This window comes from Akebia trifoliata, chromosome 3, assembly GCF_017979445.1.
Source record: "Akebia trifoliata isolate Shusen 1 chromosome 3, ASM1797944v1, whole genome shotgun sequence".
NCBI classification, from domain to species: Eukaryota; Viridiplantae; Streptophyta; class Magnoliopsida; order Ranunculales; family Lardizabalaceae; genus Akebia; species Akebia trifoliata.
In genome coordinates, this window is record NC_141377.1 from 53,544,513 (window position 1) to 53,657,463 (window position 112,951).

Sequence of the window (112,951 nt, forward strand, 5' to 3'; positions counted from 1 at the left end):
AAAAAAACCGATTAAAAAACTCAACAAAATCCTAAATCACATATACCCTCCACAAAAATTGGTATATCTTCTTTAGTTTTTTAAGAAATTGATCCGTCCTCCTCCATGGCCCATCCCGCTTCAAAATTTCGAAGGAATCCTCTCATTCGAATTACACGTGATATTTCTTGGAGGTATTCTAATATTGACAAAAATGTAAGGGTGTAAAATAAATATAAAATGCCACGCGTCTTATAACTAGGAGGGTTTGTTCAAAGAGTGCGCCACGTGTGTAATCTGAGAAACATACACGCGTCAGGTATTTTTATTTTATTTTATGAACAACAGCCCAGGTCTTCTGAAAAGTGAATCGTCGTAGAAACCGAACGTGATGAAATGTTTGTTTGTTAAATTGAAGCTGTGTGAACTCTAAAGAGACTCGATCGATGATTTCTAATTTAGAGAATCACAGCTTGTGAGCACTACTACTTCATACATTTATTTATTTTTTTGAGTGTTTATTTTGGCTGTTTTTATCATATTTGAAGCCCTGCGATTCTAGGGTTTGTTTTACAGCCGATTTGAGTTCATTTTTTGAAGAAAATGAATGTAATTACAGTTCCCATTCACTTTGATTTTCTTCATTCTACTTGAAACATTTTTTCTTTCTTTCTTCTTTTTTTAATATATATATTTTTTTTCTATCTTTTAATGCATAGTTGAGGCCTGCAATTCTAGGGTTCATTTTTCTGGTCGGTTTGAGCACATTTTTGAAGAAAATGGATGTAACTAGGGATATATTCACTTTGATTTTTGTCGTTTTACTTGAATATATATATTTGGTTTTTTTTTTAGCATAGTTGAAGCCTGCAATAAGGGTTTATTTTCCAGTCAATTTGTGCCCATTCTTGAAGAAAATGGATGTAACTAGGGTTTTGATTCACTTTGATTTTCGTTGTTTGACTTGCATCTTTGCCCCCCTTTTCTGCTTGAATTTATGAGGTGTTTTTGATCAATCGGATACATTAGGGTTTCTGAAGCGGAGAAGATTGATGAGAATTATGGAGTTTCGGAGCTAATTTCTTCATTGAAAGAGTCTTTCCAGCTTAGCGATTTCAAGAGGGTTGAGAAAATTCTGAGATTGAGAGAAGAAAAGACGAGACTTGAGAAGGAAGCTTTGGAGGTTAAGGAGAAGAAAAACGTGGAGGAATTGAGTTCGAACACGAAACACGTAATTGAATTGGAGAAAGAGTTGGAACTTTATCGAACAAAGTGTAGCGAGCTACTGATTGAGCTTGAGAAGAAGGATGAATGTGTTGCTTTCAATGAGGGTAAGCTCAGAGAGTTGGAATTCAGAAAGATTACTCTTGAAGATATGCTCAAGGAGTACAAAAGAACATGTGAGGGACTCCGAGAGCGGATCACTCATCTAGAAGAAGATCAAGAAATTGTTGGGGAAAGAGAGAAGATGGCACAAGAAAGAATAACTATTTTGTTAGAGGAGCTTAAGAAAATGGAGAGGGAAGAAAGAACAAAATATGTTGAGCTCAAGTCGGAGAATAGTGATTTAGAATGTGCGAAAAGAAGAGCCGAGAATGAGATTGAAGTTTGGAAGAAGAAGTGTAGGGCGTTGGAGAACCGAGTCATGGAGTTGGAAGTAGAAACTTCCATATTAATAGGTATAGAATCACAATTGTCGGGAAAAATTAAAGTGGAAGAAGGAGGCCTCCCGAATCGAGTTGTTTGTGAAGAGGAAGGCAAAATCCAAAACCAAACCAATGGTGCCTGTTCGTCCCATTTACAAATCAAAGAGAAGATGTTGAATTATAGTGGAAGGATTAATATTTCTGCTGATGTAGGTTCTACTTGCCATTCCCCAGTTAAAGGAAATGGAGGTCCACAGATCGCAGGTATTACTCAACAAACTTCACTTCCTATTAAAATTTGTGTTATACCCTTTATAGAAAAGTGATTTCGTGCTCTGCTGGTGTTAGATTTAACCTTAATTTATTTAGTGATGTAAATGATGGGGTGTAGTATTGTAGATATAAATTTATAATATTGTCTGATCAATGCTTTATTGCGCTTGCTGATCATGGATTCTGGACCCCATCATATTGATTGACGTCACCTCGGATGTCTCTAGCTTGTTAACCGGATTAGGTTATCTAACCATCCAATATTTGTGGTAACAAAAGAAAAGAAGATTACAATGGAGACTTCCTGAATCTAAACCAATCCTTAAAAAGGATGTCATGTAATGTATTAGATGGTTATAGTCACTCAGTTGGGTTGAATTTTGAACTAGAACATCTTCTAGATGGACCTCATCGATTGATTTGTAGGATTGCTTTTCGGGATAGGTTGTCTTGTATCTGGGTTTCATTCATCCAATTTTCTGGCACCTGGAAAGTGTGCTGTGTATGGTAGAGAATCTAGTATTACAAAGATAATACTATTGCTTTAACCCATAATTCCTCTTAAAACAGAATATCCTTGTCTTTTTTAGTCGAAAACAACTTGCATTACCAGATTGCATCTGTATGCCGTTGCCCAATTTAGTGAAAACATTAGTGCCATGTTGCAACTTTTCCTAATTTTTTGTTCATCTATTAGGCCCACCATCTACTGACATGCCATTTAAGACTCTGGTAAATGTTTTGGAAGATAAAAACATCTCCTCTCTAGAATCTGAGATGGAATATGGAAGCAGAGTTAGAAAGAAACTAGTATTTGAAGGAGAAGGGAGCTCGGACAAACAGGTAGCTTCACCCAAGATGAGTATTGAAAGACCGTTACCTGAAGGTATCATTGAAATAAGTGACAGTGAGGAAGAGAATGGAATGGAAACCATGCCAAACCATACTTCAAACATAGGGGGCAACAAAATGGTTCATGTTTCAGTTGACCATGCTATGGGAGGGACTTTGGATGATGAAAAGGAAACTTTCCGGAGGTGTTTAAAGAGGCAACATTCAGATCAGAATGGTGAAGGAAATGGGAACAGCTGCGAGAATTTCCCATCAACTTCTACACCCAAAAGAAGAAGGGCTCCAAAAATAGTTACCAGTGATAGCGAGAGTGAGGATGGTGACAAGATTCCAATTGGAAAACTTAAGATGAAGAAGCTTCAAGATCTATCTGAAGGAGTTCACAAACCCTTAGATTCTCCCGTGAACAAGTGTTCTATGGTTCCTACTATATCTTCTGGAGGTAAAAATGGTGAAGAATCCATAACCCCTTCAAGGCGACGTTTGATTCCACTGAGACAGCTTGAAGAAAAAAGAAGTGAAGCTGAAAGGACCTCTGCAAATCATTTGGAGATGAGTGGTAATTCACATGAGAAATTTGGAAACCCAAGTGCTGAAGAGAATGAGGTTGAAGAGGTTGGATCTGATACCGAGGGTGAAAGTTTGGGTGGATTTATTGTGAATGGGTCTGATGGTTCGAATAGTGGAGATAGTTCTACTGATTCAGAAGATGCAGACAACAGTGATTTCAGTCAGATTTTATCTATGATTCGAAGGAGAAGAGAGAATAAATTGGAATGGCGCTATGAGGCAGACATGCTTTCTTCATTTGAAGCAGACCCCAAACTCTGTATGAAGGCTGTTTGTGCTCTTTATAGGCAACAAACATCCGAGGAGAAATCAATGAAGGGTTCATTACATTCTAACAAGCGAGGATTTAACAAATTTGATGCTTTGAGGTATGGGTTAGGAATGCTTTTTTATATTCTTTCATGTATTTGTATTGACCAATATTGTTTGCATTGACTGCATTGTGAAGTGTTTTAAGTCTTATGTGACAAGTGTTCTTGTGCCAGTTCGCTCATGAAAGAAGGCTGTCACTGTTATACTCATTTTCATTTATGTGGATAACTTATTAGGACAAATTTTTATCCTCGCGCTTTCATTTCTCTTTACTCTTCAGGAAAGACATCAATGCACTAAAAACCATTTTTACGCTTTGGTGTTTTGATGCCGTGCTCTTCTGTTTGAAATATGATGCAGAACAAAAACCTTTTTTCCATTGCAATTTAGTGATTTTTCCCATTTTGCATGGCTTGTTTATTTATGTTTATTCTTCAAATCGCTTGCTATTGTGTTGGATTGACTTTTTGGTGGATTGCACTTTGGCTTAGGGGGAGGGGATGATGTGGTGCTTGTTGTGCTTAAGGTCCAACTTGACTACCCGATCTTCCTTATTTGGCTCCTTTCAATATTCCAAGACGTGAACATTTCATAGTGTGAAGGGTGAAATTTCTTGGAACTTTGGTTTTGGGATAAACTTCAATGATTGTAAGGTTGACTCTTTGATAGGTCTCGTGAGTTTTATATCTGAAATTCCAATCGATCCAATGGTTGAGACGTTAGGGTGTGGCCATAGAGTCGTAACATATGTTTTTTCAGTTAAATTGTTTTATCAATCCCTGACTTCTTCATGCAGTCAACCATTCCCTGCCTCCGAAATTTGGGGGTCCAAAGCCCCTTTAAAGGAGACTATTTTTTTTGGACCTCCTATTGATTTCCTCATTTCTCATTGTACTTTCATTGTTAATTATTGCTCCCTTTGTAAGGCTATTGGTGACTCAATAGATCACATTCTCACCCATTGCAGTTTTGCAAGAGCCATTTGGTCCAATTTTACTTGTCTAATGCGCATGGGTTAAGTCTTCCTTAACTTTGTTAATCTTCTATTCCAAAGTTGTTGTTCTCTTGCCTTTGCACAAGGAAGTTTAGTGGATAATTTACTGGGGTATTTGAAAGGAGATGAACAAGTGGGTTTTTGAAGGAGAGGAGTTTGTCGTTAATGAAGTCATTTTTAGTATTATGGGATTTATATAGTTTGTGTGCAAGTTGTGTTAGAAGTTTTGGGGCTTATTCTTTGATGACATTGTTCAAATGGGATTCTATGATTAGTAAGGAGGCTTGGTTATCTGGTTTCCTTTTGTTTTTGTTGGTTGCTTGTAATTCTCCCCCCCCCCCCCCCCACCCACACCCACCCACCCTCGCTCCTCCTCTTCCCTTTTTGGCTTGTTGGATGGTCTTCTCAATCTCCTGCCTTGTATCTTTCTTCTTCTCTTTATGTAGTATCTTTAGCCATTAAAAAAATGAAAAGACATAGAATGATGAAAAGAAAATAAGTAAATGTCAATATTTGTCAACTACGTATCATAGGAATTTTTTAACAATATTTTCTGGCTTATACACCACTAAGTGCTTTCATTAGTTATTACCAATTTGAAAAGATAAATGTCAATTTTCTTATCGAAATAAGTATTGTGATAACTAATATCTAGAACATGAAAAATGTTATTATTTTTTAAGACCGTGGAGGGTACACGTTATTCATGTGATGTATGGGTGAACTTAAAATAATGGAGAATTTATTGCGACAATAATGGAGAACTTAAATGATAAAATAATAGAGAATTTATCTTTCTTCTCTTTAGGAAATATCTTTACCCGTTAAAAAAGAAAAGAAATTCACATAGAAGGATGAAAATTAAATAAGTAAATCTCAATCTTTCTTTTCTTTATGAAATATCTTTATCCGTTAAAAAAGAAAAGAAATTCACATAGAAGGATGAAAATTAAATAAGTAAATATCAATATTTGTCAACTAAGGCTCATAGGGAAAAAAATTTAAACAATATTTTCTGGCTTATAAGCCAATAAGTGCTCTCATTAGTGCTACCTTAGGGACTAGTCCCATCCCAGAAGGGATGTGGGATGCCTTACATTATCCAAAAAAAGAAAGAGAGGATAGGTATGTCAATTTTTCCAGAGAAATAAGTATTATAAAAACTAATATTTAGAAGATGAAACCGTGGAATTTAGAATAAGTATTGTGAACAGTAATAATGCTATTATTATTTAAAACCGTGGAGGGTACACATGACTAATGTGATGCACAGGTGAACTTAAAATAATGGTGAATTTATTGCAACAATAAATTATCCCAAAGGTTTGTGTTTGGTTAAACAAATCATGTTCCTCCATCCACCCTGTCTAGAGCCACATCTTCTTTTATCGAAGGTATGTTCATATTTGCTTTCACCATCTACATCCAACTTCTTTTCGCTCTTTGGAAATCTTCAACGTGAATATTTCCTGTAATCGACCTTCATTGAACATGCCGTAGACCATCTCAGTCGATATTCTCTTAGTTTATGGCCTATTGGAGCTACTCTTACATTTCCTCGAGTCATCTTCACTGTCAAAGCCTTCTCAAAGATTTGGGTTGACTAAATGAATTTTTTACCTCCTTCCCAAAACATTTTCTTGAATGCAATTATTATTTAGGTGGTCGTTTGCAACAATACATGACCTCCTAAAATAATTATTATCCTTTTGTATCTCATTATTTAGCTTTTTACCAAATAGTTCCATTTAGAGTTATTTTAAGCTTTTTAGTCTTTTTCTAGTTTGAACAATGTCCAAAACATCTTGTTTGTTTGAGTAATTAAATATTTTGGACAAAAATTTACACACTATAAAAGCCTCACCTAATTTTGCTTTCTTTCTTCTTCCCCCATTCTTCCTGCTATTCATTGAGAGAGGAAACCCTCACCACTCACCAGACCCCTTTGTCTCACTCTTCACTGTAAAATCCAACTGTAAGTGTAATTCACTATTGTTGAGGCTTCATCGTAGTTGATGGAAGTGCCAGGAAGCGGCTTTATGTTTGGAGCGGAAGCATCATAAAAAACTATAAATTGAACTATTTTATAACAAATCAAATTGCGGAGCGAGAGTGGCATGTTGGGTCGGAGATTCCTGCTACTAGGGTTTTCACTAGCAAAGAATGTCAAAAATGCACCCTTCACCCTTATTTCTAGGGTTTGTTGTGTCTGCACATTTCCTCCTTTTCTAATTAAGAGTTCCATGGAGTATATGTCTCTTTGATGCCATGACTGGTGAGTAACTTCGAAATTCATCTCCTTTTGTTGATTTTGGATGTCTAACCATCTGTGTTTTTATAGAGATTCTTGCTACTGGTTTATTGGTTCCATAATTGTGTTTTTTTTGTTGTTGATGATTTTGAATATTTGATCCATCGGGAATCTATCCTTTGAATCCATAAATATTTATAATGTAATCCTTTCATGTTTGACAAAACGGATACATCTACAGAATTTGAAACCATCTGATATTGCATTTTCAAAATAATTTTTGGATTCTATGAAAGAAGCTTATCATCTCTTGAAATTATAAAAATATGTAGACCATAATTTAACTACATCATATTATAAAAATAAAAATAATCACATCAATCACACTCATGACTCAACTAGCATGAAATCTGATAAGAGGCTCAAGAATACATTGCATAACTGATTCCACATTTATCTGTATTAGAAAACTCAATTCGGGTTCCCAATTTGCATATCTTGCTATAGAAAATATAATTTACTTGGCAATCTAAATAAATTATAACCACAGAATTCCTTGTAAAAACCCACAAGTAATAATGCAAGAAGAACACTAACCCTAAAAACTATGGATTTTTGGAGTCCCAGTTATGTGTTTAAATCTTCAAATCCACGAAAACTGCATATTTCACTTATAATAATAAATAAATAAAAACATATTTCAAGTTCAGGCTTTGGCAACAGTACTCTCTGTTCTAGAGAGAACTTCAAACGAAAGTGAAGTTCATAAGTTTCTTATGGATTCCTAAGTTCCTATAAATCTGATGACATTTACCTAGGAATGTATATTGGGTCGATGCATTGATTTCAGATCACCCTCAGTTTTTGGACCAGTTTTTCTTCTAAAGTCTGAAGAGCTCTGTTGACCTTTGTTTAACTTAGTAACAGAAAGCTTCCTTTGGTTACTGGAATTCTGATTCTTTGGCAACAATCGATCAGGCCTTGTGCCCCCTTTAATAGGTTTTCCCATTCCTGCCTCTTCGTCCTCATCACGGAAGAGTCATCATTTAGTAATCGACCCAATATACCTATAAATCTGATGACATTTACTTAGGAATGTATATTGGGTCGATGCATTGATTTCAGATCACCCTCAGTTTTTGGACCGGTTTTTCTTCTAAAGTCTGTAGAGCTCTGTTGACCTTTGTTTAACTTAGTAACAGAAAGCTTCCTTTGGTTACTGGAATTCTGATTCTTTGGCAACAATCGATCAGGCCTTGTGCCCCCTTTAATAAGTTTTCCCATTCCTGCCTCTTCGTCCTCATCACGGAAGAGTCATCATTTAGTAATCGAGCCAGAATGTGTTTATATTGGCTGTGCTGATGCATCCAGTTGTCACCTATTTGATTTGAATTACTATAGATATTGCAATAGAGTACCCATATGCTTCAACTCTTTACAATGGCTCACCATATAACCAAGATGTAGATAATAAAACTAGTATGTTGGAATTTCGGTTGAAGTTTAATCTGTCAAATCAGTGGAATCTGTGTCTGATGATTTCATTCCTGAAAACCAGGAATACAGTAGAGAGAGTTTTAACGAGGTCCATCAATGAGAAAAACTAGGGTCTGTATGATTGTCCATGGAAAATGGGTGGGAAAATAACTGCCCGTGGAAAATACAATTTTCAGGTGTATGATTGCGCATTTCCCTAGAATCCACTTTCCTGTCGAAACTGATAATACACCCTGTGCAGGAAAATGTTTTTCCTCCACTCACGAGGAAAATTATTTTCCCACCTCAACATATTATTCTCACAGTACCCCAAACACTAAAATCCAACTCACTTTTTGACATTTTACTATGTGTAAACAAATGCAAAATTCATTTTCCCAAAAGAAATTCATATACCCTTGAAAATGAATTCCCTGCAATTGTACAGACCCTCAGTTTCGGTTGAAACTGACTGTACTAGTGATCCAATTCCTTGATAAGCCAAGGATGCCATTCTTCTCTACATGTCAACTTGTGTTGTAGATTTGTTGCACATGCAGTTCATTGAGTCTGTTGTATTATGTTGAACAGTTGGAAAGTGATATGGTTGTAGTATACAGTCTCTAGATATAATAGCTTCTAGTCACCTTACTTTTTATTGGGTCAACTTTGAGTTCTCTTTTTCTGTCATGTGAAGGTGCGAACCTGGTAAGTTTGTGAAGTCTGCTGAGTGGTAATACTATAGACCTGATATCAAAATCGCGCCTTCACCGCTTGCCTATTAAAAAGGAATTTTTTTTTTTGCGTCTGTTACACATATTAAACTTGTTTTCCTTTTCTTTTCTCCCTTCAGGGGCACTACATTAGCTGAGTTTCTGATGGATGGGGAGCAGGAAGGCGATCTAAAGAAGTCTGTCCAGGAATTGGAGATGTATGATCACAAGGGGCTTGAAGAATGCAAGAGACTTGCTAGAAACTATTCCAAGCAACTATTCAATATCTACCAGAACAAAGAGGACCCGTTCTTCTCCCCTACCCAGTAGAATCTGCCGGAAATATCAATTGAAGAGGCCTGAAGTCAGACTTTATTCCAGAAGAAAGCTTTTAGAGTTTTTTACTTTTTCAGACTTAATGCCAGAGGAAAGCTTTGGGAGGACCGTATTCTGTCAAGGTATCAAAGTCTTTCCATTTTTTTTTACTGAATGTACATTTGTAAATATATGCATAGCATGTTTGAGTTTTATATTCTCCAGTTTAAATGATTGTACAGTTTTTGTGTTTCTCCTTACGGGTTGCTGGAGATCAGCAATTCTTGTTTTGCTAATGCAACCGTTGATGTGATTGGTAGAATTTTGTGTTGTCTGTGCATCATGCTTTAGTACAAGGATTATCCAGGTGCTTATATATATATATATACATAGGATCGGGTTCCGTATACCCCTATTACGACTCACATTGCGACACACCGTTTTGTCTTATATGAGCAAAAATGTTTGGAATGGGCTGATTTTTTGTGAGGATGATCTCTATGGTGAGGAGATCATCCTTGCCAAAAATCAGCTCATTATGAAACTTCTAGCCCCATGTTTACAAGTTGAAAAATTTTAGACCGTCCAATTTTTGTAAATCAATTTTGATGGGGTTAGAAGTTTTGGAATGGGATGATTTTTTGCCAGGATGATCCCCTCATCACAGAGATCATCCTCACAAAAAATCAGCCCATTCCTAACATTTTTGCCCATATAAGACAAACGGTGTGTCGCAATGTGAGTCGTAATAGGGGTCGTAATAATGCCATCCATATATATATATATATATATATATATATCTCGAGTGTTCTAAACATTTTTGGTTCTGTTTCTTTTGATATATTTTACCATTATAATGAGAGGAAAGACCAAAATCACCGGGGCTAAAAGTAACGAATAAAGCTCTCCTAGGCAAGTGGCTTTGGAGATTTGGAGAAGAAAGGGACAACTTGTGGAGGAGAGTGGTTAGATTCAAAGTTAGGTCAGGGGACAAGGTTAGATTCTGGGAGGACTGGTGGTGCGGAACTTCATCTCTGTCTACTCAATTTCCATCCTTGTACGCTTGCTTTTTGAAAAAAAATAACTCTGTGAGGCAGTGTCTGATTCGGGACGGAAACACTGATTCTTGGGACTTGGGTTTTTTGAGAAAGTTCAATGATTGGGAATTGACGGAGGTTACATCTCTTCTAGATCTCCTTAATTTGATTCGATTCAGTGAGAATGAGCAGGACATGAGAGAATGGTTCAAGGCTAAGGATAAGAAGTTTTCTGTCAAGACTTTCTGTAACTGTTTGCTTCCGTCATGTGAAGTTTCTTTTTCTCCATCAATAATTTGGTCCGCTCCTATTCCTTCTAAGGTGTCTTTCTTTGTTTGAGTTGCCTCTCTGGGTAGAATCCTCACATTAGATAATTTGATCAAACAGGGGTGGGTCATTCCAAATTTTTGTTTTCTTTGTTCGAGGGATGGGGAGTCGGTTAATCATATTCTTATACATTGTTCTTTCACCCGTGCTATTTGGATATTCTTTTTATCCCGATTCCAGATGGATTGGGTTCTCCCTTTGTCTTTCTTTGATCTTTTAGAGGGGTGGAGCTTCAACATTTTCTCTTCTAAAAAGAGGCATCTTTGGGCTATCCTTCCGTCGGCCATTGCTTGGGGTCTTTGGAGAGAGCGCAACAACAGGGTATTCCATAGCAAGGAGAGCTCGTCCCACACAGTGATTTTAGAGATTATTGGGCTTTTGTTCCTGTGGGCCAAGATGAACAAAGCCTTTGAGGAAGTGTGCTTCCAAGATTTCTTATTTAATTGGGAAGCCATTTGTGATTAGTTTTTGGCCGTGTAGTTTTATTTTCTTTATCTGGTTCGCTTGTAGTGTTGTTCGGGGGCTATCTCAGCCTCCCTGTTATCTCTTCTTCATCTATAAAATTTTATACTTATAAAAAAAAAAAAAATCACCCGGACCTTTACATTTAACTTTATTTTTATCAGGGTTAATTTTGTCAAAAAAAAAAATAAAAAATACTATTTTTTCTCTCTCTTAACTTTTGAAAAATCTCAATTAGCGATCAGAAAACGAAGATTGCTGGCAATTTCTCTCTCCCATGTTCACCATTATTGGTGGTAGGTTCACAAAGATATCAAACTTGCAAAGAAAGAAATGAATTTGGGGTTTCTGATTTCGCCCAAGGATTCTCCACTATTTCAATCCTTGGTTTAAAGGCTTATTTTTGTTCTCGTTTACTGGCATGAAATGAATTTTTTCTCCATTTCCATTTTTTATGCGACACAGTGTCCCCACCCCCCTGGAAGTGAGACTAATCTCTGCGGATACACTCTGTCATCACAAACAGGTGTAATTGAGTAAAGTCGTAGGTGGGGGAGATACTCAATCTCACGACCTTGGGGACCACTCACCAAAAAATATACAATTGTGTATCACGAGAAAATAAATCTATTGTTCTATGCACAGCCACGTGGGGAGTGTATGGGGAGTATACCACGTGCGGGAGTCAGAAATCACAAATCTTAACATTATTACACCACTCCCATGATCTTGAACCATTGCTCCACCATTGGGATGGCTTTTTCTGTAGATACATAACACATCCTCTCGATTCATGTTTATTCCATTAAAACAGTTGGGTTCCGTGGGATGTGTTGCATCCACATGAACCCTATTGGGGTGGTAGTACAAATGGGTGTAATTTAGAAAAATAATATACATACATTTTTAAATATTTTAATAAATGTAAATTGGTCCAATCATGGGATCCCATCTAAAACGTTGATTTATACACTTCAGTTGAGATGCATATGTTTTGGTCATCGAAAAGTGGTCTAAAGGAGATGGTGTAAAATTGCATTGGCTGCGACATTGCTCCTTCTATATTGGTTGCACTCCATACCATTACTGTAACACTAAGAGAAGGTGTCTGTGACGCTGCTTGGCAACAGTGCCACGGAATAGTAGAAAAGGATGAAGTTGATTGTAAAGACTCCCCTCATGAAGTGCAACTAGTCAGGTTAAGATAGAAATTTATTTTATTCTACAAAGATGATTATTGTTGTCCATTCACCACAAGATCAGACTTAACTACCTTGTGGAGAAGACATATTTGCTTTACGACAACACCTTGAACACATGCAGATCTTCTAACCAATAAGTTCAATGTTCTCTATTTTATTTCTCAGATTATGCTGCTTCTTAATTTGTATTAGTTTGTCTAAGATGACCTTCAATGTACAAAGCAAGTCTCTCCCTCTTAAATTTTACTTCATTTAATTATCTGATATTTAATTACCATTATTGTAACACTACACGTCGATGGAAACAACACTCATAGTGCAGTTAAGGATTTCTTCAATGAACTCTAGATCAACAAAATACATATGGCTACTAACTTGCATTGATCATTTTTTTCGTTCGCCACAATTTCTCTAGAGCTATTTGTTCTCATATCATTGTTCCATTTTTGTCGACCATCCCCAAAGTTCATTATGGCAATGTTTCATCGTGCTTTGGGGGATTAAAGCGAATGCTATGGGTCATAACACATTGCGGTTTGCTGATGTTTATGGAAGGAAATAAACGAACGTGTTTAGGAAGAATTTCTCTTTTGAGGACTTCTGGTTTTGATGAGGCTAGGGATCTTTATAGTGGTGAGGTCTTCATTCTTGGGTTTGTGCTTCTTTTAATTTTGCTCTTGACCGACCACCTTTGTTGTTGTTGGTTTTTTTTTGTTTAAAAAAAAAAAACTATTTTAGCCTCAATAAATTTACTTACCTATTAATGAATTAAAGAACATGAGTATGGAATCTTTTGGCGTAATGGGTAGGATGATATAGTATCACAGATGGATCAATATCAAGTTTCATCATCACTAGACTTTGATTGAGTCCCAAAGTACTTGAAACAAGTTGCTTGAAGGACACTTGTTTTGGTCAGCTCAATTATTTAGGGACAATGACGCCAAATGCCTGTTTTTTTTGTATTAGTTTTTATTTGAAAAAGCCACAACTAACCTTGAGAGGTAATCCCTTGACCATAGTTTTCTCTTTTAAATTAATGAAAAATCATTTAAACGAGGATAGTCTTTTTCTCTTTTATATTTCTAAGATTAAAAAGGATTTACAATTTAAAAAAAAAAAATTATTTTATCATAATCGATAGTTGAGTTTAAGCAACGACTTGGTAATGGATTGGTGATGAGGAGGAAGTCCTTCTCAAGGTGAACACATCATGTTTTTCATAATAAATATGCTAGGAGGTCTAGTTGCCTTCGACTTCATTAATATTTTTAGATAACAACGACGAGTTTATTTGCAATTGATTGCAGTAAACCACCAAGTTTGTGATAGTTCAATGCTAACTGCTAATGAGGACATCTGTTCTGAAGATGTCGTAATCATCATTTTCGTGATAAATATGGTGTAATGTGCAGTTGGCTTCAGCTGCAAATGTGAGGTCTCCGTCTCTGTGTATGATTGATTGTACATTTCTTAGATAATTTTGCAGTACCCGATGAGATCATTTGGAAAAAAAAAGTCAATCTAATTTAATGAGCTCTTAACCATTAATAATAATATAATGTGATTAAGATATTAAAAGTAGGAGAGAAAAAGGCAATTGTAGACACTCTAATTTGAATGGGTCTAATTCGAAAAAGGGCTAAAAAAATATATATTTTTATCAAAAAATCGTCTACAAATTTAATATTCTAAATATCCAAAATTCAATGTTTTATTCAAAATAAAGACCTTAAGATTTCAAAATAGTCATATAGACTCATTATAAGGTTTACATAAATTTTAAAACCCACCTTCCACCATAAACTTAAATCGCATCACCTCAATTTTAAACCCAATCCAACCCTTAAGTTCATTGGACCTAAACCAATCATAAATCCAACCCAACTAACCTATTACTCAATACTCCATAAAATTTAAATTCAAAACCATTCTCCCAAGACACTTATTCCACCACATTCTGCACTCATTTTCTAATCATTAAAAAATTCAAGTACTCTTTAACACACCACCTCATGTTCCTCATCTACCTACATTCTCAAGAAAAAATTCAAATATTCTATACCCCATAATATTATGTTTCCCATGCGCTCAACTTTCAATAAAATATTTTAAACCCCATATACATTCAACCTTATCCTTTCACATGTCATTCTAACAACCAACTTGCCAAAATCCTAAGGTAAATTCAATTCTTGCTCTCATGTAATGAAAATTTTAAAAAATAAATAATAATAAGAATAAAATAAATAAAAGGTCATTTTCATTTGTTTTTAGGGTTAGATCATTTTATCCCTAAAAATCATCCTTCAATTCTATATAAACCCCATCTTCTTACAAATCCAAACACACTCTCAATCTCATGAAAAATCTCACATACTCTCAAGTCATCTCTTTCAAACTCTCATCTAAAATCTCACACACTCTCCCCCTCCTCTCAAGTCATCTTTCTCATACTCTCAACCTCCGTAAAAACACACTCTCAACCTCATCTAACCACCCTCCTCCCCCCCTCTCAAAATAAAAAAAAGCTCTCAAATCCAACAAAACACATAGTCTCAACTTTCTTAAAAAATCCAAAAACTCTCTCAACTCTCTCTATCTTTTTTTTTCTCTAAAAGTATAACAAAATACATCATCAAGAACAATTCCACCAAAGATTCAAGGAGAAGAACAAGAAGGAAGAATACAAGTTTCCAGGTAAAGTGTAGTAGAAAATAATTCCTCTCTTGCTCATATCTAGCTCATTTTCATAACTTCCTTCTTTTACTTATTCATTTTTTATTTTTTGGAGTTTTATCTCCATAAAAATGTAAATGTTTGTGGTCTAGTCACCATGGGGTCCCCCTCATAAAGAGGACTCCTATGATTTAGACCTGAAATAAAATCCTTTAAAATTTAAAGGTTCAAAGTTGTATTTTCAATAATTTTCTCTTAAATTTTTTAAAAATGAAAAATGATTATGCCATAGGTTACCACCTAACGTGGAGGAATAGGGTGTCTAACACCGTCCCTATTTCCTAAATAGACCTTCTTATCTAGATAGGTGGACTAGTTCCTTATCCATACGAGAGTCACTACAAAAATAATTTTTTGAAACTATTTTTTAAATGTCCATTCACACCATTTTTCTAAAAAAAAATAGTGACGACTCCAAATCCAAGTAGTAGAGATCTTCAAAAATGAAAAATACATGTCTACAACAATAAGTTTATATATATATAACACAATGACGAGTCCCACACTCTCTGTCTCAAATTTAAACCCATAAACATTATAACTCAATGATAGGTTTTACCTTTTTATATTTTCTCTTATTCCTTTTTTTCAAAATTATCTCCAACTTTATTTTTTTTTATTCATCTCCACTTTCCCAATGTTACCTCTCCAAGTTTATTATTTTTTCTCTTTTTACTCCTTAGTGTCGATTATTTTTTTTAATAATATATTTTTAATTTTATTATTTTTCCTCTTTACCCCTCTTAACCCTAAAGAGGATGTTTGTGTCTACGACACAGAAAAATCTTTAATTACTAGAAAATGGTAGTAGAGAAAATACAATAAAGTTAGATTTTGAAAAAATATTATAAGAGAAAAGACAATAAAGTTGGGAAGATACTCTTACAAGAAGGAAGACAATAAAGTCAAAATATCCTTGAGATTCACAAAGAAATTAAATCCCAACATCACTTTATAAGGTTATAGGAGAGGGGTATCCACAAAGTTGTGTTTTATTACTTATATTTATACTAGAGTTTCCTCATGCCTATGACAGTTTCCTCATGCCTATGACATATGCACTCGTTTTAGAGTTAAGTGGGTAAAAAAGTTGAAGGGGGTGAACAGGAAATAAATAAAGTGAGATAGTGTGGATCTCACTTCCTTGTAGTTGGGGGTGGGGGTGGGGGGTGGGGACATTTATCCTCCACAAAATTATAGTAAAGTGGGATCCACAATTGTGTTTTATTATATAGATATATTAGAATTTGTCCGTGCCTCATCCTCTTTATGGTTAAAGAGGCAAAATGAAAAAGTTATTAAAATTAGAGGGATATGATTGAAAAATGAGATAAAAGAGGAAATATAATAAAATTTGAAGATATCATTAAAAGTAGGAGGGGGAGAGGTGAAATATAATAAAATTGAAGGGAAGGAAGATGAAAGATAATAAAATTGAAGTGGTGTAGTGTGGACCGGACTCCCACTCTATTGTAGTTTGACGGATGTTTGTCCCGAGCAAAGTTGTATTTGTAGTGGGACTTACAATTGTATTTTATTATATAAATAATATTGATATGGAAGCAAATTGAAAGGAAAGGTGGCACCTCACATTGAATTGAAAGAAAGAACAAAAATTTGTGCAATGATCAGTAAGTTATTGAGATAAGGCTTTTGATTAAGATAACTATACTTTTATTATATAGCCAACCATCAAGAAAGATTACACTAAGGGTAGGTTTGATTGATTGAAAATTTAATGTTTTATATGTCGTTTGTCAATAAATTGATTTGTAAGAAAAAATGCAAGTTACTTGTAGGAGCAGAAAAACATTTTTTCTCACGCCCTTTGGGGGGAAAAAATGATTTTCTCAGAGTGAGAAAATTTGAGGCTGACCCTTTCAATGGTGATTTTTAGATCACTCATTCATACACTAATCTCGATGATTAGAATCATTTTTTTATAGTTTCATCTATCAAAAAAATTATATCTTCCAAGCTGTGATACCGATGTGATGTTGGCCAAACGATCTTTGAATATCAAGACAACTACAAAATAGTTGTAGAGCATATTTAACATTGAATTTTAGAGAGTCCAAAAGCATTTGATGAGCTTCCTCCCCCTCTTTTGTGTATTTTCTCTATTTTTTTTAGTAGAGAAGTGGGCAGCAGGCAATTCTATAATTAAACAAGTGGGTTAAAAGTTTCGGAATTGGCTGATTTTTTGTGAGAATGATCTCTATGGTGAGGGGATCATCCTCACAAAAAATCACCCCATTATAAAATTGATAGTCCCATTTTACAAATTGAAGAATCATGGATTGTTCATTTTTACTATTAATTTGTAATCACTTTTCATAGGGATAGAAATTTTAGAATCGGCTCATTTTTTTGTGAGGATGATCTCCTCATCATAGATATCATTCTCACAAAAAACCAGCCTATTCCAAAATTTATTTGTCATATAGGACAAAACGTTGTATATATATATATATATATATATATAAAGGTAAATCTGATTTTTCACAAGGATCAGATTTTCCATGCACAATCAAACAGGGACTGTGTTGATATATAGCATACGGTGGCACTTTGTCGTATTGTCCACAAGCATATAAGCTTAACTCTTAACATAAAACTTGGTCCACATAAAATATTTGCTCTGTCCATACATTATAAGAGTGAAGTCACTTTCTGATCTTTATGTAGAAGTAGTTCCACTCTCCACGCCAAACCAAAAATTTGGACCCGCATATTTATATTTAGGAAATGTTGAAATGACACAAACGGAGACACAAGGGTGATACAAATGATGTGGCCGCGTGCACATAATCATAGATGCTTTTAAATTTAATATAATTAGTCATTAAAAAAAAATAGCAAATCACGCAACCTTATAACATTGTATATCCTAGAGTGAAAAATCTACGATTTTTGCACATACCACATCAATGAGTTTTTAAGTTATTTTATCAGGTTAAATTACAAAATCAGCACTCAGAGAAAAAAAGAGTCGTTCATTGTATTTCAAATTAAGTTGCTGAGAAGATGTGTAAAGAGATGAAGAATGAGAGAAAATATGACATACTATTTCATTATAGAGAATCAGATTTGTACAATTTTCAATAAAAGAGATCAAGAAACTAAATCTAAAAAATAAAAGAAAAATACAATAATAGAAAATTTACAAAAGTCAAAGAAATCACAATCACAAATTATAATACATCATTGAATATTAATAATTTCCTTTATTAATGTGCATGTAATCATAGATTTTTTTCACTCGAATCTCAATATAACATGTATATGGCCACGGCAACAATGCAATGTGAAAAACAAAATTCCTCCAGGTTTTTTGGGGAAAAAAAAAATCTGTGGTTCTCTGCACACCGCCACGTCAACTTACATTTGAGGACTTTCTAGTTCCCACCGTTGAGGTTCTTCCTTTTACAAACGGTTAAGATAAGAGGAAAAATATAGATTTTCTAGAGATCTGAAAAAAAATCTGTGGTTCTCTACACACTGCCACGTCAACTTACATTTAAGGACTTTCTAGTTCCCACGGTTGAGGTTCTCCCTTGTACAAACGGTTAAGATAAGAGGAAAAATATAGATTCTCTACAGATCTATGGATGAAATTAGATAAAATTTTCTAGGGATACACAATTCTTGGGAATCCCAATCAGAAGCAACCCAAGTCTCTACCGTTCCTTATATTTAATGTCATCTTCCATGTTATCTCTGATATCTATAAAAGGACACCTTGGTATGAATGTAGTGTCACAGAAAGAAAGAAAGAAAGAAAGAAAGAAAGAGAGAGAGAGAAAGATGAATGGAAGCAGTTGCCCAAATGGTGTGTACACAGTACTGTCCGACTTAAGAGGAACAGAACACCACGGTAATAGTGGTAGTAGGGAGAACAAGTGTGGAGGGTACTTTCAGATGCCACTACACTATCCAAGGTACACAAAATCAGACTACGAGACCATGCCAGAGTGGAGGCTCAACTGCCTTCTTTCCCAATATGGCCTTCCCCTCACAGGAGACCTTTCTCATAAAAGAAACTTCGCCATGGGAGCTTTCCTTTGGCCTACTTCAAACAAAACATCTAAACTAAACTAAACTAAACCAGCCAATATTATATCTATTATGTATTATGTAGTACAAGTTTGTTTATAATTAATCCTCTTCTCTTGCTTTGTGGAGCTTCTGAGTATTTGAGATGAAACTTTGATGTATTATATTATCTTCCCTTTCTTTGTATAATAATAAAAAATAAGATATGATTAAGTTTGTTGGGTTTTATAATATTTTGTCGGAATTACCAGTTCAGATGCAATTTTAAATATTTTTATCAAGATGGATATATACCCCTTTTGGCATTTGTTTATTTTTATCAAAATGGTTATGGTTATTTTTGTGACTTTACTTTTATATATTTCTTGCGAAACTCAAATAAAAGATTATTTACAAAGATCAAAATAAAAGAAGAATAATTATACAGGTAAATTGATCATATAATGGATATTTGCTTTGGTAAAAATACATAAATATAGTTCTTGAGTTCTAGCTCTCTCGTTCGCCACGTACAGGGATTTATCCTAACTTACTTGATATTTGTGATTTGTGGGATATTGCATATATCCGAGGGATTTTAGCAAGATAGCACAAAAAAAAAAAAAAAAGAGGCCAGTTGCTTCGCCCCTCACTACACGAAAAAAGAGATAAATTCAACGTCAAGGTCTGTCAAATTTGACTAAATCCAAGCAAATTCGATGGTTTAGCAAAATTCGACATACCCTGATGTCAAATTTAACCCTTTTTCACATAATGCTTGCTAGTTGGGCCTACAGGTCTATATCCCCCTTCACAAAAAAATGAAAAAAAGTATTGTCCAATAAACAATTTAGAAACAGTTTCACTCAAACTTTGGTAGAGATGATAGGAAGATAGATAGGTTTTTTTTGTATCCAAAACAAGTTTCCTTGGGATCAATACAATTATTTTAGGTATTGATTTTTTCGAAGAATCCCTAAAAGTATCCTTCCCATCTCAACCATTTATTGGATTAAAACTATCCTATACATATAATAAAACACAACGGTTGTCTCCCTAATATTTATCCCTCCGCCCCTACAGACCCCCTCCCCATAAAGAAAGTTTCGGATTCAATCTCACACGTATTTCAATAAAAAATTTCAATTTTATTATCTTTTCTCATTTACTCTTTTATATTACCTTTCCTCATCTAACCCTTAACCCTAACAAGGATGTCCATGCCAATACGCACGGCCAAACTCTAGCTGAGTAATAAGAAGGAAAATCATAGCCTCAAACAAGTAAGTTGTTATTAAAACTGATCCTTACAAACCTGTATTTTGTTTTTTCTCCTTTCTTGTCTTCATGTATTGTCTTTTTCTGCATCTATATGTGGATTGACTGGCCCCATCAATTAAAGTTGTGCATTGTGTGACAAAAGATAATTGATAAAGGCCACTATATGATTCTATAATTTTATGAAGAACCGCAACTATGCAAATTAAGGTGTATAGTGTATGGTCGTAATTATCAGTCAGCCATTAAGTATTTGGTTGAACAAATATAGTTCTTTGATCTATTAAATTCTGGGCTGTCAATGGTTTGGATCCGATCCAAAAATCTGATCCATTTGGATCTTGATTGGATATTTGGGTTCTGATTAAAAATACTATTGGAATGGTTTTAGATCCGTCTTGTCCCAATCTGAAAGAGCCTGATCTAATAACTTATGAGAAATTATATAATTATATTATATATTTTGTTTAAATAAATGAAGTTGGTTTATTTATATTTTGCTTATCAAAATGGATTTGATCTGTGATCTAGACCCGATCAAATTTTTATCAAATTGGATTTGGATCCTAATACTGACATCTGACAAAACCATGGTTTCAAATCTCAATTTGACGTCTCGTCTTATCCATGAGTCAACTTGTTTCAGATGAGATAAATCATTTAACTCAGTTTATTATTTATTTATATGAAAATAATTATAATTTTTTTAAAATGAGATAGATTAGAAGATGTTTATTATAAAATCACATTTTATTTAGATAATACATGTTCAAATTCTAATAATAAATAAATTATTTTTATTAAAATATACAAAATCCCAATTGACTCGGACGAGTTTTACTGGCTTGTCCAAGAATTTCAAAATATTATTCTAGTCAACTTGTTTATCTCGTGAGATTTTGCTGATGTGAAACATCATGTCTATCCGTGATTCGTCTCGTTCAAGATGACTCGGGCGAGTCACCACTCTACCCCTGGTACCACAAAAATCCTATCCAATTTTATTATCAACTCAGTTATATGGGTCCGATCCAATTCTTTCTAAATTAATCTCAAATCGAACCCCGGTGCAATCCTGACTCTGACAACTCTACTGTCTAAAGTGGTGACTTCTACCTTATTCTAGACCCGGCCCAGCCCAGTCTGGAATCATAGTTATGAACTCGCGCAGGCCTAGGCTTGAGTTTTCGAAGCCCAGCTCAATCGGAAGCTCGCTATCCTTTAGGACCTTTTTTGGTAAGCTTGGGCTTTAGGATTTTAAATAGGCCCAGTCTAATACTATTTGAGCCCGACTAAGCTGGCTCAGCCCAATTTACGCCAATAGTCATAACTGGTATGATCATCAGATTCAATAATCATTTGGGTCCCATCTTGTGACATGTATTTTAACCTACCTATAATTCGGGCTGCAACTTTGGTGTGTTAACCCCAACTCAACCTGATTGATGGCGAGCTTGGGTTGGGTTATATGAAAAATGAGTTGAGCCTGAGCTAGGAAATCTCAACCCAAATCGAATTCAGGTTGAGGCTCCAAACCCAATTCAACTTGAGCCCAATGCTATTTTTTTACATATAAATATATATTAAAAAAAATATTAATTATTTCTTCCTAAATATATTTGTAAAATTAAGAAGAAAAAAAAATTATAATATAAAAATTAATGGATTTGAAGGTTGTGTGAGAATTTATTTACAAGTGATTTTGTTTTATTTATATTTTATTTTTAAGATATAAAATAAAATTTATTTGTTGATCAAAATGAAATTAGACTTGCTCAGTGAGCCCAATCCATCCAAAATTACCTAACTTAAACTTACCCAAGCTCAATCTTAAGTTAATGAACTCTTGCCCGATGGCCCGATTGAGTTGAGCTCAGGTTGAGGGTTCTACAACTTAGGTTGAGCCTGGATTGACCCTCCAACTAGTCCTGATAGCCCTACTTATAATTGTTAAATAAATAAGTTGACACGTATGTCATTTGATGTCCCACTCTTAAAATAAAAAAATGAATACAAAGTTAAATATTATATTTACACGTGCAAAGCCAAAATTATCTTTATAATTAATTTAATATACTATTATAATAAGATAATTTTAAGGATATTTTAATAATTTAGAAATTTGGTAACATAGATTGACGTCAAGTACAGTAATATTTTCTCATAAAAAATTCATAATAGAAAGACCTCCAGAGATTAAACTTAGAATTCCTCAAAGTAGATATATTATAAATTTGGTTATACTTCGCGATAAGATAAAGTTAGGTGTCCCGTTCGAATAGGAACAGTGTCTACGTGGCAGCCATAACAGCTTAAACCCAACTTGGGCCCGTATGGGGAAAGGAAGGACGAAAGGCTTGGCCAAATCAGGCTTGTTAGGTTTAGAGTTGGACCGACTCATAATCAGTCTACCTCTTTATATGTGGCCTTGGGTTAGGCAAGTCTGCCATTGAAAACTCTTTATATGTTCCATATGTCTTGTAGGGACTACAAACCAACCCACTTGTTTAAACATAAATCAAAAGCAACTTTATTATGTTTTTGAATAAAAGAACCAAAGCAACTTATGTCAATGCACATGGTGCATGTTTCCAAGATTTGTCACGCACCATTAGCTTGTCCCCACCTCCATGTTTTATACCAACTATTTGGTGGGGTCAACAACATAAATATTATTCAAATGTTTTTCAAATCTCTATTTTCTCTCTTGATTTGCATTTTTTGATCATTTCTAAGTGCCTCAATTTGTTTCTCAACTTCCAGATTCATGCTTAGGGTGTGTTTGATTGTTAGTAAAATCAAATCCCTAGAAAATGAGTTTTTTTTTTTTTTTTTTTAAATTACTCACTCCTCAGGGGAAAAAGATTTTCTCACTAAGCAAAAAAAAAAAAAAAAAAAAATTGAGGCCAACTTTTTTGATGTTGTTCGTCGTTGAATTCAGATCAATTAGGTGCTAGGATCTAATTTTTCATTATGTAATAAAAAATGGAAAATTGATTTTGCTGAAAATGTCACCAAAACAATTTTCTAATATATGTTCCCAACTTCCTACCTATGTTATCAAGTTTATTGGTTCACTCAGATCAAAATCAAGTTTGCGGTTCACCATTCAAAATCAACTTCTTATTTTAAGAGTGAAAGAATGGTATCAATATGTTGTGTTAAATTTGCAAATTGGGCCGTTTAAAGCCCAATCTGGTCCAACCCATGAGTCTTGATTCATGACACCCTAATCCCAATTCTAAGATAATTGGGCTGGATTCGATTTGGTCGGGTATCCATTACCCATTACAACTCATCCATTTCTAGGGTTGTCAAAGGATTGAATACTCACAAAGTTTGGATTCTGCAAGGCTTCAATTAATTAATTGGGATAAGTTTGGCTAAGTTTTGTAAATCTTTTTTTTTTTTTATCCTTTTTTTTTGGAGAATATACAAATTATTTTTTTGGTCTCTATCCAAAACACATATTCAATGATTAATCCATAAATCGTCATTTTACCTATTTAGATCCTTAATTGGAGAATTTGAAAAATTCCTGAAAGTTTGTGACTATGTTAGGTAGGGTCGATCTGGGACCCATTCATACAATAATTGGGTTGAACTTGACTTATGACAATTGAATCGAATCTCAAGCATATCAAAACCTATTTCATATAAGTAAATAAATAAATAAATTGAGAGCTGCTATTGACACCCCAACTTGTATTTATTACATCCCAATTAAAAATAAAGAAATAAGTGAATGGTCGAGGATAAGTAAAAGTTGGGGTGCCAATAGAAGATCTTTGTTTATTTGTGTTTTTTTTTTTTTTTTAGGATTTTATACGAGCCTAATCATAGTTGTAAACAGATATTGAAAATTGTTAGAACTAGTGCCATAATGTTGAGATTATAATTTTAGCCAAACCTTGGTAATGTTTGAAAAGGGAATAATGATTTTGAAAGTCTTCACTCAGTCAATGCATGGCTGAAGTGGCATGGATAAAGAATCATAGATTTTTTCTCGGGATACACACTTACATAATGTATATCTCGAGGAAATGTGTATTTTAATCTTTAAGTGAGGTGTGATAAATAATTTAAGAATTAGAGTGTAATAAGTAAAAGTTGGGGGTGCCAATAGCAGCTCTAAAAAAAATGCTGATATATGCGTTAAATATCTTCCACAGAGAATTTATAATTTAGGTTTTACATGATGGGAAATGTTCAGCACCTTAAGTTTTACCACACACTTTAACAAATGTTTTTAGTCCTACATGGGTTAGAAGTTTTGGAATGAGCTCATTTTTGGTGAGGATGATCTCTACGATTAGAAGATCATCCTCCCCAAAAATCAGCCCATTCCGAAATGTTTAGCCCCATGTTTACACGTTGAAAAATCGTGGACCGTCCATTTTTTGTAAATCAATTTTGATGGGGTTAGAAGTTTTGGAATGGGCTGATTTTTGGTGAGGATGATCTCTACACCATAGAGATCATCCTCACCAAAAATCAGCCCATTCCGAAACTTCTAACCCATGTAAGACAAAACGCGTTTGTTAAAGTGTGTGGTAAAACTTAGGGTGCCGAACGGGACCCTTACATGATTGATCTAAAATTTATCTGAGTTATTGGATTAGAACCGATAGATTTCGGGTCTGTTTGGATCCATGAACAGCCCTATCCATTGGCCATGCTCAACCATCAATTACGGTCATGTAAAGACAATTCGGAGTCATCTTTTCTTAGAATAGGAAAACCAATAAGATAATGCCACATGGAAGAACATGAGCCGTAGTGCTATCTGTAGATAGCAGAGCTGACAGTCTGGCTGACGTAGCGGTCACATGGGGAAGTGGAGCCGAGACATGTGGTGGACCCCACGTTGAAACGTAACGGTTTTTTTAGTGGGCCCGATTTATCTCTGTTTCCTTATAAGATAAATTCAGGTCCTAAATCTTGAAACCGAATAGAAAAAAATAAAAAAAAATCGGGGCGTTCGTTAGTAAATCGGTCTTTGAGATCTCTCTCTGCGGCTCTCGTCGGGAGCATTTGCAGAGATTTCGATTACAAATTAAATCGTAATCGCGGAGAGAGATCGAGAGATTTGATTAATTAGTTAATTTTTTTGGGGTTTCGAATACGAACGAGAGAGAATCTGTGAGAAATGGCTGTTTCTAGGGTTCCATTTGGAGTAATGGTGATGGTAGCTCTGATCTTCAGCATTGTCTTGCCTGCTGTTAAGGCTCAGACTATGGCTCCTGCTCCTGCGCCCACTAGCGATGGTTGATTCTCTATTTATCTCTTTGATTTGATAATCTGCTTTGTTTTCTTCTGATTTGAAGTTGTAATTTGGATTCTGTAGTGTTTTAGGTTGTTTTCGGTTATTTTCTTACTTTTTTGAGTGTTTCATCGCTTTTTTATAGGTTATATTGGTTTTATTCTGTAGATCTGCTTTCGCTGCTTTTTTTTTCTTCTTAAAATCGGTTAGATTTTGATTTTTAAGCATCTGTGTCTTTTGTGGTTGTTCTGTTGTTGAAGATTTCTTAGTATGGATATGGTTTCTTTGAGTTGGATTGTTAAAGTCTAGTGGAAGCATATTCATCCATAAATGCCACAATGTTTTTTGTGTTTTTGCTGCAAATGATTGTGTTCTTGAAGATTCGCTCTGATTTCTTGGTATTTTTCCAAAGATACAATCAAATCATTTCCTTTCCTTGGAGGTCTGTTTGAAATTTGAATGTTTTGAAATCTCCGATTTTAAGTGTTCTTATTTTGAACTCCAATCTCTGTAGTATTCTTCTGAGTATATTTTGTTTATTGTTCTGTTTTGTTCAATAGAATGGATCTTCAGTGTGTTTGGATCATGGTTTTAAAACTCGGTTTCCCCTCTCATATTGACCATGCCAGATACCGAGTCGTCTTGGACGACATCTTGTTCAAAAATTTGAAAAATCAACGTGGGGTTCTAAATCTCTTCCAAAAAATTGACTTGTGATGCCGACCTCGGACAATACGTCTTGGTCTTGGTCTTGGTCGAGTTTTTAAAGCATGTTTTTAAATCACAACTAAGATGACTCGTCCGAGTTGTCTCCTGGTGGACATCCACCAATGACTCGACTTGACAAGTCGTCTCAAAGACATGGTTCGTTTTAATTCCAAGGCTTTTAAAAAAAAAAAAAAAATCTTGTCCGAAGAGATTGCCTGAGATGACTCAGTCTCGCTCAAGGACGTCAAGACAAGTTTTAAAACCATGGTTTGGGTTGAGAGAAAAGAAAATTAAAGAACGTATGTTTCTCTCCACTTCTCTTGTTTGGATTGTTAAATGGGGAGAGAAAAGTCGGCCAATTTTTTTCTTTTTTTTTTCCTCTCCAAATCAGAGTGAAAGGAAAAGTTCACGAATAATAATATAACATTTAAAATTACAACTCTACCCTTTTTTTCTCTCTAAGCTTATGTTTTTCTACTATTAAACCAAATGGAGAGAGAGATGATTTCTTCTCTCTTATTTTATTTTCTTTTAAGATGAATTTCTTTTCTCTTCATTTCTCTTGATCCAAACACATTGGAGTTTAAAAACCATTATATTTGCCTTTAGAACTTTCCACTCATCCATCTCAAAATCCATATCTCCACAATGCTCAATCTATTAAATTTGATTCTTATGTTTTGAATTGTAAATTACCATCTCATTTATCTGATCATTTTGTTTAATTTTTCTTCGATCCATTTCTTTTTTATGTGCTCATTGAAAGTTCCTTGCTTTAAATTCTGAATCCATGTTCCCTCACTTGTCCAACGGAAGATTGTTCTCTACTTGTCGGCTTTCTATGAGATTGCATTTTAGTTACAGTTTTGTTGATGTATTTTTTATGAGATGAATAATAACAAAGCTACTACACTGAGTTGACACAACACATTCATTTTGTTGATGTATGTTGCAGGGACTTCAATTGACCAAGGAATTGCATATGTGCTGATGCTGGTGGCACTAGTGCTTACGTATGTCATCCACCCTATGGACGCCTCGTCCTCCTACAACTTCTTCTGATTTGACTAACATGAGAGAGTGTGGGGCAGAGAAAGGAATTGCTTTATGGGGGTGGGTGGGTAAATGTGATGGTGTTTTGTACATGATGTGCTTTGTTAGGGTGTGTGGGGTTTTATTCCTTTTTCTTCTTTTTATCTGGAATTCACTTTGGAGTTGCATTCTCTATGGCAGTTTGATATATTTAATTTGGTTCTTTGATATTTACTCTGGTATGATAGTACTTGAATTATGAGAGCCATCCAATGGTTATTGAGAGAGCAATTTTACAAGGTTCATTCGGTTTGAATTTGAGCTTGTGGGTCGATATTTGTGCCAGTTTAGAACGAACCCAATCCAAAGAGGTCTAAGTTAATTTGTTTTTTGGTTTTCTCAAGTTTATTAGTTTGGTGCACAAGCAAGCAAGAAGGCCTTAAGTACAACCACATAACATAAAAATTAGATTACGAGCTGTTAAGCATTAAGCATTAACCATTTTTAAAGTATGTTTTGGATTTTAGTTGAAAAAGTAATGGATATTTTGGCTCAAATTTATTAGTTTATACAAGCAAGTAAGAATGTTTTTAAGTAGCATCCTTGGAACCATTCCTAGTTAGTCTTACATCTTCAATTGTCGTGTTAACAGAAATAATCTAAATAAAATTGGCTTTTTAGATCCTACCAATTCTAGTTCCCATTCGTGATATTTACGCTTGTCAAAATAAAATAAAATCCATCAGATTATCAACGATGGAGTCCAACAAATTGTGGGATCTCCGGTCCATTACATATTCAACCCTTCCTCTTTGTAAACATTTTTCAATAAGTAGTTCATATTTCCAAAAAGGAAAAGTAAAAGAATGACGGGATGCAATCACCCAACAAGATTATTTAAACATCTAAAAGAAACAAATTCCATGTAAACAAAAACGCCATACTTCACCTGACAAAATTGGATTCTAACTGAAGGTAACAGGAAAAAAAAAATGAATCTCTCGAATTTGCACTTCTTGAACCCCACCAACATTTTATCCAAAACCCAACATTTTGGGAAAGGCTTTTATGATGACAATGAACCAAAAAATGTATTTTGTTGTTTAGAAATTGTGCCAACTGGCACAAAGAACTTGAAAGAATGTCATGTCTTCAAGAGTATTGAGTTTTGCTTCTAAACTTTACTATCGGTGTAAAGAGCTTGTAAGAATGCCTTTATGTGTGTATGAGTTCCTTCTGTACTGGTTGCTGCCTCATGCCAAAGCAATGTGTGTGAAGACGAAAAAAAAAGTTGGACAACCCAATCTCCCATCACAAGGTTGAATGTCTTTGATGTAAAATGTATTTCACAACTTCATAAAAAGAAACAACAATCCCGACTGATGGTCCAGCACGGGCAACACGAGGACCAACACCTGTGAAGAGACCTTTCATCCGCCCGTCCCTGTGAAAATGAAGATTTTAAAGTTGTAAACATTTGGATTAGGCTGGTTCCTGGGCTAGATGACTGGACAGTTTGATTGAGCACGATGGTGGTGTACTATTATATATAAGGGAGATCAGAAAGCTCGAGTTTGAAAATGAGAGTTGATATACTGAGAAAATACATATAGGAAAGAAGTAACACACCTCCAAACCTCCATTAATGTTAGCTTCGTGGTCATTCCCAATGCCCTGACTGGATCTTTCTGAAAAACAACATCAATTTCAATAGTCAGTAAATATAGTTAATCCAATGCGAGGATCATCCGACATCTTTATCAATATTATAAAACATGGTTCATTTTTTTCCCCTTTCCCAAATTTTCATCATTAAAAATGACCAAGGATTGGTTTCTAAGGAAGTAAAATATGGGCACTATAACACCATTATTAATCTATGCTCTAAGAGGAAATCTGATATACCCATAAAGCAGACTGTCTAAGTGGTCATGCAACTTCCCTCAGTTTGCATCCTCCAAACACTGTGTTAACAGAACTTCAATTGGGAATTCTTTAGATCAGTGCTAAGAGCCATGTAACCATAAAATATGGTGGTTTGCAGATTATCGAATCAAGGAAATATGGTGAGGAACAGTGGTTTTAAAGACATGTGAGGCATACTCTAGGTCAAGGTTTATTACAAAACACTGACATACAAGGAAGCAAGGGAAGAAACATAAAAAAACAGTGAAGGCATATGCCTGAGACGACAATATATGTGCCTTAGTGTGAAGCATGACCAAGACGTACGCATTTTGACCGAATTGAACACTAACTTCTTCTACTTTCCAAAATTACAATCTAAAATAGTAATTTTGCAAAGAAAGTGGTTGAATTGATTTGATTCATAAATAAATTTTATTAGTATTGAGTATTATGCTTGGAAAGTGACTGAAAATAGTATTTAGTTATATTCTTGTAATAACGATAAAATAGTTACTTACTACATGAACTTTCAATTATTGTAATATAAAATATTTCTTTATAGCTCAAATATAAAATAGTATTATTCTATATTACTATTAATGTAGGGGATTGAACTTGGAAATCAATGATGCAGATTTGAAACTTGAAAATAAATGCTGACTACCCGAATTTTTCTACTTTTTGATACTAATTGTTTTGTATGCCATATTATTAATTTGAAAATTTCATGCATGCGAGACTTATGCTTTGAGGCGGTAGCTAGCCTCATGCTTCAATATCTGAGAAAATTGGAGTGGACAACACAACGTGATCTCCATCAGGTGCCCACCACCAATGTAATTTTAGACTTCAATAGATATTCTTACATGGTTTTTGTGACAAGATTTTAAGTCTTGATGACCCATATCAATATGATTTAAGGCCTTATTTGTTGGTACGGATGGTCACCAAAACTATCAGCAATTTTGAAACTAGAACCCAATTAAAAAATGGCCAGAGATACCTTGACACATAACACAGGTGCTAAGTATCAAGATCTCCAAATGAGTCTAGCATGGTCACCTCTGAAATTTCCAATTTGCAGTGCCAGTACAAATTTTCACTTGTGTTACAACAGATCATCTAGGTAGTAATCTAGTAATCTGTGGCACATGAAAGAAACTGGGTTGGATAGCCACCCTAGTTACTAAGTACATAGCCCACACTCTTAATAATATTCATTTTAGGAAAAACCAGTCTACCAAATTTATGGAAAGTGCCTAGAAGGGTCGTGTCATGGCATGAAGTGTCGGCACGGAAAAAACATAAAACTTGAAATCTGGAAGTATTGAGGCAACAATAAAAATGGTCCCAAAAGTCGTTGGTGAGATGAATAACCCATGGTTAAAATTTTCAGAATTGAATTAGAGATCATCCAAACCAAATAGACAGAATCTGTTTTTAAGAACCAACCTCTATTTGCCTCCGGGTTTTAGCAACATCGAGAGGACATGTAGCAGCAGCAGCAAGGCTTCCCGCAACAAAACCGGCAGAGAAATTTGCCCCAAGGACACTTAATGCATTGGCATCCTCGCCCACCAGACCAAGTATCCTTCTCCTCATCTGTATAAATAGAAAAAAGATGAGTTTCCATCATCAAATTGAACGTGCATATAAGCAAAAGTTACTAGACACCACAAATCAATCCATGAAACTTCTTTAGAGAATGAAGTGTTACCGGCTCAAGGGTTGACCAGCAAATTGCAGAGAATGGAACATCACGAGCAAGTTGTGCCCCAACACCCGTCCACAAGATACGGTAGCTTTGCCCTGCTTAAACAGGAGGTCGATTAAAACACATTAGCTAAACAAAAAAAAATTTACAAACAAAGATTGAAAGAAGACAAACTTATAAATGTATAACGATCATAGGAATCTAAATCATTGACTTTTTTATGAACATTGGCCATTTTCTTAAGCATCCAAAAGAATGATAGGTTTAACCATGGAATTGGAAATGGATTCATTCTTAAGAAACTTCCTCAAAGATTGCTCACAATTTCTTGGGTATATGTGCTAAAGCATTCTCCACAGTACCAACACAGGGGTTTTTGCACTTGTTATGTGCTACTTTACATCCAATAAATATGATGTGGAGATGCTTGGTGAGGCACTTCAATGGCCAGTGTGAGGCATAGATGCAGAGGACATCTAAGTGTGTTGCTACAAACTGCCACCACAAGGTCAAAAAGGTTTAGAAGATGTGAGGCACTTGCTATTTCCCAATCTTCAATGGATGATGTACGCATCACAAGCTTTTTCATGCTTTTACACAAAGGTGTATCGTGTTTTGAGGAAGCCACGCCCGCGAGGAGAACCCTCAGGTATAATCCTCTTAACGCCTTTTACATCGAGCTAACAAAGATGAAGTTTCTGAGGTGGATGGTGGAAAGCTTACGAAAGATAAAATTATTCATGAAAATATAGTAGCCCCAATAAATTGATAAATTGAGGGAAGTAAATTGAGATGGTTTGATCATGTGCAATAAAGACTGATAGTAGCCCCAACTAGAAACAAGCGAGAAGGAAAAAAAGGAATGTGGATTGAGATAGTGAGAAAGGATACAAAAACACTTGAATAAACATGCAAACTTATCTTTTGCATGGTACAAGAATAAGCAACACAAAGCAAGGAGAAAGAAGCAGAAAGAAACATAAGGACAACTACCATACTACGAGTACAAGTGTTGGATGCAAATGATAATTATGTCCAATGTAGCTTGGCACTTCCAATTTCCAAGTTCTTGTTTCTTGCACAAAACAACACGAGCCTGGGCACATGAATGGTCACAACTCCCAAAAAGCAGCGTTCTTTTTTATTTAGGAAAAAATCACGTTTAAAAAGGTGCTTTATTCAACTAGTGAATAAAACGCGAGTAAAAAAAACATTTTTTACATTTTAAACTGTTTTTGTTTTTTTTTTGTTATTTAGCTTTTAATAGTTGAGTTCTAGCCAGTGATTTTGATATTTTTTGGTACTCAATTCTAAGTCTAACTACTATACATCACTAATCAGATTATTTTTTTATTAGTCTAACAATATAAGGTATGATGTCTTGGGTCAGTGGGCCCAATTGAGTGTGCCATATGACATTTACAAGGGGAAGACATCAACCTTTATGCTAAATGAAAACAATGAATTTGCCTCTAATGTTTCAGACCTTTATTAAATTTTCTAAGTGAGGAGCTTGTAACATCTACTCGATTGCCCTTGATATTGAGGTTGTTAATATTTTCAATAGTGTGTTACCTTGCTCTAAAGATATGTTGATAGTTAGACTTCCTTTTAGCATCATAGCATGTATAATACATGTTCTCATCTCTAGTATACCATTTCCTAAAGTTGCAACGAGAATTTCCACAACATTATATCATTTCTTAGAAAATAGTATTAAATTCCAAACTTGTCAAAATATTTAAAAGAAATATGTCCATTTCCAGGCTTAGCAAAATAGGCACCAAAACCAAAAATTAATACATTGAATAGTGTAAGACTTAACTGTTCTATAATCTATATCATTCTATTGTACACCAACTAATCATTTAATATCGGCAGAAATTTGAATCCTAAGTCAAGCATAACATAAATATTAATTCAAGGGAGACGAGGGGGAGCTTACAATTTTGAATATTATTTTTGCTCCTAACAGGAGATAGGACTCCAAGTAGAGTTTTCAAAACTCCATGAGGCTTCACACCAGTTTGAATCTCTTTAAAAGCCTATTGAAAAGAACAAGTAGTAAAATTAGAGAACTACCACTAAAATTTGATTTGACAGCCAAATAGGGTAAAAAAAAATTGACACTAAAAATCCTTTTTTCACATTGAAAGGCTTAAAAGAACTTTCAGCATGGGAAAAGAATCAAAATAAACAAAGTTTTCAAGGAGAGGTATCAGCTTGTTTCTAAAAGGAAGTAATAAATCCAAGAGATAAAAGCATTGCAATAAGACAATCCCTCACAACACTTATGTTTCCAAATTCTAATCTCTCTCTATCATGGTAAAATTGTAGAAAGTGTTGGAAAATGACATTTCTAGCTTCCACATATTGCATTAGTTCAGCCAACCAAGAATCTTTAAGAACCATAATTATCATAGGCATTCAAAACTCTTTCTTCACTTGAACTTCAAGTGCACATTATTCATCAAAAATAAAAAGTTAAATAAAGTGTACATCTTTTGAGATGAATTGGACCAAAGGTCAACCTGACTAGATGATCCTAACCATCTAGTCTACTACATTACCTTGGGTGGTAAGAGCAATATGGTGATGGTCCACAAAATAAAAACTACTCCAATGCTTACACAATTGCACATAACATCTCCCTATTAAAATGTATATTGTTACATGTTCGAAAGGAAAGGGATTCAACCCATGGCTCAGTTGGTCAACAAATGACAATGCAACTTTGAAGCCGTGGATTCAAGTTCAAGAACAACTTATCCCAAAGATTTGGGGTCGGCTATTCAAGACCAACTTACCTATCATCATATACATTTACGTTTGAATTGGTGAAGAATCAGTTGTAAACAAAATATCATCCTATAAAGTTCAATACCTGCATGCGGGTTCTTGCAAGTTCAATAGGATAGCAGGAAATGCAAGCTAATGAGCGTGCCACTGAGCCTGCAACTAAGGGGACATATGGTGTCAAGTAAGGCGCATTCCGGGTGGTGAGTTCCTCGATCCGATTGCGGAAAATGTCATAGCAAGGTAAATATATTCCCACCTGGTTCATAATTTTAATAATCAATTCAATTACATAATTGATTCGTTAAAAAATTGCATGATTGATCATCCGGAAAGCTTCAACAAAAATACAATAATATCCAATCCCTCTTTCTAGAGTAACAAACCGTTAGAGATGCATTGATACAATGATTCAAAGTTTCGTTTTAAAGGAATGTTTCTTAATTGAAAGAACAAAAAAAAAAAAAATTCTACAAGACATTCTGAAACATTGCAAAACATTCATCAGAACCAGTATTTTAGTAATAAATATTGTTAAGAAAAACATATTTTAGTTTATAAAATAGAGTTAACAAGAATTTACATTAAAAATCACACTTTTCATGTTGATAGGCACCGGTAAATATTGATATGCTGATAATAAATAAAGTTAGATTGCATTAAAATATGTGTAATGTTTCAATAAGCTATCAAATACCCATAAGCATAAAACATACACAAATTAGAAAAAAAATATCTTAAAGTCATTATATGAACCAAGATTCAAATTTTTGTTTCAAATTAATGTTTGGCAAGCCTACGCATGGTCTTGGTTAGACTGGGCCTGTCTCTAATTGGTTTAATAGGTCTTTCACAAAGTCCATGATGAAAAACACTTATATCCAATGCAATGTTGTCAAATGCAGTCGCATATTCGCTTATGCGATCACATATGCTATTTTCACAATGGAAATCGCATATGCTGTAATCGCATACAGCCAAAATATGTCATTGGACAATATGCGATGGCATACTGTTCAAGGGTCAGAAATATGCCTGTTGGATGCAGATTTTCTTTTCTTTTCTTAGCTTAAAATCACTTTTCTCTTATAAATATCCCACTTCTACCCCCCGATACAACTTTTACAACAACTCTTCTACCTTCCAATCTCTTTTTTACTCTCACAAAGCCTCCAACTCTTAAATCTCATTACATTTGCTACTACATTCTCACATAATTACAAATATTCTCTAATCTCTACTCTAAACTATTACTCTCAAAGTTCAAGTCTCAACTCAAGTCACTCTCAACTCACAAGACTTAAAAGACATGTGCTGGTCGCATATGCTATTAAACAACATTGATCCGATGATTAGAAATTACATAAAAATAATAATTTTGATATCCTCAAGATGGTCCAAATATTCATTGGTTGATGAGCCTATTAATCAATCATGTATGTGCAAAATAAACCTAAAGTTGTTTAGAATCACAAATCAGAACAATTTTGATTTCCATGGGGTGGTCCAAATATTTAATGGTCGATAAGCCTGTTAAGCGATATGAGAATAAAGTAAACCTAAAGCTGTTTAGCTACCCAACTCCATGAAGAATAGAATCAAATATTTTTCTTATATATAAGGACCAAAGATGGAGACGTACATTTCTCTCTTAGCTTGATTGGTGTAGAGTAGCATGAATGGAATTGCCACAGCATTTCTCAAGCATCTCTCTCTATCTTTCTCTTTCTTTGTTTTCGATGTGAAAAAGCTTGATACATGGAGGTTTCAATTGAAAAATTGGTGATTTGAAGCACAACATTTGATGCATTATTATCCTTCAAATATTTGTTATTTGCAGAGATTCAAATCTTCTTCTTCATTTTTGGCTTTTCAATGTATTTTAGCACATTGGATTTTTTTTTTTTTAATCTTTGAGTGTCATTTTTTTCAGCTCAAGAATCTTGGCAAAAATTATAGAAAATTAGATTTCTCTAGTTTCATCTCAGTTTGTCTAGAAATGTATCCGAAAGATTCCCAAAGGAACTGAGACATTCCGAGATGGACCAAAACATTCTTCCGATTCATTCTCATTTCAGAATGTTCAAATTATGAAATGACTTGGATGAAACATCCCGCAATTAAATGAAAATTTGAACTATGGATTTAGGTATAAACTCAAAAAGGAAACATAAAATAAAAAATGAAATAACCAGGAAAATTAAATGAAGAAACTTACAGTTGGTATGGCCAGGGCTAAGGCTGCATTTGTGCCTCTCCAAAGCCTTGCAAATCCTTCCTGCACAAACTCTCTAGTTAAATATCTAAGACATTGATAAATGCTTCCTAATTATGAAGATGAGAAATTGAATATAAAGAATATTACTTTAGAGGATAAATTTCATTTATAGATGAGTAGTATAATTGTAATGTACCGTTTTTTTTTTTTTTAATCTATATTTTCTACAATATGTGTTTATGAACAGAGTTTAAGTACCAACTTTCTTTCAACAAAGTCATTCAGCTACAAAGAAAGCACAACCCTCTAGTAATGACTAGAGGGCATCCTAAGAAGAATATTATACATCGGGGACTAATTAAAATTTGTGTAATTTTCTCCTTAAGTCAAGTTAGTTTAGTTTTATTTTATTTTATATTTTGATAGACAAGTTTTTATTTTTTGATAGACAAGTTTTGTTTTATTTATGGTTAGAAGTGACTGAGTAAATGGCCTACCTGTCGAATGATTTTGTAGAAGACATCCAAAGTTCCTTTGTACTGAAAACAATCAGGAGGACAAACTGATTCAGTACCAAGAATTGCACCACGTGTGCATGATGGAGAACATCTCAGATCTGAAAATATCTGAACCAAAATATCCCAAGGGACAAAATTAATCACAGAGAAAATAACATCTTTAGGTTCCAAAAATAATGAGCTATCCACGCATAAGAAAAGGGAAAAGTACTGAATACAGAAGCATGTTTTAAAAAGAAGTAAGACAGTCCAAATAAATAACCTACATCACAGAAAAAATGGGCAACATCACTTTATTTTAGAAGTTCGAGATAATTTCTATCCGAGTTGTGTTTAGAAAAGGAGGGGTCAACAATGACTCCAATAATAGTGTAATATTGTCCCATTTTTAGTCTCTTCAATACTCACTGGCTCCTTCCCCAAAATATTCTTTCTCTTTTCCAAAATTGGTTTCACATGGCTTATAATTTGAGGAGGATTTTATGAGGGTGCTTCCTTTGGCAATATGTTGGGGCATTTGGATCAAGATGAACATAAAAAATCTTCGGTGGAAAGAAAGCCTTATTCCAGGGGTTATCCTGAAACTATTATCTTTGTTTGGTCTAAACTGTATTCATAGGGATGGAAAAACTGTTGTGTATATGAACACCCCTGTGAAGCTTGTAATTTGGTCAAACACCTATTGGGAACTTAACCAAAGACCTTATATGTTAAACCTTCCAAGACCTTGTTTGATAATAACAACGAAGGGTAACCCAACTAATAGTAGCAAATGTAAAGAAAAACAACCACACAAAGAAAAGAGTAAGAACACAATACCCACAACACAAGATTTTACGTGGTTCGCCCAAATGCTACGTCCATGGAGGTATGAGCATTGGAGCTCAATTTCACTATGAAGAAAAAGGAGCAAATCGATACAAGGACTCATTTTATCACTTAGATTCACCTTCTTCTAGATCTCAATCTTCCCAAACCTCTCCTCTCTTGAGTTTCTTTCTTTCTCTACTCTCTTTTCTATAAAAGACTTAAGACTTGAAGTTAAACTTCTAACAACAAAAGAACAAAACCCTTTTTAGAAGTACCACATAAGTGGGCCACTTACATAAATTACAAGCCCAACCCAAATTACCTTAGACCAACCTAACAATACACACACTTGGACCGGGCCTAATTGGTTTTTAAGCCATACTTCAACAAGAACTACACATAGGAACTTGGGACCATTGCTTGCGTATGAGAGATGATTAATATGTGCAAATTCGAGTGATCAATACTAAGGATGTCAATGGGCCAATTCACCATTAAATTTTCTCAATTCCGTTTTTTACCTGTACATGTTCGAATTCTCAAATTGATGGAACCAGAACCCTTAAAAAAAAAATTTAATGGTTCCAGTTCTAGATTCCTATCGGTTTGTTGTTCTCAATCAGTTTGATTCCAAGAGATTACACTCTAAATTGGGTCCAATAAAAAGGAATCCAGAACCAGCCTATCAGTTTTGGTTAAATGGGTACCCATTGACACCCCTTTCAATACAGACAATACTATGTTAAATTCATTCTTCCGGATACTAAAGCAAAAGTTGAACTAGTTTAAGAGTGCGTAAGGTAAGATTACTTACATACGTTGAGATCCACTTATGCAGCGATGAGATTTCAACAATAGGGGAGGAACTTATAAATTAACCTCCCAGCCCAAATAAGCATAATAGATAAATATAGAAATGGTGTGGTCTTATAGGTGCAAATATTTAATTAAGAATATGAAAAATTGCAAAAAAAAATAAGGTGTAGGTCCAGTAGACCTATCACACAGATACCAAAATACAAATTACCCCGCCCCCCTCCAACCCAAGAAACTTCCCTATTAGTCTCCCTCTAACAATGATTTCCGTTTGAACACAAACTCCTTGAAGAAATACCCTTTAAACCCCTAACGGTACTTAGACGAATGATACATGCATCCTTAAACAACCAGATCAAAGGATCTTTAGGTCCTCTCTTTGAAAATGCTCTAGCAACTGCAAATGGCAACAAGCTTCATCAAATCCACCTCTTAGCGTTAAAAACTTGATTGAACAAAATGCCAGATAGATCAGTAAGGGAAAAAGGAAGGATCCAATGAAAGCTAACCATGACTTTCCTCTGACCAATTAATTTACCGATACTAAGAATTTGTTGAAAGGAATTGACCAAGCAAAGAAGACTTTAAATGGAATTTCAAACCCTTTATGGAACCTAGGAGTAGCATCCTCTCTAAAGACACTAGCATAGCATATTGAGTTTTTCTGAAAATAATACATCTTGGACACTTCTCTCCACTCTTTTGTCCTTATTCTTAAGGGATAAGAAAATGTTTCTAAGGAGAACAAGCAAACTTGCAACAGCCTCAGTTTCTCAGTCGTTAAGCCTTTTTCTAAGACCAAGGTCCCAATATGCATCATCACCTCGCCAAGTGGAAAAATGTGATCCCATAATATTTTACAAATCTTCATCGAATGTACTTATGTGCAAATATATGTACATGGAAGTAGAATTCACAATCTAATCCTAAACCTAAATAACCGATGGATAGATTTCTGATAATTCTTGTATCTGATATTAAACCATCCAACTATCTCTTAATCATTGTCTTCTTAATAGAAATCTAGCCCATAATAATTAACAAAAATTGAATCGTTAGTTAATTTTACAGCATAGTCATAAAGCTACTCCCTGGAGAGGAGAGATATAAAAAAGGTGCAAACATACCGTATTTGGACCAAGAGATGCCATACGGCCAGTAACATGATGGGGTGAATGCGAATAAGGAACTCCAGCTGCTTGTGCTTGCAACCTTGTCTGTAGAGTAGAAGGGAAAAGAGAAACAAAAAATTAACAAAACCCATTAGAGTCCACTAGAGGTCATCAAAGGGCGATAGCAATAACATCCTGACAGAATCACAAATTTTCCGATTATGAGTACTACTTATGAACACCACGAGCCTAAAAAACACACTTAAACCAATACTAAAAAAACCAAGAACCATATAAACATCAAAATGGTGTTTATGTAAAATTCAACAACATTAAAAACCCATAATTACAATAAAAAATTTACAAACTGAAAGAAGGGGTACATGTGAAACTCCATCATGGCATCTAATGAGTATTGAATGTGTTATATAATTTAAACCAAAACAGAGAAGGAAAGGGGAAAGCAATATCGAAAATCAACAACCCATATTAGATAACAAATGATCTCAAGAAAGAACTAAAAAAAGAAAAAAAAATTGAATTTCTATCAATTAAAATGGGGGAAAAAAAAACCCACGTTGGACTATCAAAAACCTATATTATATAACAACAATGGCAAAAAAAATTGATGAAAACTAACAAATGGGTATTATCTATAATAACATAAAATCAAATAAAAAAAAGAGGGAAACTAAAATAAAATGAGAAAATATACCTTGGCGACATCGAGAGGGTTAACGAGGATTGCAGAAAGAACGGCTGCACCAGCAGCAGACAAGGCCCGTTCTCCAAAACCCAATTCGAAATCAGAGAGAGTGTTGGAATGGTGTTGGTGTTGAGGAGAAGAAGGAAAAAGCGAAGCTTTTCTTTCCTCTGCAACCATGGCTTCAGATGCAGATGAAAAGTTTCGGTCTAAGTCTGCTCTTGATGCGGCAGCAGTCACCCATGAAGGAAGGTTTTGCCTTGGACCAACCATCCTTTGATTCTCTCTCTCTCTCCACACTTTTTACACTATAAACACCCCAAACGATGGGAACCGAACATCGGACAGCTTGAAAAATGAATCGAATATAAATAAAAATGGAAAAAAGTCAAAAATATATTCCCGAATTCTTACATCCTCGTTTAAAATCTAGGTTTAACGCCCCGTTCGTTCATGGACTAGACTGAGTTGACGAGTCATCTCGTCTCATAGATATGCTATTTAAATCTGTTTATAAATATTTATTAATATATATTTTATGTTTATATATAATAACTTAATATAATTATAATTTTTTTATAAGAGCTTTTTCTTACTAATTTAGTAAAGAAAATCTCCTGACCGCGTCAATATTTGGTATCCAAAAACATGATCTACCACCACAAGGTCGTAGATGATAATACTCTACTATCAAAAAATAAAAAATAATAATAATAATAATAAAATATTTTAATTTTAATTTTAAATATGGGAGTTCCATAGTCGTCCATTTTTAACACCTTGGATCACGTTTAAATTTTTATTTTATTTTTTAATTTTTTAACTATTTTGTATCTATGTTTTACTATAAAATTAAAGTCTGGCTAGCCTTACTATCATAATGAGGAAAAAAGACTTACTAAGATCGCTTTCCACGCTATGTTAGTTTGGGAAGTGTTAATCAAATTTAAAACACTGTGGTGTTGGATTGTCAATGTGATAATTCATGTGTGTCTAATAACTCTCTGTAAAATTTGAAATTTTACTAAGTCTATCCTGGTTCTAAGTTTTTGTATAAAATAAGTTAACTAAACTATGCTTAATCATGTTTTCATTTAGATAATAAATATTTTAATTATACAAAAAAAATGTTTCATAATTAATAAACACCATATCCAGTTGATTCAATCAAGTTTTACCTACAAAATTTGTGAAAAATAAATAAATTATTGAGTCATTTTGTTTGTCAAACGAGATTTTAAGTATGCTTTTAAAACTTTGGGAATTTGTATTGTTAATGAACCATATTGAGACGAAAAGAGCAAAATTTGAAATGGTGAAAATAATAACAAAGATATTCAGTTTGGGCACGTATTGGATTGGATTGGATTTTTATCTGACATTGGGATCCAATCAAAATCTGATAAATTTGAGTATCCAACTCAAAATCAATTGGCAATGAGTTGAGAGGCTTGAGGACTTATAATGAGAGAGACAAGGCAATGAGTGTCCGATGTGGGGCTAAACTCAATGCACCCCTACATGTGTGCTAGACTAAACCAAAGCAAGTGGAGATATGAACTGAGTGACATAGAGGAGAGAAAGGCATGTCCTAATACCAATATTTTACAAAATCTAAATAATCTTCATACATTAAATCAAAATGCATAATATAATTTATATACTTTTACTATTATCTGATCGCCCCTATCAAATTGGAAATTAGGTCTAGTTCTTTCCAAACAAAGCAGCAAATGAAATGGGTGTCCTTGATTTCAAGACATTATTTCAAAGGTCATCGAGTTGACTCAACTTATTTGATTTTTTGAGTTGACTCAATATCGTCCTCGTTTGAGTAAGCATACCAAGTCAACTGGAGAATTTACCGAAATGGAAAAACTCAGATTTTTTTAGTAGAAAACGAATGCAATTAAAATTTTAATATTAATAAATTATTATTTGCCTTACCTGAGATAGCTCAATTGTTGAGTTGACTCAACTTGGTAAACATAAGTCCTCATGTTTTCAATGTTTAAACTAGGTTGATTTACCAAAACTTGTGAAATTTTCATCCAGCCCACCATTCACTTTAATTTCAAAAATGATAAATATACCATTTTTGACAGGAAAAATGCTGAAGTAACATTGAAATTGACATCCTTTAAGAAATTGCTGAAGTGGATGTGTCTATAAAATACTTTTCATCGAGATACGAGTGGAAAGCATTTATGGTATTGTGCACACCAATGTCCCAAAAGTTGTCAATTTGAATGTTGTTCCAGCGCAACTCTTTTTGGAATTCAAATATTTGACTTAAGTGGGAAAAAAAAAATACATTTTATAAGATGGAATTTGTTTTAACCATCTACAAAAACCGTAAGGGGAACAATATCTGTTATTTTAAACAATAGTAAAAGAGTTTCCATTTAAGTAAAATGTTTTAATTCAGAAAATTTTATCATTTTTGGAATTAAATTGTTTTGTGCGCTGAAATGAAAATTTCAGTCTTTTTTAATAGATTCACCGGGCAGACCCATCTTTTGCATTTTGTATTTACAAAAGAGTGTTAATTTTGTCCTGATGGGGTAACTCAAAAAACTCATTGACGTGGCAGGTGACGGCCTTCTAAAATTTATAGAAATAAATTAAGATTCAAAAAGAAAAAAAAAACTTTTTTTAACTTGATCCATAATTTTGAAATGATATGGATCCCACTCTTAAGACCTATTGAGTGACAGACTTGGTAAAATGCAGTGGAGCTTTTGTAATAAAAATACAACAGAAATGTCCATTTGTGAGCGGAGTTGGGTTACTTCTTAAGACATTTCAAGTTTTGTGTACAGCTCATAATTCCTCACAATAAAAAATAAAAATAAAAAATAAATTTGTTTAAAATTTTCTACATGTTATTTTGTCGACTAATGATAATCTGACTCAAGAATTTTCACTCAGTCTATACTCTATCGATGTGGCCAGTGCACAAAATCATAGATCTTTTTCCTTGTATATCCTGAAGAAAAAGATCTATGGTTTTGTGCACTTGCCACATCGACTGAGTATAAACCGAGTGAAAATTTTCGAGCCTGAATATCATGACTATTTTGTTTGCTTGATATAATCTAAAAGTCATAAGCTACTCCAGTACAAAAAAACATCTAATTTAGATGGCCTTGATTTTTTTTACTCTACTTCAGTGTATATTACCCATAACCTTATGATTAGTTGTGCTTCTTATTTATACCTGCTAGAGTGTTGTGGTAGGCCAAAAGAACAATAGATTAAGGGGTACCGATTCAAAAACCAATAAAGTATACTCAAGGAAGTTTCGGTTGAAGTATGAGAACCCAAATCCTTAGTCTATTATTAACGAGACCAAACCCAAATCCTGGTCTCGATATTTCATTTTGTTTTTCAGTTATAATGTTGCTTATTCCCACCAAAGATTTAAAAAAATGTCGTAATTGTTATTGTGTCATCTTAGTTATTCATTATTTGCTTTAGGGGTTAGGGGTCGAGAGTGTTCAGAGTAGTGAATTAGTTGTTCATTTATTTTGCATTTTGGGGCCATGTGAGGTAAGGGCACAACTGACATCTAAAAACCAAGGTGTTTGAAAATTGAAGAGCATGACAGTATGCTCAAAAACATGAATGAAGGGGAAGCTCTTTGTGACAACACTGAAGTCTTAGGGCCAAATGAAAAACTCTTTGCGATTTCCAAATTTTGATTTAGTAATTTAAACTTTTAAATAACATTTTGAAAAATAAAATTTTTACGGTCAAATCATCAATAAAAAGCTATGTTGACTTATGGTCAAGGAGAGTGAACCTAATCTTGCATTTTGTCAGGGTAAACTTAATATCTTCTAAAATACCCTAGAAATTTTTTTCTTTGTGGGCCTATTTTTGCATATAGTTGTGAAGGCCATCGTGAAAATGCCACATGGCCACTCCATGGACCTAGATACACCAAAATTCAACCCCTATATTGATGATTTCTAGCCTATGCATGTTTTTCTTATCCTGCACAAATCAAGAGGCTGGAAATGATCAGTAAATAAAAATAAGAACCAAATGGATTGAATTTACCAATCATTTTGATTGTTTGTGTTCTAGGTTTACAAATTGGTGGGTCAAACATTATAGGTCAGTGGTACAAAAAATGTAACCACGTGGCAGTTCTTTGTCAAATCCACAGCTTCACAGAAAGATTTGTCCACATCAAAACTTGGCTCGTATAGAGCACAATAGCTCATCACATGTATTTAACTATGTAGTCCCCAATTGTAATTGGTCTTTGACCATTTCAAATCTCATAAACTATTTTATACAACATATCTTTTTTAGTTATACAACCATTACCATGATGTTGGTCATGAGTCATGACATAATATGTATGTATGTATGTATGTATGTATGTATGTATGGAAGCACTATATATTTGAAGAAAACTACATTCATTCTCTTCTGGTTTGTGTCGAAGGAAACCCATTACTCATATCCTTCCTTCGACACAAATTAACGCTCGTAAAGCTGAGAAAATAAAATTAAAAAGAAAAACATCTTAGATATATTTGAATTAAGAAAAGAAGAATAAAAAGAAAAAGAAAATGGAAAAAATACTTGTGTGTTTTGGTGATATGGGCAGCTTTGGGTTGTGTTATGATGGGACCAGTGGACGCCATGATTCACATTGTTGGAGGAAGCTTTGGGTGGAGCGTCCCCAATAACAGCTCCTACTACCAAGACTGGGCCAAACCTAGAACCTTTGGTGTCGGTGACAAATTGGGTAAGTTCATGGGGTTTTGTTTTAAATTACATTTTTTGTTTTTTTCATAAAATACAATAAATTTAAATAAATATTTGTAAATTAAAACCCTTACATTTAAAAAAAAAAAACAAAAAAAACAATAATGATGATGAATCATCATTCAAGCTTATCTGAAGATTTAGAGGACCAATTAAACATCCCACTCTCCATTTAATTCTATCATGAATCATGTCTCTCTCTCTCTCTCTCTCTCTCTCTCTCTCTCTCTCCTCTCTCTCTCTATATATATATATATATCATTTTCTTCTTAAATGTATTTATTTCTAATTTATCCATCCTAATATTTTATGTCAATCATTCTAAGATCCTATTCTAAAATACATATATATTTATACACCACAACCTCTAGATTCCATGGAAAAACTCAAATCTAAGAAAAAAAAAATTAATAATAATATTTTTTTAGGCTTGATTCAAGATTTTCATGGAACTCCCAAATTTGAAATTAAAATTCAACGGTGAAAAATAACATTTTCTATTTTTAAAGTTCATAAAAATGTATCCTTTACAATCCTGTGCGATCGGATCATGTTTTTGGAGGCCACAAGGTGAGTTCAACGGCCCTTAGTAAGAGTTGAACTCTTACTAGGTTGGTAAGGCTAATCGAACTCTAAATAATTTAATATATATTTTAGGGATTGACTAGTTGCACATCACCTAGTACCAGTTGCACCTTATCATTATCATTGCATGTCAAAAATAAAGTATTGTCACGCCTTTCTTCTTCTTCTTGAAAATTAGAAAGGGACCACAGCGCCATAAGCCTCATAAATTCTAGATTCAGTTTTCAAAGCTACATAATCTAAAAATAAAGTACAAATCTGCAAGAACCACTGATATATATATATAATATATATATATATATAATATATATATATATATATATATATATATATATTTTATCATATAATGAAAATTGAAAATTAAAAATAAAAAAATTCAATTAAAAAAAAATTAGAGTTGAATTAGTACTTAAGTGATGTGCAACTAGTCAGACCCATATTTATTGACTGACATTAATTATAAGTCATCAAGTTGACTTGACTAAATGAACGTCAGAGTGCAACCATTAAGATTTTGGAATCCATGGACTCATGAAAAGAGACTCATACAGCTGAAACATGCAATCTCAATCATTAAACACATGTAATCCAAAGATATATCACGATAATTCATTGAAATTACAAAAGAATCCTTTGAATCTTCAATGTTATAATGAGAGATAAAGATCGGACGCAAAATTAATTTGTTAAAATACCCCTTTAATCTTATTTTGCAGCAAATTCAAAATATCTTAATTTAATATTTTAAATTATAAAAATTGGTAATATATTAAATTATAAATTATGATATAAAATTAAATTATTTATTAATTTTTTTAAAAAGAACTAGAAAAATAAGTTAATCACAATTGCTTTACACCTGCCACCCAGTAGTTTCATGCGTTAGCAAATCTTCACTTACTCCACTTATAAAGTTGTTGAGATGCTATGGTCCCCACTACTACTACTGTGGAGTTGGAACCCATTGCGAGGCCGGTCAAAAGCTTAGCATCAACGTCACCAACGAACCAGGTTCCGCCGGTAATCCGGTCACATTTGACGTTGTGGCGGCACCTAGTCCAGCTAATGACACCGGACCTAAGTCCTCGGCCCATTTGATTCGCAATTTTGGTGCGGCCGTTGGTGTGTTATCTTTGTTGGTCTCACTGTTTATCTAGTGTAATTGGAGTCATGTTGGAGTGACCTCAAGATTGTACCTCATGTCTTACATCTTAATGTGAATGTGGATAGAAACCATAGATGTTTTTTTTTACTCGTAGATAAAAAAAACATCTATAATTCCCATACAATTTCATGTCAAGATGTGGGATTTGAGGTACAATCTTAAGGTCATTTCAGCATTATCATATAATATATGGTGCTTTTATGGATTCTGGTCAAGTATCATTGACTTCGACCAGATAATGAGAGTGTGATGATACATTTAAGTTGTTAACATTAGAATTCATTTATGACAAAGGCACACACATTAGTTTTAGGTGATTATACCATATGCTGGCTTCGATTTATTAATCAATTAAAAAAGGAAAGTTCTAGAAAATAAGTATGGACCTATGGAAATTTCATGTTTTTCCTCTCATCTAATTGTCTACTTGGTGGATAATGTTTGAGGTTAGAAAAATTTAAGAGTCGTGATTTTGTAAGTTAAAAAGACGTACTCCGTCTATACGTTGCTGACGTGGTGAGAGCACGTAACTGTCGATCTTTTTTCCTTCTATATCCCGAAGAAAAAGGTCTACAATTTTGTGCCATTGCCACGTTAGCCGCATACAGATCGAGTGAGTCTTTTTGAGTTAGAAAATCATTAGTCAAATTTTAATTGAAAAACACATGCCTCGAACAAATGATTAAGTTGAGAGATTACTCGAGGGTTTCCTATGGAAAAAAGATTGTTTCTCTAGAAAATATTTACTGGGCACTAAGACTTTTTACCGATTTCTAGAAAATTTGTATTTTTATATGATAGAGAGTCTCAAGCAACATTTGAGATTTAGAAAAGTCCAATGAATTAAGGCTTTTTTCATTTTTTGAGAAATTATGGTGTCAATGAATGGTACAAGGTGGAAGCGATTTTTTTAGGGGAATTAATTCCTAGTAAACTATGAATCTCTTAGAATTTCTTCCCATCTCAAACGTTGAATAGGTGGGAAAGTCTTTATTTTCTTGTGGAGGAAGGGAAGGAGTGGGCATGGGGAAGAGACCCCTATAAATGTTTACTTTGTACAAAGTTACCTCTATTTTATCACTTTTGTGTGTGTGTATGTGTGCGTGTGTGTGTGGAGTGCCTTCCATTCCTTGTGTGTGTGTGTGAAGTGCCTTCCATTCCTCTTGTGCCTTGCTTGGTATGTCTACAAACTATCATAATTTGTATGCAATTTTTGTGGGAACTTCACAATGATTAACAATGTTTTTTTGCTCAAAAAGTTTGCATGAGTTCCTAAGAAAAAACATGGATGAACACAAAATATTACAACGATATACAATCAATGGAGGGCAAGTAAGCATGTTAAGAAATTTATTGAGATTTTTGGAGGGGAAACCAAGGACTAGCTACACCTGTAAAATTTTGTTTCATGGCGATTTATTATTGTACAAATCGTGGCCATACTTTCTATCTTGCCACTTTTTTCTATGGGATGCCTTGTTTGGTAAGGCTACAAAGAATCATAATTTGTATGAAATTTTTGGTGCGGAACATAAGTTTTGCAGTTTTTTTCCCTTTCTTTTAGAAAGTAATGCATGACTTCTCGAGGAAAAAAATTGATGAATGAATACGAAAAAACATATCGATCTGCAATGGATGGTGGGCAAGTAAGTATCTGAGTAAATTTACTAATATTTTGGAGGGAAAAGCAAGTACCAAACGCTTGTAAAGTTTTGTTTTATGGTGATAATTGTTATTCCAGCCATGACAATAGTTTTCGAATATATAAAGAGCTAAAAAACCGTTTTGCATTTTAATTATTTACTTTTTCATAACTACCTTTGCAACAACCATACTATTAATCAATTACCTCAGTAATTATTTGCAATTTTAGTTGGTAAAAGAGTGATATATATATATATCACTAAAACCTTTGCTTTAGATTTAAAGATCTAAACATTTTCTTAGTGGCCTTAAAAATGCCATGATTTACTACGTCTCACATATATAATAGTTTTTTTTTTTTTTGTTTTTTTTGTTTTTTTGATGTTTTATAGAATTATATTCCAATTACATATTTTTGAAAAGAGTCATGCTGGGGTGACACAAAGGGGAACACAATGACGTGGTGGTTCACACATAACCGTAAATGCTTTTCCACAAAATACCAGTAAAAACTTCTATGTTATGTGTGCGCCATCACGTCTGTCACCCATGTCCCTGTTAGTGTCACTCCAACATTAGTGTTTTGAAGATTTAAAGATTCTTCTTTAAATAGCATTTTTACACATAAGGATCTATCTTATACATATAAAATTATCTTTTTACCCTTTTCGAACAAGTAAAATAGGAAACTCTGGGGAGTTAGGCTGAAAAATGCATTGAGTCAAGATAGAAACTCCAATATATTTGTGACATTTTTGGGTAATGGGAGTATTGACGATGACTCATGATTTTTTTTTACTCTTTTGTCATACATTCTTTGTACTCTCCTTGACCTGGCAGTTAAAACCATAAATATTTTTCTTGAGTATCCCAAAGTAAAGGATCTACGATTTTATGATGGGAGCGTACAAAGAGCGTATGAAAAAAGAGAATCGGATTATCATAACTCATTGACAAGAAATTAGTCAATATATATAGGTGGAAGTATATGGTTCCATAAAGTAAGACGGTCAACCTCATATAGAGCTCTTGGAATTCTATCCTTTCCTCCCCCTCCCCCCCAATTTTATCTATCAACTTTGAGCAAGATTTTTGTGTGATTCTTCCTGTGCAGAGAGGAATACCTAGGTGATTCGTGGAAGTTTGTCATAAGAAAACCCAAGTAACTCTATAACCAATTGAACCAACACCAAAAAACTAGGAGAGAACAAGCATCCATTTATCATCTAAACCTGTTATTCAGAAAATCCTAGACCACCTATTGTGAAATTATACCATAAATGATGTTATTTATTTAAATGTTATATAACCACATCATTTATCCAAGGATGGTTATTTTTGAACAACTACTTAAGGTTTTGGAGAAAATTAGAGATACACCCTATGTCTTCAAACCAATGGTATTGTAGAAGAGCATGGGCCTAAGTCATCCTCACAAAACATGCTTATAAGGTGAGGATTGCCCCAAGTTTTGTTTATAGCCCAAGGTCTTGATACCTAGGCGATATGGGAAGAACGTTCACATTGAGTTAGGCCCATGGGTTTTATATGATATCAAAGTGGGTAATCACGGGGATGTAGGAGACACGTTACACGTGAGGGGGAGTGTGAGCAATAGTCCCACGTTGCCTGGGTATCAAGACCTCTTCACCGAAACTTGGAGGAATACCTTTAAATTACCTTGGTCAAGGGTTCTTGTTCTTATTCTAGTAATGTAATCTAAGGTTTCAATGGGTACCCATTGAGCTAGAACAAAATCATAATCAAAATCGAAAAATCCTAGTTTTGGATCCCTTTCTTTTGTATCCAATTAGAGTTGGGTCTAAAAGGAACCAAACTGATAGAAATTGGAATTGCCTTGATTCTATCCAATGGATTTCTCTATGTACTTGAACCCAATTTATTTTTATATTGTAGATGGATGAAGATTTGTGTACCTTTGAAAGTTAAAATATTTACATAGAATTCTTTGAGTTTCATATAAACTATATATTCGAGCTTAAAATTGGTCATCTCTCTTAGAAATTTGTTACTGACAAAGAATATGAATTTTAGTTTTTGAAAAAATATTAACTAATATATCTATCTGTAGACACCTCATTTTTGCACTCGCCTGATTAATCAACTCGTCAACCCGATCGCAATGATTCCCAATGATGGATGTATATTCCATTGCTTTATTTTGTTACCAGATATGTTTCAGAAATCCGGATGAGGTATCTCGAATTGATAAAATCTTAGAAACCACGCTACACTAGGAAAATACGACCTCAGAAAATAGAAATCATCATCTTGCAGACCAAAAAGAAGTTTCATGATAAAAATCACTAAAAATTGACCAAATTACCAAAATACCCCTAACCTCAAAACAACCCTAGAGTCTACGTTACGCTTAGGAAAACTCTCTCGAACACATAAAATAACAAATCGGAGCCAAATAAATCATTTCACCAATTTTAACAGAATTTGACAAAATTACGAAAATGCCCCTCATAAAGTTCATGATCATTTCACACAAAAAATTTCATAATATGACACAAACTAATATTTCCATTGAATTCCTTACGGAAAATCGATTCTAAAACATCCTAGAACATTAAAAACCGACTTAAAACGTGAAAAGTTCTCTCTGGGGGCAAAACGATAATTTCATAATTTTCATAATTAAAATTTTTGAAATTAATAAATGAAACATTAAATAATTAAAGTGAAACATTAATGAAATTAATTTAAAAATTTGAACCGAAGAAATCGATCAATCGAATTTTCAAGTAAAATTGTTGAGGGTTCGTGAGATATTTCTTTAAGGACCCCTCCATTTGGGGGTTCAAATAATTAAAGATATTTTAGAGGGGGGTTCTCCAAAAATTAAAAGTAAATCAAGTGAGACTGAAGTCAAGGTATTAAAGTCAATCAAGTGAAACTGAAGTCAAAATTAAAGTTAATTAAGCAAGACTGAAGTCAAGATATTAAAAGTCAATCAATTAAGATTAAAGTCAAAACATTAAAAGTCAATCAAATAAGACCAAAAGTCATAATAGAGTTCTAATTAAATAATAACTCAATCTAATAGAATTCTAACTTAAAAACAATTCTACCTAAAACAATTCTAATTAAAACACAATTCTACCTAAAACAAATCTAACTAAAACACAACTCCAATTAAATACTAACTCTATCCAAATCAACCCCTAAAAACATCTATAAATAGAGGTGCTCACACCCTATTTTCGTATCAAATCATAAACCCTAAAAGAAGAAGTTCTAAAAGTCCCCCTAGCCTCTCATAAACCCTAGTTTTGGAGTCCCATAAACCCTAGTTTTTGAGTCCCAACTCCTTACCTAACATCCCTTCTTCGATTTTAGCCTAAAAAACACCTATAAGCCCTTCAAAAACACCCCAAAACCCATAAAAAATCCAAAGAATTCAGATCTAAGAAAGAAATACTTCAACTTGGAGATCAGAAATCAAATCCGGTGACAGAACGAAACGAAGAATACTGTACAAGAAGTTGTTCTATCAGATCTGAGGGAAAAAAAATCATTGCGTTCGGAAAAGGTAAGTATTTTTATTTTTTTATTGATTAGGTCTTTTTAGCAATGTAATTTATTTGAAAAATTAGTAGAGACTGGCTTTAACCGGGCGGGGTTGGTGCCTAACACCTTCCAACCCCGTAATGTGATCCCCGGATTCAGTTTTTTCTCTGTTCTAGATTAGTTTTTTATCCGTTTAGAGTCAGTATTCGATTCCTAGACCGTAATAACTAGGTGGCGACTCCCAAACCTCAAGGGTCAAAAGCGGATCCGCGCACCTCGCGGATCGAGGGCGCTTTCACTATCATAAAAAATTATAATTGTATTATTGATGTTTTGTAGATAGTGTATTGTAGTATTGAAATAAAATTTTTATACAATGATCCATAAAAAAATATTTTCTCATATTTTGTGATAGAAAAAAAAAAAGATTTATACTTAAAGATTTTCTCCAATTTTATTATCTTTTCTCCTCTCTTGTCAGTCAAAAACATGATTTAATGCTACAGGGTCGTGAAGGACAACATTCTATGAATTTTGAATTTTTTTTTTAAAGGTTATTTTTCACAATTGAATTATATTTTTTAGTTTGGGAGTTATGTGAAAATTCAGTAGTGGTCCATTTTCAAAAATTTGGATCTAATTCTAAGATAATTGGTTTTTGAATATATATGTATTTTATTATTATTAATTTTTATTTTGAATATGAATTTTTTTTTATGAAATTAAGAGGGCTGGTGTTGGACAGAGGTTTCACCTCAATAATACCCCCCTCCAACTTTATTACCTTTTAAGATGTGATAAACAGTATAACAATCCTTTCTATATGGGCTGAAAACAAGGGTATTTTGGTCATTTTCTATCGGCTAAAGACCGAGTTCAAGGTTAATCAGTTTGAAAACCCCACAATTTGCTAGGTTGCAGCATTTCCCCCGATTTTACCTCCAATTGATTGAAACGACAAACCCAGCGGGAGAAAGAAAAGTTCTTATCTTGCGCTCTAGGGCTGGAATCATTTGAGCTCCAAATCTGATCACAACCCCCAGAAACTCTCTCTCAATCTCTCGTATTCGGAACCCTAACTTTGTTCTGTATTTTGCGCTCTTGATCATGAAATGGGAAATGGAGATCGAAGAAATCGAAGCAGCTTTGGAGAAAATTTGGGATCTGCACGACAAGCTCAGCGACGCCATTCACTCTGTATCGAGATCTCATTTCCTCAATTCTATTAAAACCCTAAAGAAATCTGAAGATCTTTACTTCTGTCGCAACAACAACAACGACAAGAAGAAGCCACGCAATGAAGGCGAAGACGATCGAAGCGGCTTTGTATTCGTGAAAGATTTTCGAGTCAATGATGACGCAGCGATTGCAGAAGCCAAGAGTCTTAACGCTATTAGAACTGCTCTTGAGAACCTTGAAGACCAGCTCGAGTTCTTCCATGTAAGTTTCTACTGTTTCTCTTCACCTTTTGTTATTATTTATTTTTGCTTATTAGTTTGTATCTTCCTAGGGATTTCTGACTTCTCAATTTTATTTTATTTATTTTTTATGTGAAACAAGTTCCTATAATTTGCTTAAATTTCTCAAACCAATATTTAGTTGGCTCAGAAGAAGATCTTGTCAGCCCCACATTGGGATGGATCCTAATGTGATGGAATCTGTTGGGAATCTTACATTTCCTTCTAATCTGTTTTAGCTTATTCATGTCAAAAAGAACAAATAAGGGGAAGGAAATGGTACTTGTTGTTTTAGAGGAAATTGGAAATCTCGATGAAGAACGATCGGGGGAAAATCAGAGACTATGGAGGTTTAAAGAGAAGTTCTATATTGAGGGGACCTCTATTTATAGGAACAACTAATTGGTGGGAATCAACAAAATGATTATGCATGGAATAAATTGTCCATAATAAAATCAAAAGGAAAGACTCATAATGACAATGATCTAAGAGGCTCATCGTTATGATGCTTGGAAGGAGAATGCTTCAAAAAATGCATTGAAAGCTGTCAACTTGAAATAGTTGCAAATGAACTCTGAAGTGATACATGCTTATATGAATCTCGAGGCAATGAAATAACTCTTCGTTATTTTGAAAGGGGGTGGTTGCATGGGAAAAACTTTGCAATTAATCTTTTACTGACACCTACTACCTCAAGATTAGGCTAGGATGATCCCACACAAGGAAGCTTGGTGTGAGTAAGGAATACTGGTACCTTAGGATAGAATATGATCCCACATAGGTAAATATCCCAACCCACCCATGGGGATGGTCTGCCCCCTCAAATGGGATATGAAACCCATCGGCATACTTCATTTTTGTAGACGAGATAACGGTCCAAGAGTGTAATTGATGGTGAAAATCCAAAAAATGGATAATATTGGATCCCTAAGATCCTGAGTGAAATTATGGGAATATGTTAATGGGAGGAATCTACCTAGTTAGGGTTTGAGATAGAGAACCCTACAAGTTGGAGGATTTTGACAAATAAAAGATTTGTGATCATTCTTTGAACTAGAGCAATAGACTAACATAAGTATCAAAGAATCTTTGGCCAGGTCCCACCTTGGTTCCCAATGAAGCTGAAAATAGTTAGCAATAACAAGAGTTGGACATGTTTGATAGGTGATCTTGAGGTGTATGTGACGAATAAAAATTCACTCAACAATATAAAAACAAGTAATACTACCCAATTTTATTCACCTTGGCTAAATATAATAAATTAAGGTATGTATTCTTCTTTATTGATCAATGTTAGTTAACTTAAGTTCATGCACCATATACATAAATCAAATTATTATCATATATATTATATTCTTGGATTATTCCTTGCCTTGGCACCAAATAGTTGAAGAAGTTTATATAATTTGCAAAACACTATGCCATCTTATGATACTTCCTTGTGAAAATCACAAAGAGTATCAAAACTATCATCAAATTTCAATCATAACCATAAAGTATAGGAACTTCTTTTGAAAGATTTCTCAAAAGAAAATATTTGTTTTATCTAATTTTGTCTTATTACAAACATTTGCTTACTTTCATCACTTGCAAATATCATGTGCCATAATATTTAAAAGTTTGACAATTCTTCTTTTTTTCCCACTCGTAACCATAAAGTATAGAAACTTCTTTTGAAAGATTTCTCAAAAGAAAATATTTGTTTTATCTAATTTTGCCTTATTACAAACATTTGCTTACTTTCATCACATGCAAACATCATGTGCCATAATATTTAAAAGTTTGACAATTCATCTTTTCTTCCCAACAAAAGTAAAGGGAAATATCGGGAAAAAGGATTTGATTCATTTATGACTCTCATGCTCTTATATATGAAAATTATTATGCTCTGTAACTATTAATTCGCTGACTTGACCATCAAAGTCTACTTGGCATGTAACGCATTGGTGTCAAGCCTTGGAGGTTGATTAGAGAAGTACACAAGATAATATTTAATTTGCACACCGATCTCGAGGAGTGTGATTTGAATATCATCACATTTTTTTGGCATTGCCCTTTGGATACAACGACACTATATTGTTTTTGTCTAAATATTATTAACTCCCGTAATCTGTCTTCTTTTGCATGGCACATGACCTAGTTGAATGGCTTTTTAATCTGCATGGGCAAATACAAAGAATGTAAGAACAACTGCTTAGTCAGTAGAATGATTATCTTTCTCAAAGGTTTGTCCTCAAACCGCAAGTTTTAGCTTCAATTGGAAGGGATTGCGATAGATAATTCTTTAAGAAAATTCAGACGTGCAAGTCCTGCTAATGCTTTAGAAAGTTTACTATGACTTATTGATGAAAAGCTGCCTCAAAATAATATCTGAGGAGATAAAACATCTTTAGAGGTTGGATCTCAAACTAGAAGGGTGGAAAGTCCCAAATAGCTAGTTGAAATCAAAACACAAATTTACTCGGATGCATAAGTCGAGATAAATTTGACTTATTGCTAATGAAGCAATCGAAGGAATTCAATGCTTTATCATCCTCTAGAAAAGGCATGTTTGGTGAATTCTTGGCCTTACTTGCTTTGTGTGATTTTAAAAGCTTTCCATCTACAAATGCCATCGTGTTTGAGGTCATACCATTTGTACAATGGAACCACGGATCCAATGGACCACGTATACCATTTAAGGTATGTGATGACTCATGACTCTCGAAGAAGGAAACTATGCTTTGTTATGCATAGCTTTTCTTGCTATTTTACATGGAGCAACTCTTACATGGTTCCGTCACATCCTTTGAGCTCAGTTAACTCTTTTTCATCTCTTTGTTGCATATTTACATGCAGCAATTATTTCCATTTATAGAAAAGCGACGTAGTCCCTTAGTTGGATTTGGTGGCAAACAACAAGGTTCATGGTTGCGGATGTTCCCTACCTATACAATGTAATTTTGGGATGGTCAGGGATCCAGGCAATGAAAGTCTTACTATCCTTTATTATCAACTACTTAGATTTTCCACCTTGAAAGGTATTTGGGAAATTCAAGGTAATCAAGTGGTAGTTCAATGTTGCTATCACATTGCGAGAAAAGAATGTGGTGATATTCAAATCACATGCCCTCAAGATTTGCACAATTCGCATATTGAATCTTTTTCGATACACTTTCCCAATAAACCTCTAAGGCATAACACTAAGTGTGGTGCCTGCCAAGTAGATTCCAACTATTAAGTCAGTGAGATTGATAGTTGTAGAGCATAATAATTGTTATATTTGAAAGAGTATGTTAGTAATAAAGCCAATATCTTTTATAATATTTTTCCATTGTTTTTATAGGAAGGAATAAGACACTTATCAAGCTCTTAAATGTGTTGCATGTGAACAAATACTTGTGATAAGACTAATTGGATAAAATAAATCTCAACATTTAAGAAATAAATTTATTATAACAAACTTCTTATAAATCATTGAAAGTATTAGTTGCTCTTGTCTGGGATGAAATTAAAAAGAGCACTTGTATTATATATACCCTAAAAAATTACATTCTTTGCTTGGATTAGCACACTAACAAAAAAAATAAAAAATCAATTGTTTACAATCTAATCAAGTGCTAGTGAATTATAATCTACTTATATTTTATGCATAATCGAGTAGGGAAATGATGGATCGTATTTTGCTTCATTTTAATATCACATATCTCTTGAGGTACTTCTTTTATACATTTTGATTTAGTTGGATTCTACCTAAACATGAGGTGTAGTTTTTTCTTAGTAATCATCGGGTTTCCTGTTTCTTCCCTATCCGTTGATCTTTCTCAAAGAATTCTTGTTTTTGCTATGCTTAAGAGATTTGGAATGAAAGAAATCATAGGTTATTCGATGATAATGAGGAGGAGGTGGGTGTGTGTATGCTTAACATTTAGTTTTTGACGTTGAAGTGCTGTAATATTTTTTGAGAATATATGTACTTGTTTGAAGGTTTTGTATTTAGATGAGATTTGTTGATAAATTGGGGGTTAGTGGTTTTTCATTTTTGTCTTTGTGATTTGCTTGAGGTACTGGACGGTCATCTTGGCCTCTTAGATGAATGCTTGTTTGTATAGTCTGTGTTCCTCTTAATATATGAATAAATCCTCACTCATCAAAAAAGGAATTATTGTTGAAGAGATATTACAACCAATACTACCTAGACACATGGCACTATTACCAAGTCTCTAGGTATCAATTTGTATTTGGTACGCCAACTTCTGAAAATTAGAATACGGCGACATGACCATACAAAAAGTAAAAGATACATAAAATAATAACAATCAGATGGATACAATCCAAAAATTATTTTAGAGGTCATACTTGCATGAGCACCCATTACTTTCTTACAATGGAGATATCATAATGGAAAAAGAAAAAAGAATACGTAGAATGACTCTAAAGGACTCTTTATTGAGAATATGTACCGAATGCCCCCTAGTAAAGAATATGGACTATTTAAGTCCCATTAATAAAATATTAATCTATTAAGGATCTTTTGAAGATTTTTTATAGGAAAATACTTGAAATACCCTTTTAACAACTTTATGAAGTGTTTGATCTAAAAATATAGGGAGTCAAATAAAAAACCTGACCAATTTATTTAGTTATTAATATTTCTAGAAAAACTTAAAAAAATATATTTTATTTGACTCATTTGTGTTGACTTGCTAATTTTTGAGTTGAATCAATTCGATGAACGTACAAGTCGAGTTTTAATTATTTATATATTTTAATAAACCTAATATACATAGACCAAATCAGTTTGATGATGATCATACTCATCTCCATCATTACCATTGTTGTAGTCATCATCATCATCTACATGATTTAAAGATTACTGGTTTTGGGAAGAGAAACAAGGTTTTTTTTTTTTTCTTCATTTAGATATCTTTTTCCTTGATCTATAAGAGAAGACCATAGTTAAGGGGCATGTCATTAATTATAAAACATGGGAGAAGCTCAAACATTCTCAAATAAACATGTCTCTTTAAACTTCAAAAATCATTGAAAGGGTCATTATGATATTTTCGCTTCAAAAATCCTTTTTAGACTAAAATTTTATATATTGGGTACTAAAGAGTCCATACTTTTTTAGAAGGGACTATTTGATACATATTTTGAAAAAATAGGTCTTTGCAGTCATTGTCCCAAAAGAATAACATATGCAAATTGTTTTGATTTAAAAGATATAAAACAAAACTACAAGATACTTAAAGAGCTGATTGGAAAACTACTTGAAGAAAAGATAAAAAAAATTAACTATGCATGTCAGTGCCAAACATAAATTATTTGATATCATAAAAAGAACTTGGACGATCCAAGCATTTGTATTTATATGTAATGATATTTTACTTGGTTTTACACAGTTTTTCCTAAAGGAAACTTTATTTTACCGTGTTGAAATAGAAGAGTTGTAAAAGAGTAATTGTCAAGTCTCTTTTTGATAGCTTTACAGGAATTTATATTAATAAAAGAGTTAAAAGACAAAAATGCCCTTTACATATAATATAAAAATAAAAACCATTAAAAACAACTAGGTAGGACTAAAATAACTAGATTATTTCCAATACTCCTCCTCAAGTTGGAGTAAATATATCAACTAAACCCAGTTTGACAATGTGCGAATTAGTAATAAAAGGTCCAACAGACTTTGTAAGCATATCGGCAAGCTGATCTGAAGAAAGTACGAAGACACTATTTGAAGATAACCAGATCAAACTTTCTCATTGAGAAAGTGAACATCAACCTCAATATGTTTAGTTTTTTTTTGTGAAAAACTGAGTCAGAAGTAAGCATGATAGCAGACTTGTTGTCAAAAAACAAAGTAGAAGAATGAGAAATATGAAATCCCAACTCTGTCAGCAAAGACTGAATAGAAGAACGAGAAACCACATTCTGTTTTTTTACTTTTCCACGAGATAAGGTTATTATCATAAAAAATACAGAAATCAGAGGTAGATTTTCTATCTATAAAAGAACCAACATAATCAACATTGGTAAAACAAGACAAATGCGACTGAGCAATGAAATAGTAGAAAAACCCAAGACCAGATGCTACTTCAAGTAGCGAAGAATACGATAAACAACATCAAGATGAGAAGTACACGGAGTATGCATAAACTGACTGACCACACTAATCGCAAAGGACAAATCCGGTCTAGTGCTAGTCACATATAAATCAAACGACCTATAAGTCTCTGATAAGAAAAATGATTTGATAAAAGATCACTAGAGTTAGCATGAAGACGATGATTCTGATTCATATGGAAGGAAGCAAGACGACAACCAAGCATCCCAGTGTCCTGAAGATTTAATGTGTATTTACGCTGAGATAGCGAAATACCACGGCGAGAGCGGGCCACTTCTATCTCCAAGAAGTACTTGAGTGGATCCAAGTCCTTAACTTCAAAAATAAAATCCAATTACATCTTAACTTTGTTAATCCACTGTGCATCATCACAAGTCACAATAATATCATCCACATAAATCAAGATAATGGTACAACGATCATCCACTCCTCGACAAACAAAGTAGTTATGATCTGAATGGCATCTAGAAAACTCCATAGATAAAATAATCTCAGAAAAACGTTAAAATCAGGCTCGCGGGGAATTTTTCAAGTCATACAGAGATTTAAGAAGGTGGCATATCTTCTTAAAATATTTTCCCTGAAGACGAAATCTAGGAGGGGGGTCAATATAAATAATCTCAGTCAAATTACCATTTAGAAAGGCATTCTTCACATCGAGTTGGTGAAGTGGTCATGAATGACATGCATCTAAAGAGATAAGAAGTCGAACAATGGAAAGTTTGGCAACCAGAGTAAATGTGACATTAAAATCTTTTTCAGGAGTCTGTGAAAAAACCCTTAGTAATGAGACGTGCCTTATACCGATCAACGGTCCCATTGACGACATATTTCACAATGAAGACTCATTTACAATCAACGGTCCGCTCCCCAGATGGAAGGGTAACAAGCTCCCAGGTATTATTTTTTTACAAAAAATCCATCTCAACAGTCATAGTTCTAGTCCATTGAGTGTCTTGCAAAGCCTTTAATACAGACTGAGGAACGTGAATAAAATTAGTGGTTGTAAGCTAGGCTTGATAAGATGTAGAAAGACATTGATAGGAAACAAATTGGGCAATAGGATGATTAGTCACACACACCTGCTTATCTTTGCGAATGGCAATAGGCAAGTGAGAGCCAAAAATAGAAGGGATAAGGACAAATATATGTGTAGAAGTAGGAGAGGATATACCTGAATCCAAGGAGGAGGTTGGCAAAGGTGGATGAGGGTGAGGGCAACGAGTATTAGACCTTAAGTGTCGGCGAAAATGGAGAGAAAATTGGAGAAACCAACACTATAGAAGATGGGTCCTACAAAGTAGAAGAGTCCTGCAAATAGATGTGACACTAAATTAGGGAACATTTTCAAAAAAAGTAACATCAAGAGAGTGTATGACACAGTAAGAAACTGGATCATTACACCAATACCCTTTTGACATAGATGAGTAACCCAAGAAAATACATCGAATAATTGTCATCCAATTTGGTGCAATTAAGAGTTCTGTCCTGAACAAAACACGTGTACCCAAAGACTCGAGATTGAAAGACATGAAAAGGTACTTGTCCCTCTAAGGTGTAAGTCGGGATGTGGTTAATAAGAAAAGCCGTAATGAGGATTGCCATATTCCAATATGCCTTACGAACATGCATTCCTTGGAAAAGACATCGAACAATGTTCATGAGGTGGCGATTCTTATGTTTTGCCACCCCGTTATGCTTAGGAGTCTAAGGACAAGTCAACTGGTGTAGCATACCATGCTCATGAAGATGGGAACAAATCCCATTAGATATATATTTCTCCCCGTTATCAGACCTAACAGATTTAATAGTGATATTGTACTGAGTTTGAATTATTTTAAGAATTATTTTATTATTATTATCAATATTTTAAGAAAATTAACAAACATAGAAAACACCTCAGAACGAGAACGCATAAGATAAACCCAAGTACAACGAGAATAGTCATCAATAAATGTAACATAATATCTATGACCATTAAAAGCAGTAACAGGGGAAGGCCAAATATTGCATTAAATCGATGAATACGATGAATATAAGAAGTGCATGTGTTTAGAAAGTTCACACACAGAGCACTAAAATTTATGTCCACTACAAGCAGTTTTTATAATAGGAAATAAAAAACATAAGTACTGAAAATTGACATGTCTTAAGCAAGCATGCCATAAATCTGGAGTCTGAGACGAAAACATGCGACTCCTAGAGGAAGGAAGTATAGAAGCCAGAACAATAGTAGGTTGGGATCCAAACAAGTACGACCCATCCCTCTCATATTCCTTGCCAAAAATCCTCTTCGAAGTCAGGTCCTGAAAAATACAGTGAATAAGAAAAAAGGTGATTGAACAATTTAGAGATTTAGTAATACTACTCATTGACAAAAGATTAAGAGATAGGTGAGAGACATGAATTATAAGGGCCTTTTTGTAATTTAAAATATTAATTAAGGAGATTTTGAAAATAACATAATTAAAAGACATTTGTGTAATTTTAGAAATCTAATGTTATCCTAGGAATTATGGAATTGTAATTTTCTTGATTTTGAGAAAATAGACTCTAATAGTTAGATAATTGTATTATGGGATCATTTAAGAAAATCAAATTTTGGCCTTCTATCCCACTTGTTGGTTGAGTTGTGGATTTGCAATTTTATTGGTTTTGACAAAACATATCTTAATAATTAATAAGATTAAATATATTTCGTGGGTATTTTTGGAAAATCAAATTTTGGTGTTAAATCACTTTACTCCGTTTTCTCTCTGTATAATAGTAAAGATAAAGAGAGAAGGCTAAATACGATTGATTTGACTCCAACATGTGATTTTCTTAAAATATCTTCTTAAACAAATTTATCTTATTAATTTTTAAGGTCTGTTTTATCAAAATCAATAAAATTGCAAATTCATGATTCCTACAATCATGTGGGAGAGAAGTCTTAGAATTTGATTTTCCCATAATGTTCCCATAATACAATTAATATTAGTAACTGTTAGGTTCTCTTTTGTCAAAACCAATAAAATTGCAAATCCACTATTCCTAGAATCACATTAGTTGTTTTTTAAAATTACACAAATATCCATAAAAGATATTTTCAAAATCTCCTTAAATAATATTTTAAATTACATAAAAGACTTTTTTATGTTATATGTGCGTTTGCACATGCCATCTACTAGTTGAAGATAACTTACGATGTTTTTGTAATTTTGATAACTAATGTGGTTATAGGATTGTAGGGTATAATTTTATTCATTTTGATCAATCTGACCTTCATAATAATAAGGATAAAACAAATATGGTGGCATTTTTGTTCAACCAAGTTTTGGTGTCAAACCACTTAACTCCTCACATTATAATACTAAAGATCAACCAACAATAATAATGCAATTTGTATCAAAATGAGAATATCCGTGTCACTCGCAACAACACTAAGTTGACACAGAGATCTGAACATCTTAGAAATTGATTCATTTTTGCAAAATAACCTAGACTGTTTGTATACGTGAACCAATGGTGCTGATGTAAACATCTAAAAAATCATTGTTTTATGTATGTTTGGCCCCTACTCTGGTGGACTTGTGCAACACAAATTAGATTGATTGTGATTTCTTGATGTTGGATTCGAGACCCAAATAATTTTTTTAAATCCAATGGCTAAAAATTTCACTGTGAACATTACTTGAATGAATCTGATCGCTAAAAGTGCATGCAAAACAATTGAAGTTAGATGTTCACCCACAAAATCTAACTCAACCCACTTTTTTGTGCCCACTGACTTGAATGTTTGGGCCAGCCTTTAGAGGACCTACACAACAGAATATTAGCATGCTTGGTGATTTATGGCCTGGGTTCAATTATTTTGCATTGGTTGGTTTTTATCCATTTGATTCAAATATATTTTTTGATAGTAAGATTCAATGGTTGGTAATTACCAATCAGGCTTGTTTTTTGTTGTTGTGGTTCTTCACGGGGTGCACCAAACATTACATTGGTAATTGGATCAAAAGAGCTTTTGCCACATGGCTCTTTTGGGTTGTGGACATCAAACTTTGCATTCCGGACATGATAATAAAGTTTTTCTCCTTTCTTAATTGTTCTCAAATGGGGATGGTTTTGATGTCCTGCCATGATAGAAAGAGTTTGAAGCCAGTGAAATGGCATGTTCGCACTGTGGTTTCGGCCCATTAACTGCATGAATGTTTGTCCCATCTCTTGGTCGATCTACACACCAAAGAGAAGTTTATTGATGATTTCTAGCTCTAATGGACATTGTAGTTTTGTTTGTGTTCATATAAGCGTGGGAAATTCGTACACTTTCATGCAGTCTATATAATAGGTTTGGGACAAAATGGTGGTTCCTTTCTACGTATTTTCTTGACTTTGTGGAGAATATCCTGTGCCATGTTGACGTTCTACTGTTATGCAGACTATACAGTCACAGCAACGGGCTGAAAGAGATGCTGCTATTGCACGGTTAGAGCAAAGCCGCATTGTTCTTGCGCTGAGATTGGCTGATCACCATGTTAAGAAGTACAAAGTCGTTGAAGAAGCTCTGGCATTTGTGGGTGATGTACAGGATCCGGGTCGCTTTGTTGCACCAGAAAATCTGTTTGAATCACCAAGAAGCCAATTTGGTGATAACTTGGAGAGTCATGAGGGGAAGGGGACCAACATTGTGGTGCAAGTTCTAGTAACAAGTTTTACCTTTGCCAAGAAATGTTTTAAATTGGATCAATTGGGCGGTGTATTGGGAAACACTGCCATGTTTGCTGTTAGCATGCTTGCTTTGCTGCATCTACATCAAGTCGCCTTTAAGAACAATTTTGTTGTAGAAGTACCACAAATGCATGAGGATTTGTCTCATGGCAAGAGGAATGGTAAGAATACCTCTTGGGGGGAGGGATCTACCTCAAGTGGTCGTGTGAGACATTTGGACGTGTTGGCGGCAAGGGGCTAAGGTGGAAATCCTTTTTTTTTCTTTGACGATTATGCATGTTTCTTTTTTTTTTTTTTAACCTTGTTAACTGATGGGCATACTGTTGTATTGCATGCAAATAGAGCTTCCTCTTGTAATTGTTCCACCACATCATCTCAAATGTGCAAGCGCAGAATCATCATGATTCCGAATCTTTTTTTTTTCATTTCTAAATTGATTGTGTTCCCATTTTTTCAAATTTGAGTTTGGTGACATTAGACCGAGTCAATTGGATGGATCATGACTAGAAACAATGCTCTCTAGTCTGTTTATAAATCATTTGTGTTTCAATGCTTACTTCTTATCATTGAAGAGAAAAGGGCCTTGGCCAACAGTCGTCTGTATTTATTTTAGATGCTAGAAAAGGCTTTTTATAGACTGGTTATCTGTATCCATCTAAGTTGCCAAGAAGTGCTGGAACTTGGAATGATACAGAGGAAGACTTGGAGACATGCTGAAAGGGGAGAGTATTTAAGATGCGAGATGTGATTTGTAATAATGTAAGCTTACCTGCTCTAATTCTAACCTTTCCTATGCATATACATGTTCCTGTTTATGCACGCACAGAAGCACCCATGACCCACCTACACGTGCACACACATACATGTTGCCCACCCACACATGCACCCACTCGGGCACGTTAATTGTTAGTGCTCTTTATGTTAATCTTATGGAAAGAAAGCTTTCAGTAGGTTAAAATCAACTTGATTAGATGGCTGGACGACATTCTGATGGATGCCATGCAGCTTCTTTCTTTTAGTCTACAATTTACAAAATCTTTCCTCAAAGTCAGTTCGAGGAAGGATTCACTGAACTCCATTTAAATGTCATCCGATAAAAGCCTTTTGAGATTTCTTGCATTATTTCCTGCATAGGAGGAATTGTTGCACTTTGGAGAACACAGTAACTCTCATACATTAGCTTCTGTACTTCTCTTACAATGATGGGTTTTGATAAGTAGCTGGAAACTTGGTAAGTTCATGGTATTGATCTCCAGTTTCGTTGTTCTTTTATTTTTATTTCCCCACAAATTCATGTATGGTTACTATAAGGAAAACAGTCCCAAGGGCTTTGGGAGATACCAGATGAACAAAAACTTAAAAAATCAACAATAAGGCCGACATGGCCGATCCATTTTGTCTATCTAATAGATGATCACCTCTTTCAATTACCTTATCATGCAATGCAGCTTTACCCTATGTAACCTTTTAATATATATTTTTTTAAAAGATTTTCTGCTACTTGGAATTCCCATTGAAGGTATCGTTAATGTGAATGGTTTCTTGTCACCTGTTTCATGTGTAATACTCTATTTTCTTTCAAATGTGCAGGCAGTAACATGCGAACCCATCTGCTGGAGTGACAACAATCTCTGCACATGGCAAGCGATATTTGTTATGGTCGTGAAACAATGTAAGTTCATGCCCATTGTACATCCTTAACTAAAAATTCTGATGCATCATGCAAGTTGAGCGATTATGTTTTAATGAACTCTAGAAAAACATGGGGGCTTTTTGATTGAATCCTAGGATTTGTTTCGTTTGAATTATAAAAGAAATTTCCCCATAATTAGAAACAAAATCAGGTAAAATTTGAAAGTACCTAGGACGTGTTCCTTGCAATTCTAGAAATTTGCTTCCTAAAGTGATGTCTTGTTCTTGGGTATTTAATAATTTTATATTACGAACAAGATCAGTGACAAATTCTATATAGGAAAGCTGAAAACAATTAGAAGTGAGAAATAGCATTTGTGGGAATTTGACAAAATACGTAAAGTTATGTGATTTCTGGATATATTGATGCTATTGAGTTAATGATCAAAAAACTTATAATAATAATTACCAATATGTCCAAAGAATCTGTTACCAAATGATAAATTTTCAACAGGGCTTCCGCTGTTAATTCCCAATGCTTTTATTTCCAAAACTTGGAAGTATTATAAGCCCACAACAAACCCTTACACTGTAATCTATCCAGATTTTGGAGTTCGGTTTTCATAATCTACTCTGTTAGTTAAAATTTGAATTTTGGAATCAGAGCCAAACAACCCATTTCATCTTGGGATAGATATAACTTCTGAACCTGAGGAAACATTTTGTTACTAAATATGATCCTTGGTCTATTTTTTCTCATTTGTATGCATCACACAACAAGTGATATATGATTCTGGTTTCACAGGATTACAAAACGGAAAATGCCGAGGTAACATTAAAATTGATATTGATTCTCACATTACTGATGTGGATGTATGTACGAAATCATAGATACTTTTCATCGAGATTAAAGTGAAAAGCATCTATGGTTCTGTGTGCACCTCCACATCCACAATGTGAGAATCGATGTCAATTTCAATGTTACTCCAGCATGGCTCATGCAAAACTAATCCTAAGCTTTTAAAACAATTGTCGCTCTTTTTGTTTTTTTTATTCCCTACTCCAATGGGTTCCACACAGATTTAAATGGATTTCCTTCAAAATAAAGTAGGGTAGGAGTTTGGTTTGGTTCCGGTGCCAAAGCCTCTTATATTTGAAGTTTTAAAGGAATGTTGGAGATGCTCTAAGGGAATTTGTACAAATCATCTTTTGTTCCTTATCATATCTTCTCTTTAAGTGGGTCTAAGACTTTAGTTGCTCATGTCCCACTGTCCTTCCCTCTTTAAGAGCTTAGCTGTTCACCTCTCTCTCATTCTAGAAAGGGTTTGATTTACCAAGTCAATTCCTCGAAACTGACTAATTTCTTTATTTATATTTAAATGTCTTTGTTTTTTTTTTTTTTTATTATTGAAAATAGAAAATAAATATAATTTTTAAAATATACAAAAAATTTATATCTTAATAATTCTAATATATATTTTATAACTCACCCAAGTCAACTCTTGAGCCATCGAGTTTTAGAACATCAGGTTGAAGAATGTGGGAAAAAATGTTGGTCTTTTTTGTGTTGATTTTTGACTTTTGACTTAGTTTCAATTCAATATTGGTAGGTTGATTACTTGGCTCATCTATCTTTGAAATATAAACAATAAGATCTCTCAAAGGTTTTTATTAGATCTATTCGTATAGATCGGATTTATTGAGAATGATTCTAACATTTCCTATCATAATAAAGCAACTTTTTTATTTTACCTTTGCTTTAGAGCTTTTTCATGTCCTATAAGTCGAGTCAACTCGATAATTTATGAGTCGAATTGGACAAATTACTCAGGAATACGCTGACAATTTGACACAGCTTAGAATGTTCACTGAGTCGAGTCAAATTGAAAACTCGACAGTCAACTTGCAAAGTCATAATGTAATAAATTTATGAATAACTATAACTCATTTGAGTTTTCAAATTCTATTCATGCATTCTGAGTCGACTCGACCCGTTTTAAAAGGTATAAATAAATAAATAAATATATATATAATGGGCCATGCAAGAAGATATTTACTCATCATCACCAAATCACTTTTGTCGCCGCTTTGGCAATAACTGAGTGCGCGTGTATCGTCGTCGGATTCATCATGCCACGTGGAACCCTCACACCACGTGATTGGTGGGGGATTTGGTTTCTTTTTTCTACCTTGCACAATAAAGCAAACACATCCTCGTACCTACTACTTGATGGGATATGGGCATGGTTTGATATCTGGGGTTCGACGTTTTGTCTTGTTTAACGGAGGAGATCGAGTTATGTCCGAGAGTCATCTTGTTTTAGATTAGATAAACCATTTAACTCCATATTGTAAATTATTTACTAAAATATATATATATATATATATATATATATATAAATAATTTAAAAAATTTATTTATGAAATAATGTAGATTATTAGATCATTTTTTTTTTATTTAAATAAGAAATACTTAAATCATATAAAATATTATTTTAATAAAAAATACGAAAGTCCTATTGACTTGATCGAATTTTATTTAATTGTGCCAAACATTTTTTTAATGTATGGGTTAAAAATTTCAGAATGATCTGAAATCAGTTCATTCTGAAACTTTTATACCTTTATTTTAAAAAATGTTTGACTCTCTTTAGGGTCTCCGAACATTTTCCTATATATATAGACTTTTTGTCATTTCTGAAAATAGAAAATAGAAAAATATAACTGTAAAGCATTTTAACAAAAGAAGAAAAATAAAAAGATGCTTTTGTAAAGGAAAGTAATAATAATAAATAATTTATATATACAAATGTGTATTTTGTTTTTATAAGGAACTTTATATTGTTTTGTCGGTCTTGTTCCAGTTTCTTTCTTTGTCTTTAATAATTCTCTTTTTGATGAAGAATCTCTATGTAGGAAACCTGATTTTATTCTGTTTCATCTTTTTTATCCTTTTATCATGTGGAAAGTTATAGCTAGAGAATTTTTCTTAAGAAAAAATTATTCTTGAAGAGAATATTTTCTACTTTATTTATATCATCAAATCCTTATGAGTTGGACAATATGGTAAATTCCCCATCCATGACCTTGTTATGTGTTTATATTGGAGAAAATATGAAAGCAGACTATTATTATTATTATTATTTTTCTTTTTTCAAAATACACCCCAAATGGTAAGATGTTGACTAAATAAAATGAAACCCACTTGACAACTTGTTACTGATTGGGTTAGAAGGATATTACCAATGGGCCGGGATTCGGCTTGGCCTCATTTGGAATTTGGCCCATAATGGATTGGGTTTGGGTATTGTTAATAGGCCATTTTTGCAAATGATATTTAAGAATTTGTAATACTCGCAAAGATGTCATGTAACAATGACAATTAACACTATGCTATTTTACTAAAAAGATAAAATATAAATATTTTTTTGAAAAACATTTACAAAAGAAATATGATTGTGAAGGATACTCGCATTTGCATAAATACTTGGGTGTCACCAATTGTTACTTTTTGAATATATAAACACATTCTCTTCAATTTTATTATTTTTCCTCTCATCTCCTCCTTTTTCAATCATGATTTCAAAACTTGTCTAAGACCAAGATATATCGTCCAAGTTATCTCGATATCAGGTATGAACGAGATAGATGCATAAGTCAAATTTTAAAATGAGATTTAATAACTCACATTCATTTTTGAAAATTTTGGACAAGATATCTCAAACGTATCGGAAAACTCGTCTTAGACGACTCAGTATCAGGCATGGATGGATGAGATGAGAAGCGAAAGAGAGTTTTAAAATCATGTTTCCAATAAAACCCCTCTAACTTTACTATTTTTCCTCATTTGCCCCTTTATACCATAAAAGGGATAATGGGTTTGTTGTCAGAATGAGGAATGACTGATCCAAAACCGAAATCAATATTGGTCTGGGTTTTTGGGATTTGCATGGATCTAAAATTCGATCCAAAGTTTTAAACCATAATTTCAAAATCTGATCTGATCCGATACGATCTGAGTGAGACAAATAGTTCATTTTCTAGCACATACGTCCAAGAGTGCTTAGTTGGCACAACTAACAAAATTAAATGACGAAGAAAAACAATAAATGACGACAAATTTAAAACGTGCGCACTAGGCACGTGGCAGATTCAGACCTATCCATAACGATAGGTACCAATACCTACAAGTTAGGGGTGGGTCGCACTCACACTGCTTACACTGCAAAGGGGTGCGCATTACACCATACTCCTTTCGTTAAAGTTAATAAAGATGGTGTCGTAGCTTACACAAGGGCACAGTGTTTCCCGTGCGCAAGTTAGTGATTATCGGTTAAAAGCAGCTCAGTAGGTGCAGAGAGCCTATGCTACTTGTCGTGGGAGGGATCAAATTCTACTTTCCTCCTGTGCCGTCGAAGTACCGTTTAGTCTACTACGGACTGACGTGTAAGACAATGATTGGCTGGAAATATGAGCTGTCTCACAAACCAACAATTCTTGACTTTTGTCGATTTCTTTGAAAGTTTTCCATGTGGAAATTTTTTTGCCATTTATGCGCTTTATTTAGAAAAAAATTATTGGCTCACCACAAATGTCCAAAGGGTCTCAAAAGTTAAAAATAAAATTTTAGAAATAATTTTTTAAGGGCACCACCTCAATTCTTCTTCCACCCATCCTTCTTCTCCGGACCATATGTAAGAAACTTGAATCCCATCGAAAAAATCAATCGACATAAATCTATTGTCAAAATTTTGAAATTCATTGGAAAAATAATTTTAAAAAAAATCAATCAACTATAACTCCTCCCTTTCGCTCTATTTTTCAAATGGAATCATTGAAATCGTAGAAGGATGATGAGGGTGCAGATCTCTCTTTTTCTTCTTTGAATGGAATCATTGAAAAGATAATGAGAGCTTAAGAGTTAATAGATTTTTTCTTTGACATGAAGTGCTTAAAAAGAATTATTCAATTTTAAAGGTGCCCTTCAACATATGAGGACAATTAGAGTTTCTTAACTTGTCAATAAAATTTATTGTTAATTTATTCAACTAATAAATTTTAAAAGGGGTATGCCATTGGTGTCTTTGATTGGAGAGAAATTTTTTTCTCAAGAAAAAAATAAATTTTTTAATAAAATCTTTTTGAATAATTAAATTTCTCAAAAAATATTTATTTGCGCTTGTTTATAATTTGAGTCGTGTTGGGGTGACACAAACGGAGATACAAGGTGACAAAATGATGTAATGTTGTGCACATTACCGAATATGCTTTTTTGTGAGATACGAGTAAAAAACATCTACGGTTATTTGCGCGCTACAACATTATTTTTGTCACTCTTATGTCTCCATTTGTGTCATTTCAGCATTTTCCTTATAGTTTTGGAATAGAGTGTCATGGTGAGGGAATACCCAATACCATTAAGGTTTGAGAGATGCTATTGGCATTTATTACACTCTAATTTCTTAAAATAAAATTTATCACACCTCAATTAAAAATTAAAAATTAAAACACACCATTCAAACATTGAAAAAGTTTGATTCAAGTTATTATTTCAACATGACAAAACGTTATAATACATTGAAACAACTTCAAACAGTTGTTGACAATTAGGATTAGACCCATATAAAATCCTAAATCTAACAATAAGAAAAATAGAGAGAGAGAGAGAGAGTTTTTATTGGTACCCAAACTTTTACTTACTCTCAACCATTAACTTATTATTTTTTAAAAGTTAAGAGGGCCAATTGCAGCTCTTTAGATTTTCTACAAAATCATTTTTGTATGGGTTTGGTGAGAGAATAATTTTCTATTAAGGAAAATATAGTTGTGAAGAAACACTATTTTGCCTTGAAAATGTGCAATCATATACTTTCGACAACATTTTCCCTTTCACATGCAATCGTACATATCCTTAGCTTTTACATAAATAAATAAAAAGAAAAAAGCTTCTACCAAAGCACTAAATTCTAGTCTAGTCTTAGTGTTGTCGATATTATCCTTGGCTTTGATTTCTTTTTGGTTGGTCTGTGGGTATCTTGTAGGGGCCATGTTTTGGGTCTCCAAAAATGATATTCACCCATTAACATTAACATGAGAATGCAATCTATTTCTAAAGATATAATGTGATGAATTATATTCTAGGGATAAGGATCCTTGGATCTAGTGGGGGAGCGGATCCTCTGTAGTACGTGTTCCCTACAGTGGAATTTGACGTTGACTGAGAGCCACGTCACATATCCACAATATGTTCTTCGTTAAAAATTTGGATGTTATGGATTGTCCATTTTCAAAGCCTTTATCAAATTTAAAAAAAAATGTCCTTTTGTCAAAAAATAAATAAATAAATAAAAATTCTGAGATACATAATGACCCAATACAAATATGAGGTGTTAGATTTTGTTTTCAAGAAATCAATCTCTACTACTGAAATGTCACTATAAGATATTATAGAGGATCTCCTTCCGATCTATTGATGTATTTGAAGAAATAAATAAGGAAATAGTCAAGGAAACATGGATTTACGTGTGATTCGATTATGTCTACATTTACATATGAGAGATGTGGGAGTTTCGCTATATTGGATAATTATTACAATCATAGATTTTTCAATCTGGAATCAATTCTCCTGAGATCTCAAAATTTAATGTTTACACTTATACCAAATATCCATATTAGAATTTCAAAGTTGGGTTTGTGATGAAAAATATCGACCAGAAATCCATGACATCTATAGACAGATCACTTTGTGTTTGGGATTTTGAGTAGAAGACCATCTTTAAAGAATAAGATTGAGTTGAGTTGAGTCGATTCATTTCTCCTTCACCAATTTAAAAAAAACAAATGTTTTGAGTTTGATTCAACAAGTTGTCTAAATCATTATATAACAAGCCCAATTTTTACGGTTGGACACTTGCAAATTACTTATTGGAGGGAGCATTGAGTCTCAATGCTCTTGAAAGCACAGTATATCCTCCCACGTATGGAAGAAAAAAAAAAAAAAACACAAAGCCGATACATAATGAAATGTTAGTAACAACCGATACTCAAAATTTAAGGAAATAAAGGATGGGAACAACCAAACCATGGCCTCAGGTGTAGTCTTTTTTATTAAATTTGGAGTTCAGAAGAGACTCTGCAAGCAAGTGGGCCCACTGATTATATATTGAAAAAGCTCTCTCTCTCTCTCTCCCCCTCTAAAGCCTGCAAAACTGCCAAACCATCTTCTTATAATCTTGACCCTTGTGTGAATTTGAAAATGACATCTATATTACTGATTTCTAGGCAACGAACAACAAATCACCCTCATTAATGATCTTTCATCATGAGCATTAAATTCATTAGTGGGCCTTTTTTTTTTTTTTTGGTTCAAGCCCATGGTCTCACCCTCATTAATGATGTTCGGTTTGCAAATCGACCAAGCTGTGGGGACTAAAGATTCCTTGGCTTATAAGTCCCAGCAGCAAAGCTTTTTTACCTAAAATGTCAATTGGGACAAAAAGGACATTGTTTTGTCTAAGAGTTTGAAATACACAAGTGGGCTTTTCCTATTATGTCCAAGCCCATTAATATATAATCTTTATATGTAGTAATGGTTGTAAATCACCAATAATACTGGCTTTTTGCTCTCAAGTCCAAGAGGTGAAGAGCTAACCATTCATGTGGTCTGTGGGTCCCAAGGCTCATGCAACTTGCTCTAGACATAACTTTTTGTCAAAAATACCCTTGGGGGGACAGAAAGAAAAAATAAAATAAAAATGGAAGATGAGAAATATGCTAAAAGTTCTAAATATGCCATTTTTATTATTACACCCACCTTTTCTGTTTGACTTAATTTTGGAAAAAAAAAAAAAAAAAAACATATCCTGCAACAGAGAGACGTACGTAAAGAGTTCTTTCATGTGAAGGAGAGAGAGGGACAACATGAGAACCAAAGATAATATATGTAATTAAAATGGATACCATAGATAGTAACTGGGCCAGGCCCATGATCGACTTTTTGTAATTTAGATAGGCCTAGCCCAAAATCTTATGTGATTCAATTAAAATTTGCCTAGTCGACACACCCAAACAATACCTATATATGATGATTTCAATTACCATCTTTTGGAAATTAGATTTATAATATTAATTTGTGTTCACGACATATATTATTACCATGTACTCACAATAATTTTGGGTAAAGATGATATGGGCCAATACCCTACAGAAAAAATTGTATGCCACGTGGCAATATTTGGCCAGAACAACATATGAGATAGGTATTGATGACTAACATATCACATTTTCCTCTTATCTATTAATATTTTAAAGTTGAAATAAACAGAGATAAATAAATAGAAAAAGAAAAAAGAAAAAAACAGAATGGTTTTGCCTCTTTCCCTTTTTCTTTTTAGCTTTTTTTTTTTCTCTCTTCTTTTTGCCTTTTTTTAGTAAAATTAACTTTGATTAGATGTCTTTTAGTTTTATTTTAGTCTATTTTTTTACATTTTGGGCTGATCTTAAAGTTTATATAAAATCATTCTTAAATCAATGGCTAAAAATCAACAGATTATATGATCATTTCTCTATGGGCCTACCCAAAACATTCAATCCTCAAAGTCCAAATAATCAGCTATGTAGCTTCCAAAGTACTCAACATCTGGGAGTACAGGATCCCAACTTTATCAAAAGAAATAAAATACAAAAGGTGCATTTTAAGTTAATCAAAAATTAAAAAAATAATAAAATATTGAAGTCATGCTCACGCGTGATCGACTCATATATGATATGCCCCATTCTACACTCACGTGGACTAATAAAGAGAAGTAAAAGAAAGTCTCTGAAGCCAATAGGAATCTTCAAAAATTTGAAGCAACCATCTTTATGTAGTGACACGTGTACGTTAAAAAATCTAAGTATTTATACACGTGTTGTTCATTTAAGGGGGTATTGAAGAGACCCACTTCCTTCAAAAGTCGGACTCATAAACTAAATGGATTTAGAAATTCTAAACTTCTACCAACCGACAAACACAAATTGGGAGTCTTCGAAGCCATAACTTGAAGAAAGTTTCTAAGTGTCCATTCTATTATGAGGAAGGTGTCTTACACACACTGTCTCAGACATAATTATTGCTACATTTTATGGGTTTTTATGTATTTTTTTTAATTTATTTTGAGAGTTTTTATTGCCATACCAACTTTACTAACGGCACCCCAATATGTGTGCTAATTCTTTACTTGGTGTGGCAATAGAATCTCTCTTTATTTATTTTTATTTGAACAACTCTTTGGGTATTTTCTAGGATTAATTCAGTATTAATCCAATAGAGGAATGTTACATACCACAACCCGAGTTGACTCAGCTGATCTAAACCCAAAACATCAACAAGGATTAAACCCAAAGATTTGGGGTTCAATGAATTGAGTTCTTCCATTTCATTATGTTCATAGTCAAATTTTATGCAATAAAAATAAATTTATACATACTTTTATTATCTCTATTTACATTCTTTTAGATCTTTCTCTCATATTTTCAAAATCTTAAATATGACGAAATTTTTTTGATAGAAAAATCTAAGATTTTCTATAAAGGAAGTAAGATAGAAAATGATGGATGAAAATAAGGTTGAATAGATTAAAGTTATCAAAAAGGTTGAAGAGTTTGAAGATGACTGATTTTGGGACCCTAAAAAAAAAAAGATTTTTGAGACCAAATAGTACAAAAATTTTGGGAAAATAAAAAAAGATAGGATTTTGGGTAAAAAAAATCTAGAGTTTTATGTAAATGGTTAGGTCTAGGTTTAAAACGATGAATTGAAAATAAATTCGAGTAACTTATAAAAAAGAAGAAGATAAAGTTATGTAGTTATACCAGAAGAAAACTCTTGGTTTTTGGCTAGAGGTGGAAGATGAGGGCATTTGAGTATTTTCGCTCTTAGTCTAATTAGAAGACTAAGGTCAAGGGATGCATATCATCAAATTTCAAAACATAGGGGATATCTCTAATATTCAGTAAAACTTAGTGGGGCATGTCTAAATCACCCAAATATTTCAAAAGAACAATTTTTGAAAAGATAATATAAGTTATTCTTTTTTAATAACAAAGATGATTCCAATAGGTGTTATGAATACACCTGTGTTGCTATCATAATAATAATAATAATAATAATATTATTATTATTATTATTTTCTTAAATGCATAGTGTTAGAAAATTAATATGATTTTTCATTGATTATTATATTGTTTTGATATGAAATTATATTTTTGCTTTGTATTATGCTTCTAGAGAAATGTAATAAATCATTATGGAAATTCAATATTTCCTTATAAAAAATAGTTCATAGCCACCATTTTTCTACGCAAAAACTCGAAATATGTTATTTCATCCAAAGCATATATGGTTCTTTATTTTATGTATATTGTGAGCATTTAAAAATTTAAAATTCCAGGCCATAGTTAACTCTGATTTTGCAAATAAATGAACAATGGAACAATTAATAAAGATTATAGATTGTTTTGAATCCCAAAGTTTGTATTATTAGGGATCATTGCACAATGAGTCACTAAAACATACGCAGTTGACGTGGCAAGTAGTGCACAGATCCATAGATCTTTTTCTTTGGGATACAAAAGAAAAAAAAGATCTACGATTCTATGCATTTGTTGCGCGTCACCTCGTACGTTTTAGCACATCATTTTGTCATTAGTCTTACGTAGTAGGTTAGGATTCCAAATTTCTTTAAGAACAATGTTTCCAATGCACACTTAGAAGAGACCTACATTACAAACGAAAAGGATTCCATTTAAGGCCCTTTATTTGTTAGAGTTTTGGATTTATATCTTGCTTTTGATTATGAGATCATTGGTCACCGTGCACGCTATCGTTATGTGCATTACTAAATCATCAATATATATATATATTTTGTAATTAATATGCTGAAGGATATATATGAGTATTTCACTTATATGTAGTTATAATAATCGTTGACTTTTGATTTTATCGAATCTTATGATCATAGCCAAATTTTCAACTATCGTACTATAATCTTCCTCGATTTGTTATATTAGCTAACTTTAATTTAATTTAATTTATTTTATGCTTTTTGCTTAGACATGTATTATCTGATTACTCCCAATATAATAGGATCTATTTGACTATTAAACATGTTTCATGCCATGTGGGAGAGTATGGATCATGAGATCGATATCTTTGACTTTCTAAATGGTAGAAATTACTTAAAGAATGTGCTTTACCACCGAACTTTTCAATGGAAGGATACATTTTCAAGAGAAATATTCTTTGCAACTATCGAGTGGGGTAATATGTTTTTAAGAAATTTAATTGATGTTTGTCTTTTTTTCAAAAGGTTTTCGAAATTAAGAGAATGTCAAAAGGGACGGTGGAGAAGTATTTATATGGTATCTATCAAGTAAAAAGGGTGATATATGTAGGGGTAACACTTATGGGTCAAAGTAGGTAATTTTCGAAGCGAATGATGATGAAAATGTCAAGAACTAACGATGAAATCAATTTGATTTAATATTAGGGAGCTGAATTATTGAAAATATTTTTCAACTTAAATAATTCATAGAGAAATATGAAGAAAAGGGGAAGAAATATATATATATGAGATAAATAAGGAGAGATCCTATTGGCACACCAACTTTTGCTTCCAACACACCAATCCTTTTGAAATTAAAAGGTTTATACAACAAATAGATTGGTGTGTTATAAGTAAAAGTTGATTTGCCAATAGAAGTCCTCTAAATTAAGAATAATAATAAAAAATTGGAAAAAATATTAAAGATAGATCCAACCAAAAACAAATTAAAGAAAAAATATTTGAGATAGTTTAGGCATGTAATAGAATATTTTAAAACGACGCGAGATTTTAAGAAAATATATAAAGGGACATGATTAGTTTGAAGATATTATTAGTGATAGAGTTGAATTGTATAGTAAGATTCATATCCTCGATCTCAATAATTAGTACTAGGTGTTGACAATGATGAGAGAGAGTTTTCACTTACATTGGATTCTCCCAGTTACATTGCTTGCATTAGAAATTAGGTTCAACACTGATCTCACCTAATAATGCATAGATAACCATAGATTTATTTTCTTGAGATACAAGTTAGAAAATCAATCGTTCTCTATACATTGTCAAGAGCAATTCAATGTTGAACCTAGTGTCCAACGTAAGAAGTCAAGCATTTTCCATTTTTAATGGTTGAATCTCAATGTTATTTGCAAATGATATAGTGTTAGACGATAAAAATACAATTATGGAGGGATTGAAATTAAGGGATTTAACATTAATAGGACAAAGACATAAGTACACATTGTGCGACGAAACAATAATTATGAAGAGATTGAAATTAAGGGATTTAACTTAATTAGGACAAACACATAAGTATACATCATAACTTTAGTTAGGATATTCTGAAATAGACCAAATAATAATAAATATTTATATTGTGTTTAGATTGAGAAAAATAGATAGAAGAGAAGAGGAAATAAATGAGTTTCTCTTCATTTCTTTTATTTGGATTGTTAAGTGGGGAGAGAAGAGAGACAAAAAGGTAAGTTTTCTTCTCTTTAAAAGTGAAGAAAAATGAAGAGAAATCATTTTAAAATACTTTACAATTCCAACCCTATCCCTATATCTCTTTTAAGATATTTTAAAATTTCAAAATTATCAAAAATTCTCTCTTGTCGATCCAAACATGGTGGGGAGAAATTGAATTTCTCTTCTCTCCATTTCTCTCAATTCAACTTTAAAGACATTTCCCTTGGCACCATATTTTTGGACATCATTTGCTTCTCTCAAAATAGAACCAAATCAAGCAGATCGAAATAAATAAAGGAGAGCTATTTCAATGTTGAAACTCTCAGCTCAAAAAATTTGATGTTTCCAAACAGGTCCTTAGATCTTATTTAGAAAAAATATTTTCCTTAATAAAATTTTATAATTTCAAAATTAAATTTAGAACAGAAAATGTTTTTGGGATTTAATCACCACTTCACAAGAGTACAACACTTTATAGCGCACTTAGCGGCAGAACTAAAAATGTTAATTGGCGCTGTAAGCCCGCGTGCGCAACGTACCGCCAAACGTTGAAAGAAAATTTCAAAACGCCGTTAAGAACAAGATCTCATTCACATACACTATGTTCAACCAAAATTTCTCTCCAGTCCTCAACATTAAAAAAATAATAATAATTATAAATAACAAAATATCTCACTTTTTTTTTTATTTGAGATCCGTTACCGTTGCTAACGATATTTTGTTTCCGTCCAACACAAAAATCTGACGAGGAATCGACAGGAAATGGACGGAATCATCAAACACTTGATAAAACACTCTGAATCAAAGAGCTAATAGAGGATCTGAAGCAAAGAAATCATCGATTTCTTCAAAATAATCTTCGACTTGCAACGTTGATGAGCTCCAAAGATCCAAATCTTTATTCGAACCAAGAAATATTTCTCCGAAATCTTCCCCAATTAAATTATTTCTTGGACCTTGAAAATCGAAGAAATCATCAAGAAACGGAGCATCCAATGGTAAAAAGTCGCCAAAATCATTCGATAAACAGCTTGTTTCGTCTTGAAAATCTTCGATTTCTTTAACTGGAGATTCTTGTAATCGATTTTGAGAATCGGATTCTTCGATTTTGGATGGAGTTCGGAATCGAAGAACAGAAGTTGGAGAGGAAACGTTGTGAGATTCTTCGGCTGATTCGTAACCAGAAACTGTTGTGAGATTGATTTCTGGTTTGTTCTTAGTTGGAGAAGATGGACTACCAAAGTTAGTCATGGCGTCCGGTCCTCTCAACTGAATCGCCATGTTATCGTACACCTTAGCTGCCTCCTCGGCCGTATCGTACGTCCCAAGCCATAGCCGTACACGTCTTGCAGGATCTCTAATCTCAGCCGCCCATTTTCCCCAGGGTCGTTGCCGTACGCCTCGAAACTTTTTGTTTCCGTTCTTGTTCACTAACTTTAACGACCGTCCAGTCTCCGGTTTCTCGGTCTTTCCAGTCGATTTTTTCCTTCGTACAGATCGGCTCTTCAACACCCCGTTAACGTTACTGTTACTGTTACTGGTACCGTTAACGTTAGCTCTTGAACAAGTTTCCACGCTGATTTCGTTGATATACCTCTTCACACGGTGACGACCAAAGACTTTGTCCTCTTCGTCGCTGGACGAATCTGTAGCGTCAGCATCTGTAACGGAAAACCGAACAAGTTTCGGTCCGTTAAAGCTCGAATCAGATGGATTCCGTCCGTTTGAGCCATTTCTAGACCTCGAAAGCTTCTTAGTTAGGCTTCGATGCTCTGTGTATTTGATTTCAGGGAAAATATTTCTATCCATCTTGATTGATTTCAGATTTTCTCTTCTCGCATTGAAAATCGAAAAGTCGAAAAGTAGAAGATACCTTCTCTAAGATTGAAAAAGACAGATTTGTTTCTGAGAAAGAGACGATTGAAGAAGACTGAGAGATCGAGAAGTTCAAACTTACAAAAACGGTCTGAGAGTCAAAGAAACCATTAAACAGAAAGAGAAATCGAAGAACAAGTCGTGAGATTAATAGAAAAACTCAGAAACAATCGAAAAGGAAGCTAAGAACCCCTTATTTGTTACTTTGGTCACTAAGAACAGTGTGTGGAAGAGAGTGAGAGAATGAGAGTGTGTGTGTGTGTGTGTGAGAGAGAGAGAGGTAGGAGCCGAAACACTGAAACACTGGATCGCCGTTTTATAGGATCCCAATAGCCGAAATCGTGAAAAAACAAAAAATCAAATTATATTTATTTTCTTTTTAATTATGATTTTAGATTTAATCTAATTATTTTTATTATAATTAATTGATATTTGATATCAACGACTGGGCTTAGCCCCCGATAATATTGGCGACAATCAGAGATTTTACAATCCGCCGCGTCCGGATAGTTGCTTATGATTCTGACACGTGGCAAATGGGCCAGATGACATAATGTATGCTGATTCAGCAATAAAAAAAGGAGTCAAAGAGAAGTTCCGTTAAATTAGTCGGTCAAATCCTTGGGTAGCTAACACGTCAGTGATTTATACTTGATTACTTATTCAGTATTTCAGTTTTCGAAGGGGTATTATGGTAAATGAATAGTATATTAAGTTAATAACCCCCCCTCTTTTAGTTTTTTTACTATAAGGGGTATGCCCATATGATTTCATACTCATGACATGCCCCTTGACTTTGGTGTTCTTTACGAGACTTATTACTTTTATTTTCAACACGACCTGACTAGGAATCATTGATTTTCTCAAAAGAAAATAAAAATAAAAATAAAAATAACTGTAAACGGTTTTTTTAATTAAGCCTCCTTTTAAACTTTAAATTACATTTTTTTTTCAACATTCGAATCTAAGAATATAAAATTTATGAACAAGAAAGAGCATGAATTTTGAAAGACAATAATGAAAGATCTACAAGAGATTGAAGATGAGGTTGAATCAACTAAAATTAGTTTATTATGAGGTTCAACAAATTTGAATATGACAATTTTTACTATAAATCCACCTTTAATTTTAAAACTTTCCTTTATTCAACTTTCAAATCTCATGCGCGATATATTATTCTTAAAAAATGATAATTTTTTATGAAAAAATTAAGAAATTTATACAAGATGTTAAATAAATATAATTTATCTTATAAATTAACAATTAAAAGATCAAATATTTTATTAGATAAGTAAAGTGATTTTAAATTTTTAACTAGAGATTAAAGAAAAGGACATTTAAATCATTTTATGTTAGTTTCTACCCAGAAAACCTATGTCATCACGTTGAAATAGAAGGACTCCCTAATATTAATCAAAAGGCGGGGGGTTATATCTAAATCACCCTTTCTTATTTTTGACCATTTGTAACTTTTATTTTTCACAGCAAGAAGTTACCTGGCGAGTTAGGAGCAACCTTGAATATGCCGCCATTATAAGTTGGTTTTGTACTATCTCTGGGCCTTTTACAGTTTTCAAGTTTTCTACCTCCAGCCCACTTGCTCCTCAGCTTTTCTTTTTCTAATTTTTCTATTGTCCAACATCGTTGGACATATCTATCCAATGGACAGTTAAGATGTTCATAGGGATTAGAAACGTCTAAAGATTGGTTCAGCATGTTTACTTTTTAAAAAAAATATTTCCATTTCAATATTTGGTTGGATACTATTCGTCTAGTGTCGATGCACTCCAGTATTTTCTTTCTTCATCCAATCAACACCCTTTGGAGCATGAGCTTCAAATGAGAGAAAAATCACATGTTATATATAATTGATTTTCCTTGATAAATCACCTATCAAAAAATTAGATTTTCCTTGAGATTCGTTTTCATGGTATTAAACGCTAGGATTTACTTGAATAGCGATTTGTTATATGAATTTTACGTGCTAAGCTAATGAACCAATACACCATGTATATTGAAAAAACAAGTAAAATCAAATACTTCAATTACTACGGAATTTTCTCTACATTAACCAATCAATCTTGCCCTTTTCAATAGACATCGTGTATATGGCATTGCTTCACAGCTTAGCACGTAAAATTTGAAACAACAAATCTTTGTTCGATATACTCTTGAAAGAGCATCTCCACCTCTATTTGTGTCTTTGTGGTCTCCATTTTTGTTTTTGAAGGAACTCTAATTTATGATTGAGTCGGACAAAATGATTATTTGATGTCTTATTTGTACACATGTCCTTTAAAGAATCAATGAATCAAAACATCAAAATATCAAATAAATTGGTTGTTAAGTTCCACACCTTGCCTACGGACCTATTATTTCACATGGTGCACTTCTATTATGTGTGCATATTAATATTTATCAACACTTTAATATATGCAACTCCCCAATTAAGTACACCTACCACAAAACCCATTCTTCTTCCATCTCTCTCTTTATTATTCATCATTCTTTCCTCTTCTTTTTTGTATACTCTTAGAAAATGAGGAGCACAATCAATTCTAACATGATTAAAAAAAATGATTTTGTCTATGTCGATAGTCCAGTGTCAACATGGCTAGAGTTAAGTACTTCAACATCGTATGATCGACACAGAAAAATAGAAAAAAAAAAAAAAAAAACTTGTCTATTTTGATAAGCACCCATTGACATAGCTTTCTCTATGTCGGTAAGCACCTTTTGACACTGTTAAAACCATGTCAACAAGTGCCTTAGTGGCACAATTTTTTTTTTTTTCAATTTTTAAGAATAAAATTAATTCAAATGGTAAATAGCATACCTCCAAAAATCTTAATTTTGGAAACTTTAGAGAGGAGGAATCGATCAAAAAACGAAAATATAAATTGCTCACTTCATTTTTCACATTCAATGCACGAACGATAAGGTTAAGTTTCATTTTTTTATCTTATATATTTTTATAAATGTGATTGGTGCACTTATCAAAAATCAGCAGGACACATTTTGCACTTTTTTTTTTTTTCCAATAAGGTGGTGCACTGACTTGAAATTGTAAGTGGAAATAGAGCGACCTTTTTCTTGTTTATAAATTTGGCCTTAAGAAAAATACGTGAATTATTCCCTTATTTTTTGTGATTTCTATTATGAATTTCTTCAGAAAATGTGGTGAAATAATACTATATTATCGATTAATTATTTATGAGCTACTGAAAATATTGTCTAATAGCAAGATTATAAAATAAAATAATTTAAAAGAATATTTTTAAGTTTTATTTTTGAAAGTTTTAGATTATAAAAATTGGGGTTTACATGCAACAAAAAATTGGAAATGAAAGGTCTCGCCTGTAATTGTATTTTATAATCAAAAAAATAAAATGAAAATTCACTTCAGCGGGGATTATAAAATCATGGTACAACACATCACTTGTGTTGAGAGGGTATGAATTTGTGTTACCTTAATGTAAGGTAGGAGAGGAGCCAAGATTTTGCTCATGTGGGGCAATCAAGAGTAAACAAATTTTTGTGGGGGACAACTAAAGAAGGTTATGAGGACAACTAAGATGTGGGGGCAATGGTTCACTAATTGATATACTTTGAAAATTCTTGTAGGGGCAAGTGCCCCCACCGTAAATCCGCCCATGCTGCAAGGTACCCTTTTGGGGCACAATGCATTGTACAAATTTCCCTCATGCAAATATTTGTATAATTGAGAATTTATAAATTGACTTTCGACAACATCGTATTTACAAAGAATCATCAATTTTTCTCGAGTGTACAATACTTGTATCTCAAGAAAAAGCATTTATAATTCTATGCACACCACCACATCATCTTAGTATTGTAGGAAGTCAATATTGCACGACACTTTTATAATTTTATATTTTTAGAAGTAAAATATGCTTAATTTTTTGTACTACCAAACACATTTTTTATACTTTAAAATTGAGTCGTGATAATATGACTTGCAAGGTATCATAATCAATCGACTCTCTGACATGACAAATTCGAGAATCGTATATTTTTCCATGCCTCAGGATACACGATTGCACTTTCCCATAAAAATTGTATCTCGAGATGTACAAATCTATGATTCCCAAATTTGTTTATGTCAAAGAGTCGATTGAATATGTAACCTGGTGAGTCATATTATTAGGATCTTTAAAAATTTGTAGAAAGATGTTTTAAATTTATTGAACTAGTCATGTGTTTTTATGAAAATAGTTATATATATATTCAATTTTACAAAAAAAAAATTTCCAAAATGAAATGACTATGTATGGTACAGCCACATTCCAATTTACTTATCTGCCCTTCTTATGTACTCACATTCAAAGTAATCAAATTATGTTTTCCACATGAATAATGATTTTCTAGCTAGAAAGTCTTCCCTCAATTAATACTAACGTGTTATTGTTACAGGGATGGAATCATCGATCTATTTCCTTGGGATACATAAATGTAAATCCCAATAAAAGATGTCATTTGTGTATCTTGAGAAAACAGGTCTATGATTCTGTATAAAGTGGTTGAGTATTACCGACTGAAGACTTTTTAGTTAGAATATGAGCAATCTTTCCACATTTGGTAAAAATTGGGGTGCCCGGTATAAAAAAAATGGTTCAATAATTTTAGCAAAATATATAATTATTTTAGCAACTTACTCAATTTGGAAATGTTTATTGTTTAGATTTTCATAAAAGATTTACATACTTGATGTGGAAGTGAACACATAACCATAAATGCTTTTCACTCGTATCTCGGTGAAAATCATTTATGATTCCATACATACATCCACATCAGCAATGTGAGAATCATTGTTAATTTTAATATTAGTTCAGTATTTTGTTACTTATATTTTAATAAATGTAAATGAGTTTTGGAGTTCGTCATCTGTTCTTTATATTTTGGAGGGTAAGTTTGTCATCTGTTTAATTGCATTATTCTTTGCCGACACCATTAAAACCACCCACCAAACTTAGATGTTTTTATTTAAGGAATTATATTTCTTTCTTCAAATTATAGTTCCAATTACTGACCTTACCCTCGTATTTAAATGTTTATTTTATTGAAACTACGGTAGGATAGGCTTATTGTAAGAAGGGTAAATTAGTCATTTAAAATACTCTGGACGGTTTTCTATGTTTGCGGCAAGGGTGCAGGTCCGTGCTACGGATAGTAGAGTTATTACAAGACTACGGTCTCCTTACATACCGCGTGGCATATGCTCAAGCCTACTAAGTACTGACCCCTAGAGGACAATATACTGAAAATAAATGTGATTTCGGACGCATTTGTTCGACATATGTGTTTGACGAAGAGATTTTTTTTTTTTTTGGATTCAAATCATAAATTAGATTCATTATTTTTCAAACTTTCATGATTAAATTGATGGGACATTATCATCATCAATAAAACCTTATCCTGATCATTTGGCTCACTACGTTCCCCAACATTGGCTCAGACCATAGTGAAAAAATCTACAATTTTGTTGTTGATTAAATCATGTTTTAATTTTTTAAGTCATGATTAATCTTAATTTAATCTCGTTAATTATGAATTAATTTGTTTTTAACATTTTTTAAAAGTATTATTCTTTAATTTAAAATATAATATGCATTTTTTTATACATTTTTACACTTAAACACAATTATTTTTTTTACTTTTAAATTTATCAAATGTTTACCCAACTTTGTAGATTTTTGCTGAATCTTTCTCTTGTCAAATTATTCTTGAACTCCGACTTTGTCACTATGGTTTGGACTTCATAATACCCTTCTAACATTGAAAATGTATTCATATCTGCTCATTATCTAAATCTGTTATTATTTTTCTTGTATTTCATTTAATAAAATATTTTTTTTATAATCTTATTTGAAAATTTAATTTAATGTACTTTTATGTTCTTAGTCAATACATTTTTAAATTCATAATTAAATTTTAAAAAACTTTCTAAGCAAAAGCTTATATGCTTTACTTTACCATTAAACCAAGTTTTTCAACCCAAAATAACCAGCTTTTTAAAGGAATACTTGATCAGGTTCATACACGTGAGAAATAATTCCCGATGAAATCAAAGTTAATTACTAAGACGTTGATATTTCAAACAAAAGCGAGATAAATTAAATGAAACGAATGCAACGAATAAAGTCATGAGATTTAAGGAAAGGGAAAAACAAAGATTTGTTATTTTGAAAGTTATGTGCTAAGGTGATGAAGCAATGACACGTTGCCATGTATTATGAGAAGTTACTAAAAAATAAAATAAATAAATTGCTCTCAAATTTTCCCCCGAAATTTTCTCTTAGTGACCAATCACTATTATGTTTTTTCTTCTAAAATTAACGGTTCAATGTTTCATTCTATTAAAAATATTTTGTCCAAGTTTAGTCTAGATGGAAACAAAACAGTGATTCAAAATATCTCTAAATGTTTCAGTTATGAACTTGTGGAACACTTTCAGAACATCTCTATAGGTTTCTATTGAAGCCCTCTCAATTTTTCTCGATTTAAATGTTGTTAAAAAATGCGTATGGGTATTTTAGTAATTATGTAAGAGGTTAAATGGAGATGGAGATGGAACTGGGCCCATGTCCGTCCAGGTCTGTTGGGTAGCTTGGGTTCCAAGCGAGAGCAAAACATTCCTCGAACGACGCGTGAAACAAATGGGCCGTCTCGTTTTGTTTCTTTTAAGCTTTCGCTTGCATCACGTGACTTTTATTTTTTAAATTTTAATTCATTGCAATTAATTTATTAAATACAATCCTTTGATTTTCTCAACTTATTTTATATTTTCGTTATTGCCACGCCACTTAAACTACCCGATGCTAACCTACGCCGTTCAAGCTGCCCATTTTGTGTGCTAGTGATCCCACAGTGGTGGTAGCATGGAGAGGAGACTTGCTTTTTCATGGTGTTCTATTTTTATTGGTCCGAGAGTATTGGGAGTTTTTTAATGTTATTTTATTTATTTAAGACCTTTAGATTCATTTATGTCAATCTTCTCAATTCTCATTTCCCTTAGGTTATGTTTGTAAAACTTTTGAAGTTTGAAAATTAAAAATTAGACTTCAAAAATTTCTTCCAATGTCTTTCATCGCTGGTTTAAAACTCTTGAATTTTGATTTTAAAATCCAAAATTTGAATTGAAGTAAACAACATATTTTTTTCTCTGTATTTAGAATATAATTGAATATCTCAATCATATTCTTGAGAACTTAGATTTCTTTCTACGTTAGAACTGATTGTGATGTCTTTATTAAATTTTTTTCTTCTGTTTATGATATTTGAATGGTCATTTTAAATCTTTTAATGTATCTAACAACAAGAATTTATATTAACTTCTATCATCAGGGGCGGAGCTAATAAGGAGTTGGTGGGGGTTATTGCCCCCACAGAACTTTGAGACACCCTTATATTTTGAACTAATTACATGCCCCATTTGTCCTCAATCCCTCACCTCTCTCCCCATTTGCTCTCTCCCTCACCTCCTTCCAATTCCAAACCCCCCCTCCCCCTCTTCAATTTTTTTTGTTGATGACGTTGCCTCTAGATCAACTATACAACTATCCATAATTTGCCCTCACTACAAGAAAATCTTGGCGATCATATTTACACATTTATGGGAAGTATCAAGATTTCTCAACCATTTCTTATATTATTTGAGAAAAATAAATCATTACGTAATGACATGTGTGTATCTCCATTTTTGGACTTACTTGTCGTTCTATGATTGGTTGTTGAGCTTTCACCCCAACAAGTGGGTATATATGTTAAAATTTGCATTAAACAAGTAAAAAAAAACAAAACAAAACAAAACAAAACAAAATTAGGATTGTTTCAAATCACTTGGCGGTTTGGTCTCCTCTCATTTTTGGTTTATTTTCCATCCCCTAGTTCTTAGATACATCTAATTTTAACTTATTATGGATTTATTTTTTCATTAATGAAATTTTAAAGATTCATACAAACACATCGAGACTATTGTAAGCATCTTTGCATGAAACAAAACTCAATATTGCAAGATTGATTTAGATCAATGGTTGTACATTATGAAACTTACGATAGCAACATGTCATGTTTTTGTGTGCATCAAACTTTACGTAATATTTTTGAAAATCATCTATTATTCCATCTAGACGACAAAAATATTTTCCAAGAAGATGGTTTTCAATTTTCAAGGTTTGGGTAATCATGAAAAAAAAATACATTTGAATTATATCATCTAGACGAGAAAAATATTTTTCCCAAGAATTCAGTACTACAAATATTTTCCCATCTAAAGTGAAAATCAGTCTCCCCAAAAAACAAAGGATTGGATTTCGCACAAAAACCGATAAGGAAAAAAGCCATGAATTGTATTTTTCTAGGAAAACCATTTTGTGAGTCAGTCAAATAGGCCCTAAGATTGACTACAAGAGAAAGAAGAAGATAGTTTCTTGGGAGGCTCAACTAATTAATGGAAGAAACTTATTATAAGTTGGACAAAGTTTTTTTCATTAATTAGGTGTATATAACACAAATACCAATATTATCTTGAGATTAGAGAAATGTAAATAAACAAGTCCTTCTTGGAGAACTAATAATTATAATTTTTTTTATAGGGATTTTCTAGTTAAGGAGAGATGTGTTTGGATCCCATGTTAAAGAGAAGAGAGTACTTACTATATGGATCACCAAAGACAAATCAAAGCTGTAGCTCTCTTGGACTTCGGTCATTTAGTTCTTAGTGCACGAAACCATAAACAAAAAGACAAGTGAGGAAGTACATGGAATTCGACAAATCAATGGTAGGTCTTTAGCTGAAATAAATATACATAGAAGCAATAGAGATGTTTTTGTTTGGTTTCTCAAACTACTAAATATGTATTTGTTTTTATTTTTTATTATTATAATGGGGGCTTTCTTAGCCTCATTAGGAGGTATAAGTCAATGAGCATCAAGTCCTAGATGCCACCTTTTAATTAATAAATTACCCTCCCTTAAGTTTAGGTGATTATAATGCTAATCAGACACCCTTAATCAAGTGGCATTTAGAGCTTTAGATGCTCTTGATCGGAGTGATTACTATCTATAATAACTTATTAATGTTTCTTATTTAAGAATAAATTATTCGGACTTGTTTGGTAGGTGGAGTTGCTGGAGTTTGGCTCAAGATGAAGAACGGAGAGTTGACAACAATTCCTGAAAATTAATGTTGGCGTTCGTTATTATGTTGGAGTGGTCATGATAGTGAATCCAACATACGACATCGATTACTAGAGAGCGAATTTGGGAATTGGGGAAGTTCTTGGAGTTAAATCTTGATAATTTGCAATTCAAATGATGAAATGGAGTTGAGTCATGGGAATTGAGATTCTCAATTCCAACTTTATCTATAGAAACAAGTTAATGATGCCCTAACTCTATATTTGATGATGATAAATGCATGTGAATATGTGTGTGTGGTGTGTGCATATGATCACGAAAGTATTCATCTTAATCGAATATGTCTTGCTTTTCTGCAACGATATGCTTGCAAGCTTTTGTTTCTCCTATCATGTACAAGTTGAGATTGATCTACCAATTCCTAATATTAATGCTAGGGTTGTAAACTTGTAAGGATATGATTTTTTTTTCCAGAGGATAGGAAACTCTTGATTTCATGAAAATAAAACACAACGATGGACCCTATTACTTTTATCTCCCGCGTAAAAAGGGGTTGGGATTTACTCTCACTACGAATCTCGAAATTTTTTTTAACTTTTATTGTCTTTTTTCTTGTTTCTTTTTCAAGAATGTCCTTTCAATTTTATTGTCTTTCCTCTTCTACTTTACTTTTTCAAGAATACTCCACCAACTTTATTGTCTTTCCTCTACTACAATATTTCAATAATATTCCTTTGACTTTATTTCTTTTTCTCTTCTACCTCGTTAACCCTAAAGATGATGCCCGTGCTAGTGGGCATGGGCAAACTCTAGTATTTAATATGGGTTGTTGTCTAAGTCTCCTTACAAACAAAAAGTTGACATTTAAGAGTCATTTTTAAATTGAAAGAAGTTACAAAATTTCCTTATGATTTTTGGAAAATTTCCCATCAATATAATTTAATATCACCATAAAAATTAGTATGTTAAAGTGGACCACTGTTGTACCCAATGTTTTAAAAATCAGGTCGATAATCAAACCAAAATTTTATTCAAATGGTCGAACTATGGTTTACCAGGGTTCCATTAGATCAACTAATTTGTATTTATTAAATAATCTTTAAATATATAATATCATAAATCAAATAAGAGAAAAGAACTAGAAAATTTTAAAAGTTACTTCTCTTGAAACAATAGAAAAAACATAAAACATTAAAATTTTCCTTAAAATCTTTCCATTTTCTTCAAATGTAGGAATATTTTCAATTACATTTCTTTAAAATATCCTAATAAAAATAATTTTAATATATTGTAAAAAGTCAATGGTCCACATTCTAAATAACTTTTTATGGGGTTAGATGGTATAGATTGGGCTGTTTGTGTGTGTGTGTGTGTGTGGATGATCTTCTCATCATAGAGATCATCCTCATAAAAAATCAGGTCAATCCAAAACTTCTAACCTATATTTTGAAAAATGATTGTTTTTTACATATGTTTTTTTACTTTTGTCCCTTGAACGCTCCCCCTATATATATAAGGTTGGCGTTCAGCAACTAATGACCAATATTCTTAGAAATTGAGTCAAACAGTTAGTCCGATCTGATTTTTAAAACACTTATTGTACTATTATAAATTTTAACAATCATTTTTTAACACCATACTTTTTTGTAATTAAACTTTACGGTCATGGATTCAAATCCAATTTATCAATAAAAATAGAGTCTTGTATGGGCCGACGCGAAATCCAAGTACTATTTACTAGTTCCCCCCTAAAATTTAAATAATGCCCTTCAAACCTTATTTTTTAATTTTGCTTATCAATTTTTCTTTAAAAAAAAACACACTATTGTTTTTAAGTGATAAAAACATCCTTATTTTCAACCTTATTGAAAAAGAATAATAACCGCACCCAATGGAATTAGACCAAAAGTGTTCAATATTATTTATTTTTGATGAAAGAAAAAATATCCATAATTTATTTTAAAAATAAGAGATCATGTAAGTTTGATTTTTTTTCCACAACTAGATTCTAAAATAGTACAATCAACGAGTCTTAGGTGCAGTGGTCAAGGTATCCCTTTAAAAAGTCTTGAGTTCAAACCCCCTCGTTGGCCACCACAGGAATTTATCCTTGCTGACTTAGTATGTGTGGGTTGTGGGGTATTTCATGTACCTGAGGGATTTGGGTGAGACATGGTACTTTAAGAAGCCAATTGCCTCGTCCTTTTTTGTTAGATTTATAGGTCTGGAGTCCACATCATCGAAAAAAAAAAAAAACTAAAATAATACAAACTAAAAATATTGTAAAAAAGGTAGATTTTTGACATTTTGTGTATTACATTTAAAAAAAAAAGATATACATATTTCTTTCAAATCAAGATCCGTTGATTCCTAAGAATGATTCATGAAAAAAACATATGATCCCAAACCTTTAAATGCAAAATCCAATCGTTACGATTTATTATCGGGATAAGCATCTCCAAGATTAGTGTTATCAAGATACTCATAAATCTCAATCATTGTATTTTGTGTTTAAAGAGTTGAGATCATATGTATTTTTCGTGAGTCATTGTTAAGATCCCAACCCATTTCTTAATGGTATAAAAACTAGTCAAGTAAGACATAAGCTCTTTGTTCTCTTCTATATTGTTGTTTGACTCTACTTATGGAAAAAAATACACACAAAAAAGATTAAATAAAAAGAAAAAAAAAATCAAGAGAAGCATGATTTCATGTTTTTCAATAATTATAAAGATAGTAATGTTGATTGTGTGAGACGCTTTCTCTCCTACTGGGCACTATAATTATATTCATGTTTTATCTAAAAAGAAGAGATATTTATCTTATAAAAAATAATAGCATTTTAATGATGTCGGATATTGAACATTAATATTTTAATGGTGTTGGACATGTTGCGTCTAACACACCATAATTATCATTTTTTCTACTCAACTGTTTTGGTTGTGAAGCATGCATTTTTAATAAGACTAATGATTTTCTGACTCTTAAAGACTCACTGAGTTGGTACGTGGCTGATGTGGTAAAGGCCCAAAACCGTAGATCTTTTCCCTTATGTATCCCAAAGAAAAAGAATTATGATTCTGAGCCCTTGCCACGTCATTTGACTATAGACCAAGTGAGTATTTTCGAGTCAGAATATCACGACTCGTCAAATAAAGTGTACAAGGTGTACAAAGAGTTTTTACAATTTTTATAGACATTATGCAAATAGTATTTGGGTTTAGGTTCCGCCCCACTAAAAAATCCATACTAAGTTTAAATTATATAAAAATATAAGAAAAAAATAAATCATCAAAAATATTACTTTGCAATGGTCACGTGAGGTGTGATAACTAAAAACTAGAGAAGGCTAGAAAGAATAATAAATTAATCCATTTTTAATTAATCTTTATAAAATAAAATAATAAGCAAAATTTATATTCTAAAACAAAAGGGCCTCAAGAATGAATTTTTAAGCTTATAACACATGCACAGAGATGTTATCTTAAAGACGTGTGTGAGAGTGAGAACAAAGTAGCCCAGACTTTTATGGATTCAAATTTTTAAAAAAGGGTTTTGTAATTCCCATATAGTTCAGAAATATCAAAATGTTCACTGAAAAGCAAGTCACAAGCTTCTCTTTGAAGCAAGAGATGTTGGTCTCTCTCTCCCTATGTCTCTCAAGGATAATATAGTTATATTTTCATCTATAGATAAAGAACCATAAATGATAGTCCCCTCATTAATGGAATGGAGCAAACTCGAAATTTGATCCGTTCTGATCTGATAACTTTGGATTTCGGTTGAGGATTTGGATTCTGACAATAAAGATCCAATTTGACAACCTAATGGATCAATTCTAGAACAAGAATGGCCCAATCTTTGACCTGATCATTAACATACATGAAAAAAATTATAAATTATATAACATACTTTGTTAATCATGGGGTTGGATTTCCAAGTATTGTAATAAATAAATAAATAAACAAAATCAGATAAGGAGCCGATCCAATTAAGTATCATATTGGTTCGTGGTTGAATCGGTGCAGAGCTGAGCAGATGTTGGTTGAATGAGATCCAAATCCAACTCCTTGATCTCTTCATCGCCGCCCTACGATATGGACAACACTCAAAAATAATGGGCTTTATGAATGGGACCATTTGTAAATTGCCCAAATCTAATACTACAAGCCCAAGACTCAAAAATATTTTCAAATTCAAGTGGCTTGCATCACCTATAAAGATGGAGGTTTTTTTTTTATTTCAATTTAAAAAAAAAAAAAACTTTTTTATTTAAAATTTATTTTATTTTCATCTTAAACAATTTTATGAAATTAAAATCTGCAATGAAAGAAAAAAAAGAAACAGAAAATAAACTATATTCTCATTAAAACATGTAAGAAAAGAAAAAAAGACTTTTTATAAGACTAATATTTTTTTTAACTATCCGTCAAAGGTCAAATGGCCGTTCAAATCGACTAAGAGACTAGACAAGAGATAAGTGAACCACGTGGTCTTCTCGAATTTGATAAATTAAAATAAAGTCCCTTTTAATTTCATTATTATTTTTCAGTACTACGTGCAAGCACATCACATTTCATACTTTAAACTTCGATACTTGGGCCCACCGCAAAATCATATATATTAAAAATAATATAATTATATTAAAATATTAAGAAACTATGAAAATTAATATTACATTGTGGCAACGTCGTGCTCATTTCCATATCTTTCTAAACTCATAAATAATTAGAAAACTTAGTTACAATACTTAGAAAATGTTTGGAGATTTTATTTTTTTTAATATATATTTTTTCTTTCTCTATTTACTTTATTTTATTAATATATTTTTCGAAAGGTTTCGGTACAGCCCACGAAACAAATAAACGGACCGTACGGGATCTGTCTCGAGACTCAAAGACAGTCAATGACCGGCTGTAACCGGTGGGCCCGCTGACAGCACCATTCACGCCTTCTATGGTCCATTGAGTTGCACGTGTCCTTCGTCACGTGGCATCCGTATACAACGAGAATTGGAAAACGGAGTTGGATTTGAATCTCTACCCCCAGTTGATAAATAGCTATTTGACTCGGGTTCCCATTTGTGTGGCACGTGGCACATTCCTTTCGGTCATCGGTTATGAACCTAGTTTGAAACAGGGTCCGACCCGACCTAATTTGACGAATTATGGATTGGTTTTAAACACTAACAAAAACTGATGGTCAAATGGAATGGAAGAATACTTAAAAGAATGGGTCGGGTTCAATGATTAATGCAAAATGACTGATGTTAAAAATACATGATTTTGTTAGAATAATGATGAATGGACGCGATTTTTTGTACGCTGCTAACATGGTAAGGGAACAGGACCGCAAATCATTTTCCTGTGTATCTTCAAAGAAAAAGATTGATGGTTCTATGCCCTTGCCACATCAGTCATGTACCAATCATGTACCAAAAACTGCGTGCATTCATCAAGACTTTTTTTTTTCTTATGAGTTATGTTAGAGTAACATTAAAGTTGACATCGATTCTCACATTCCTGATGTGAGGTGCACACATAACCATATATGCTTTTTTCTCATATTTCAATGAAAAACATCTACGATTTCATACATACATCCATGCTGGCATTGTAAGAATCGATGTCAATTTTAATGTTACTTCAACATTTTCCTTTTTTTATAGTTTAAACAAAAAATCTAATAATTCGGATCTTTGGGTATTTTGATAATACACATCTTAGGGATAATTATCTCGAAGACAATTCTGTACAATTGAATATTGAATTTATACAACTAGGATCATGTACTTTTCTCATGTATTTTCATATAAAGTTTAAGAACCTGACCCTAAAGTATTAATATTTATATAATAAAACACAATTGTAGAATCTACTCCTATTACAATTATGGGATATAAATGTTCCCTTTAGCTAAAGTGGAGTGGAGTCCACATTATTTTGCCTCTCATTTTCATGCCTTTGTTGTCTTTCCTTTCTCTCCCTTTATTTTTTAATAACATCTCTTCAATTTTACTATATTCTCATCTATTACCTCATTTTTAATAATATCCCTTTAATTTCACTATTTTTCCTCTTTTACTCCTTTAATTCCCAAATATAAAGCCTATGCAAAAGGCATGACCAACTCTAGTGTACATATATATGTGCAAACACAAATATAGGATTAGGTTTGTTAATTCATGAAATATGACTTATCAGAAAACATCTAATTCCAATCATGTAAACATTAAAACCAATGGTATGATTGGACTCCAATGTTGTATTATTTTGTTTTGATGGGTAAGCTAGACTTGAACACACGACCTCAAATTTGTTTTACAATGTGTCAAACCGACTGAACTATGTGTCTAAATCCCAATCACCATATATTGTGTTTACATGATCGACATCATGTATGTTTTTATATGAATCATTTGTCATGAGAAAATATGATATTGTCGAATCAATGGATTAGTACTACTTTTTGTTGTTTCTTTGAAAAAGGCTTGTGGGTTTGGTATGTGATGTGTTGTGCATTGGAAGTTTGTTCGTTTTCCAATCCAAGAAAGAACACTTTAAAAGGGTGTCGCATTTACTTCAAGGATTTGATGGTGAATTAGGAATTATATATTAATCTCCCTTAAGGTTTAGGTTCAATATTTCAGTTCTATTTCTAATAATAATAATAAAAAGTAACATGTCTCATATGATCTTAAGTGTAACCATAAATAAATGATTAGCTTGAGATTACTCAATCAAGAAAGGATGATTAATGATGCATTTTATTCTTAATGTCAAACATATAAGCATCGAGATACTAACGAATTAGGTTACCTATAATAGTGCGCGAAAATGAAGAAAAAATAATAACAAATGAAACAGAAAATATACAAGTCCACCTCAACAACTCCAGGATATCCATGTAACAACTCGATAATGGCCATATCACGATCCACTGGGATACTGAGTGGATGTAAACTTGTGATTCAAAATCTTGTCTTCAGTAGAGACAAACCATAAACTACACTTAAAAATGATTATTTTAGGATTAAGGGTCCTGATTTCAAGGACCCATATTGTCTTTCTTTCCACTTGTGTTTAGTAATCCTTTTACACACTCGCTTTAGGGTTTGAAATTAGATTTGTGTAATATTTATATCTTGGGAATGTGTTTCAAGGATAAAATATATTATTAATTATATCTAAGTTGGGGATTAATATATCATTTCCCATGTACTCTATAAAGAATTAATACTTAATTAAGTCCTCTAAGCACAATGTTTTAGACATAAAAAAGACAATGGGTCACAGCTTCCACATAATAATGTAATTAAGTTCAACTCATCTAAGCTTTCAAGGGTATAAGGCATGGTTCTAAAACCCGGGTCACAGAGTTGACTCAGTTGACTTGCAGTTTGCATTAATCAAATCTTTTTTTGGTCCAAGGATTGAGCCCTAAGAACAAATATGAACACTACCCTTCCATCCTACTATTCAAATTTCAAACAAAAACAAAACCTAAGTGAAATCTTGTGGAGTCGAGTCAACTCAAGTCAACAATATATATATTTCGAATCATAATTTAAACTATAATCTAAAATGCAAATGCTCATATAAAAAAAAAGGTGGGATATCCAAAGTAGAAAAGATTGGAATAATTACCATGATTACATACTATTACATACTCAAAATTGATAGATTAATGTGTCTACCTCTAATGATATAATTATGTTATTCAAGAAAATTAGATGTTAAAGCATATTCAACCACCAATGTGTTGTAATTTGTGGAGTCGAAAGATATTTATTTAAGAATATTTTTATAATTTTATTAATATTATATAAAAATTTTTTTGAGATATTTATATATTTTTATTTTTATTGTGAGTTTTCTCTGTATAATAGAATCGATTGTACCTTGTCGTGTGTTTATTTTTACCAATTATTATTTTTATTTCGATTGCACATTTTTTCTTAAATGAAGTGTTGTCACTTGAATTTAAGAACCTAAGCGCAAGCACATTTAACATATTCTCTTCCACATGTCACTATCTACTTATTGGTCTATTTTAACTATAATAATTTCTATTGGTGGAGGTGACCCTTTTAGGTCTTCAAATTTAGCCGATAAGCTTGACTTTTATCACATTAAGACTAGTAAATTATACTGAATCACCTTAGTTGGGGCCAACAAATCCTAGCAAAATCAATTCTCTCTCTCTCTCTCGTGTAGACTTATGTCGTTGACTCTGGACTGGTCGTCTAAAACAAAGAAAGTAGGGGCAAAGGCTAATGGATTTATTTATTTATTTTATGTTTGTATGTTACCAACTTTTTGAACTTTCGACGTGGTCGTTGGATTGACGGTCCCATCATCTAAGAAGATCTCATTCTCTTGACCGAAATGCAGTACGTAAGTAACATGGAGGAAGAATGAAAAGCCAGCCTACCTTGACTTTTACTACATTAAAAATCACTTTCATTAATGTTTTGGATTCCACATTTTTTTATTTTTTTATAGTAATGTGTGGGTAAAATCCGAGAAATTTGGATGGATTGGTAGAGGTTCAGATTAGATATAATTTCTTCTTTTGTGAATTTACCTTTGCATCTACTTTAAAAATAATATGATGGTTAAATTAGTGCTTGATTTAATAAAATTTTGATTAGAGAGTATGAAGATTTCATAAGTTTCATCTACCATTTTATTATTTATAGATTTTTGAAGATCCGTTTCAACGATACAAGTATAGAACAAACAAAAAACTTTTATAAAAGAGGTAAATTCAACATCAAAGGGATATTTGAGACATTTCATCCATTCCCTCTGAAAGTAAAAAAATTTCAACAATGTTGACTTTAGGTCAAGAGATATATCTTCTTTTTTTTAGGACAGTTCCTAACTAGTAGGAGACATGATTTTAAAACTCGTTCATCTCGGACGAACGAGATTGAGTTGTCTCAATAAGTAAAAGATAATTAGGATTTCAATCCTTTGGAGAAAATGCCCAAATTCAACAGTTATAGATATCATTGATCACACCAATTTTTTGGTGTTAAGTCAATATTAGTGTTGGATAAAAGTTTATGGGCCAGTGGGACCCAGTCAATTTTAGTCAAGCAAACTCATATAGCCAAAAAAAAAAAAAAATGAGAGCCTTTAATGGTCAAGTCCTAAGATCATTGAGTCTTTCTATAGTATGCGGCATGACCATCGTCGAGCCAACCCAAAAGATAAAAATCGATTTATTTTCTTTTGTTACTTAGTGGAAATCGAAACAAGTGAGCTATGTTTCAATGCATCTCACATCCATAATTCACAAGATAATTGACCCCAATAAGTTTTTGTTTGTCTTAATTAATTAGCCTACTTTAATCCTAAATTGAAATCGACAAGCCCAATCAATTAACCTTTATTTTTGTAAGAAAAAGAAGATCTAAAAAAGTGGGGAAGTTTTCCTCCATGGGCCCAAGATGAGCCCAATCCTTGTAAAGGCCCATCATAGAGGTATTCGGCAATGATCAAACCCACAATTGAACCAACATTGAGCCCATTTATCGATCCATTGTAAACCATTTGTTTGTCCTATCATTGGCTCAAAATGAGACCAATTCGACAGTGGTTTGTTTTAGGGGTGGGTGCAACTTGGTCTAGTTCAAACCGAGAGCTTTGGATTGGTTTGGTTCTAGGTTCATGCCTTGTAAGAACCCAGAACCAAATCTTTATATTAATAAATTATAAATAAATATTATTAATCTATTTAATAAACTATACCAATTTTTAATGGATAAATAGATTATTTTTTTATGGATAGATTAATGACATGTTTTTTTAGATGGATGGGATTAATGACTTTCTTTAATTGATGAAAAAACTATTGACTTTTTTTTTTGAATGGATATGTTAATGATTTTATTATTATTGATGGATAGATTAATGACTCATTATATGAGATTTCATATTCATATCTATTTATTTTTATTAAAAATATGTTGATTCAATTAGGTTTTGAAGATATTGGCAATCCATAGAATCGAACTAAACCAAACCGACCTTAGCTCGGTTCGGGTTGATTTGGTTCTATGGCAATTTGGTTCAGTTCCGGTTCTCACTTAATGGAACCGATCTAGGTCGGTTTGGTTCCAATTTGACCTCAAACCGAACCAAGTTGCACCCCTAGTTTGTTCCTATGATTCAGTTTGAAACAAAAAAAAAAAAAAAAAACTCAATTCTTGATCATTTCTGTACACCCCATTAGAGTAGACTAAAAAAGAATCGAATGGATAGAAATCCAAATCAATTCGATTCTACAAGAAACATGAGTTCATTTTAAGAAGCAATCAAGAATAATGTCGATTCAATTCTTAGATTAATAAATGTATCATGGAAGGAGGGGGTTTGTATGTCAAAATCAAAATTTGATGTGGTACTAGACACAAAATTCCAGCATGATGCAACCAAAGAGTATAAATATGTGATCAAGAAAAACTAAATCAAAGTGAAAATCAACTTACAGCAATTTCATGAGGTCATCATAGGCCTACGTGGCTAGATTTATGTTAGATTCTAATTTTCTATTTGGGAGTCCATGGGCCAATTTTATGTCTCATTTTTGGTATATGGGCCTTTGTTTAGTATGTGGGCCACTTTTGTTGGAGAGTTATTATGTTATTTGTGCCTCATGTTTTTAAGTGAAGGGTATTTTTGGGTAGGGCTGCAACCTCGGCGGGTTGGAGGGTCAACCCTAGTTGTAGAACCCTCAACCCGAGTCAACTCAATCCGACCATCGGATTAGAGCTCACTAACCCAAGCTCAACCCGAGATTTAGCTTTGAAAATCGGGTTGAGCTCAGGTTAACCCAAGTTAGGTAATTTGGGGCGAGTTGGGCAGGATGGGGCGGGTTGAGATCATTGAGCAAGCCTAATTTCATTTTCAAGTTAGGCAATTTAGACAGGTTGAGCTCGTTTTTCTCTCTTCAGAATTTATGTGAAAAACAACTCTTTATCTTCAAAAATATGTAAAATACTATTCTTAAACATATATGACAATAAATTTAAATATAGAAAGAAAAATCAATAAATAAAATTTTCTAAATTTACAAATATATTTAGGCAGATAAAATTATTATTCTTATTTAAATAAATAAAAAATATATATAAGCAAATATATAACAATGGATTCAGGTTGCCGGAGCCTCAACCATAGCTCAACCTGAATTTAATTCGGGTTGAGATTACCTAGCCCAAGCTCAACTCATTTTCCATATAACCCTAAACCCAGGCTCACCCGTCAATCGGTTTGAATTCGGGTTAGCCCGCTAAAGTTGCAGCCCTAATTTTGGGGCAGTTTAGGGTTATAATTTAAGTAGCGATCCACATTTTTAATAGGATTATTATTAGGTTATTTTAAATCTTGAGATTAGTTAGAGTTTAGGGAGTCTTGTAAAAATATTATTTCAAGTTTTTATTTATTTATTTATTTATTTTTATTTTTTTGCAAAAAGAAAATTGTTTTGAGTTTATCGTTGAGCCACTGTTTGAGTATAATTTACAGAATTTTGAGTTCTCTAAAGATTGAATTTGGCGTGATTCCATGAACTCGTGTTAGGATTTTAAAGTAATCTTCTATGTTCTTCTTTATCTAGCCAACCATTATTATTATTATTATTATTATTTTTAGTACTAAACCTAACCGAACCATTTAACACCTTGTTGAGGAGTATAGTTTTTTCGTTGGAGACAGAAGAATCCTCCTAAATAGAGCATTAATGGCTTTTCACTCAAATTATCAAATCTCCTATAGAACCCGAGAGTTCGTTGCTCGATTCAAATTTATATGGAGTGAATGAAAAACACGATAAGAGGACCAATTTACCCAATAGTCATACAAATATGACTGTACCAGATAAAAGTCAAAATATCACGAATCATCAAACCAGTTTGATTTTTTGCTCACGGTGTAATATCCTGAGAATTGCCGACAGAATGTTGAGCCCTGACAACTCTCTCTGCATAAATGCCAAAGAGATGATAGGCAGAGATTTATTATTTAAGGTTGGGAGTGGTGGTGGGGAAGGTGAGAAACAAGTTTAGTAATATTTCGAGAGAGTATTTTACTCTTTCAAAGTTCCAAACAGCAAACAAACATCATAAAATCCCATTAAGAAAAAAAAAAAAAAAAAAACGTTAGAAAACAGCAACTATGCACCATGGATCTTTCCCTTCTGATCCCACTTCCTAGGGACTGAAGAAGAGATGGATCACAGCATCTTTAATCATACATAGAGAATAGTTCTGAAAGGCCAAAGTCATTCAATTATAAAAGGTCCCACAACAACCACCATAGTACAAACTAACCCATGGCATACTTCTGGGTCCAGCTCCTCGCAGTCGTCTCATACTTGCTCCTATCCGTCTTGTACATGTGAGCAATCTCCGGCACCAAAGGATCATCAGGGTTTGGGTCTGTCAACAGCGAACAGATTGATAGCAACACCTGAAAAAGGATAGTAACAAATTACTACTAAACCCCAAATTTAAGAATTTTGACTAGTTTACTGTGAGAGTTTCAAATATTGGTGCAGATCTATTGCCCAAGTACATAAAATAATTCCATCAATATATGGAAAATCTGAAAAAATGTCATATATGAATAGTTCCTACTGCTCTAACCACTGACGGTTGGTTCAATTATCAGTTCCTGCAAACCTACTCCAAATATTTGTCGTGGTATACATACTACATCATATTCAGACTATAGATTATAAGCAAATTCCTATTTCCATTGATGACTTATCTTTGGGTCACATACTTGGTAAACACCATCAAAGGTGTACTCATACTATAGAATGGGGAAGTATAAAAAAGTTGCCACACCATACCTGGTTTTAAAATATTTGCTAAAGATGTATTAAAACAGGTATGCCATGGTAATTTCGGTATCTTCGACTGCCTTTTTGTTAAGAAACCCTTTACCAAATCCATTAACATAATGGATTTTTCTTTGAATTTCCTTGGTGAAATACAATAAAAGTGTGGTATTATAAGAGTAACTGCGTTGTAGAACAAGAACCTTGGAAATTGTTAGGGCGGGGCTCCACTGCTCTTTCAAGATGTCAAGGCAAATACTGCCATTGCTGTTGATATTTGGGTGAAACACCTTAGTCCTGAATGCCACCTGCAAGGCATACTACTGTGAAGAGAGAGAGAGAGAGGTGCATTCCGAGTTGATCCAACTTGCCAATCATAGCCAGAATAGCAGCTGGCTGCATTTGATTGGGTGCATAATCAAACTTAAAGAAACCTTGCAATCGAGGTTTTATGTTTTTTATGCAAATAATTTTTTTTAAAATATAAAATAAGATTTTATGATTAAGCACCTCCTAATCTAGAATAAAATGTATATTCGTAAATAATTATAAAAATGGTTTAAATGAATCATTCAAAACAAGATTGACTTGGACCAATGGGAGCAAGAGAAGTGATATCGGACTTTAAAACCACGAACTCCATCACTTGCTCATACTCATAGTGAATGTTTTATGTCACATTGACTCTTCCTATATTTTGAAATTATCGACCCAATGAAAAGTTAACCGAGTCAATTGGGTTTTGTGATTTTTATATATAAAAAAAATATTTCTTTATAAAGATTTAAATATTTTTATCTACATAAAAGTAAGGATTTGCGATCGAATATCTTCTAATTCTTCTTGTAATAAGAAAAAGTATAAATGCATAATAAAGGGTAGGTCAAGTGTTCGAAACCCCACAAAGCAGAATTCCTTGGGGCCACCCTCTAGGGTCCGGTTGACCCTTGACTCAACCAGATGCATGTAAGACTTTTTGAGGGGATGGTGCGTGAGAACATGTGATTAGTCTCTCACCCGAAGGGTGGGGGGATACCCATGGTATGCAAAAATAAATAAATATGTAATAAAGCATAATTATGAGCCAAGTGGTTTCACTCATCCAAAAAAATGACTCTAACGAGTCAATCGATAGAAGGGGGTGGATAAGAACCAGATATCGTTCAATAAAATCGTGTCTACGGTGCTGGTAATAAATGATTATAATGATCAGAAAAATATACGGGAAACTCAATCATTTACCAAAACTTGGAGGGGTATTAAAATAGGGATAACATGTTGTATGGTAAATAAATGCTGAGCACCCAGGTGGTGGAACAGTGGTTCAGCGGAATGTGCTCCCCAGGATTGTGAGATCAAGTCTCCCCACCCGCAACTTTACCTGATACGCCTGTTTGCGGAGGCAGGTCGTATCCACAGGGATTAGTCCAACTTCAAAAGGGGGTGGGGGAAACCCTGTCGCATCAAAACTAAATAATAGATGCTTACAAAAATTTGGCTAAGCTGAGGCCTTTTAAATAGGAGAGATATGAAAACGGTTAGCTGCCGCATCAACAAGCATCTGAATTTCTAAACTGTGAATTATTGTAAATAAAAGAAGGATAAGGTGTAAAAAGTAAAAACAGGGAGTACCCATAATCCCTCCTCTAGAGAAGTTCTAGGAAAAAAAATGTAAATTTAAGGTGATAGGTGTTGATACAATACCTTAGGTGGTTTAAATGGATAATCGGGAGGAAAATGAATTGAAACTAGAAAAACTCCCCCAGCATATGGACTGTCAGGGGGACCCATAATTGTAGCTTGCCAGTGGAACATGTCTTCGGCAACAGGGCCTGTAAAATACAACCCATGCAAAGAAAAACAAATAAATCAACAAGAGTGAACGCATAATGTGTGGATTTTCAAATTTATTTACAAGAAAAAGAAATTATTTGAATTTGCAATGTCAAGAATTCAAAAATAAATTAATCATAAGAAAATAAGTAAAACGAAATTAACATCAGAGGCTTCAAGTGTAACATATATGTTTCCAAGACTATACCTTCAAACATCAACGTGAAATGATCTTCTCGTTGCAGAAATATCAAGCTTATTTAAGCATCAACGCATGATCCTGACTCATTAGTTTCTATAATTCAAAGCAATTAACTTTCCACCCTTTCTTATTAACTTCAAAATAAATGAACTACAATGTTTTCTTTTGGTAATAAAATATTCAATCAATATGGCTCGATAATGTGTATAGAATCCATTAATAGTACTGGTAAGGACCAGAGTGTCAAAGGCGATAAAAAGAGGAAAAGGCCAAGAAGGGGCATAGTGTAAAGAAGTGAAGCATTAGAATTAGATAGAGTAGAATGGCAGTGCAGGACTCCAATAGGCCACCACAAATAGCAGAGAATCGCAGAGTTAGATTTTCTGTTATCTTTTGGCACAACAACGATATTGGCTATACTTCTAGAATTAATCAAACCTGCAGTAACTTCTCAATTGCTTCATTCGCAGTATTATGCAATGCGGAGCTAATATTTTCCGATTCTTCTCTCGAGCACAGGTTTAGGTTCGACCTCAATGGGAAAATAAAATGGAGCACCTAACAACGCATCTTCACAGACTAAGAACTACGAGATCACCCCAGAATGAAAGGGGTGACGGACAGATCGTACCATTCGAGCCTTTTTTATCATGCTTTTCCCGGAGGTCTGGAGAAAGCTGCAATCAATAGGATTTCCCTAATCCTCCCTTCCTAAAAGGAAGAACATGAAATTATTTTTCCTTTCTGCAGGGACCAAGAGATGTCTATCTATTTTATTTAGTTATTTAGTTAAACCAATTATTCGTTATTGGAGCAGATAGCAACAACCATTTCATTGGGCATGCATATTTTTTATTTTCCAATGGACTTGCATGTTTCATTAATGGAAATTTTTTTATGTAGTGAGTATTCAAGAATTCTTGTTTAAGTACTGACAGCAAAAAAAAAATTGTAGGTAAAGGATTAGCGGTTAGGAAGGGAAGTTGGTTCAAGGGGGTTTGAACGTAGGACATGGGAATAACATTCCACATGTCTTACCAACTTAGCAAGGTTGGCACTTCTGCTCTACTTCCAACTTGTGACTTGCTATTGTTGGACTAATTCCAGGCCTAAGCTTGAAAATCCATGTGTACAAGTCTCTACTTGCATCAAGGAAAGCTCATACCACCATATTTATATCCGCTTCAGATAGATGCGATCCGATATATGTCACTTGTGGGTGACTTCTGCCACCTTAGAAGTCTATTGGGGATCATGTATCCTATTGAGAGTGACTTCTCCCTTTTGTCCGATCTATGTCGTTACTCATTCAATCATTTCCTGTGATTGCTATCCGACTACCTCTCTTCCATTGTGTGTTTTCTACTTGGTATGACTCCCTTCCCATGCCCAACTTGGACTTGTGAATTTCTTTATGTATGTATTGCTGCAAGATAACCATGTGCAACTGCTCGGCTGCAATCTGATCTCCTCTAATCTCTAAAGGCATGTTTGATGTTGGGAATCATACTAGTTGGTAGCACAATGCAGGTATAACCCTCATTTCATGAGTCCACCAATGATTGAATGTTAAGTTGTATAGTGACGGCGCCCAAATGACTACAATAGAAGACCAGATGGTACTGAGCCCGACGGTGACTGGAAGAATGACTTCCCCAACTAAATTGCTGCGGTGTTATTGAAGCTAACTACTTGAACCCAAGATGGCTCTAGAATCCCTTTCTACAGTTAGATCTTTCAGAGAGGGGGGGGAAAAAGAAACAGAATGTTTGTTGAGGTGCCAGAGTATAGAAGGATCCGACCTCCCACTTTTTTATCAGCAAGGTGATGAGCAATGCATCATAGTGAGGATGGTGTACTCTAGGTGGGGGGTCCTGATATGAGAATACCACGATCGATTTCTGGTGCACTCAAGAATGATCCCCAAGCTAGTCGGTCCAGCAGCTCCAAACATGGCAGACTTCTCTTCGTAACCCTGCAGTACTTCTATCTTTCTCAATGCCCTTCTTCTGTCGTGGAGATTGTGTGGCTCAAATCATAAGAAACCAGCAATGAATAACATGAATAACATTAATCATCCCTCTCCCATTAGCGTGCTCCACCATCGACAAGATTAGTTCAATAGCCAAAACGATCACAACCTTGTATTTATTATCTTCTAGTAGAGATGTGGTTATGAACTGCTTTAGAAGCCCCTTTTCTAGCAGGGTGGGTTTTGATGTGGTACTGCAATTGATTGGCACCCAGTTATCACATGATCCATGCACAATGGTAGGCACATACTAGGTGGGATCATGATATTTGCCTTCGTGGGGCAGCGAGGTTGGTTCGGACCACTGGGAATATCACTCGAATTGTAACTGGGCCAATAGACGACCAGTGGTAGAATTTAAGGGTGTAAACTCTCGGAAAGTTCTTACCCAAAAGGCTTTATGCCAGTCTTGAGATTCATATTCCTGACTTAGGCCAGCTCTTCACCCCTGATTGAGGGGATCTCCTTCAACTTTAAATGCTTTTGAACTCAGATAATTGAACCTTCTATGTTTTTTGTTCAGTAATTTATTAGGGACTCATGAAATTGGGTCTGGGGAGCAGTGTGTTTCAGAATGCATTGATAGTTGCGAGATCATCATTGTTCTTGATTGCCAACAGTCTTGACCCTATATAACAGCCTGGACTCTAGAGGGTTCATCTTTCTTTCTATCATAGGTTGAACAGGGAGTGTGAGTACTGTACCAAAAGCACAAATTTAAGTGAAGCTATCCAATGATCCATTTTGACATTGGAGAATCAGGTGAGCGCACTCCTGTGAAGATTAGCTGGGGATTGTTACAATAGAGAGTCATCAGGCACCATAACCACCAACCCACCCCCATGATGCCATCAGCTGATGACAAGACAACAAATGTTCTACAAGAACAGTGGTCCCGATGGACATTGTGAACTTTGAGTCCTGGAACTTTCGGGGTTGCTCAGGTCCCATAATTTTTTTTCTCAAGCAAAGGGGAATCCCATGACTATATAAAGGTTTTTATTGCCAACTGATACAGCCTTTCCCTGGAGTGTGGCCTTCGTGGTAGCAATCAGATAGGATTTTAGGTCTGATCATCCCTTGAGAACCCCTAGACGTCTCAGCAAGTTGGTATGTCACCAAACTTCTTGCATATCAAGGTCCTGAACTTAGACATGTGTACAACTCACGATGATTAATGGCATTGGGTGGTGTTTTATTATTTACACTAAGGATATGACAGAAAATTGTAAATTTTCCTTTCAAAGGAAGGTATTATTTCATGTTTCTTCCAAGCAGAGTTTTTTGAGCATCATACAGACAAACATAATCATGTAGACAGAATAATTCTTATTCTTAACATTGTTTCTCATACGACCATTCTTAAGACCCGACTATTCTTCTCCCTATCGTTGTTATTCAGTTATTGATTTAATTTTAGCTTGAATGTTATTCTAGAAGTACCATTTTTTCTATCTGTATGATTATAGTTCATCATCTGTACCTTATAGCAAAGATTGTTGTATGATTGGGTGGGATTCTAAAAGCTGTGGATCTTTGAAAGCTGGAAAAATACTTCAGATCATATTATAGCTTAAAGAAGTCAGATATAAACTATCGATGGGATCTCAAACAAAGAGACAGATCCAAATTAAGGATTGACTAACTCAGACATTCCAGTCTCCCGGATCCCCATCAAAATCCCACCTAGCCTCTTATATAATAATCAAGAGCGCAACACAACCCTGAATGCCAACCCAAGATATTTTGTTTAGCCATAACCCTCATTGTGCCAATGACAGATTAGATTGGTTAGCCAAAGCACGGCATAAAATAACGAAAATAATGGGAGCAATAATGGTTAACCTTGTTTAGCCATAACCCTCATTGTCTTAAAAGTGGTACTTAAAAAAAAAATGTGATCCTATTTTTCACTAGTTCATTAATACATATGCACTATATGCTATATTTTGGTAAAAATAATAAAGTGATTTTAAGCATCACAACATAAGCAAAATAACAAGATAATAGCCACTAAAGTGGAATTAACAATAAGAAAAACTTGCTATAGTGAGGACATTACTTACTAATAGGGGAATGCACATGTGTTTCACATGTTGCATGAGCAATGGCATTGCTTTTTTTAATGATTACTAGATATTTTCAGAATAAATAAAAGAAAAATTATTAAAAGACCGAATAGGAATGTAAAGTCAATATTGCTTTTGTATGCATTAGATTGGTCATAAAAATCAAGTTCCTAAAGGCATTACAGGAATAATGTAATATAAATATTATACAAAAGTTAAAAAAAAATATTTAATAATGGTTATCACTGTAAAGTTTTCAATGAAAGTTTCTAAAAAATACTATTTTTAACGCAAACCCAATGTTGTTAAAACTTAAAAGCATTAGGCGAGACCTAGACAGGGATTAAGCGGCAAAAAAAAAATTGGTCTTTTGGTCATTCCTTTTTTCCCTCCTTTCTATCATGGGATGTGTGTGCCCAGTTCATTAGCAGTTTTAGTTTGTTAGTTGACAACATCTTAGTTCAGTCTTTCTGGTATCAAAAAGATTTCTACGAAGCATACACCATTCAGGCGCGGAGCAAGGGTTTTGCCCACGTGGGGGCAACCAAGAGTAGAAAAAATTTGCGGAGACAATTAAGGGTGAAAAAAATAGTTGTGGGGGGGCAACTAAAAGTGGAAAAAAAAATTGTGGGGGCAATAGTGGCAGATTTTTTTATCCGCCACTAAAATCTGTTGCAATAGCTCACCAATCCATAGACTTTGAAAATTCTTGTGGGGGCAAGTGCCCCACAGACCCCACTGTAAATCTGCCCTGGATACCATTCACAGTTTGTTGACATATACGGAAGGAAAGGAAAGGAATTTACGGAGCTTTTAGAACCATCAATGCTCACTTCAGAACATTTTTATTTCAATATTGGGGTTTATATTTTATTGGAGCAAGACCGTTAAAGATTTTAGAGTATTCTTTGAGAATTTCTAATGAAGATGGTAATGGGTTTGTATTAATATTAGATGTGAGTAGTAAGTTGCCTAATCATTCTCTTTCTCTTTTTTGGGTAGTCTCAACCTCTAATGTTTTTTAATGAAATTTTATCTATCAAAAGCGGAAAAAAAGGTCATGCAAAAAAAGTAATATAAATATGTTCTTACCAAGATAATACTAATTACCAAGAAAGTTGGTAAGTCAATACAACTAACATGTAACTACAATATTCAAGCGGTTTAATGCCCCCCTCTCAAATGTCTTTTAATTTTAAACAAATCCCTCCAAGGTTGGGTGAATATCTGACTCCCGCTATTTTCTAAATTTGATTAAATGCCCCTTAGATCAAGATTTTTTACAACAATGTTACATAAAACTATCGTTCACTTTTTGAAATCCCGCTTAAAGTGGGGAGGATCTAAATGCCTGGATGGTCTAGGTGGCCAAAGTGGAACCTAGGCCGAGCCCAGGCACAGCTCTTAACAACACTGCGGAAACCAACTTACATATCGGAAGTAAAGTCATTTTGAACCATCCAAACATAAACTATCTTTTAAGGAAGTGACACACATTATTTCAAATATTATATGCTATACTATGCGATTAACACATGTTTTGGCGCCTATACAATAGCACAGTGGCATGTGCAATCAAATAGCACAAATTTTTTTATATTTTAAAAAGATAGAAAAATTTGCAACTATTAGATTACAGTCAGGTTCCAAAGACTCAAAAGAAAAGAAAAAAATGCATGACCCCAATGTGTAAACACGAAGTTCAACAATCGGGACTTATATTCGGGATAAGTATCCCCAAGATGAGTATTATTGGGATTCCTATAAATCCCAAATGTTTGATTCCTTGTTTACATGGCAGGATCATGTATTTTCTCATGAGTCATTCTTCATTAGTCACCGAAACCCAATTTTAGAATGATTTTTTATTGGATTTTGTTAACATGTGCCCTAAGGGCACACATTAAAGTGCAATAAATACATTTTGGAAATTGGAATCTATGGGCATTTTGGTATATATAAAAAAATTAAGGGCATTTTTTGGTACAAGATTCAATTTCCAAAGTGTATTTCTTGCACTTTAACGTGTGCCCTTAGGGCACATGTTAACAAGACCCTTTATTATTATATTTGCACGTTCAACAAGTACGTAAGAATGCAAAGACTCAAAATTTTGAAGACCAGTAATAGAAATAAGATTTAAATAGAGTATATAAGTGTAGAAAAGTTAAAGAAATAGCTTAGAGTAGTGTAGGAATAGGTGGATGGGAATAGGATATTTATAGAAGATCAACTAAAATAATTAACTTAATGTACCCATGGTCAAATCTTTTTACCATTGGGACAAATACAAAATTGAAAGCATGTGATTGCATAATGACCTGAAATCACATATGCCACGATGACAAAATGATTTAGTGACCAAAAGTAGCATATACAATTGCATATGACAACTATGGTGACACGTGGGTGGGTAGATATATGTTGGTCGCAAATCGACAGTTCTATAATTATGAGACTTAAGAGATGGTCAGGATTGTCTTTTTCAACACAAAAATGTAAAACATAGCACATAACTGTTATTTTAAACCTTGCATGCACATCAACCTTTTTTGCACCAGATCACCTCAAAGACAAAGCTAAATCATTAGGCTTGCAGCCACTTTAATTTCATTTAGAAATAGAGGATGAAATGGAAACTAAAAATCTATATAAAAAAAAATTTCTATAAGAGAACGTCTAGCTTAAAAATCTAATTCTTTCCTCACCTGAACACCATTTCAGGTCCGAACAGCTCAACAACACATCTAGTCCAATCCTATAAAATATTTACCTTTCACATAACAAATCAATCTCACGCAATCAAACAAATTTCTTCACAATCATTAACTAGATTCAATCCCAAAACAATTTCATGAAAAAGTGACACAAATACACCAAAAATTATACAAAAATAGCAGATCGAGCCAAGAAATAACACAAAATGAAAGATAAAGATTCTCGATTGAAGATGATACCTGCGCTACAAGACGTAGGAGGATCTTTCTGAAGATCCTTGAGTTCTTTCAAAATCCGCTTGGAAGCCATGGATAAAACCCTAATTTTCGAAACCCTAGATCGTCTCAGAAGAGAAACAAAAAGAAAAGAAGAAAGTTTTGCAGATATTTAAACACGAAAGAGTGAAGAAAAATCCAAGAATACCTACCGATTTCGATCGTTCTTTCCTCTTTTGCTTCTCTTTCTCTCAGCTTGGTTTCTGTGGGAGGAGGAAAGAAGGAATAACTGACTTTATAATCAACCGCTGATTGGCTATGTTTTCTGTGGGCCCTATTTGAAATTTTTAACGACGGGTTCGAGCGGTTGGCTCGTTGTTTTTACGCTAACTTTTCTTTTGTTCTAGAGAACTGGTACACCAGTTAACCGGTTGTTGAGGAATGATTATATGCTCCTTTACGTACGTGACCTTATATTGAATCGGATCTCAATATTAAGATCCATACCCAATCGACCAAACAACAATAGGATTGGATCAAAAACAAGATCAAATGAAACCCAATTTGATATACAATAAGAGTGATCAGAAGTTAATCTAATTACAAATCTCGAGAAAACTTATAATTGTATTTCTTCCTTTCTTCTCTTCCTTTCAATAGTGCCCTTCCTATTTTATTGTCTTTTCTCTATTATTCTTTTTTTCAATAATACTCCCTTCATTTTTATTGGTTTTCCTCTTCTACCTATGGAGGGTGTATATACCAATAGAGAATGTAAATAAAATAATTTATATTGATCTAAAATCGATCCAATAAGATATTAGATCCGAATCGTATTAGATTGGATCCTTATCAGAATCCAAATCCTCATTCCAAATTTGAATTTACTGGATCAAGGATCCCCTAACAACCCTACTATCAAGGGATTCATTAGTGAGCCCATTGATAGGTGAACCTATTATAAAGGTGGTCAAATAAAATGTTTTAAGAGTGTGCTTGAAAACTAATGTTAAGGGTGAGAATTAGACTTTCAACAATCGAAAGTTAAAGATGAAAGATATTTTTAACTTTGATATTTGGTTACTTTGCCAGAGTTAGAACAGTCATTAAATGACATACCCAAACAGAGCAATTTAGATGATTGAATCAGTTCTCATGAAAATCTATCTGACATGATCAGTGTTGGTTTTTCTTTCTCAAATAGGGCCATTGGATGCGTTTGGCAATAGGAGGGGATTCACAGTCCACTCTCGCTAATTAGACAAACAAGAATCTTACATCATCTCCACTGAGAGATAAAAAAAATAAAGGATTAAGATTTCATTCCAATTACTTACAATTGAACCTAATATCACAAATCATCCAATCATCTCTCAAAGTCAAATCTTCGAACGTCATCTTAGCAATGTCTTTTTTGTCAAAGTCTGTATTTTCTCTCACTGAAGTGATTTTTTCCATTTTCATAAGATCTTTTAATGATTGTTCGAATTTTGTTCTTCTTTTCACTTATGAGTTATCAAACTATAAAAAAAAAAAAAAAAATTCATGTTTCAAACCCAAGAAGAAAGAAAACAAAGAGAAAATATATATATATATATATATATATCTATTACGATGAACTTGTTACTTAAGCCTTCACATGAATGTTCCCAACTTCCACTCCTCGAAGTGAAAGTTGAACCACACAAACGATAAATGAATTAGAAACTTGGCAAGTTATCTACTTGGCTTGGTTGCCCTTCCAAATGTGGAAATTTTAGAAATC

General features: G+C 33.4%; 7 protein-coding genes across 13 annotated transcripts; 4 read left to right on the forward strand and 3 right to left on the reverse strand.

Moving 5' to 3' along the window:
• The first annotated feature begins 300 nt into the window (after positions 1-300).
• Positions 301-13,027, forward strand: LOC147407963 (uncharacterized). 4 transcript variants are annotated; one of them, XR_015176935.1, is made up of 5 exons: positions 301-454; positions 1,009-1,889; positions 2,596-3,688; positions 9,207-9,524; positions 12,186-13,027. XR_015176935.1 is itself a non-coding variant. In XM_086436764.1 (4 exons), the coding sequence occupies exons 1-4, from the start codon at positions 426-428 to the stop codon at positions 9,394-9,396; spliced, it is 2,193 nt and encodes a 730-aa protein (XP_086292890.1). In that variant the 5' UTR covers positions 301-425; the 3' UTR covers positions 9,397-9,721. The 4 variants fall into 4 exon arrangements, 2 of the variants coding, with proteins under 2 accessions (XP_086292890.1, XP_086292891.1); XR_015176934.1 differs by lacking the exon at positions 12,186-13,027 and adding an exon at positions 11,673-12,114; XM_086436764.1 differs by lacking the exon at positions 12,186-13,027 and having other exon boundaries at positions 9,207-9,721.
• Positions 13,028-25,389: 12,362 nt separating this feature from the next.
• LOC147407964 (arabinogalactan protein 41-like) lies at positions 25,390-27,692 on the forward strand. Its single transcript, XM_086436768.1, has 2 exons — positions 25,390-25,728; positions 27,388-27,692. Exons 1-2 carry the CDS (start codon positions 25,611-25,613, stop codon positions 27,492-27,494), a joined length of 225 nt encoding a protein of 74 aa, XP_086292894.1. The 5' UTR covers positions 25,390-25,610; the 3' UTR covers positions 27,495-27,692.
• Positions 27,693-28,192: 500 nt separating this feature from the next.
• LOC147407965 (mitochondrial carrier protein MTM1-like) lies at positions 28,193-40,432 on the reverse strand. Of its 2 annotated transcripts, none has more exons than XM_086436767.1 (10): positions 40,072-40,432; positions 39,372-39,461; positions 36,598-36,639; positions 36,101-36,160; positions 33,971-34,141; positions 33,032-33,131; positions 31,090-31,181; positions 30,825-30,974; positions 29,094-29,152; positions 28,193-28,908 (listed from the first exon to the last, which is right to left on the reverse strand). In XM_086436767.1, the coding sequence occupies exons 1-10, from the start codon at positions 40,330-40,332 to the stop codon at positions 28,776-28,778; spliced, it is 1,158 nt and encodes a 385-aa protein (XP_086292893.1). In that variant the 5' UTR covers positions 40,333-40,432; the 3' UTR covers positions 28,193-28,775. The 2 variants fall into 2 exon arrangements, with proteins under 2 accessions (XP_086292893.1, XP_086292892.1); XM_086436766.1 differs by having other exon boundaries at positions 36,598-36,726; positions 40,072-40,431.
• A 4,048-nt stretch (positions 40,433-44,480) lies between these two features.
• LOC147407966 (umecyanin-like) lies at positions 44,481-47,337 on the forward strand. The gene is made up of 2 exons (XM_086432874.1): positions 44,481-44,824; positions 46,303-47,337. The coding sequence occupies exons 1-2, from the start codon at positions 44,698-44,700 to the stop codon at positions 46,584-46,586; spliced, it is 411 nt and encodes a 136-aa protein (XP_086289000.1). The 5' UTR covers positions 44,481-44,697; the 3' UTR covers positions 46,587-47,337.
• A 5,346-nt stretch (positions 47,338-52,683) lies between these two features.
• Positions 52,684-65,907, forward strand: PDV1 (plastid division1). 2 transcript variants are annotated; one of them, XM_086436770.1, is made up of 3 exons: positions 52,684-53,215; positions 63,759-64,290; positions 65,639-65,907. In XM_086436770.1, exons 1-2 carry the CDS (start codon positions 52,883-52,885, stop codon positions 64,287-64,289), a joined length of 864 nt encoding a protein of 287 aa, XP_086292896.1. In that variant the 5' UTR covers positions 52,684-52,882; the 3' UTR covers position 64,290; positions 65,639-65,907. The 2 variants fall into 2 exon arrangements, with proteins under 2 accessions (XP_086292896.1, XP_086292895.1); XM_086436769.1 differs by lacking the exon at positions 65,639-65,907 and adding an exon at positions 64,391-64,604.
• Positions 65,908-78,835: 12,928 nt separating this feature from the next.
• On the reverse strand, positions 78,836-80,401 carry LOC147407968 (ethylene-responsive transcription factor CRF4-like). The gene has a single exon (XM_086436771.1). The coding sequence runs from the start codon at positions 80,038-80,040 to the stop codon at positions 79,033-79,035; it is 1,008 nt and encodes a 335-aa protein (XP_086292897.1). The 5' UTR covers positions 80,041-80,401; the 3' UTR covers positions 78,836-79,032.
• Positions 80,402-101,273: 20,872 nt separating this feature from the next.
• On the reverse strand, positions 101,274-111,527 carry LOC147407969 (ubiquitin-conjugating enzyme E2-17 kDa). 2 transcript variants are annotated; one of them, XM_086436772.1, is made up of 5 exons: positions 111,399-111,527; positions 111,211-111,290; positions 103,822-103,949; positions 102,321-102,425; positions 101,274-101,744 (listed from the first exon to the last, which is right to left on the reverse strand). In XM_086436772.1, the coding sequence occupies exons 2-5, from the start codon at positions 111,278-111,280 to the stop codon at positions 101,601-101,603; spliced, it is 447 nt and encodes a 148-aa protein (XP_086292898.1). In that variant the 5' UTR covers positions 111,281-111,290; positions 111,399-111,527; the 3' UTR covers positions 101,274-101,600. The 2 variants fall into 2 exon arrangements, with proteins under 2 accessions (XP_086292898.1, XP_086292899.1); XM_086436773.1 differs by having other exon boundaries at positions 111,211-111,305; positions 111,399-111,425.
• Positions 111,528-112,951: the final 1,424 nt, after the last annotated feature.

What these genes read in the sequence shown, in the direction of transcription:
- LOC147407968 (XM_086436771.1), bottom strand. Translation starts at nt 80,040, where the DNA reads ATGGATAGAAATATTTTCCCTGAAATCAAATACACAGAGCATCGAAGC.
- LOC147407963 (XM_086436764.1), top strand. Translation starts at nt 426, where the DNA reads ATGATTTCTAATTTAGAGAATCACAGCTT. An exon ending in AATTTAGAGAATCACAGCTT is followed by an intron (nt 455 to 1,008) that starts GTGAGCACTACT and finishes CGGATACATTAG; the next exon opens with GGTTTCTGAAGCGGAGAAGA. An exon ending in TGGAGGTCCACAGATCGCAG is followed by an intron (nt 1,890 to 2,595) that starts GTATTACTCAAC and finishes TTCATCTATTAG; the next exon opens with GCCCACCATCTACTGACATG.
- PDV1 (XM_086436770.1), top strand. Translation starts at nt 52,883, where the DNA reads ATGAAATGGGAAATGGAGATCGAAGAAATCGAAGCAGCTTTGGAGAAA. An exon ending in ACCAGCTCGAGTTCTTCCAT is followed by an intron (nt 53,216 to 63,758) that starts GTAAGTTTCTAC and finishes ACTGTTATGCAG; the next exon opens with ACTATACAGTCACAGCAACG.
- LOC147407966 (XM_086432874.1), top strand. Translation starts at nt 44,698, where the DNA reads ATGATGGGACCAGTGGACGCCATGATTCACATTGTTGGAGGAAGCTTT. An exon ending in TGGTGTCGGTGACAAATTGG is followed by an intron (nt 44,825 to 46,302) that starts GTAAGTTCATGG and finishes GCCACCCAGTAG; the next exon opens with TTTCATGCGTTAGCAAATCT.
- LOC147407965 (XM_086436766.1), bottom strand. Translation starts at nt 40,332, where the DNA reads ATGGTTGGTCCAAGGCAAAACCTTCCTTCATGGGTGACTGCTGCCGCA. An exon ending in ACCCTCTCGATGTCGCCAAG is followed by an intron (nt 39,462 to 40,071) that starts GTATATTTTCTC and finishes TCTACTCTACAG; the next exon opens with ACAAGGTTGCAAGCACAAGC. An exon ending in CATCTCTTGGTCCAAATACG is followed by an intron (nt 36,727 to 39,371) that starts GTATGTTTGCAC and finishes ATTTTGGTTCAG; the next exon opens with ATATTTTCAGATCTGAGATG.
- LOC147407964 (XM_086436768.1), top strand. Translation starts at nt 25,611, where the DNA reads ATGGCTGTTTCTAGGGTTCCATTTGGAGTAATGGTGATGGTAGCTCTG. An exon ending in TCCTGCGCCCACTAGCGATG is followed by an intron (nt 25,729 to 27,387) that starts GTTGATTCTCTA and finishes TGTATGTTGCAG; the next exon opens with GGACTTCAATTGACCAAGGA.
- LOC147407969 (XM_086436772.1), bottom strand. Translation starts at nt 111,280, where the DNA reads ATGGCTTCCAAGCGGATTTTGAAAGAACTCAAGGATCTTCAGAAAGAT. An exon ending in TCCTACGTCTTGTAGCGCAG is followed by an intron (nt 103,950 to 111,210) that starts GTATCATCTTCA and finishes TGTATTTTACAG; the next exon opens with GCCCTGTTGCCGAAGACATG. An exon ending in ATCCATTTAAACCACCTAAG is followed by an intron (nt 102,426 to 103,821) that starts GTATTGTATCAA and finishes TATGCCTTGCAG; the next exon opens with GTGGCATTCAGGACTAAGGT.